Here is a 144,179-nt window from a genome sequence, read left to right on the forward strand (position 1 = left end):
GGGTAGATGACCTGCCTATGCCTATGTGGCCGACATAACAAAAACCTCCAGATACCTTCTGGGAGTCAGAGTTTTGTGTATAGCCTGGTATATAATATATATATATATATATATATATATATATATATATATATATATATAAATTAATATATAGTTTTTGTTTTCATATTTAAAGGCTCGAACATGCTTGCATGCGTCAGCCTTGGTCACCCAATGGCGGCTCTCCATGCTGCATGATCTGTTGCAGCCTCCTTGTTCAGTCCCTTAACCCTGAGGTCACATTCAATGACTTCGTCCCACGTCTTTCTCCGTCTACCCCACACAGCCCCCCCCTCCCCCAATATTAACATTTCTCACCATCTGCACCCAATTATCAACCCCCATCCCCTCCACATGCCCAAACCACCTCAATCTACCTCTCCTCATCACAACACCAATACATTCCAGTCCCATCCTACCTCTCAACTCTTCCATTGTAAACCCAGCCCCCCCAGGCCTTGCATGCAGGGATGCACTGCACATCCATTTAATCGTTGTCATTTCTGTACATCTGAGCCTGCGAATATTCTCCTCCTTTTCTGCCCAGGTCTCACTACCGTACAGCATTATACTCGTAACACATGCTGCATACAAAGATCCCTTAGCATGTAGGGAGAGTCCTCCTGAACTTCTTCCAGCTACTTCTCATCCTAGCCACAGAGTCCAGCCCCACCTCCAACACAAAACATGTCTCCCAAATTACAAAACTCTTCCACACACTCAAGAGACTCACCAGCAAGTTCAATCCTTTCACGCCTGACAATCTCCACCTGCTCTCCCCAACACGCCGCTCACATAAAATCAGCATTATCTCAAACTCTGCCTCTGATACCACTACATCTCTTGTACATCCATTTATCACAAACACTGCACAAGATGGAATTACTTCCCACACCCTTGTGGCAAACTGCACATGGCCACTTTACCTCGTCTTTGACAGGACTGCCACCAATCCTAGATATCATCACTTTTGTTTTATCTACATTTACCCTTAAGCCCTTGTGCCCCATACCATCTCTCCACTTCCTAAATATTTCCTCTGCCTCCCTTTCGTTCTGTGCAATCAACACCAAATCATCAGCATACAACACCTCTCACTGGAGTCCGTTTCTGAAGTCACGTGAGAGGGCTTCAAGTACCATGATAAACAACGTGAGACTCAAAGCTGACCCCTGATGCACATCAGCATTCATGGAAAACTCATCACTCAAATCTCCATTCACTCTTACCTGGTTGTGAGCACCCACATACATAGCCATGACCACCCTAACCAGCCACTCCTCCAAGCCAAGCTTTCTCATTGCCCACTTCATCACCTCTCTGGGGACTCTGTCAAAGGCCTTTTCCAAATCAACAAAAACAAAATACGGATCCCTTTTCTTCCCAATATATTTTTCCTGAAGCTGTCAAACAATGAATATGGCATCAGTGGTCACCCTGCCTGGCATAAACCCAAACTGCATCTCATCAATACAGTATTTACTCTTTCTCTAATCATACCTTCTAGAACTCTCTCCATTACCTTCATTATCTGATCTAAAAGCTTTATACCTCTATAATTTGCTCTTTCCAGGTCATCACCCTTCCCTTTATACACATTTACAATTACACTCTTCAGCCAATCATCTGGGACAACACACTCATATATAATCTTATTTATCAGGTCAGTGACTAACCTCACCCCTGTATCTCCTGAGGCCTTCAACATGTCAGCAGTCAACCCAGACACATCTGCTGCCTTCCCCACCTGCATCCTGCCTATTGCCTCACTCACAGTAGCAGCGTCAATCAAAGGTCAAGGGCCGAACACTGGATCTGCTGGCTCCAAACCTTCCCTGTCCCAGTCAAACTCCTCATTCAGCAACCAGCTACAATGCTCTCTCCATGCATCTTTAATATCCCCACTGTTCACCACTACCTTTCCTTCGTCATTCTTCACACACGGCTCACATATAGTATCTTGATTATCCCTCTTCATCTGATTTGCCACCTTAAATTAATATCATATTTTTCCTTTCCCCATGATTTAGGTTATTAAGTAAAAGTCTCTGTGACTCAGACTTCGCTCTGTATACCACTCTTCAAGCCCTACGCTTGGCAGCCAAGTATTCCTCCTTGTTACCACCCTTCTTCCATTCCCAGGAAAGCCTTCTTTTCTCCTTAGCTGGAGCTTCTACACCCTCGTCCCACCACCAAGTTACTTTATGTCTTGATGGGCCTCTTGTCCAACCGCATATTACATCAGTAATTCTCAAGAGGTTGTTCTTAAGGGCTCTGTACTGTTCATTAACATCTCTGTCTACGGCTCCCTGTTCAGCCACCACTCTCCTCATCTCGCAGTAGAAGGCATCCCTTATACTTGGATTTTCAGCCTCCATATTTTCCTCCTAGTTACATAAGTCCTTTTTTTCATCACTCATTCTTTAAGCACCATATCACAAATCAATAGTTTGTGTTGCTGCACACACTCCTCACTTCCTATAACTTTAATGTCCTTCACTAACCTGTCAGCCCCCCTAACCAGAAAATAATTTATCTGACTGCTATTTCCCCCAGACTCATACGTAATTAACCTACTCTCTCATTTCCTAAAATGTGTGTTGCACACAATCATGTTCATTGCCTCCCCAAACTCGAGTATCCTTTCCCCTTCCGCATTCCTTATATCATACGCACATCCCCCATGTACTCCTTCATAACCTTGAGCTGCTTCACCTACATGACCATTTAAGTCCCCTCTCAAAACCATTATCTCATCATCCCGTATACCGCCTACTACACATATTAAGTCATCCCAAAATCTGTCTTTCTCTACGTCATCCAAACCTGCCCGTGGAGCATATGCAGATATAATTGCAGTTATCATTCCACTGACCAGAATTTTCAATACCAATATCCTATCACTTACTCTCAGAACATTCATAACATATTCCAACCATTTCTCCACAACCATCACCCCAACACCCCCATATCCGTCTGTCCCCCCCCCCCCTGCCAAAACAATATGCGCAATATGCATATGCGCAACGTCCTCCCCGGTCTTTTTGACTGGCCAGCACGGCCACATATAAGGACTCTTGCACAGTAAAGAGTGGAGAATAGGATGACTCAGAGGGTGATAATTCACTGTGCAGCAATACCTGAGGAGTGATGGGAGATGATGCCGCCTATTGCGGCTGCCCTTAGCAACAGTCCTTCCCAACAATCTTTCTGGCTGATCCACTCCTGTACCTCTAGCACGATCACCCCCAGTCCAACACGATCATACTGGACGTTCCTGTGATGCTGACAGCCAATCAAAACTTCTGATCAAGTTGCCTCCCCCACCCACTATCGTGACGTGATCGTGATGTCGCCCAATCAAAAATGCTTCTGCTCTCACATGATGTTTTGTTTAAATTTCTCCCACCACAGTGCCATTCAGTCGCATAATTTGCATTGGAAGGTCCTTTTTTCTAGCTGCATTTTCTGCCCTTGCAACTGCATTTTATTCTGCTCACGATGCCTAGGAAGCCTTCTGAGAACCCCAAGAAGCGGCGGCACCTCCCTCAGGCCACCAAGCTAGAAATCATTGAGAGGAAGAAGAAAAGGGAGAGGAAAGTGGACATCGCCAAGGCCTACGACATGAATGAAGCCAGTGTGAGGACCATAATAAAAAACCAAGACAAGATCCTGGCAGCAGTGAAGGCTTACGGAGTGCTGGGACACGCAGAAGCAGGACCTTCCATGGATGTGGATGAGGATAGTGATTCTGAGTGTGATTTCACAGGATTTATGAGGGAATTTCAGGAGGAGCAGCAGCCATTACCTGCTAGTGACACCAGCAGCCATCCTCCGGGGACCCAGTAGGACTACCTACAGCCTTGGATGCCACCTTCCATTCCCAGCAAGCCCACCAACACTATCCTAAAAGGTTAGTTATCATACATAGCACAGTACCATTTATTATAATTACATTAGTACCAATATATGTATAGGTATATGGTAGGTATTTAGGGTGACTTTTCCTAGGGTTGCTGACATAATCCATTTTTCCCCATAAGCTCTATTGTTTGTCCAACACGTTTTTGGTCCAACACGTGACCCATGCATGACAATATTACCGTGTTGGACGCGAGGGTACTGTATATATATATATATATATATATATATATATATATATATATATAAAACACACACACACACACACACACACACACACACACACACGCTCATTACGTGATGATCTGGTATGCCATGAATTGCTCATAAGGTGACGAAAGAGTTACGACCCTTTTTTGATGTATGATAGAATTTTCACTTTTTATGATCCTGTATGAAGTCTCACTGGTCGAAACACAAATGTTGTTTTCACTTATATGATTGATCTCTTGCAAGTCCGCAGTCATTTGTTTGTTCCATGATGGCATTTGCACTCATCACTATCGGGGGTTTTAGCATCAGTGATGGAACAGTAGTGTGGTGTTGAGTTCAAGGAGCAAGTGAATTTAAGTGAAATAACTACCAGTGTAGGTGAGTTGGAAACTTTTTATGTTTTGTTGGGTGGGTGACCCATGGCCAAAAACATGTCCCCATTGAACCCATGTTATGATTGACTCGGTATATGATGAATCATTATGCAATGGATTTTTTCGAAGCGTGTTCATAGTAAAATAAGGGTGTGCTGTATATATATATAGAGAGAGAGAGAGAGATAGATAGATAGATAGGTAGATAGACAGATAGATAGATAGATATATACAGTAAACCCTCGATATAACGAACCCTTTTATAGCGAACTTCGGATATAATGACCCACCTTTTCCAGAGCAAACTTCCGCCAGATATAGCGACCTTAGCGACCTTTGGTCGCTATGTCCAGTGGAAGTTCACTCCCTGGCATGGTAAGTGTACCGTAACAGTACTACATTACATAATAGGCATTGTATTTATATATCCAGCTTCATACAGGATGGTATATACAGTACATGTACTGTATAACTAAAGAAACCATTGAATTCTCCATGTGAAACTTCATAGAGTAAGTTATGGTTGCGCACGTAGGACCGAATGACTCCACAGATATAGCGACCTTGGGTCGGTAATCCCTCAGTTAATAACGACCATTGGATATAGTAAACTTTGGGATATAACGACCCACCCCTCCCCCCAATTAGTTCATTATATCGAGGGTTCATTGTATATATATATATTATATATATATATATATACAGTGGTATATCACTTGGTTACGTGATTTATAGATATGCTGATATCCACAAGGAAACAGAAAGACAAATGTGTCCCTAGCACATCATGTAATCACATCTCTAGCCATCCTGGTAGAATCAGAAAATAATCTAAATTACTGTTGTATAAAATGCAGTATTGATATTACAGTATATAAGAAGAGTGAAGCAATATAACTTCAGAGAACATAACAAACCCACAGTGAAGAACTGGTAGTCAGTCATTATTTGGAATGCTTGCCCTCTTTAGGGTGCAGTCCACCTGGCAGGTCTCCATGAAATAAATGGAGGTAGTTTCATTAACAATTTACAATCAACTCCTTGTCATAACTGTGATTTGTTTTCACGGGAGAGAAAAGGAGAGTGCAGAATCTTCCTATGTTCCATGCTCATGCAAAAACTTTTTTTTTTTTTTTTTAATGAAAATTATTGTGGAAAGTGGAGAGTGGAAAGGTTACAAGAGGATGAGAAAAAGGCAGAGTATAAGAGAGAATTGAAGCAGATGGGAGACGTGGAAGGTGTGTGTAGGATATTTACAGAAGAAATATGTGCAGCATGTGATGTGGTGCCTGGAAGGAAGAGAAGACGGAGGGGGGTGTAAGGAACAGCATGGTGGACTGAAGAGGTGAGACAGGCTGTGGCACAAAAGAAGAAACCATAAAATGAATGGATGAGAAACGGGCGTGGAAGAAGTTGAGAGGCGGAAGAGAGAGTTATATGTAGAAAGAAAGAGAGAGGTGAAAAGATTAGTAAGAGTGAGTAAGAAGAGAGTGGATGAGGAATTTGGAAGGAATTTAAGTGTAAAGTGGAGGGACTGTAAGAAAATGTTCTGGAAAGAGGTGAAAAGAGTAAGACAGGGTGGAAATGAAGTTAGCAGGGGAGTGAAAGATAAAAATGGTAGATTACTAGTGGAGAAGGGAGAAAAAGTGAGCAGATGGAGAGAACACTTTAAGGAATTGTTGAACATAGAGGATGGAAGTAATGCGAGTATAAGTGGCTGGGGAATGGCTGGGAGAAGGAAGGAGGTGAGAAGACAGGAAGAAATCAGTAGGATAGAAGTTGTGGAAGCAATGAAGAGACTTAAATCGTGGAAAGCCCCAGGAATTGATGGAGTGTGTGGTGAAATGCTGAAGCATGGGGGAGAGATAGTAGTAGAATGGATGTGGAAGATGTGCAGATTGGCCTGGGAGGAAGGTAGAGTCCCGGAGGATTGGAAGTCAGGCATAATTATTCCCTTGTACAAAGGAAAAGGGGAAAAGAAGTGTGTGATAATCATAGGGGCATTTGTTTTCTTAGTATAATAGGAAAAGTGTATGGTAGGATACTTATTGACAGAGTTAGAGAAAGAACAGAGATATTAGTTGGAGAAGAACAGGGAGGCTTTAGGAAGGGAAGAGGTTGTGTAGATCAGATATTCATTCTTAGATCTTTGGTGGAAAAGTTTCTAGAGAAGGGAAAGAAGTTGTATGCGGCTTTCATGGATTTGGAGAAAGCATATGACAGGGTGGATAGACAAGGATTGTGGAAAGTGTTAAGAATATATGGAGTAGATGGGAAGTTGTTGAATGCTGTGAAGAGTATGTACGATGGTGCGAAGGCTGCAGTGCGTGTGGATGGTGAACTAAGTGAATTTTTCTCTTTGAAAGTTGGGTTGAAACAGGGATGTGTCATGTCTCCATGGTTGTTCAATCCATACATGGATGGGGTAATAAAAGAGGTACAAGGTAGGGTAGTGAATGTTGGAGTGGCCCTGGTGAGAGAGGATAATGTTTGGAAACTTCCTGTACTGTTGTTTGCAGATTATACTGTGTTGTTGAGTGAAGACGAAGGAGAGCTGCAAGGCTTGGTGTATGAGTTTGGGAGAGTGTGTAAGAAACGGAATCTAAAGGTGAATGTAGGGAAGAGTAAAGTGATGGTCTTTGAGAGAGGTGAAGTCAGTGAATGTACAGCGAGGTTGGATGGTGAGGAACTGGAAAATGTGAGTACGTTTAAGTACTTGGGTAGTGTGATGAGTAAGGATGGAGGTTTGGAGGGTGAAGTGCGTGAAAGGGTACAGCAGGGAAGAAAGGTTGCTGGTTCTTTGAAAGCAGTGATAAGAAACAGGGAAGTGAGCATGGAAGTGAAAAAGTTACTACATGACAGTATTGTGATACCAACTCTAACGTACGGAAGTGAAGCTTGGACGTTGTTGGAAGGACACAAGTCAAGAGTGAGAGCAGTGGAAATGAGTTATTTAAGAGGAGCCTGTGGAGTCACATGGAGAGACAGGCTGACGAATGAGGATATAAAGGAGCATTGTGGTGTGGATGTGGATGTGATAGGAAGCGTTATGAGGAACACACTGAGGTGGTTTGGCCATGTGGAGAGGATGGAGGGTGAAAGACTGACGAAGAGAGTCTATGTGAGTGAGGTGGAGGGGGGACGAGGGAGGGGGATGCCAAGGATGAGATGGAGGGATGGGGTGGAGAGGTATATGAGAGAGGGGGGTGTGAGTTGGGAGCAGGGCAGTGAAATGGCGGAGGACATGGCGACTTGGAGGCGATTTGTTTGTGGCCACCCCAAACGGGATTGAGGCGTCTGGCAATAGATAGATAGATAGATTGTGGATATTTCTTGTTTTTTGCAGAAAGACAAGAAACTGAGAGGGTGTAATCTTCTAATCTCTCTTTCTCTTATTTCCTGCAAAAATAAGTCAGTTACTAGAGGAAAATAATTGAAAGTTTTTCATTGAATATCGTCCCAAACCTCCTCCATCTGTGTTGAACCATTTCAGACATGTCGTATTGATTCACCTGTTATAATTTTTTACTCTAGTACTGTACTGTGCACTGCTCCTTTATTTTGTCCTTACAGTACTCTAGATTCTTTCATGTAAGTTTGCAGTGAAAACTCCATGACTCACAATTTCAGTGAATTATCAGAGTGGATGGTATATACTGTACAGTAAAAGCTCGATTAACCAGAATGCATGGGGATTCTTCCATTCCAGGTATGGAATTTTCTGGATAACCAAATATTATGCTTGGAAATTGTCTGGGAGGTCAAACAAATGAAATAGGACCAAACTTGGGACTTCATTTCACAAAGTACACTATTCAGTATTAGATACAGTACAGGTACACTACAATACAAAAAAAAAAGACAGCAAGAGAAATTGTATAGGACTGAACACAAACCAGCAAACATTACCAGTAATTATTTAAAGAAAAATTTAGCATATGTTACAGGCCAAAATAATTTTGAAGACTTAGCTGCATACACTACTTATCCTGTACTGTACAGAACTAATCAAGAATTATGGGGGGATCATCAGGATCATGAGATGAGGATTCAGACCGATATCCAGAATATTTTCGACCCCATGCCGGATCGGATTTGCGTTCTGGTTATATGGATGTGCCAGTGCATGATGCCAGTTAATCGAGCTTTTACTGTAATTGCATCCAACACCACACCGAAACTTTCCTGTTTAATGTGTTCTCTAATTTGTAGCCCACGGTTTCTATATTTATTTGTTGCCTTACACTGCATACTGTGAGGTATGACCTTGACAAAGATCATTATTAAGTCTATTTCACCTTATTGTATTTTCCCCTTATACACTCTTGGGGTCATATTTCCACCAGCTTAGGAGGGTTTTAAGCACCTCTACTTGATTGATTTATTAAGTCTATTTCACCTTATTATTGTATTTTCTTCCATGCCTTTCATATCATTTGAATATTGACATATTTTTTCATAACATAAAGGAGAATACCAATGTGTCATGTGCAGAAATAACTTAAAAAAAAAAAAAAAAAAAAAAAAAAAAAAAGGTGTAAGGGACTCTTTAATTAACAAGCATGCAGGTCTCAATCACCTTCGTGTTTTCCACTCATTCCAAATTGCTATCACCTAATTTTTTCCACTAGATCAGGCTGTACACCATATTCTTTATAAATCTATTGACTGGGTCATATGTACCTTCATGTTTCTGCATATACACTTGTGAAGTAACTTCTTTTGACAGCTGTCATTCAATATGCTTACAATACTTCACCTCTTTCCATAACATACCACCATCTACATCCTTCAGTCCTCAGCTGTTCCCAAGCCCTTGGGGTGAAGAGGTTAACGTCTTATACAAACCCACCTCTGCAACTATTTCTTGGAATCTTCACCCTTCATACACAATATGCCTTGTACACTTTTTTTTTTTTTTTTTTTCCATCTTTTGTTCAGCTGTGCTACTTGGCCTTACTTGCCATTTATAAACTATACCACATCCACTCCTTCTTCCATCTGCTCGTTATCTAAAACCTCTCATTTTTTATGCATCTCTATGTACTAAGTCAGCCATTGTCATTTTTGCTATCTCATTCTTTGCAGTCTTCTATCATCCCTCTGTCTATAGACCAAGTCCTCATATGTTACATTTTTTTCATCCATCATCCAGTCCTACGTTGCCCCATGAGGAGCATAGGAGCCCAAGGCTAGGCAAGTTGGTTCTGACATTTAAGATAAGAATGACCAGCTTCACTCATCCCTGATTGCCATTACATGAGCAATAAACCCCTAACCACCCCTTGGAAATAAACCTCCACCGTCTCAATCCGATTGGAGCGCCGTAATTACCCATTAAACGACCAGGTGCCAAAATTTAGTTATATGGTTACCACTGAGCATAGCAAATGGTTTCCTGGTGTACAGCAAGCCATTTGGCCTAAACACTCATGTAGAGTCACCCACAGGCAGAAGGAAGAGGAAAGAATGAAGGATAGAAAGACAGAAGAGGGAGTGTAAAGTCACCTGTAGGCAGAAGGACGAGGAAAGAATGAAGGAAAGAAAGACAGAAGAGGATGGAAGGAAAGAAGGTTGGAGGAGAGGAAAGGGCAGATGCCCAAGAGCAGCACTACATCAAGTGATACATCCTTTTATTTTGCTATGAAGTTTACCATCCAACACCTTTCCACATTTTATCACCTACCTTTGACTTGTGTTCTGTGCAATTACCTCCAGTCTCTTTTACAATGTAGCCATCACCCACTGCTGCTTCAGTACTAGCACAAAATATAACTCATGAACACTCCACTGCGCCTCCACCCACACCACAACACACATCGAGTACTTCACTTTCACAACACAGACAGTCTTCCAACATAACCTTAACAAAAGATCTCTGGGAGTGCTTGGCTGAAGTAGCAGATTTCCTGCAGTCCACCAGGTCCAGATGAGGCTGGGGCTACAAAAACATTCTCCTTCATCTGCAAACTGCTTAATAGAAAGTATACCATATAATGAATATAGTACTGTGTCCCAAGTGACAAAATACTACTGTTGTTTAGTGTACAATGGTGCTCACAATCACAGTAAAAATTATGCATATTTATAAGGCTGTTGCATAAACATTCCATTTACTTCCAATGACAGTTACTGCAATCAAGTGGCTAATGTTTATCCTTGTGATTATACAGTTTACAACTTCTGCATTTTCTATGTAAGGTTTGCACATTTTAATATGGGCAAGAACAGTTATATTATTCTGTGCTAAACAGTAAACTTGATTGGTTATTCACCTAATTTGCCTTGCTCAGTTTACAAGAAATTGCAGATGGTCAGTGCAAAAATTCTCAAAAGTGAAGCTTAATAGGGCACAGCACAAGCAATAATTATAATTTTTGGCAATTCTTTGCTAACTTAGTCATTACTCTACACTGTTAAGATTTATATATTAAGTATTTTGCTGCCATATCAAATATACATATCTTTCATTAGCATTTCTTCCATATCTGCCATTGTTGAAAATGTTTACTAATTTTGTATACTTTATATTGTTACTTATGTTGGAAACACAGTAATAAAGACATTAATGTACGATTCTACTTATACTATCCTACCACAAAGGCTACTTATACCTCATCATATATAAAAGAAATACCACTGGATATTTATACATTTACCAATCAATAGGATGAGAAAAGACAAAATTAATCATATTTGAATAATTTATTATTTAAAAAACAATTGTTAACATTTAATTTCTTTTGCTGTCATTGCTTATTATGTGGTGAAATGCTGAAGTGTGTGGGTGATGGTACTGTGGTGGACTTATTTCTGAATATCTTAAAACTGAATGGATGACTGGATAAAAGTAGAATTCCCTCATTTCCATGACATATTTAAAATTCTCTTCCTGCAACCACCATACAATTTTATTCAACTTAATGACAGACCTCTAGTAGTGCAGGGGAAAATGCCAACTATAGTTCACTCACTTCAAACCAGAATATACTGTATGGTAGTAGCAAGAATAAAAATGTCATGAGATACAAGTAGTTAGTTGGACTTTTACACTGGTCAGGATGGCAGACTGGTGTGTTGGAAAATGGGGCACCAGTCTATCAGCTTTGTGATGGGAAAATACAGTAGTACTGCACAGTATGGCAGGGACTGGAAGAGAGGTTACACGAAGTTAGTAAACAAAAGCGTGGACCTAGGTCTGTGTCTCAGATTTTGTTTTTACCCCAGGAACATGACAGTACATGAGCTCAGTTTCCATACCCACACCCCAAACACCAAGAATAAGCAGGTGTGTGGGTCAGATTTTGGTCTGAGAACAAGATGGTATTGTTCAGATTATACCCCAAGAATGAGAGGATGTGTGGCTTAGAGTTTTTTTCCCATGAACAAGAGGCTGTGTGGTTCACTCTACTTCCCTAAGAACAAGTGCATTCTTCAACTGCCAACCTGCATCACTATGGATTACGTATAGAGCAATGTTAACCCCTTCAGCATAATGACATGTTTTTCATTTTAATCAAGCCACCACCACATAACTTTATTCAACTTTTGGAGGGATATCTAACAGTCAAGTGGTTACTGAAGGCTGTATGTACCCCCTACAGTTCAAAAATTTCCCTACACTGAATAAAGTCTTAAGATAGCAAGATATATTTATCTACTATATATATATATACAGTGGTTTCTCAAATTTTGATAGGCATGGGTACCTAAAAATCACCGCGAAATTCAAACCATCAAAATTTAAACAACTTCTTATGGGAAAAATTAGTTTGGGTTTGGGGTCTCCGAACCTAACTACCTAAAATCATAATTTTTTGCCCACACCCCCTGTAAACTTTATGAACTATAATTGTGGTTAAGTAACTTTAGTTCTACACTGTATTGCCATTTCTCCTTTGGCTGCAAAGATTCAGAGGTGCCAGGCTGCTCTTGTCCATTACCACTGCTGCCCGAAGAACCACTCTTGTTTGCTATCTTGAAACAGGTAAGTTTCAACGAAAATACAAAGAAAATACGTACAACTAAATTGCAGTGAGATGCACATCCACACGTGGAAGGTACAGGCTGAAAGTGTGGCACTTGACTGTAGAGGGCAGGCTGCTGGCAGGACAGTTGCAAGATGGCCGCCAACAACAGAACATCACCTTGCCCATGGCTTGTTGTTGTTGGTGGCTACTCCCATCCGGGCGCTCTTGTCCTTAAACATGACTTTCTTTTTTTTTCTCATTCTCTATTGTTCATTTCTATGTTGCTCCTTATATTCATTATTACTGTTCTTCTCTTCATTTCAGTATTCTGCCTACTATATTTGCTACCACCTGTAATTCATTTTGTTTTAGTATTTCTATTACTGATTCTTTTCCTTTAATTTCTCTTGTTATATCTTTGAGTTATTAAAGTACTGATTAGTTAATAATACTGTAAGTATATTTTTAGAATGACGGGGAATAGTCCAGGGTGTGAATTGTCCTGACGGGAAATCGTCCATGTTTTGACGGGGAATTATCTGACGGCGAATGGACTTGACAGTGAATTGTCTTGGAACCTTATTATCGTGTGCTCCACGTGTGATAAATGACGATTTTCATTCTCTTCTTGACACGTCACATACGATATTAAGTTAGGCTCATACTTTTTCTTATAATTTTCCTTCACTTCTAGCATTTTGATTCGCATCAAAAATATTATCTTTGCCTGTTTTGGTTGGAGTCTGGCCCTGAGAGCACATCACATACGATATTAGGTTGGGCTCATACTTTTTCTTATAATTTTCCTTCACTTCTAGCATTTTGGTTTGCATCAAATATATTATCTTTGCTTGTTTTGGTTGGAGTATGGCCCTGACAGCATCGAAATGCGCAACTCTGCATCGAAACGTGAGGAAGGCAGACCACTCCAAAATGGATCGAAATTTGATTCATCGAATTCTAAACTGTCGAAATTCGAGAAACCACTGTACATATATATATATATATATATAAATCATCATCATCATCTGGACCTCCTTTCCCACCCTAGGGCAAGGAGCAGACAACCCAAATTTCCCCAATCCAATAGGCCACGCTTCCATTCACTCATCATTCAAGCCCCTGAAATCCTGGCTCTATCGGATACACCAAAAACATTCACCACATTCTGTAACTTCACACAAATATATCTGATAGAGTCAATCCAGACGCTGCCATGTTAAAAAGGGGTGTCAAATCCCTGACCATGCACTTCTCCTCACAATATTCATCCACCCAGCTCAATCTCTTGTCAGTTCTCTAACCTCACTAACTTCCAAACCTCTCTTTCTCACACACTCATCCACCATATTTCTCCATCTTCTCCTTGGTCTTCTTCGCCTCCTCCCTCCTTCACATTCGCTCAGATATACCTTTTTCACCACTCTATTGTTATTCATTCTCTGCACACGACCATACACTCTCCTCGATTCTGGTGTCCATCGACTTCCTCACTCCACATCTTTCACAAATCACATTATTTTGAATCTTATCCTTCCTCTGCACACCACATACATTCCTCAGCAGTCTCATCTCCACTGTTCTTACTCTTGACTTTTCATTTTCATGCCACACCATAGTCTCCCATCCATATGTTAAAGATGGCACTAACACTCCTTCATGTAAGTCTCATGCAGCTGCAACACTCATGCCTCTGTTTCTTATCAAAGCCTTCATTGCACCAGCTACTTTTCTTCCTTGTGTCACTCTACTTTCAACTTCTTTTGCACATTTTCCTCTCTCTTCTATCACTGTACCCAGCTCTTTGAGCTCTCACCAATTCCAGTCTCTCCATTCACTGTAACATCGCACTGGGAGTCACCTTTTCTCTCAATAACCATCACTTTACTCTTTTCTACATTTACTCTCAAGGCACGATGCTCACAGACATCAGCAAAACTCTGCACTTGCCTACCAAGTTCTTGTCCGGGGAGGTGGTGGCTCAATCGGTAGAGAGGTGGCCTGTAGTCCTAACGGACCCCGGTTCAAACCCCGCTGCGGCAGGTAACAGTTTAAGAATTTGAATTTCATAAAAATCAGACTTTACTGATCTACCAGAAGACCCGCCGACATGTCGTAAAAATACCCCCGCTAATACCAATTCACCAGTCTTGTATGAGACAGCCCTAGCGTGTATTCAATATGGACGGTGGGTGTTAGTGCCGATGTGGTGACATGTAGAGGTGTGTGGTACGGAGGAGGACTACTGGGCCTTGAAAGCAGGCTGTGAAGCCTATGCCCAGAGTTGGAAAAAAAAAAAAAAAAAAAAAATTGCAAGCAGTACTGCATCATCAGCATACAACAAATTTGAGATAGTCCATGCATCACCATTCATTATCAACACTATCCCTCTCTCCATTACTCGTGTTTTTACTTCTCTCATCACCCCATCCATATATATATACTGAACAACCATGGGAACATCACACAACCTTGTCGCACGCCCACACGATTGTGAACCATTCACTTAGATGCCCATTAACCCTTACACATGTTTCACTACTATCATAAAAACTCTTGACAGCACCTAGCAGCTTACCATCCACACCGCACGTGCGCCACACCTTCCACAATCCTTCTGTTCACTTTATCGTATGCTTTTTCCAGATCCATGAATGCCATAAACACTTTATGGTCCTTCTCAAAAACCTTCTCTGCTATGGCTCACTACAAATATCTGATCCACACATCCTCTACCACTCCTAAAGCCACCCTGTTTATCATTCACTAGGACTTCTGATATCTCTTATTTTCTCTATAGTAATTCTTCCATATACCTTCCCTACCACACTCAGTAAACTTATGCCACGATAGTTCTTACACTCACTCTGCTCACCTTTATTTTTGTACAGGGGTACAATCACAGCCTTTTTCCACTCTACAGGCACAGTTTTACTCATCCATGCCTTCTTACATATCTCCAACAAACACTTCATACCACTTTCTCCACTACACTTAAGCATCTCTGCATACACCTCATCAACCCCAGCCACTTTCCCATTTTTCAGCCATGTGCAAGTGTCACGTCTCCTGGTACTCTACTATAATTAATCATCTCTGCATACACCTCATCAACCCCAGCTGCTCTCCCATTTTTCGGCCACTTCACAGCGTTCTTCACATGTGCTGGAGTCTCGTTTATTGGCACTGCATTCCTTCTCTGCTCACCCCCAAAACCAATCATGTTTACAGCCGCTCTGCTCTCTCTATTCCCATTCATCAGGCTCTCAAAATATTCTTTCCATCTAGTCCTTACTTAATCCCCATAGGTTAACAATCTACCACCTACATCCTTCACACCATCACATTTCTTTCCGCTTTCACTTCTACATTTCTGCACCTCTTTCCAGAATAACTTCCTATTTTCAAAGTAGTTCGCATTCATATTTCTTCCTAGATCATCATTTACCTCCTTCTTTTTCCTCTTCACTAGTCTCTTTACATGCTTCTTGCTCTAAATATATTCAGTTATTTTAACAGAACCCCTGTCCTGTAACCACTTACACTTCTTCCTCTCTTCCTCCACTGCTCTCATAACCTCCTCATCCCACCATGCCGTATCTTTCTTCTTTGTTGTTACTCTTGGCACAGCACACACCACTTTAGCATTCCTATATAAGAAATCCCTATATGCATTCCACAGGTTGTTCAGATCTATTTCATTCCAATTCACAGATTTTAACTCCTCCTCTACTATGATCCTGTAATCATCTGCCATTTCTTTGATCCTCAGCTTCTCAACTTTCAGTCTTTCTCCCTGACTGCTCCTCTCCCTCCTGATCCACCTCACTCTTCTCAGCTTGATCTTGCATACCACAATCATATGATCTGACAGACCTCCACATTGTCCTCTCACAGACCTCGTATCAGCAACCATTCCCATCATCGACCTCTCTACGAGCACGTAATCAATTAGGCTTCTTTCAACACGATCCCCCTTCCCTCTATACCATGTATATTTATGTGCATCTTTGTGTTTGAAAAACGAGTTACAAATGCACAACCTCCTCTCCTGACACATATCCTTTAATCGCTTCCCATTATATTTTCCTGGTACAGTACTCCATAACAACCCATTATGTCATCCTCACAACCAGTGCCTACTCTTCCATTCATATCTCCCTTTATGATCACATTATAGCTCCTGGGCATTTCTCCCACTACTTCATCCAGCTCATCCCAAAACCTGTCTTTCTCTCTCTCACTCCTGTCCTCACACTGTGAATATGCTACAATCACTGCCACTTTCACCTTTTCAAACTTGAACCTGACATACACACATCTCGAGCTGACACATTTGTAGTCTCTCATTCCACTCTGCCACACCTCATTCATCAACAGAGCAACTCCTTCCTTGCATCTTCCTCGCCCATTCATTTCCGATCTTACACATTTCACACCCTCCCACTCCTCCACTTCACACCCTTTCATCTTCGTTCACACAATGCCATCACTGCATATCTCACACTCTTGAACAAAATCACCACTTCCATCCTCTTGCTCTCCTCATTCACACCTCTCACCTTCCACATGGCCATGCAAATCTGCCCATTAGGTTGGGTCCCTGGGCAGGCTCTCTGAAACGACTGCCATGATTGAGTGATTTTGGGTAGGGGATTCTGGGGGACACTTAACCCCGCCAGAAACCCCAGTTATATGGTTACTATCCAGCGTAGTAAATGGTTTCCTGGGTATAGGATATACATATATACATACATGTCTCATATCTCATCAGCCATTTGAGTGTCCACCGCAGGACTGGCCTATCCCTACCGAAGTGGGGACAATACAGCCAATGTATCTCTACCAAGTGGCTTAGACTGTCTGGTAGAGATTGTATGTAGGGTGAGAAGTGCTTGTAAGTGTAACTGTTGTGTTGGAGTGGCTTTGGATGTGTGTGTAGTCTGTGAACCAAGTGTAATCGGCCTGCGCAAGCCGACTGGGTGCAAGCATACTTTAGTATGCGACACTGGTTCAGCCACAGCACCCCTTGTGTCCACCAATGCAGTACGTGGCCAGAAGAACGCTCCCAAAGTTTATTACCCTGGCGGAGTGCGAACCCTCGTTCTTCAGTGTACGAAAACACACACTTTACCATTGTACCACAGAGGCTCCACACATACATATACATATATATATCATCATCATCATCAGCTGTTTGAGTATCCACTGCAGGACCGGCCTATCCCGACCAAAAATATATACAGTATATATATATACATATACAGTAATCCCTATACTACCCGGACGCCCACTTTCCGGACACCCCACTTACCAGACACTGTGGACCTTGACCTTCAGATCCCAAAAATGGCCAAAAAAAGAAAAAATCATCCCCAAAAAACTATTTTTTTCCCTCCCATAATTTGAAATTGCCGCCCAGTGCTGAACAGCTGTTTACACCATGGCCCCTTCACTCCTTCCTCCCTCCCCCTCCCCCCTCCCCTATCAGGGCTGCCATTTGGTATTTTTCATTACCAAATGTGGGCCAATATGGTACTGAAAAATTCGTTTGGTAATGAATCAGAATAATGCATTACCAAAAGGATTTTTCACGTGTATGAGGATACACAGGATGGAGATGGTGGATTGTCCACTCTCTCTGATTAATTTGCTAGCCTACATAGCATGAAAATAATCAACATGCTGTTAATTATAAGGAGAGTGATTACATGTATTTCCACTTGTTAAGCAATGTTGGGTCTGGTTAGTACTTGGATGGGTGACCGCTTGGGAACACCAGATGCTGTTGGCATCCCTACGTGTCAAGTGGGGTTGGTGGAGGATTAGTGCTCCTCCCTGTAAAACAATTAACTCTAAGCCATTGGCCACCCCGTTTGGGATACATGGCGTCTGGAAATGAATGAATATATATATATACTGTATATATATATATATATATATATATATATATATATACTAAATATGTATAAATACAGGTCTCCCTCGTTTTACGCTGTATCATTTTACGATATTTCGCCAAGTGTTCATTTTACAATTGAGCTCCCTCGCATTTACGATTGGACATGTGGAAATCCCGTGCTCACAGGCGCTGAGAGTTGCATGGCATATCCGCCCAAACCTCCACCTCCACCACCTCTCAATCTCCTGATTCATGCACCCCTGCCACCCAAACCTCCACCACCCCTGCTTCCTCCCTCTCCACCTCTTGCGTTGAAGAGTGATGGGCTTTGGCCCAGGATGTCTCCTAGCATCGGAGAAGACATTAAGGCATTACGTCCTCCAGCCTCGGGGGGGACCGACTAAGAGTGGACGGAGCTACAGTATAGTAGGAGGGTACATAACAGTACATTACAGTACAGTGCAACTGTATTTCATGTTGTTTTTGCTATTTCATGTCTTTATGTTTGCAGATGTACATACATATGTGATTCAGATGCACTACAATACATAAAACATCATCATTATTATTGCATATTAGATCACTTGTACGGGTCTTGGGTTCCTTATACACGAGTCCAGGAACGCATCCCTATTTTTCCCATTAAACCTTAATTTCGCTTTACGATATTTTGGTTTACGATTGCTTTTCTAGGAACACATACCACTCGTAAAATGAGGGAGACCTGTATATATATATATATATATATATATATATATATAAATACACACACACACACACTGTACTGTATATACTGTATAATGTATACACTCAATCCTCGTGTAATGTGCAGCTGAGTAACACATTTTTGTTCTTACATGCTCAGCATGATGCAACAGGTCATAATCAACATGGGGAAAAACTCGAGCCCATGTGGGAATCCAGCTGGCCTGGCAATGAAATTTGAATATCACATGCAGTGACATCACCTGCGAGTCCAAGATTGTCCGGTTTACATCCAGGTACCTGTCCTGGGCCCACTCAAAGCCATATGCTTGAATGAAAATTTATGGTTTTCACAATTTGGGGGGACAAAATAGAACAAAAATGTTTGCTAATCACAAAAGAAATACACTTTCATCCATGTGTTCTCAAAGTTAGCGCTCAGTTCGTTTTCATTCAATTTCACGCTTCCCAACACATTTAGGACTGACTGGGCATAACGCTATTAGTCCTTCCTCACGTCTCACAGAGTTCTACCTGCACTGTGCAGCAAGATTTTTTTTTTATGTTTGAGTGTCAAGTGAGGACACCGACTCATAGTCATGCTACGTGATCAGCCCCAGCCACCCAGAAAGTAGCGCATCTTCACATTTGCCCAGAAGCATGAGATAGTAAAGAAGTTAAGAGCAGGGAAAGACCCAGGTAGAAATGGCAAAAAATCAAGATGAGAAGTAAAGCAGCACTTGAAAAATTTGGAAGGACCAGGGGAAGATAAAGATTGTTCGTGGGAACCCTGGTGATGCGAACCTGGCGCAATGAAAGTTCGTAATGTTATCCTGAAGCTGACTGATAAGCTCATAGGGTGTTATATGGAGCGCCAAAGAAAGAACAACATCTCTACCGAAGGCTGCACAATACGAGAGAAGGTGAAAAATTATGACAACAACATTGGGGACGGCGGGCAGGGGGAGAGTGCCTGGGAGGTACGCATTGGCAACACATGGGTACCCAGCCTAACTCTTGTTTTTATTAATGCTATTTTAACACCATTCATGTTCTTAATTACACCAGTTATATCTCTCTCAGTTTTTTACCTGATGGTGGGTATAAGTAGGGGGTACTTTATTTTTTTTATTTTTATTTATTTTTTTTTATAAATAACAGAACAGAGGAAGGAAAAACAAATGGGTAAAAAAAAAAATAATCCATACATCAGATTACTGGTGTCCTCTGTTCATAAAATATCTAACAGTTAGACTTGAACAGTTGTGGGTTGAAATTTGGAGGAAAACAACTCTGGGGAACTGAGTTCCAGAGAGATGCAGTTCGGGGAATGAAAGAATTCTGATAGGCAGAAGTTCTGCAATATGGTTGAGTGACATTCCAGTCATAAGCGCTACCAGATGCCCGTGTGGCACGAGGGAAGACATGGAGAGGTGGCACCATGGACGCAACTTCGTCTGAGCATTTGCCAAAAAAATATCTGTAAAATAATGCAAGGGAGGCAACATTCCTTCTTACTTGCAGGGGAGGTAGTTTATATGTAATGGCAGGGTTGTTAATGATTCTAACAGCTTTATTCTGAATTTTGTCTAGTTGTCTTAATGCAACCTCTCCACAACCCTCCCACAAAGGTGAGCAATATTCAAGCTGAGAGCGCACATGACTCTTATAAATTATAGCTAACTGCTCATCGGTGAAGAAGTTACGGACTCTGTACAATAATCCAAGTTTCTTTGAGGCGGTTTTAGCAAGTGATCTGACATGAGAGGTCCAGCTGAGGGCACTGTTAAGTGAGACACCAAGAATTTCAATATTTTTGGAGATGGGAATATTAGTAGCACTGAAGGTAATGTACGAATCTGGCAATATCTGTCTATTAGTAAACTGTATATATTTAGTTTTACTAGCATTAAAAGAGACAAGGTTGTTTTGTCCCCATTCACTGATTGTAGATAGATCTTGATTTATGGAGATGGCTGTACTGAGTTGAGAGGTAGAGATATTAGACTTTGTAAATGGATGTCTGAGTGTGAATGAACTATGTAGTGTTGAGTCATCTGCATATGAGTGAATGGGATTGTGAGTGACAGATAAGAGATCATTAATATGAACCAGAAATAGGGTTGGCGCCAGAACTGATCCCTGTGGCACGCCGGCGTTAAAAATTGAGTGGAAATTCGAATATACATCATCTACTTTTACTCTTATTTTCCTGTCACTAAGATAAGAAGAAATCAAAGGAACAAAAGACGTTAGTCCATAGCAAGGGAGTTTGGACAGCAGGGAACGGTGCCATACTCTGTCGAAAGCTTTAGAGATATCAAAAGCTACTGCATGAGTTTCTCCAAAAAGATCAATTGATTGATGGATGGTATGAGTTAAGAGATTGAGTATGTCAATGGTGGATCTTTCGTGGCAAAAACTGTATTGTCTATCACTAATTAAGTTGTTGGATTCAAGATGTTTAACAATACGCTTATTAATTAAAGTTTCAAATACCTTACCAAGAGAAGATGTGACAGCTATTGGTCTGCAATTGGAGGGGTCAGACGAACTTCCTTTCTTCGGAACTGGGTGGATATTGGCTTCTTTCATGAATTTGGGAATAAAGAAGTACAGTACGTATGCATAGTCTGAATAATTTAGCTAGGACAGAGGCAAGTTCAGGGGAACACTTTTTCAAAACAATTGGCAGAATTCCATCTGGGCCTGGAGCTTTGTTGGTAGGTATGTAGCATAAGATGGCAAGAAGGGGTACATGTGAGTTTTGGAAAGTCGTCAGATCAAGTTATACCACTATACACGGAAACATATTGAGTGACGCGGGTTTGAGTAGTACGGTCCTTGTCCAGTCCCTAGTGTGTGTGTGTGTGTGTGTGTGTGTGTGTGTGTGTGTGTGTGTGTGTGTGTATATACAGTATATATATATATATATATATATATATATATATATATCCTCCCATAATGGATTTACCTGGTTTGCCAAAAGTTCAGGTAGCTCAGCTTTTATCATGCCATGGTGGAGTGGCATCAGTGTCTGACTTCTATCTAGAGGTCTGGGGTTCAATTCCCGGTCAGGAGCATAAAAAACATTTGTACACATGCGTGTAATGTGTGTTTCTCCAACATATATATACAGTAATCCCTCCAATATCCGATGTAATAGAGCCAAAGGCATGTCCGGATAGTGATCCTGTCCGGATACTGGGCCCCAGCCTCCTGGACGTGTACTTATGGACCCTAACTCAGAAAAACACCTATACAACTCCCTCTGGACATGCATTGCACCTATTTAAGACCCAAATCACACCAATAAGGAACATAAAAGACTGAAATAAATGCAAAAGAACCATAAAATGAGGTTTTAGAGATGAGTTTATACAATAATAAACATTCTGGGTACTTACAAGTCCCTGGCTCCTGGACTGGTTTGAACCGCCAGTTTGCAGTCCACAGTTAATCCTCTACACTCTAAATTCTAATTTCTTAACACTGCACAACACTGTAAATTCCCGTGTGTTCTAGTGGTGAGGTATTGCAGTTTATTCACTGTTTATTCACAAAAAACAAGCACCTGTGGCTTGCACTGCTATAAGCATCTGCTCTCGATCTGAGTTAGGCTGTGACTGTTGATGATGGCGGGGTAACAGAGTTGCCAGATCGCAACGGCCACATTATCAAACTCAATTTTCATTACCATTTTTAATTTTCATTACCAAATTCGTAAAGCTAGCATCTATTCTTCACTAATTATATACACAAGTGGAAATACATGTAATCACTCTTCTTATAATTAAGAGCATGTTGATTAGTATCACGCTATATAGGCTACCAAATTAATCAGAGAGAGTAAACAATCCACCATCTCCAACCTGTGTATCCTCATACATGTGAAAAATCCATTTGGTAATGCATTATTCTGATTCATTACCAAACAAATTTTTCATTACCAAATTGGTCCACACTTGGTAATGAAAAATATCAAATGGCAACCCTGACAGGGGAGGGGGGAAGGGGGAAGGAAGGAAGGGGTGAAGGGACCATGGTGTAACAGCTGTTCGGCGCCACGCGGCAATTTCAAATTACGGGTGGAAAAAAAAGTCAGATTTTTTTTTAATTTTGTGCAGTTTTTGGCCCATTTTGGGAATATTGGATCCCGGGACGATTATGTCCAGTTAGTGGGGATGTTCGGATATTGGGCGTTCGGATATTAGAGGGATTACTTATATACAGTGCTTGACAAAAGTATTGAGCACCTATGTCAGGGCACGCAATACTTTTGGCGAAAAAAGAATCACCCATTTTTGGGAGAAAAAATTGAGCAAGAAGTTTGGGCCGCTAACATGACGTCACAGCATCCTGAGGCCTTACTGCACGCTGGTTGGCTGCCGCCTCAATTGCCTACGGGCTGCACGAGAGAGAGGAACCCGGCCGCTCCTCCCTCTCTTGTTGCGCCATTTTTTACCTAGTGACCCGCAGTGTTTTGGCTTTCGCTACTTTATTATGGCCCCTACCCGTAAATTGTCAAGTGAAATAATATCACAGATCATTGCTCTAAAGGAGGCAGGCCACCCCACGAAGGAAATTAGTGATTTGGTTGGTGTGGCTCGGTCGACAGTGCGGAGGTGGTATGCCCATTACCGAGTGGAAAATAGTGGTGACGTTCCTACCAAGAAACTGCGGTCTGGTAGGCCCAGGAAAACTTCCCTGAGGTCTGTTAATGTGTTAAAACGTTCAGTGGAGTCTAACCCTCATGTGAGTGCAAGGAAAATTAAAGAGAGCAACCCGGAAGAGTTTGGCGAGGTTTCAATGCGCGTGGTTTCTCGAAGAGTCCATGAACTTGGTTACACAAGCCACAGGCCTGTGAGAAAGCCTCTTCTTACACGTAACCAGTGACCTCGTAGGCTTGCCTTTGCTAACAAGTACCTTAACTGGGGTGAGGACCAATGGCTGTCAGTGTTGTGGTCTGATGAGACAACGTTTACCTTCACCTGTAATCGCTTGTGTACCGGCGCAGAGGTAGTGACCCACTTGATCCCTGTTATGTGGAGAGCACAGTTAAACACCCTGATTCACTAATGGTATGGGGTTGTTTCTCTGGTAAGGGTTTGGGGAAGCTTGTTGTGCTTCCCAGGAACTGCAGAGTGAATCAGGACATTTACCTGGTGCTTTTTTGTGATCATTTACCTGAGTCCTTCAAGCTCAAAGGTGCACGAGTGTTTCTGCAAGACGGTGCACCTGCTCATAAAGCCAAATCTGTCATCAAATGGCTTCGTGACTGTGAGGTCTCCTTCATGAAAGACTGGCCAGGCAACAGCCCAGACCTCAACCCGACAGAAAACCTCTGGTACCTCGTAAAGAAGAATCTCCAAGGGAAGGACGTGAGTTCTCTGCCTAAGCTGGAAGCAGCCATTCATGAGTCCTGGGCAAGTATATCACCCCAGCACCTGAGGAACCTCGCCCTTTCCCTTCCATGACGTCTCAGGTCCGTGAAGAAGTGCAAAGGATACCCTACCAAGCATTAAAGGTAAATATAATGCATTATTTACATGTTTTTCCATAGCTGAAAGGTTTGTTTCGCAGGAGGGATGCAGGGCACTCAATACTTTTGTTGAGCACTGTATCTATCTATCTATTGCCAGACGCCTCAATCCCATTTGGGGTGGCCACAAACAAATCGCCTCCAAGTCGCCCTGTCCCCCGCCATTTCACTGCCCTGCTCCCAACTCACACCCCCCTCTCTCATATACCTCTTCACCCCATCCCTCCATCTCATCCTCGGCCTTCCCCTCCCTCTTCCCCCCCCTCCACCTCACTCACATAAACTCTCTTCGTCAGTCTTTCACCCTCCATCCTCTCCACGCGGCCAAACCACCTCAGTGTGTTCCTCATAATGCTTCCTATCACATCCACATCAACACCACAACACTCCTTTATATCCTCATTCCTCAGCCTGTCTCTCCACGTGACTTCACAGGCTCCTCTTAAATAACTCATTTCCACTGCTCTCACTCTTGACTTGTGTCCTTCCAACAACGTCCAAGCTTCACTTCCATACGTTAGAGCTGGTATCACAATACTGTCATGTAGTAACTTTTTCACTTCCATGCTCACTTCCCTGTTTCTTATCACTGCTTTCAAAGAACCAGCAACCTTTCTTCCCTGCTGTACCCTTTCAAGCACTTCACCCTCCAAACCTCCATCCTTACTCATCGCACTACCCAAGTACTTAAACGTACTCACATTTTCCAATTCCTCACCATCCAACCTCGCGTTACATTCACTAACTTCACCTCTCTCAAAGACCATCACTTTACTCTTCCCTACATTCACCTTTAGATTCCGTTTCTTACACACTCTCTCAAACTCATCCACCAAGCCTTGCAGCTCCCCTTCGTCTTCACTCAACAACACAGTATCATCTGCAAACAACAGTACAGGGAGTTTCCAAACACTATCCTCTCTCACCAGGTCCACTCCAACATCCACTACCCTACCTTGTACCTCTTTTATTACCCCATCCGTGTACAGATTGAACAACCATGGAGACATGACACATCCCTGTTTCAAACCAACTTTCAAAGAGAAAAATTCACTTAGTTCACCATCCACACGCACTGCAGCCTTCGCACCATCATACATACTCTTCACAGCATTCAACAACTTCCCATCTACTCCATATATTCTTAACACTTTCCACAATCCTTGTCTATCCACCCTGTCATATGCTTTCTCCAAATCCATGAAAGCCGCATACAACTTCTTTCCCTTCTCTAGAAACTTTTCCACTAAAGATCTAAGAATGAATATCTGATCTACACAACCTCTTCCCTTCCTAAAGCCTCCCTGTTCTTCTCCAACTAATTTCTCTGTTCTTTCTCTAACTCTGTCAATAAGTATCCTACCATACACTTTTCCTATTATACTAAGAAGACAAATGCCCCACTGTATATGTATATATATATATATATATATATATATATATATATACAGTAGAACCTCTTTGGTCCGGACCCCTTTAATCCGGACATCTGTTAATTCGGACAAAATTTAAAAATAATAAGCTCCAAAAATATGTTGAAAGTAATTCTAAAGTCATTTTCAGTATCGGCGCGGAAAGCGATCATCATTCGTTTAGTCTCGGATCACGCTAGGTCTCAACATGGGCGCCTGTTTAAACACACGCTAGCATTCGTTCCATCAACTAGTTCACCAACCACTAATATTTTTACGCTGTATTTCAAAAGTTAATCCTCCTTACCATGTCCCTTAATGCAAGTGTAGCTTCTGCAGTGATTAAAGGTGTTAAAAGGAGGAGTTTGCTTACACAAAAATGGGTCAGAATATTCTGCAGTGTTTAGTGATTACTGTAGGTTATTTTTTGTACTTAAATGTGCTTTACTTGTACTTCAAACATTAGCTTCTTGCCCATATGGGCGTTATCAATATGCCATAGATGACAATGTATTTTTTGCCTACATAAGTTTTATTTTTATTCCAAATATTAGTTAACTAATTTATTTATTTTTTTGCCTGCACGGGCCTTAGTCACTTACTACAATTTAAAATGTAGGCTAGTTTCTTGTCATGGCTTACCTGTAAATTATGCAAAACAAAACTATCGTACATGATTAGTTTGGTTATTTTAGTATTCTTTCATCTTTTGCAGTTATGTAGGGTTGACATATGCACCATATGTTAACAATTAACAAACATACCATATGTTGATAGTTTTTGGTATGAACTGGAGATTACCCTGATGGTCTGGACAATCTGCTAATTCGGACAACCCTTCCCCCCATATAGTCCGGATGAGAGAGGTTCTACTGTATATATATATATATATATCTATCTATCTATAGCCCGACGCCCTAATCCCGCAAAGGGTGGCCGCAGACAAAACGCCTCCAAGTCACTCTGTCACCCACCAACTGACTACCCTCCCCCCAACTCACCCCCCCCCTCCCTCATATACCTCTCAACTCCATCCCTCCACCTCATCCTCGGTCTACCCCTCCCTCTCCCTCCCTCCACCTCACCTACATACACCCTCTTAGTCAGTCTTTCATTCTCCATTCTCTCCACATGTCCCAACCACCTCAGTGTATTTCTCCTAATCTTTTCAACCACATCCACATCTACCCCACAACGTTCCTTCACTTCTTCATTCGTCAACCTGTCCCTCCACGTCACTCCACATGCTCCTCTCAAGTAACTCATTTCCACTGCTCTCACTCTTGACTTGTTCCCCTCTTGCAAGGTCCACGCCTCGCTTCCATACGTCAGGGTAAGGATCACAATACCATCATGCAGTGACTTCTTAACTTCCATACTCACCTCCCTATTTCTCATCACTGCTTTCAGTGTACCAACAACCTTTCTTCCCTGCTGTACCCTTTCACGTACTTCATCCCTCAAAGTTCCATCCTTACTCATCACACTACCCAAGTACTTGAATGCACTCACATTCTCCATATCCTCACCATCCAACCTCACTGCACACTCTGTGACTTCATTCCTCTCAAACACCATAACTTTACTTTTGTTTACATTAACTTTCAGATTCCTCCTCCTACACACTGTCCCAAATTCATTCACCAAACCTTGCAACTCCCATTCATCTTCACTCAACAATACTGTATCATCAGCAAACAGCAACACCGGAAGCTTCCAAATCTCACCCTCATTCATTAGGGCCAGCCCCACATCCACTGCCCTACCTTGCATCTCCTTTACAACCCCATCCATATATATATCAAACAGCCATAGAGACATCACACACCCCTGTTTCAGTCCCACATTGAGATCAGAGAACTCACTCAGCTCACCATCCACTCGCACCGTAGCCCTAGCTCCTTCGTACATGCTCTTCACAGCGTTCAGCAATTTCCCCTCCACTCCATATATTCTTAATACCTTCCACATACCTTGCCTATCTATTCTGTCATAAGCTTTCTCCAAGTCCATGAAGGCAGCATACACTTTCCTTCCCTTCTCTAGATACTTCTCCACTAAACATCTTAGAACAAATATCTGATCTACACACCCTTTTCCCTTCCTAAATCCCCCTTGTTCTTCTCCAACTAGCTCCTCTGTCATATGCCTAACCCTATCAATGACTATTCTACCATATATTTTACCAGTTTCACTAAGAAGGCAAATACCCCTATGGTTACCACATACTTCTCTCTCCCCTTTTCCTTTGTACAGAGGAACAATTATACCTGATTTCCAGTCCTCCGGAACCCTTCCCTCTTCCCAAGCCAATCTACACAACTTCCATATCCACTCCACAACAATCTCACCCCCATACCTAAGCATTTCACCACACACTCCATCAATTCCTGGGGCCTTTCCCAGCTTAATCTTCTTCATCGCTTCCTTTACTTCCGACCTACTGATCTCTTCCTCCCTCCTCTCATCTCTTCTTCTCCCAGCCATTCCCCAACCACTTATACTCACACTGCTCTCACTCTCTACATTCAACAAATCCTCAAAGTGCTCCTTCCATCTCCTCAATTTCTCTCTCTTCTCCACCAACAATCTATTATTCCTATCTTTCACTCCCCTACTATTTCCCCTTTCACACTGCCTTACTTTCTTTACCTCCTTCCAAAACAATTTCTTACTCTCCCTCCATTTCACACTCAGATTCCTCCCAAACTCTTCATCCACTTTCGTCTTACTCTCCTTCACCAGTCTCTTAACCTCCCTTCTCCTGCTCACATATACCTCTCTCTTCTCTCTCTCATCTTCTCCCCTACCTCTACTCGCCAACCATTCACCATATGCCTTCTTTTGTTCCACAGCTCGTTTCACCTCATCATTCCACCATGCTGTCCCTTGCACACCCTTGCATCTCCTCCTCACTCCACAAACCGCCTCACACGCTGCGCCTATCTCTTCCGTGAATATCTTACATACGTCTTACACCCCTTCCATCTGCTCTAGCTCATACCTTTCCAATCTTTCTTCCACTATGCTCTTATACTCTGTCATTTTCTCACTATCTTGCAGTTTCTCCACTCTTCTCACAGGAGCTGCTTCCTCCTGTCTTCCCCTTCGTCTCCTCAACCACTTTCTTTGCAGCTCTACCTTGGCAGAATGTCCTTTGTCCGTTCCCTAGTCGTCAACGTATGGTCCGTCCGGGTCCGAGGCGCTTTGTTTGCTTTTTTAGTTAGTTCTTTTTACGGGGTGGGGCACTAACCCACCACCAACCCTTTTAGTCGCCTCGTACGACAAGCAGGGATATGTTTAACTAACATGGGTTTCTCGATTTAACGCGACTTTACACGTACGTGATGGTTTCAATTTAGCCCCGCTTGCCTTGGACAGTCCCAAGCTGATAGACCGTGTGTGGTAGTTTATTCATTAATACAATTTTTTATTTGTCTGTTGCTTAAACTGGTTTTATTTGAACTATAATATTCAAAAATGAAGTTTGGCCCCATTCTGAGCAATTTGGCTCATTTTCAGACAAAATTTGGCCAGGAAAGTGATGGTAGATCTAAATTGTTACAACCTGATGCTGCAGAACAGAAAGAAGAAAACCACTCAGACCAAGATCGAGCAGTTCTTTATGAAGAAGACAGAAAACTTAAGGGAGTTATCTTCATCACCAGTAGCACGGGAGTCAGAGGAAGAGGAAGGACAGCAGAGTGAGGAGGGACAACAAATATAGGGTGGGAAGCAGCGGGAGGTGGGGTACCGGGGTAAGGAGGGACAGCAGCAGAAGATGAGTGATGCATAGATGAAGTGGGGCTGTGTGTGTTATTGTTTGTGACCTACTTACTGTAATGAAAATGTTGCTTTTACTGTAGTGTTTTTATGACCTACTAATGCATTAATAATGTTGAGGAACTTTCACAATGCCGTGAATGAAGCAGAACTGAAAGAGAATCAACGTAAAAAAACGAAAACAGTATGTATTTGGGGAGAAGTAAACAACGCTTCGGCCCAACTAGAGCTCAAATGTTGTTTATTTCTCCCCAGATATACTGTTTTTGTTTTTTACATAGATTTTCCTTCAAATTAATATTGTTGCTTTTAAGTTTAGAGTAGCACAACTCCCCAAATGGGTAGACTTTCCCAGAGTCCAGGAAAGTAACCCCCAATATTACCATTGTTTCTTATGGGAAAATTACGTTTAAAAAACGCGTTTTTAACTAACGCGACCTCTCCAGGAACCTAACCCTCGTGTTATTTGAGAGGTTACTGTGTATATATATATATATATATATACAGTAATCCCTCTAATATCCGAACGCCCAATATCCGAACATCCCCACTAACCGGACATAATCCTCCTTGGATCCAATATTCCCAAAATGGGCCAAAAACCGCAAAAAAATCGAAAAAAATCTGACTTTTTTCCCTCCCATAATTTGAAATTCCCGCCTGGCGCCAAACAGCTGTTACACCATGGTCCCTTCACCCTCCCCTGTCAGGTTGCCATTTGGTATTTTTCATTACCAAGTGTGGGCCAATTTGGTAATGAAAAATTCGTTTGGTAATGAATTAGAATAATGCATTACCAAATGGATTTTTCACATGTATGAGGATACACAGGATGGAGATGGTGGATTGTTTGCTCTCTCTGATTAATCTGCTACCCTACATAGCGTGAAAATAATCAACATGGTGTTAGTTATAAGGAGAGTGATTACATGTATTTCCACTTGTATATATAATTAATGAAGAATATATGCTAGCTTTACGAATTTGGTAATGAAAAGTTATATTTGACAATGAAAGTTGAGGAGATTGGTAATGTGGCTGTTGCGATCTGGCAACTCTGTTACCCCACCAACATCAACAGTCACAGCTTAACTCCGATGGAGAGCAGATACTCATAACAGTGCAAGCCACAGGTGCTTGTTTTTTGTGAATAAACAGTGAATAAACTGCAATACCTTGCCACTAGAACACACAGGAATTTACAGTGTTGTGCAGTGTTAAGAAATTAGAATTTAGAGAGCAGAGGATTAACTGTGGACTGCAAATTGGCGGTTCAAACCAGTCCAAGAGGAAGGGACTTGTAAGTACCCAGAATGTTTAATATTGTATAAACTCACCTCTAAAACCTCATTTTATGGTTCTTTTGCATTTATTTCAGTCTTTTATGTCCCTTATTGGTGTGATTTGGGTCTTAAATAGGTGCAATGCATGTCCAGAGGGAGTTGTATAGGTGTTTTTCAGACTTAGGGTCCATAAGTACTAGTCCATAAGCTGGGGCCCAATATCCGGACAGGACCACTATCCGGACCTGCCTATGGCTCTATTGATCCGGATATTGGAGGGGTTGCTGTATATATATAGTAATACCTCAAAGATCCAATGTAACAGAGCCAAAGGTATGTCTGGCACTTGGGAAAAATGCCCCTGGACAGGTACTTACAGACCCCAACCCAACCTAACTTTGAAAGCCACCTAAATAACTTCCTACCGGACATGCACAGCACCTATTTAAGACCCTATGCACATAAATAAGGGATAGAAACAATGAAATAAGTGAAAAGGAACCAGAGGATGAGAAAATAGAAGTATGGAAAATATTTAGCAGTATTCAGGGTACAGGCATACCTCGGTTTAACGATCTAATTGGTCAGGTAAAATCCCATCATTAGGCGGGGTATCGTATATCGGGGTACTTTTAACATGTATTTCAATGTGGACTGTTTACCAGCCCTGGGTTTCCCCCCCAAACCAAGTCCAAAACCCACCCAGATGAGGCCAAAAACAGGTCTAAAGGCAATCCAAATGCCCTAACAGCTGTCAAGGAAGCTAACCTAAGCCTAACACCTGTAAATAACTCATTAAAACCAACAAATCAAATCTGAATATCGTCATATATAAGTCTGGAAAAAATCAAGCTTAGTAAACTGTACCCCAAAATGACAATGTGCACCCCAGCTATGGCTAAAACACATTAATCTAAGTCTAAAAACAGTTTATAAATCAACCTAAACACAATTTTTGTCTAAAATATCATTAAAATCGGCAAAAAACATCAAAACCCATCGTTAAACTGGGGTTTGGCCTTCGTTAGGTGGGGTATGGTGCAATTTCAACCCCCATCATTAAGCCGCGGTATCACATCTAAGGGTATCATATATCAAGGTATTACTGTACTTACAACATGACTGTGGCTGTCGCGAAGATTAACCCACCTCCTCTATGGCTCTGACAGTGGTGAAGGTGCACTTGAAGCATGTACAGTAATCCAGTGTTGCGCTGCACTTAATCTTCTGCACTGTGAATTATAACTGTTTAATACTGCACATTCTGCTCTTACTTGTGCCACGTCAGGAACACGCTAGTGTTGCACTCTGCATTTAATCCTTTGCACTCTGAATTCTAATTTCTTAACACTGCACAACACTGTAAATTCCCACGTGGTCTAGTGGTGAGGTATTGCAGTTTATTCACTGTTTATTCAGAAATGCGAGCACGTGGACAGCCATGGCGACGAGTGTGCAGCCATGACGGTAGGTAGGTGGGAACTGGGGAGGATGCAGGGGCAGTCTAGTGGATGTCGCCAGAACTACACGCCAAAACACAGCTGTTTGTCACCGTGCGGCAAATTTAGAGTGAGGATGAACACACACTGGCTTGTTTTTTGCATTTTGATGTTTTTGGGCCATTTTTGGTGTCTCAATTGTCCGGATATCTTAGGGAATATTCTGAGACTTGGACTAACGGACCCAAGCCCAAAATGTCTGGGACTTAAGGTGTCAGGGTCTTAAAGGGATTACTGTATGTGTGTGTATATATATATATTATATACAGTAATCCCTCCAATATCTGATGTAATAGAGCCAAAGGCATGTCCGGATGGTGATCCTGTCCGGATATTGGGCCCCAGCCTCCTGGACTTGTACTTATGGACCCTAACTCAGAAAAACACCTATACAACTCCCTCTGGACATGCATAGTACATATTTAAGACCCAAATCACACCAATAAGGGACATAAAAGACTGAAATAAATGCAAAAGAACCATAAAATGAGGTTTCAGAGGTAGGTTTATACAATATTAAACATTCTGAGTTCTTACAACAAGTCCCTGACCTCCCTACTGCACATGCATAGCACCTAAGACACTATTCACAACAATAAGAGACATAATAGAGTGAAATGAGGTGTCAGAGGTAAGTATGGAAAATACAGTACAGTACAATATGAAACATTCTGGGTACTTACATCAAGTCCCTGGCCATCTCGATGAATAACCCACCTCCTCTCAGACTCTGACAGTAAGGAGTTCCTGAAGCACTTGCAGTACACTGCTCATAAAGTCTTGCAGAGAACTTAATCATTTGCACTCAGAATTCCATTCTCTTAACACTGCGCACTCTTGTCTTACTTGCACTCCATTGTACCATTGTACCTTAATGAAATAAGTGTTGCACTCTGCACTTTAAGTCTTTCCACTCATAAAACCATTTTCTAAACAAAACACACTTTAGTTAATTTACATTACATTAACAGTCCGTTAAATCTTTGTCTTTTCACTCAGAACTCAAATTCCTTAACACTATACATTGTTTTGTTTTTTTTCACTGCACAACACTGTAAATTCCCATGTGGTCTAGTGGAGAAGTTCTTGGCGTCTAATCACTGTCAGAGTCTGAGAGTAGCACATGCAGGTGACCTAGGGATGCATCGCTGGGTCGTGGTGATGGCGTACCCACTGCAGACGACTCTGAAGAGAGGCGCAAACTCACGTCCAGTGGTGACTCCACCGTGCCTGATGTGCTGGGCTGTGGCTCGGAGCATGAGGGCCTGTCTTGGGAAGGCAATGGAGTGGAGCCAGGGCTGGGCACAGCGGGGGTCACGGACCTGAAAAAGCTGTCAATGGTTGATTGACGCAAGGAACGACGATTTTGACGATTAATGATGCGCTGCCTGAAAGCGCGCATTTCCTCCACAAGTCCCAAGGGCCCCATCTCCCTGTCGCAGTCTGGGTGCTCCAGGTAGTCCAGAACGAACTCTACCTGTTCCCGGAGTGCGCTCAGCTTGGGGATGGCTGGAGTAGTGTCACGCTGAGAGGTGTCGGCATCCTCGTCGGAATCTTCAAGCTGGGTACTGACACCTGCAATTGAAGATGCGATCTCGATATCAGACATGGTCTGATACCCAGGATCGCCCTCATCGTCATCCAACCACTCACGCACTTCGTCCACATCAACATCATTGCCATGCGCATGTAGACGTGCATGGAAGTCAAAACCTAGGAAATCGTGCTCCACATCCGTTCCAAGACGCAGATGAGACCAACCAGTCTTGACAAGGATTTCCTTCCATGCACTGGCCCAGTTGTAGATCGCTGACTTGATGTTGTAGCGCGAAGGTTTTCCAAAGTCCGCTGGCCTCGCGTGTCTTGTCCCTCCCTGCGCTCGTCCTTGTCCTCGAGAACAACCATCACCTCGTCCAGGAACTTCCAGCGGTACAGCCTCTTCATTGCCACGATCACTCCTTGGTCCATTGGTTGGATGAGAGCAGTAGTATTGGGTGGTAGAAATGTGCACCTAATGCGCCCATTCTCAGCCACCAAGTCCTTGTCGCACGGGTGGGCAGGTGCATTGTCGAGGAGAAGGAGGGCCTTTACCTGGTCACGTGGGATTCCCAGTTTCTCCGTCTGGTAATGGATGACCTTGATGAAATGGCGGTGGAACCAGTCTTTGAAGATCTGGGCTGTGAACCATGCCTTCAAAGAATGGTACCAGACGACAGGAAGGACATCCATCACCCCACGAAGACACCGAGGCTGCTTTGCATGGCCAACAATAACGGGCTTGAGCCGGTGCATGCCGTTAGCACTAGCACAACACAAAGCAGATATCCGTTGCTTGCAGAGCTTGCGGCCAGGTACACGCTTCTCCGTCTCCTCGGCTAGAGTGTTTGTAGGCAAAGAGCGATAGAATAAGCCAGTTTCGTCAACGTTGTAGACTTGACCGAGAGTTAGGCCCTCCCTGTCGATCAAGCGCTTCACCTTGTGCCGAAACTCGTCTACTCCATCCTCGTTGGCGTCCAAAGCTTCGCCATGAGACTTAGGGTTGGTGAGGCCATGTCGTAACTTGAACGCGAAGAGCCAACCTATGGATGTCTTTAAGTCTAGGGCATCGTGAAGCCTTGAAAACTTCTCAGCAGCAGCCTTCAGCTCCGTGCCACGCACCATCACACCAGCAGCACATTGCTGTCAATACCAAATCAACATGGAGTGGTCAACTTCAGCATACTTGGGAGTGTACATCACCTTCCTCTCCACGTTGCGTTTGCTTTTCGACGAGAAGTCAGCCATGAGTTTGTCGTGGGATCTCTTGATATCAAACAAAGTAGATCGGGCCAGGTTGAATTCACGGAGGATGCGTGAGGTTGGCCATCCCGCGTCCACCTTGTCCAATATCTCCCTCTTCTTCTCCAGAGTCAAAACCACTCTCTTCCTCTTCTCTGGTGGCAGGGCCATCATCACACACAAGAAGGAGAGGCACGAGAGCAGCAGGAGAGCCTGCAGCAGGTAAGGCACCACCACAAAAGCGAGCATGTGGACGGCCATGACGACGAGCGTGTACACACAACAAGAGACGGGAGGTAAGTGGGGAGGATGCAGGGGCGCTCTAGTGGACGTCAGCGGAACAACGCACCAGAACACAGCTGGCCCGCACCGTGCGCGCCAACTTCAAATTACAGGCAGGTAAAAATCGGATTTTTTTCTAATTTTTTGCGGTTTTTGGCCCACTTTGGGAATATTGGATCCCAGGACGAAAATGTCTGGTTATTGGGGATGTCTGGAAAATGGGTGTCCGGATATTACAAGGATTACTGTATATACAGTATATATATATATATATATATATATATATATATATACTGTATATACAGTATATATATATATATATATATACTATGGCTCAGTGGGTTACAGCACGCTGCTTTGACCAAAGGATTGGAGGTTTGAGTCCACCCAACGGTCACTAGTAGACACCAGGAAGGGTATCCAGTCATAAAATGCTACATGCTCCAAACCAATGTCCTCTACCCAGGGGCAATGCCTTAGTCTTTATCAAAGAAAAGGGGCACGGCATAATGCTACAGAATATATATATACAGTATACATATACACGAGGTGCTACCCAGAAATTTCAATAATTTGAACACAGGGAGCCAACCGTTTGCAGTTTTGCCTTTTGCCGCTAGGAGGAGTCAGGAGCACCCCTTGTGAGTCAGTGTGGCCCTGGTCATGTCTGTGAGCAGACGTGTTGTTGAGTTAAGCTTATTATTGTAACATAGTGTGTAGGTGGTTTGGCGGTTTTACAATGGGAGACCAATGGAGCAGCAATGTCAAGTCGATGTTGATTGATTTTTTTGATATCCAAAGGATTGTTCACAATGAATTCGTCCCATCTGGTCAATCTGTCAGAGGAAAGTTTTACTCTCAAGTTTTGCAGTGTCTGAGGGAGAACATCTGCCGCAAACGTCCAGAACAGTGGAAGAACAAGGACTGGGTCCTGCATCATGGCAATGTCTCCACCCACACATCAATTGCTGTCCAACAGTTCCTGGCTTCTAATAACATGGTAGTCATTCCACACCCACCTTATTCACCTGACCTTGCCCCCTGTGACTCTTTCCTGTTTCCCAAGCTGAAATTACGACTGAAAGGGCGTCGATGTGACTCGATTGAGGAGATTCAGACAGAATTGCAAGACGTGCACAAGACCATCACGCCTGAAGTTTTCCAGGGATGCATGTACTGGTGGAAAAAAATGCTGGGACGACTGTAACATGCCCAAGGGGACTACTTCGAAGGTGACAGTGAGAACTAGGAGGAAAGGTAACCTTATTTTCCTATAATATTCAAATTACTGGAACTTCTGGGTAGCACCTCACATATAAATATATATATATATATATATATATATACACACATACAATTAAGGTGCTCCAATCGGATTGGGTCAGTGCAGATTTATATCCAAGGGGTGGTTGAGGTTTACTGCTTACGTAATGCCACTCAGATATGAGAGAGGATGGTAGCTCTCATCTTAAATCTCAGGACCAACTTGCCTAGCCCGGGGCTCCTATGCTCCTTGTGGGGCAACATAAGGATGGATGGATGGATGGATGGATGGATATATATACATATATATATATATATATATATATATATATATATATATATACGTATATACAGTGAGTCCTTGATATACGAAAGGGATAGGGACCTCAAAAAACTTTCGTAATTTGAAATTTCATATATCGGAACGATTTCCCAATTGAAATACACATATAAATGGGGGGATGTGTCCCAGGACCCCCTCGGAACTGCACCTAAACTTCACCCCCCCCCCATTAAGAAGTAAACAATACCTGCATACAATTGTAAAGAAGGTGGCCATATTCTTATACATCTCGTTTTTCTTCGTCACAGTTCCAATGGTGGAAACAGCAAGGCCTAAAGCACGTCCAATCTCCGAGACTCCTTGCCTCTCCTCATGGGGTCCTATAATATCCAATTTCAGAATCAGAGTATGGTGCAGCTGCTTCTTTGTAGCGGGCTCTCCCAATGCTGGAGATGATGCAGGGCACTTGGGAGGCATGACGAAACAATACGAAAATGTGAAGGGCTGCGAAAATATCCTTACGTACAGCAAGGCTGTGAGGAAAGGAGGGACGTGGACTCAACTGAGAAGCGTGCAAAAATTTGTTTACCAGAGAGGGGTTAGTTTGTTTCCTCTCAGCAAACGAGTGCGGCACTATGCACCGCACCCATTTGAATTTTTCATACAGCATTTCATTAACCCTTTCGTAACTGTCGGCCTTGAACAACACTTCACTGTTTCAGTGTGAATGACTTTGAGTTAGGGCATTATAAAAAACTGCGAACAATTATGGGATGGGAACGAAGGACACTGGTGTGTGTACATGACCCTACTCTACCATCCCAACAATCAGCCGTTCTCTTCACTCCACGCCGATGTTTACATGCTTATGTTACATGCGCCCTAATTTTGAGTAAGTTTCTTTCAGCAAGAGAACATAATTTACCCACCCTCAGTAATAGTCAGAAAAATACAGAAGACAAACTAGAGGAATATGAACTGAATTGGTATGGTCTTTAGGCTGTAAGCTTACACAAGAGATTATGGGTTTTAAAATTTTAAGAGACGATAAGGAACAAAAGTATTTGCTAATCAGAAAAAAATTACTCTTTTGTCCCACATGTTCTCGTTCCACATTCTTCATTCGGTATCACTCTTCCCAACATATTTCGGACCGACTGAGCAGTTATTTCTCCTCCTTAGAGTTAGTGTACATTTACTGCTCATTCTTTTGTTTGTTCTTATGTGTATGAGTGAAAGAGAGAGGACTGATACAAACAATAATGTATTCCATTATCGTTTTCATAGCTGCTGGCCCTGAACAGCGCCTTACTGTACTGGTGTCAGTGACGTTGCGTTAGGGTGAGCTAAAAAAACTGCGAGCAATTATGGGATGGGATGAGGGTCACCGGTGTGTTTACACGACCCTACTCTACCACCTCAAGCAGTCTGGCGTTCACAGTTCACTTCGTCCCAGATCTTTTCGGCCGATGTATAAATGCTGATGTAACACACATCCTAATTTTATTAATTCTTACACGAATCATAGCAAATCACAGGATGGGTTTAGGGGAAAAAATAATAATAATAAAAAAAAAAAAAAAAAAAGCCAGGTGTGCCAGACGAGTCTTTTCACATGTAAGAAAAAAAAATTGATTTTAGAAATTTGAAAAAATGGTCCCAAGGCCGACCACCAGAGCACGCAAGTATCTGAACCCACAGCCATTGAGGGGGCTAAACATACGTTTTACTTTAACCCGCGCCGTCCCGGCGACGTGAATTAACGCGGCAACATTGCAAGGTCCCTAATTTGCACAATTTTCAATTTTCGCAAGTGATTTCGCGAGTGATTTTTGGCACGAATACACAGGACACCTTCCTCTATTCCTCTACAAGATGCCAAGCAGGAACAATGCCTTACACCGCATAACCTCTCCCCCCCCCCTGCACGCCATTGTCTCGGCAATTCACCTGTTACCAGTGACCTGGCCAATAAAGACATTCAGAGCCAGAGTGATTCCCCAATCGATGACAATGTGGAGGACAATGTTTACATAGCATTAGAGGAAGAAACAGTCTGAAATGATGATCAGGTAATGTGGGAAAAAAAAGGTCATGAATGGTGATGCGTTAGTGAGTGAAACAATGCTTATAATGCCTATATTACTGTTTGAAAACCAATACAGTGCTCGTCAGAAGTATGGAGCGCCCTGCGTCCCTCCTGAGAAACAAACCTTTCAACATTGAAAAAACATATAAATAATGCATTTTATTTACCTTTAGTGCTTCGTAGGGTAGCCTTTACGTTTCTTCACGGACCTGAGACGTCTTGGAAGTGAAAGGGCGAGGCTCCTGAGGTGCTGGAGCGGTATTTTGTCCCAGGAGTAACGAATGGCGGGTTCCAGCTTAGGCAGAGAGCTCACGTCCTTCCCTTGGAGACTCTTCTTTACGAGGTACCACAGGTTTTCAATCGGGTTGATGTCTGGGCTATTTCCTGGCCAGTCTGTCATGAATGATACCTCGCAGTCACGAAGCCAATTGGTGACCGATTTGGCCTTGTGAGCAGGTGCACCATCCTGCTGAAACACTCATGCACCTGTTAGCTCGGAGTCTGGTAAATGATCACACAGAAGCTCCAGGTAAACATCCTGATTCACTCTGAGGTTCTTGGGAAGTACAACAAGCTTCCCCAAACCCTTCCCTGAGAAACAACCCCATACCATGAGTGAATCAGGATGTTTAACTGTGCTTTCTACATACCGTGGGTCAAGTGAGTCACTACCTTTGCGTGCTCCTCTGTTACAGGTAACACTAAACGTTGCCTCATCAGACCACAACACTGACAACCATTGCTCCTCACCCCAGTTTAGATATTTATTAGCAAAGGCAAGCCTACGAATTCTCTGGCTGCTAGAGAGAAGAGGCTTTTTCACAGGCCTGTGACTTGTGTAACCAAGCTCATGCACCCTACGAGACACTGTTCTCACTGACACCTCACCAAACACTTCTGGGTTGCTCTCCTTAATTTTCCTTGCACTCACACGAGGATTAAACTCCACTGCACGTTTTAAAACATTAACAGACCTTGGGGAAGTTTTCCTAGGCCTACCAGACCTCGGTTTCTTTGTGGGAACTTCACCACTGTTTTCCTCCCGAAACCGCGCACACCAACGACGCACTGTCGATCGTGCCACACCAACCAATTCACTAATTTCCTTTGTCTGGTGGCCTGCCTCCTTTAGAGCAGTGATCTGGGATATGATTTCACTCGATAGTTCACAGGTAGGTGCCATAACAAAGTTTTAAAGGCCAAAACACTGCGGGACACTCGGTAAAAAATGGCGCAATTTGAGAGGGACACTTGGCGGAGTTCCTCTCTCTCAGGCAGCCCGTGGGCGACTGAGGCGGGAACCAACCAGCGTGTCGGAAGGCCTCAGGCTACCGTGACATCATGCTCGGAGCTCAAACTTGTGGCTCAATTCTTACCCCCAAAAATGGGTGATTCTTTTTGGGCCATAAGTATTGCGCGCCCGGCGGACAACGCTGAATACTTCTGACGAGTACTGTATACTCTTGTACTACATATAAATTCGTACCAAGTAAATAAATAAATACTGTTTATGAGTGGATAAAATAGTTACCCTCCCATAGAACTCGTTTTCTTTGGTGCCAGCCTGTTAGAAAACCCAGTCAGATAAGGAAGGACTTGTACCTAAATTGGGTATTTTAAACCTCAGGTGAGCGATTTCTCTATAAATTTTCAATGTTTCTCACCAAAAGCGGATGTTTGAGCCCCAAAAAAAAAAAGGTCCAAAAACGTCGGGATGGGGCGGGTTAAGCAGTAAAAGCATCTTACCAAATCAGTTCTTCCTGATAATCTGTTATATTTTTCAGATTATTTCTGGGTTGGTAAATACAGTAAATGTTTCTTATTAAATCTGTTTCCCCGTCATTTTTAGCTGTTCTGGTGTGACAACTCTTGTTTATTTCGTTAACATAATGGCGGCAAGGACTGTTCTTCCCTAAGTGTTTAACTAAACCTGGCCTAACCGAGCTTATCTGTGCCTAATAATTTTAACCTAACCTAACCTCCAGTTGGGATTTTGGGAAACGATATCCACCTTTGAGCACGCTGATTTTCTTCCACTGTGCTGGAAACGATCGTATGGGAAAGTGACAATAATAAGGGGGAGGAAATTTTTCAGCAAGAAAAAGTAATTTGCCAACCTGAAAGTTATCAGAAAATTACAGAAACAAGCTGGAGGACTATGCATTGAATTGGTAAGGTCTTTCTGCTGCTTCAAGTGTACAATGAAAGACACAAGTATCTTCCCAAGTCTGACAAACATAGCATGGAAAAATCGAACCATATGAAACACGCACTAGAAGAAACACGGTTTTCATTGTATTTCGCCTGGTGTAAATTTTCTTCAGACTGAACTGGGAAGATAGTTGTGTCTTTCATTGTCCATTTACCGGTAAATAAATCAATCTAACTACTGTATTTCCAATTTCCTCTCAAGAGTGAGAGTATGATGCTGTTCCTTCTTTACACCTGGCTCCCCGGATGCTGGAGCTGATGCAGGGCACTGGGGGAGGCATGGTGAAAATGGCGAAAAACAGCGTAACTTACAGTGAAGCTGAGAGGAGAGGACGGATGTGACTCGACTGGGAAGTGCGCTAAAATGTGTTTACCAGAGAGGGGTTAGTTTGTTTTCTAGCCGCAAGCGAGTATTTTTTCGTATTTCCTCTCGTATCGTTTTTCGTACCATTGGAAATTCGTACTTCGAGTTTTTGTATTTCAAGGACTCGCTGTATATATATATATATATATATATATATATATATATATATATGTATATATATATACACTCAACCCTCGGCTATCACTCCCAATTGGTCCTACTATGGCTGCGCTATAGCCGAAACCGTGATAGCCGAATTGAAGAACTTATGGAAATAATTCTAATTGGTGCCATGACCTCAATCTTTACCCCTAAGATACCCATTTTGTACCACATATTAACATACAATAGTCCAAAAATGAGCATGTTTTATGATGTGATCATGATTCTTATAAATACCGCTCACAGTTGATTCACTGATGTTATATTTCTTCCCCACACTTCGCTTGGTCTCTCCATTGTCTATAAGTTTCACATTTCCAGTTTATCTGCATAACTTAGGTTCTTCCTTTTCTTTATTTCCCTGCCAGGTGCCGCAGCATTATGTTGGGTGATGGTAGTGGGACAGGGAGGGGGTACATTGGCCATGGTCATATCATAAAAAAGGTTATTGTTCTCGGTGTCACTGTTCACGGTCTGAGGGTGCGCACTTGAATGGTTTGGCAGGCAGGAGACTCAGTAGGGCGGCCAATCAGTGCTTGGCTGGCGCTGACGTCACACGACCAATCACAGAGTGACGCTTTTGTTGGCTGGGCGGAGCACAGGAGCCCGGCCTTCTTGAAAATATCGAGCATTTCTGGTGCGCGATAGCGGGTATTTAGTGCGTGATAAAGGTATTTGGGTAGCTTTTTATATAGGCGTGATAGTGAGATACGCTATAGTGGAACCCGTGATAGCCGAGGGTTGAGTGTATATATATATACTGTATATATAAATATACAGTAAATCCTCGTTTTTTGCGGCTTGGATGTTCCGCCAAAACCTTGCGAACCATGAAACATTGAAGTGTGAAGTTAAGAATCAATGGGAAAAATAGAGGAGCGTTCCAGTGGGACATGTATATACCCTATCAGAAAGTACTATAATACCAAACAAGCCCTACCCAAAATTAAATGAAGAGTGTTTGCTACTGCTAAAACAGCATAACATAATAAACATGTGCCTGAAAAGACATTAAAACTGTTATAAAGAGCTGCAACACCAAAAATCCTTACCAGAAATAAAGTGAAGGCTGGCTTGAGTGGCAAGTGAAGGTGTGTTGAGAGTGGATGGGATAGTTCCCGATGTCACTAACCAAGGAAAAGCTGCTACTTTTCACCAGATTATTTAATTTTCGACATCAAACCCAGATCATTTTATGTGCCCTCTTTGTCACTAAATGGAAGGGAGAAATTATAACACCATTATTTTACTCACTGCTACAAGGAAGAGAGGCTGTAATGGAATCAAAAATTGGTGGGATGAGTCTACCATCTCTGTATTGGGACGGTTATTATTCTTTCCTTCCTTAAATATTGATAAGCTTTATTTTTACATCCATTTCAGGTATTTCTCCATCAAAACAAAAATAAATAGTGTTACGAGAAATATGTAACAGTTCTTTGTTAAGAAATACAGTGGTCGCACGACACGGCTGAAGATCATACGTTATGATCACAATAACAAACTCATGTGTGTCTACTGCCCCATTGGACCTGCTGTGTATTCACGACACAGCTGACGATCGTACATTACAATCATAAACAATAACAAACTCATGTGTGTCTACTGCCCCGTTGGACCTGCTGTGTATTCACGGCACGGCTGAAGATCGTACATTACAATCATAAACAATAACAAACTCAAGTGTGTCTACTGCCCCACTGAACCTGCTGTATAAAGATCATGGAAAACTGTTGCACAGAAAAATGGATGGTGCCTAGACTGAGCATCAGTACACATTGTCTACTGAGTGTCGACTGCCGGCTGGTAGGGTCAAAGTGCAGGGAAACCAGCGAAGTGTGAAACAACTTGAGAAACTTTTTTCTTGCACGAAAAATGAGGCGTTGAAGTAAAATGCGTCAAACTACGAGGATTTCCTATATATATATATATATATACATATATATATATATATATATATATATATATATATATACATATATATATATATACAGTGGGCTCGCACAGTGCGTGAGAGATTGGGCGGTGCATGAGCTCGCGCACTGGGAATTCGCGTACTAGGAATACATAATCTTATGAGAATAATTACATATGGGCGGTACCCCCTCATACCTGGACATTTTTTGGCCCTTAGAGACATAATAAAGGTCATATGTTTCAGAGATTGTACTAAAGCTATAGCTACAATAACAAAAATATGGGTAGTCACCTTAACAACAGTAGACAACAGGCCTGATGACCTTAAATAACTGGGGTTCCGAGGCGTGGCAACACTTACAGCGCCGCACTCCCCACCGCACCAACACTTTCCTCCGCAGACTCCTCTTGATCACCTTCCCCAGGAGCATCAAAGTCACTCACTTCGGCCATAAACCCTCCAAAGTCCAATGCTGACACTTCTGACATTGCATCCTCTTCATCCTCAACAGGAACAGGAGCAGACGATGTCGATGGTTCCGTTATTTCACCAACTTGAGCCCGCTGTGTGTAGCTTGTTATGAGCATCTGTCTTCTCCTGTTTATTTCTTCTCTGTGCCTGTCTGTGTAGAAACGGAAGAGTTTATCGATACCAACCAGAAGTTCCTCCGTTCTCAGGCTGCTCACTTCCTGTTCCTTCACCTCTTCCTTGAGCTTATCCACGGCAGCAAGGATCTTGCTAATGTTTGACATACACAGCTCAGTCCTGCCTTCCATCACGCTAGACTGCTCAACTTGACTCTGTCTGGCGTCGGGCTCTGCGTCAGCCTCGTCTATCAGTTGCAACACTTCCTCAGGAGGCTGTTCCTCAGTAGCAGTGTGCACTTGTATGTCCGCCAATGTAATGTCCTCGAAACCTGGTACAGCTTGTGCTGCTGTCAATGTTGCTGCCTCAGCATTGGCCAGTGGTTGAATGGCCGTCTCCTGGGTGATGCATAGGTGAGGCACGAACATTCGCCACACATGGTTCACCGTTGCAGGTGTAATCTGGTGCCAGGCTGGAAGGAGAAATTCAACTGCGTCCTTCACCGTAAAGTTACACCAAAATGCCTCAACAGTCATGGCATCTGTGGTAGGTCGGGATACAGGTGCTGGTGGAGATGGAACGGGAGCAGATGCCTCATCAAGGTCTTCATCGTGATCTTCTTGTAGGGCATGAAGCTCCTCTTGTGTGTCGGTCTTCCTGCGTAGGTAGTCGTACACTTCCTTATGGTAGAAATGCTTCACTATGGCGATTAGTTCTTGATCGAGTGGCTGCACTAGTGACATTGTGCGGGGCAGCAGAAACACAACACGACAATCCTTGTGAAGATCTTCCAGGTATGGAGGGTGACTTCGTGCGTTATCAAGCACAAGGAGCATCTTAAATGGAATGCCCAGTTCCCGACACATGGCTCTCGCATCAGGGACACACCGCCTCATTAACCAGTCTGCCATAATGTTCCCGGTCATCCAACCATTTACGGACTTGTACCAATACACGCCACTTGCATCCATGTTCGTGAGGTTTTTGTAGCACCTTGGATGTGAAGCTGTGTGTACAACTGGCCTCATCTTGTGGCTCCCAGACAGGTTTACAGCAAACATTACCGTCATCTTACACTTCTGGAGCTTGCGACCAGGGGCTTGTTTCTGTTTTTTAGCAATGCAAGTTGATTTTGGCATGGCCTTGTAATATAAGGACATTTCATCAATGTTGTAGATCTGGTCCTTGGTGTACTGTCCCTCTTCAGTAACCGCTTTAAATATTGCAGGATAGTCTCTCGCGGCCAGCTCATCGGCAGAGGCACGTTCACCAGTCAATTTCAAGTAACGGAGTTCCTTGCGCTTGAGAAAACGGTCCAGCCATCCAACCAATGCCCTGAACGGTTTTTCCACTTTTAACCTTCGAGATGCAGCCTTGTAAAAGAGCTGGGCTTGGTTCCGAATAAATCTTCCACTGAGTGGAACACCTTCCTTTTCTTTCCGCATTATGAAGGTAGTATCACAGCACGATTTCCCACCCGCAAACGGCCGTCTAGGTCAGAGGCACCGTACGTCTTCACTACAGCCTTTATGGCTTCACGGTTCTTCCACACAGTTCTCACTGTAGATTCACCCAGTCCCAGGGTTCTCCTGATAGCCATGTTTCCTTGACCCTCCTCCTTCATCTTAATGATCTTTAACTTGGTGGCGTGCGTCAGAAGTTTCTTAACTCTTGGGGTTGGAGCCATGGTGCGGCAAAGTACAGGCAGCACAAAAACAACACACGTTATACACGACAGGTTAGCTGTAGAGAGCGGATCCGCACAGTGCAAGAGCCGGGACTGTTATGGTATGCCCGCTCCCTTGTACCCCAAGCTGCGCAGTAGAATGCCCGGGAATCTCTGCGCATCAACATGACGTCACGTGACGCGCTCTGTGAGGGGTGGTCGCGCACTAGTAGAAAATGGCATTTTTGAGCCACTCCTTGCCTCTGCCTCGCGTTCTGTGCAGTAAACTCGCGCATTAAAGGGTTTTTGGTTATGATTTTTGGTCACTCGTGCACAAGGCGAACCACACACTGCGGTGACGCGCACTGTGCAATCCCACTGTATATATATATATATATATATATATATTTATATATATTATGTATATATTATATTATATATATATATATTAAAATATATATATATATATATATATATATATATATATATATATATATATATATATAATATACACTCTACCCTCGATTTCCAGTATCCCTATTTCCCAGATTTCGGATTTCCCGGACATGGGCTGAGGCCAGACAAAATTATTAAATGCCGGACAAATGACCATACAAGTCCAGGATTCTCACAAAATTCCGGCCATAATTCTCTTATATAAAACTATATGCAGTCTGCTGCACAACACAGTATAATTTTAGCAAGGTTTTGACTCGATAAAGGCCATTTGTAACACACAAGAAGATATTTTCATACATGAAATGCCTCTTGGCCACCAACCTGCCTCACCCCACCAGTTCCTTCTAACTCAATGCAATATTCCATTTGCCTCTTACCTTTCTCAAATGCCACTATAAATAGTTTAATGCATAACACAGTAAAATTTATGGAAGGCTTTATGGAAGGCTGGACACAATAAAATTCATAAGTAATAAAAAAAAAAAAAATTTTTATAGGACAAAGTCAATGAAATCCATTCTTACTAACTTAGCTTACCCAATTCGGTGTGACTAAATACCGAATCGACACTTTTCACAGGAAAATATTTTAATTTTTTTCACCACAGTGGCTCATACACGCCTAATTATCTGAAATCCGCTAAAAAAATTGTACTTAATATAACCTGAGTAAAAAATTAGGTTTCAGAGCTTAAATGCACCAATGTTAGCATCTATTTCCCCTTCAGATTGTCAGCATGCCTTGACAGGCTTCTATTTTGCATAAATATTTATTTTGAGTACAAAAAAAGTGTATCTGCATTGTAAACTGATATTTATACAAAACAAAAGTCCGTCACGGCGAGTTGTTAGGCTAGAGGCAAAACACTTCCGCTCACTTTAAGAAATTTTTGCTCTAAATCCTAGTTTTCGATTAATAATTAAATTAAGCACACATTTTTGACTGAATTTCACATAATTGGGTGTGCAAACGTATATGGTGATAAAGATTAAAATATTTTCCGATTAAAATTGCCGATTCAGTCCAAGATCGAGATCACATTCGATGATTGCGTGTTTGTATCTCGGTCAGCTGATGAGTGTTTGGCCAATGTTACCAGATATTTCCCCCTCAGATTGTCAGCACGCCTTAACAGACTTCTATTTTGCATATTTATTTTCAGTACAAAAAAAATGTATCTGCAGTGTAAATCAATATTTATACAACACAAAAGTCCATCAAGGTGAGTTGTTAGGCTAGAGGTAAAACGCTTCAGCTAACTTTAAGAAATTTTCGCTCAGAATCCTGATTTTCTATTAATAATTAAATTATGCACAAATTTTTGACTGAATTTCAAATAATCAGGTGTGCAAACCTATATGATGATAAAGACTAAAATATTTTCCATTCAAAATTGCCAATTTGGTCCAAGATCGAGATCACATTGGATGATTGCATGTTTGTATCTTGGTCAGCTGATGAGTGGTTGGCTCATCTTGCGGTGTTCAATTCCTTGTTCATGTTCCTCTTTTTCCTCAGCTTTCTGATCTATCATACCCTCCACATTCTCATCAACATCTGTCTCAACAACCATTCTTAGGGTTGTAGCTAGCAAAATACCGCTACTGTGTCAGTTATTACTATTGTTAATGTGTCATTGTTATTATTTTATGTACTGTGTATGTTAGTTATGCTGGTATAGGTAGCCTACATTCCAAAATGCTCTAGAATATCGGAATAATTGTCGGACAATATTGGAGAATCCGGTCACAGTAAGGTAATAGTCAGGGGAATGGCACGTGGGGCTGGACTTTTGCGATTCCCGGAACTTTTGGAGTTCCTGGACTGGGCTCCCCCCTTTTAGTCCGGGAAATCGAGGGTCGAGTGTATACGGTGTATATGTATATATGTACTGTATGTATGTATGTATGTAAATATATATATATATATATATACATATATATATATATATATATATATATATATATACTGTATATATACTGTATATATACATATATATATATATAACTATATAACTATATATATATATATATATATATATATATATATATATATATATATATATATATATATATATATATATATATATATATATATATATATATATATATATATATATATATATATATATATATATATATATATATATATATATATATATATATATATATATATATATATATATATATATATATATATATATATATATATATATATATATATATATATATATATATATATATATATATATATATAACTATATATATACAGTAATCACTCCAACATCCGACGTAATAGAGCCATAGGCAGGTCCGGATAATGGTCCTGTCCGGATATTGGGCCCCAGCTTATGGACTTGTACTTATGGACCCTAACTCAGAGAAACACCTATACAACTCCCTCTGGACATGCATAGCACCTATTTAAGACCCAAATCACACCAATAAGGCACATAAATGACTGAAATAAATGCAAAAGAAACATAAAATGAGGGTTTAGAAGTAGTTTCATACAATAATAAACATTCTGGTGACTGGCTCCTGGACTGGTACTTATGGACCCTAACCTAGCCTAACTCACAAAAACACCTTCCTACTGTACATGCATAGCTCCTAACACCCTATTCACACCAATAAAGGGCATTAAAGAGTGAAATGAGGTAAGTGTGGTATGGAAAAAAGTACAGTACGAAACATTCTGCCTACTTACAGCAAGTCCATGGCCACCTCGATGAATAACCACCTCCTCTCGGACTCTGACAGTAAGAAGGATTCCTGAAGTCTTGCACTGAACTTAGTCAATCGCACACAGAAGTTCGTTCTCTTCACAGTGCGCACTCTTGTCTAACTAATGCTCCACTGTAACTTACTAAGTGTTGCACTTTAACTTTTCCCATTCTTCTAATAATTTTCCAAAGCCAAAACAAACAAGTCTATTTACGTTAAATTTTGTTTCAATTGAGTCTTTTCTCTCACAACTGTAAATCCTTAACACAACACACTGTTTTTTTCACTGCACAACACTCTAATTTCCCGTGTGGTCTAGTGGAGAAGTTCTTGCTGTTTATTCACTGTCAGAGTCTGAGAGTATCACTGGCAGGTGACCTAGGGGTGCATCGCTGGGTCATGGTGATGGCGTACCCACTGCAGACGACTCTGAAGACAGCCACAAACTCATGTCGAGCGGTGACTCCACAGTGGCTGATGTGCTGGGCTGTGGCTCGGAGCATGAGGGCCTGTCTTGGGGAGGCAACGGAGTGGAGCCACGGCTGGGCACAGTGGGGGTCACGGGCCTGAAAAAACTGTCAATGGTTGATTGACGCAATGACCGATGATTCTGACGATTGATGATGTGCTGCCTGAAAGCACGCACTTCCTCCACGAGTCCCAAGGGCCCCATCTCCCTGCTTTCAGCTCCGTTCCACGTACCATCACACCAGCAGCATGTTGTTGTCAATACCAAATCAACGTGGATTGGTCGATTTCTGCAAACTTGGGGGTAAACATCACCTTCCTTTCCACGGTGTGTTTGCTTCTCGACGAGAAGTCAGCCGTGTACTGCATGAGTTTGTCTCGGGATCTCTTAATATCGAACGAAGTAGACCGGGCCAGGTTAAACTCGCGGAGAATGCGGGAAGAAGACCACCCCGCATCTACTTTCTCCAATATCTCCCGTTTCTTCTCCAGAGTCAACACCACTCTCTTCCTTTTCTCAGGTGGCGGGGCCATCATCACACACACTAAGAGGAGGCCCGAGAGCAGCAGGAGTGCCTGCAGCAGGTAAGGCACCACCACAAAAGCAATCACGTGGGCAGCCATAACGACGAGCGTGCACTCGCGGCGAGAGACAGGCGGAAAGTGGGGAGGATGCAGCGGCGCTCTATTGGACGTCGGAGTAATGACGCGCCACAACAATGCTCTCCTGCGCTGTGCGCGGCAAGTTCAAATTACGGGCGGGAAAAATTCGTTTTTTTTTTTTTTTTAATTTTTTGGGGTTTTCGAACCATTTTGAGAATATTGGATCCCGGGACGATTATGTCTGGTTAGTAGGGATGTTCGGATATTGGGTGTCCGGATATTAGAGTGATTACAGTATATATATATATATATATATACAGTATACCTTCATTATACGATGGGGTTCCGTCCTGAAAACCCCATCGTAAAGCAATCCATCGTATAGCAATCCCATTATAACATGGAGTCAATGGGGATACGTTCCCAGACGTGCCTAAACTCTCACATACACACACCTTAGCACTCACATACATGAAATATCCTTATGTTTAAACATTTAAAGTAACACATTAATAGTGAATAAAGAGAAAAAAGCATGAAAACTACAGTATACAGTAGATCTTACCTTTACTGAAGCAAGCAACGGTTGTTTATGTGGTTCCTAGACAATTCGCCATGAAGTCGACAATTCATCATCATAATACGGACGTTCCCCGTCAGGACAATTCCCCGTCATTCTATAAACATACTTATTACTGATTAACTGATACTTTAATAACTAATTCTCAGGGGGATCTATCAAAGTCTATTTTCATTCAATAGCACTGGCTTTGGATATCATTTGTAAGTTGCACTTTTAGACAATATTTAACTTGTTTCTACCTTGCTGTAGTTGACTCTGAATTATGTTCTTGCATCACCCACAGCTGTTTTCATTAATTTCCATTGGTACTACAACATCCTGGGTATATTTTAAAATGACTCTGAAGAGGTACAAGTACAGTACTAAAAAACTAGTGTACTTCCTAAATAAACTTATATGAAAATAAACGACAGGGAATCATCCTGATGACGAAAAGTCCCGATGGCGAATTGTCTTGTTATTGTTGTGATGGCAAATTGACTTGATGGCGAAATATCCCGAAACATTTATATAGACGTAACATGAAGAATATTTGTATAATTCCAAAGTATGTCGATCATTCACTTAAGGTAATTAGGCATTAATATAAATGCCAATGTCTCGTATGTAGCCTTATGCTAAGATGAAGAATCAATCATAAATCAGCTGATTCACGTTTCAATATATTATTATTTTTCATTTAATGCCCATGATTTGATGCCATATTTTACATTTACTATATAAACAATAAACCACCATCACTTTTATAACTTACATAATTAAAAAACTAGTGTACTTGCTAAATAAACTGATACGTAAATAAGTGATAGGGAATCGTCCTGACGGCGAATTGTCCCGACTCGGCCTCACAGTCACAGGGACTCACAGCCCTCACTCATCAATGTCAGAACTGCCTGGCTGGGCAGGGCTAGCTAATGAGGCTGGACCAGTGGACAAGTGTGTGTGGTCTAATGCCGACAGTGTGAGGACGTTTTTGTTGCGTTTGCACATTCGCTGTTCACTGAGCCGCAGATGATCCATCGTTGTTGCAAATCATTCCCATTGTATAGTGGGCATAGGGTACTAAAATTCTGACATTGTATAAGCGAAATATCGTACAAAGAGGCACCGTATAATGACGGTTTACCGTATATATATATATATATATATATATACACATTTGTATATACAAGTATATATATATATATATATATATATATATATATATATATTTGTATATATATATATATATATATATATATATATATATATATATATATATATATATATATATATATATATATATATATATATATATATATATATATATATATATATATATATATATATATATACAGTAGAACCTCTGGTCCGGACCCCTTTGATCCGGATTTCTGTTAATTCGGACGAAATTTAAAAATAATAAGCTCCAAAAATATGTTGAAAGTAATTCTAAAGTCATTTTCAGTATCAGCGCAGAAAGCGATCGTCATTCGTTTAGTCTCGGATCACACTAGGTCGCAACATGGGCGCCTGTTTAAACACACGCTAGCATTCGTTCCATCATCTAGTTCACCAACCATTTATATTTTTATGCTGTATTTCAAAAGTTAATCCTCCTTACCATGCCCCTTAATGCAAGTGTAGCTTCTGCAATGAATAAAGGTGTTAAAAGGAGGAGTTTCCTTACACAAAAATGGGTCAGAATATTCTGCAGTGTTTAATGATTACTGTAGGTTATTTTTTGTACTTAAATGTGCTTTACTTGTACATCAAACATTAGCTTCTTGCCCATATGGGCGTTATTAATATGCCAAAGATGACAATGTATTTTTTGTCTACATAAGTTTTATTTTTATTCCAAATGTTACAGTTAATTAATTGATTTATTTTTTTGCCTACATGGGCCTTAGTCACTTACTACAATTTAAAATGTAGGCTAGTTTCTTGTCATGGCCTTACCTGTAAATTATGCAATACAAAACTATTGTACATGATTAGTTTGGTTATTTTAATATCCTTTCATCTTTTGCAATTACGTAGGGTTAACATATGCCACCTATGTTAATAATTAACAAACATACCATATGTAGATAGTTTTTGGTATGAACTGGAGATTACCCTGATGGTCCGGACAATCTGCTAATTCGGGCAACCCTTCCCTCCATATAGTCCGAATGAGAGAGGTTCTACTCTATATATATATATATATATATATATATATATATATATATATATATATTTTCACTCTCATCTTAAATGTCGGGACCAACTGCCTAGCCCCGGGCTCCTACGCTCCTCATGGGGCAATGTAGGATTGAATGATGGATAGATGGATGGATATATATATATATATATATACCTGTATATATATATATCAACTGGCTAAAGGGGTTAAGTAGACAGTCAAAACAAATTTCAATTCAGGAACTGTGGAACCAATCTGAAAAACTCATTTCCCCCACCCCCACAGTATGATTATATCTAAACCATAAATGGCAAGAAACATGGCTTTTACCATTCTCCTTCTCACATTAAACTCATTCCAGTATTCTACATATCAGTGTGAATAAAAAAAAATCATAATTATTATGAAAAATGAACAATTTTGCTCTTTTTTTTTTTTTTTTTCCCCCCCTGACTAATCAAACTAGTTACTTGCAGCTGAAGGAAGCACCTTGTCCTTGAAGAATTAAGAGGAATGCTCTGAAGTGATATGGGCACATGGAAAACAAGAGGAACTGAATACTGACAAAAAACATAAGATGCTGACTGAATGAGAAGAGAATGACCCCAAAAATAACATGGAAGGATAAAGCAGAAGAGTATATGAAAGACAGTAGTTTAGCCTGGGGTGAATGGGGTGGGATATAGAGGGGCCTGGGGCATTTTTGTCATGGTAACCCTAAATGACCTCTGGAATTAGATGTCTGGCACCAAGTAGTTAACTAATATGACTACCATCAACCTTCAGCATAAATCTTTTTCTAGAAGAGTCCAATAAAAGCTCTGACAGATGACTATTTCTTGTCTGGATTAGCCCCCATCTGAGTAGGATCCTGAGATGGATAGTGAATAATTCCATGAGTGAGAGGGGGTGGTGGTCCAACTCCTGGGATGGGAGGAGGCTGGGGAAAGTAAGCTGGTGGGCGCACACCTGGTGGGGGACGTAGAGGAGCACGCAAATGAGGGGGGAAAAATGGAGGAGGCTGCAGTGGAGGTAAGTGACCTGGGGGAGCAGGAGGAACACCAGGTGGTCGGGGGCCTAAGGGGGTACCGATTGGAGGAGGTCCCCCTGGCAGGCTACCAGGAGGGGGTGCAGGGGGACGAGCAGGAGCCTGTCCAGGTGGCATTGGGGGACGGATGGTAGGAGCTCCAGAAGTGGGGGGACCCTGACCAGGAGGAAGAGGGATACTGGCAGCAGTGGAAGGGAGATTGAAGAAGTTGTTGTGGAGTTCTTCTGGTGGAGGAGGTAGGGTAGGCAAGCCTGGTACAGGTTCCAAGGCTGGTGGAGCAGCATCTTCCCCTTCCCCTTCCTCCAGACCCCCTCCCCCAAGTCCCCCTTGCCTTGCCTGTGACCGCCCCCATTTGATATTGAGTCGTCGACCTTGGATGATGAGTTTATTAAAGGTACGCTCAGCAGCTAATTCAGCGGCCGAACGTGAAGTAAACTGGACAAATGCATATTGCTGCTTGGCCACAACATTGACACTGCGCAGTTCACCATACTGGTAAAAATGATCTCGCAGTTCTTTCTCACCAATTCTATCACCCAAATTACCGACATATAGAGTAGAGATGGATTTATCCTCTGGTGGTTCCAGCCTGGGCATGGCAGCTGCTCTCTTCAGGAGCTTGTCAGCCACAGGGTCATTCACTCCATAATATCGGTCTTTGATATTCTGGTCTGCTAAGGGGTCATCAGGGTCTGTTGGTTTCTCATGACGATAAGGACATTCCTCTCCTCTCTTACACTCGCCTTTGACCCAGAATGAGCAGATGTGTGGTCTGTTACGCTTGTAGTATGGTGTAGTACGGGCTAGACGCAGGAGCATCTCAGAGTGGGTCTTGGTCTTCCCCAGTGCCCCTCCTGGTGTGCTGCCATCCGATGTAGCAGCCATCTGTTTTTCCATGTTCTGGATGTAAAACTCCTTGTTGACCTCACTTTTAGGCATATCATCTGCCAAGTTTAAGGCAGAGTCTCTCACCTGGAAAAAGGCAATCAAATTATAAGATTTTAAAACTAACCTGCTCATAGCTTCTCTAGCTACTTTGTTTGAAACATATAAATTCTGAGATGGTACACTATACACAGTGCAAGTAAACAGAAACAAATGTAGCTATATCATAACATTCATTCATTCAACTATAAAGGCTCCAACGTGCTTGCATGTGTCTGCCTTGGTCAACTAATGGTGGCTCTCCTTACTGCTTGACTTCTGGCAGCCTCTCTATTCAGTCCACTATTCCTATCAGTCATACAGAAATTACAGAGATGACAAAAACTGACCTGGGTAGGCAAACCATATTCAAGGTCCAGGAGGCAAGTCTGACAAACATTCTTGATCTTAGCACATGTTTGGCACACCTCAGTCTTCTTGAATCTCATCCGTGCCCCAGGACACCTTTAAAGCAAATAATAGTCTTAGGGTTCTATTAAGTTAGATACTGTACACAATACAGGTACTTTCTCATAATACAAGGTTTGCTTTAGGTTGTACAGTACTGGACTGATAATAATTTACAGTGAACTGTGGTGCAACAAGGTTGTGTGATGTCCCATGGTAGTTCAATATACTGTATATATATGGATGGGGTGATGAGAGAAGTAAAAACACGAGTAATGGAAAGAGAGAGAGAGAGAGAGAGAGAGAGAGAGAGAGAGAGAGAGAGATGGCGTTGGTAATGAATGGTGATGGACGGAACATCATAAATTTGTTGAATGCTGATGATACAGTGCTACTTTGCACCGTTCCCTGCTGTCCAGACTCCCTTGCTATGGACTAACGTCTTTTGTTCCTTTGATTTCTTCTTATCTTAGTGACAGACAAATAAGAGTAAAAGTAGATGATGTATATTCGAATTTCCACTCAATTAACGCCGGCGTGCCGCAGGGATCAGTTCTGGCGCCAACCCTATTTCTGGTTCATATTAATGATCTCTTATCTGTCACTCACAATCCCATTCACTCATATGCAGATGACTCAACACTACACAGTTCATTCACACTCAGACATCCATTTACAAAGTCTAATATCTCTACCTCTCAACTCAGTACAGCCATCTCCATAAATCAAGATCTATCTACAATCAGTGAATGGGGACAAAACAACCTTGTCTCTTTTAATGCTAGTAAAACTAAATATATACAGTTTACAAATAGACATATATTACCAGATTCGTACATTATCTTCAGTGCTACTAATATTCCCATCTCCAAAAATATTGAAAATCTTGGTGTCTCACTTAACAGTGCCCTCAGCTGGACCTCTCATGTCAGATCACTTGCTAAAACCGCCTCAAAGAAACTTGGATTATTGTACAGAGTCCGTAACTTCTTCGCCGATGAGCAGTTAGCTATAATTTATAAGAATCATGTGTGCTCTCAGCTTGAATATTGCTCACCCTTGTGGAATGGTTGTGGAGAGGTTGTATTAAGACAACCAGACAAAATTCAGAATAAAGCTGTTAGAATCATTAACAACCCTGCCATTACATATGAACTACCTCCCCTGCAAGTAAGAAGGAATGTTGCCTCCCTTGCATTATTTTACAGATATTTTTTTGGCAAATGCTCAGACGAAGTTGCGTCCATGATGCCACCTCTCCATGCCTTCCCTCGTGCTACACAGGCATCTGGTAGCGCTCATGACTGGAATGTCACTCAACCATATTGCAGAACTTCTGCCTATCAGAATTCTTTCATTCCCCGAACTGCATCTCTCTGGAACTCGCTTCCCCAGAGTTGTTTTCCTCCAAATTTCAACCTACAACTGTTCAAGTCTAACTGTTACAGATATTTTATGAACAGAGGACACCAGTAATCTGGTGTATGGATTTTTTTTTTTTCCCCATTTGTTTTTCCTTCCTCCGTTCTGTTATTTAAAAAAAAAAAAAAAACTGGACAAGAGCTTGGTAGACTACTGCAGAGTTTTGTAGATGTCTGAGAGCATTGTGCTTTGAGAGTAAATGTAGAAAAGAATAAGGTGACTCCCAGTGTGATGTTACAGTGAATGGAGAGAGACTGGAACTGACAAGTTTCTAGCCAATTTTTTTTGGGGGGTTAAGATATTTGTATAGGTAAAAAATACATAGAAAATTACTATGCCAACCATTTTTTCCAAAAAAAATTGTGCAGATACATGAAAAAATAATAGATAAAGTAGCTGAAAAAATCATGTGACTCAAACAGCCTCTGATTGGTCGTGATGTCACTACTCACACTGAGGCAGCATCACTGATTTTATGTACGTCTAGCCTGCATACACTGTGCTTATTTCTGACCTCCAAGAATGCCCAATGACGAGGAATAATCATTAATGTTTCATTCCAATGTGGAAGTGCACAGACAAAAGCACAACTGAAAAATTATTCCTCTGTGTACCAGCCAATAGGAATAAACAAAAGCAGTGGTGGCTGGCTGCTCGTCGGAAGTTCCCAGCGCTGGAATGCAGTCTTTACTGCTGTGAAAATGTTATTTTCTTCATCATATAGGTTCATACACACTTCTCTATCTATCTATTGCCAGACGCCATAATCCCATAAGGGGTGGCCACTTGACTTTGAATTATTGGTTTTACAGGGAGGGACACTAACCCTCCACCAAACCACTTGTTGACACGTAGGGAGCACATATGGGTTGGTTATATGGTTACCACCCAGCGATGTAAATGGTTTCTTGGCTTACAGGAAACCATTTGGCTTGTCACTCTTACTGGTAATTATCAGAAATCTGTTAAAAAAAAACTGTGCTTAATTTAACTATTAACAGAATATTAGGATTCAGAGTGAAAACAAGCTAAGGTTAACGAGTATTTCTACTTTAGATCGCCAACACGCCTTGACGGACTTCTATTTGGTAAAATACTGATTTACAGTAAAAATAAATGTATTTGCATGTTAAATTAACATTTATACAAAGATTTCAGATAATTACAGTAGGCATGTATAAACCTATACAGTGATAAAATCTATAACATTTACCAATTAAAAGTGTCGATTTGGTGTTGATTCGATAAATGACCACCGATTTGGCATTTCGTTGTACCCTCCTGAAGGTACTTCTATATGCTTCAAGTTCAGAGTCACTCACTGAATCTGTTCTTTCAGACAACTAATAATGAAGAGGTCAAACATTAAACATTCATGGGCATAACACCAATATAACCTCGTCCAACTGATTTTGTACGCCACACATTAAACACTTTCAACCTTATGAGGTACGAGCACTACTCGGGAATGATGTAGTTGTTAGCTACTTCTAGTCGATTTCGCTGCAATTTACTTACCCAACAGGTACACCATGAGAAGCATTCCTTCAGAACATACCTGGAGAGGGTAGTTTGGATCTACTATGGCCAAGTCAGTAAATATCTAGACAGCTATTATTCCTGTTACTGGTAAAGTCTTGTGTGATAGATTGGAGCGTAGTCTGCAGTATGAATACTGACGTCATCGTCGATGTGGTGGCTGCTTTCTTCCAGTTGCAAAGAATTAAATTTATCGCGTTTTGATCAGTGCAACTGATAAAGTAAATCAAAAGATACATATATCATAAGCTTCTAAGTACATGGCAGAGTGCACCAGCCATGTTTACCCAAAACCGGAAACACGTCTATCGGTAAGAGAGTTCAAATACCTGGGTGCAGTGATAGAAATGAGAGGAAAATGTGCTAAGCAGTGGAAAGTAGAGTGGCACAAGGAAGGAAAGTAGCTGGTGCTATGAAAGCTTTGATAAAAAACAGAGGCTTGAGTATTGCAACTGCACGAGGCTTACATGAAGGAGTGTTAGTGCCAACTTTAACATACGGATGTGAGACTATAATGTGGCATGAAAATGAAAAGTCAAGAGTATGAGCAGTGGATGCTGAGGAATGTATGTGGAGTACAGAGAGTAGATACGATACGGAATAATGTGATATGTGAATGATGTGGCATGATGGAGTCTGTGGACACCAGAATCAAAGAGAGTGTACTGTACTGAGGTGTTTTGGTCATGAGGAGAGAATGGATGACAACAGTGTGGTGAAAAAGGTATATCTGAATGAATTTGAAGGAGGGAGGAGGCAAAGTAGGCCAAGAAGAAGGTGGAGGGACATAGTGGATGAGTGTGTGAGGAAGAAATGTATGGAAGTTGGTGAAGTTAAGGGACTGACAAGAGACCGTGCTGGCTGGATGAATTTTGTGCAGAGAAGTGCATAACCAGGGATTTGGCACCCCTTTCTAACCTTTAAAGTGCTAAGAGGATCAACTGATCCTTTTTTCAGGATTACGCAAGATACTGAATGTGATCAATAGAGGAGCTTTTGGGAAAAACTATGGACACTAGGCTTAGGCCTGATTGTGACATATCAATGCAAACCAATGAGAACTAAGTCCTGAGTAGGGAGGAGGGAGGATCCGGGCCCGTACCCATGGTGTGGGGGGGGGGGGTGATTCCCCCACTGCCCTCTCGCTGCCTTTCTCTATCTCAATATCTTTGTTCCCTCTCCCCTTCCCTCGCCTCCTGCTCCCTCCCTCACCTTCCCCCACCATCCGCCATCACGCCGCCATGGTTCCTCTCCCTTTCCCCCTTCCCTGTCTCCCTGGGGAGGGTTATATCCCCCCTACCCACCCTCCACATTCCTGAACTCCCTCTCTGTCCTCTTTGTCCTGTGGTGTCTGTCTCCCACCTCTATACCCCCGTATCTCCAGGCCTCTCCCCACCCCCTGTAGCACAGGAAAGTCCTGGTTAACAAGCAACCACTTAACGAGAATTTGCAAATACGAAGTCTTGAAATTTGCACTACCCGCCTGTTTAACGAGCATGTAAAATCCCCCCAAATCCCAACTTACAAGAATCGATACGAGGTTGCACCACAGCTGTCTGCCGTGTTTACCCAGCGCACTAGGTAAACACTGCGGACAACCGCTAGCTAAGAAACGAGTCGCACGCTAGCTTTGCGCACCTCTTCCCGCCTAACCTTCATAAACATTCTTACAGCCAAGCTTGCCTAGTCAAGGTTGGTCTTGAAGCGTGCTTTTTTTCTATGCCCAAGATTACTGTATCACGATGTCTTCTAAGCATTCCATTGTGACTCCTAGTTTTAAGGGAGGTTGCTCGGAGGCCTTGATCCCTAACCCTATTTTTCCTGTAAGTTCTTCACTTCGTTTAACGAGAATTCGGCTAAAAAGCAAAATCCTTGCTCCCAATTAGCTTGTAAGTTCAGGACTTGCCTGTATGCCATCTGCTTACAACTCAATGGCTGAGAGTGTTATACGTCACTGTTACTATTCATGTCGTGTGTTTTCATTCAATACCAGATTACTGTTTGTGTAATTGTATACACTGATGCACGAAACATAGAATGTAAGTTTTTTCATTTTTTTTATGAATCTCTGTGTATACAGTATACCGTAATGTTTCCTGTAAATGTTAGTAATGTTTGTTTTTATAATAATAAATTGTGTATTTATGTTTGTCTTTCTCTTACACCATTACCATTATTTTCCATGTTTTAACTTTTTTTCCCCTTGATATTCTTACAGCAACTTGGTTTGACAGCTCTGAGGGGAGGGGATGGGGGGAAGGGGTGAGGGAAGAGGGGTGAAAGGGAGTGGGTGCTGGAGTGTGTGAGTAACACCAAGAAAAATATTTTGCATGCTTTTGCTCAATTTTTTTTTTATTTTGACAGCTACAGTACACAGCTATGAGGGAAGGGGACAGGGGAAGGGAAGGTGAGGAGGGGAGAAGTGTAGGGGGGGAGGGTGTTGGGAGTAAGTGAGGAACACTGACATAATTATTTTGCATGCTATTGTGGAAAAAAAAAAGAAAAAAAAAGCTGGAAATAATGAAGCAGGGGTAGGAGGGAGGGAGGGAAGAGAGGGGGGGGGTGATAGGAGTGAGTGGGGAAGGTCATGGGAAGGGAGGAATGAGGGAGGAATGGGGTGAAAGCACACAGAAAAAACTGGAGTCGCCCCACCTGGAAGGCTACCTTTTTTCAACTTCAGACGGGCTATAGCTCATGAACCAGTTGGTCTAAAATGCTCTGGTTTGTGGCATAAGGTGTGTAAATTCAAGCTCTAAACCTTGGGCATAACACTTTTTACTTCTGAAGGAGTCGAAAAATTTGTTCCAAATACAGATTTTCATACTGGTATCGTCGATCGAATTGTGCATCCTAGTGGTTAACGTGACAGCATATGGACTGACTCTATCAGACAGGTATAGGTGGAGCTACAGAATGGGGTTTAATTTTTTTTGGCCTATCTGATGGAGTCAGGATTCTGTGGGCTTGAATGATGAGTGAATGGAAGCATGGCCCAATGAATTGGGCAAACTTAGACTGTCTGGACAGTGCTAGCCCTCACCCTGCCCTGGGGTGGGAAAGGAGGTCCAGATGATGATGATGATGATGATGATGAACTGTTGTCACCATCAATTACACTAATAAGAACATCTTTCTAGATAAAGAGGGAGATCAAAATTAAGGCTTTTACACTAGTCAGCTATCACGAATGCATTTAACCTTTAAGAGACGGGTGTCCGCATATGCGGTCCCACCATATTTCAAAGTAATGCAGGCATTGAGGCAGCTTCCCATGCTCTACGGAGGAGAAGGATGACAAAAACAAACCCTCCCCAACATGTAATAAATACCGTACACTGTGGTAACAGAGACATGACAGTGATGTAAATTAGTGTTAGTGATACCTGTATTATATTTTCATATATACACGTACACACACACACACACATATATATATATGTATATATATATATATATATATATATGAAACCATTTGACTTGTCACTCAGTGTAGAGTCACCCATAGGCAGAAGAAAGAGGAAAGAATGAAGGAATGGAAGACAGAAGAGGGAGGGTGACTTTTCACTCCCTCTTCTGTCTTCCATTCCTTCATTCTTTCCTCTTCCTCCTGCCAATGGGTGACTCTACACTGAGTGACAAGTCAAATGGTTTCCTGTACACCAGGAAACTATTTACTATCCTGGGTGGTAACCACACAACCAAATTTTGGCGCCTGGTGGTTTAGTAAGTAATTATTGTGCTCCAATCGGATTGAGCCGGTGAAGGTTTATATCCATGGGGTGGTTGGGGTTTATTGCTCACGTAATGCCACTCAGGGATAAGTGAGGTTAGTCACTCTCATCTTAAATGTCAGGACCAACTGCCTAGCCCAGGGCTCCTACGCTCCTCATGGGGCAACGTAGGATTGGATGATGGATGGATGGATGGATGGAAATATATTATTCTCCATAAGTGCCTCTGTTGAATAAATACATTGCAGTAACAGTGACATGACAGTGACGTGATCTGTGATATTATCATCATTTATTATAATACAGAGTGTCCAGTTTATTGGAAAATAGTGTTATAAAATAGTTCTGAAAATGTATTTCACTGCAAGTGTGTGGAACGAGTATTGCAGTGCCAATACAGTAAAATATAACTACCGCAGTAATCACACAGTGAATGTTTATAGTATGTGGGATGCTAAATAGTAATTATAATGAGAAAATCACAGTGTGGTAAGCTCCAGGTAGCAGTCAAGGGAGTTAAAAAAAAAAAAAAAGTGATTTTAGTACACTTCCTTCTAAAAGCACTGCACATCTAGTGAAAGTTCACATAATCTGCAATGCCATCTCATGGATGACCTGAAGGTATGCGCGTTTCAATGGTACCTCATTTTTTACTCTAGCGTTACTCATTATGTTTTTACAAATATTTAAAATTCTGTTTACATTTGGACGATTATGCTCATCCTCAGCGTCTGTCACAACATGTGGACACCCATCTTTCGGAGGTTAGTTATCTTATGTTTGCCAACATCTGACAGATTTGGAAAATGAAAAATACCTGTACAACTTGAAGAAATACAGTAAACACTAAACAAACAGAATAAAACATCCTAATTATACCCTCTGTTACTACCGGTACAAATGAACTATCTATCCATCTATTGCCAGACGCCTCAATCCCGTTTGGGGTGGCCACAAACAAATCGCCTCCACATCGCCTTGTCCCCCGCCATTTCACCGCCCTGCTCCCAACTCACACCTCCCTCTCTCATATACCTCTCCACCCCATCCCTCAATCTCATCCTCGGCCTCCCCCCTCCACCTCACTCACATACACTCTCTTCGTCAGTCTCTCACGTTCCATCCTCTCCACATGGCCAAACCACCTCAGTGTGTTCCTCCTAACGCTTCCTATCACATCCACATCCACACCACACGCTCCTTTATATCCTCATTCATCAGCCTCTCTCTCCATGTGACTCCACAGGCTCCTCTTAAATAACTCATTTCCACTGCTCTCACTCTCGACTTGTGCCCTTCCAACAATGTCCAAGCTTCACTTCCGTATGTTAGAGTTGGTATCACAATACTGTCATGTAGTAACTGTTTCACTTCCATGCTCACTTCCCGGTTTCTTATCACTGCTTTCAAGGAACCAGCAACCTTTCTTCCTTGCTGTACCCTATCAAGCACTTCACCCTCCAAACCTCCATCCTTACTCATCACACTACCCAAGTACTTAAACACACTCACATTTTCCAATTCCTCACCATCCAACCTCGCTGTACATTCACTGATTTCACCTCTCTCAGTGACCATCACTTTACTCTTCCCTACATTCACCTTTAGATACTGTTTCTTACATACTCTCCCAAACTCATCCACCAAGCCTTGCAGCTCCCCTTTGTCTTCACTCAACAGCACAGTATCATCTACAAACAACAGTACAGGGAGTTTCCAAACACTACCCTCTCTCACCAGGGCCACTTCAACATCCACTACCCTACCTTGTACCTCTTTTATTACCCCATTCATGTACAGATTGAACAACCATGGAGACATGACACATCCCTGTTTCAACCCAACCTTCAAAGAGAAAAATTCACTCAGTTCACCATCCACATGCACTGCAGCATTAGCACCATCATACATACAGTACTCTTCACAGCATTCAACAACATCCCATCTACTCCATATATTCTTAATACTTTCCACAATCCTTGCCTATCCACCCTGTCATATGCTTTCTCCAAATCCATGAAAGCTGCATACAACTTCTTTCCCTTCTCTAGAAACTTTTCCACTAAAGATCTAAGAATGAATATCTGATCTACACAACCTCTTCCCTTCCTAAAGCCTCCCTGTTCTTCTTCAACTAATTCCTCTGTTATTTCCCTAATAAAAAATATATAAAATTTGGTTTTAAGCCAGGTATCCCCGAAGGGCTAAGGCGTTGCCTCTGGGTAGAGGACTTTTGAACTGGAGCGTGTAGCATTTTATGACCGGATGCCCTTCCTGATGTCTTCCAATGACCCTTGGGTGGATTCGATCCTCCGACCCTTCGGTCAGAGCGGAGCGCTCTAACCCACTAAGCCACGGCTCTGTCAATTAGTATCCTACCATACACTTTTCCTATTATACTAAGACAAATGCCCCTATGATTACCACACACTTCTTTTTCCCCTTTTCCTTTGTACAAGGGAATAATTATACCTGACTTCCTATCCTCCGGAACTGTACCTTCCTCCCAGGCCAATCTGCACATCTTCCACATCCATTCTACTACTATCTCTCCCCTATGCTTCAACATTTCACCACACACTCCATCAATTCCTGGGGCTTTCCCCAATTTAACTTTCTTCATTGTTTCCACAACTTCTATCCTACTGATTTCTTCCTGTCTTCTCACCTCCCTCCTTCTCCCAGCCATTCCTCGGCCACTTATACACGCATCACTTCCATCCTCTATGTTCAACAATTCCTTAACCCCTTAACCGCGGGGCATCACTTTCGTGACGCTTGGGAGCAAGGGATCATATCGTGGGGCAACACTTTTGTGATTCTGTGTTATTTTGAATTCGCGCGGGCTTTGAAGTGGTGGCTTGTATCATCTATCAGTACTGCCAATGTCCAACACTAGTCAGCACTCCTAATCTCATCTGTACTCCCATCCACTGTTGACAATTTAGCCATTTCTCCCCGTTCTTGACTCCCCTCCCTACCTCCCCTCCATTACCCTATCCTCTCGCCTGCCCGGCCGTGCTAAGCTAAGTAAATCTTACCTGGAATTTTTCACTGATTTCATCCATTGAAATAAGCCCTATGCCCTATTCTTATACCAAATAATATATACAAGAAAGAAATAAGGTAAGTGAGAGTGCCATACACCTAGAATTGGCTAATTATCACCTGACAACACCTCACGTGCACTCGTTCGCTAATTTTCGCTGTTTATTTCCCCTTGAAATATGCCGTATAATCTATTTTCGTGATAAAAATATATATAAGAAAGGAAGGGAGAAGCCTAAGTGATATTTACATTCACCTGGAACTACCTAATTATTGCAGGCCACCACACTGTATTCTACGCTAAGTAAATATTACCTGGAATTTTCCACTGATTTCATCCATTGAAATAAGCCCTATGCCCTATTCTTATACCAAATAATATATACAAAAAAGAAATAAGGTAAGTGATAGTGCCATACACCTGGAATTGGCTAATTATCACCTGACAACACCTCACGTGCACTTGTTCGCTAATTTTCGCTGTTTATTTCCCCTTGAAATATGCCATATAATCTTTTTTCGTAATAAATATACATATAAGGAGGGAAGGGAGAAGCTTAAGTGATATTTACATTCACCTGGAACTACCTAATTTATTATGTATTGTCTTGGTTTCCTGCCAATCATTTCAGTCCTATATATTAGCAGGTCTCATAGGGCTGAAGTTGGTAGTATTGCACCTACCCTAGCCAGGCGGCAGGAGGCCACCACTATCAGTTCACTGTCGTCTTTGAAAGTGGGAGTATGTCTGATTTGCTCCTGCTAACTTCTGCCGCTTTATAGCCCCATGCAAAGGGCCCTGTGACCTTTACCCCCTACTAAACCTCGTGTGGAAAGAGGTAAAGGGCTGGCAATTGATAGAGAGCGACTATGAGCTTTTTACTGAGTAAAACAGTGCAAGTGGAATTGTAAATAAAGTGTAAATAATGTGTAAACAGCAAGAAAGCAATGAATGTAAATATAAGTGAACAGTGGAAAATAGTTTTATAAGTTGCTTCAAGTGACAGTGCATAACACAGCATAAATAAAATAGAAATGTAAATAATGTAAATAAAGTAGAGAACATAAATAGAAATGTAAATGAGTGGTATTATAAGAATATGAGTATACATACAAGGAGTACTGAAAGTGAAAGTTTCACTCTAGCATGTATGAATACTATGAGTTATGAGAGTGAAGGTGAAAGTGACATTCACTCTCAATGCTAGTACACAAGATGAGAGAGTGAATGCTACGTATTTTACTGAAAGAAATTGAATCCCTACAGTGGCAATAAACTACTATTACTGAAGGAAACTTATGGATAAAGACTGTAGATATATATAAGTGTTATATAGTAACAGAAATATAAACTGTGAGTGTTTTTATGGATAATAGACAACACTAGCGGCGAATGATCGGAAGTGGGATGGTCATACACCCTCGTAATTTTCATTGCTTTCACAGTGTTTTTTTGGGGGGGAGTATGGATTCCAAACTATCTGAGAATCATAGATTTGTGTTTCTAGTAATAATATCAGGCTGTGGTAATCATATTATGAACTGTCGGGAAGTGTAAAGTGGAGACTTCGTTACCCAACTTCAGAGGTCTGCACAAGTCCTACGGTACTCAATGAAGGCTCAACAAACACCCAAGGAGAAAGCTGAAGGTATGTGCCATAAGTATAAGTGATTTTAATATTCTAGGACTAATAACTGATTTTTGGCAAATATTTTTAGAGAGTCTGTCGGAGCGTGAATATGCCCGCGGCAGCCACAAGTCAAAGCAAAATAAGCCCGTGGTGTAAGGGTTAAAGTGTTCTCTCCATCTGCTCACTTTTTCTCCCTTCTCCACTAGTAATCTACCATTTTTATCTTTCACTCCCCTGCTAACTTCACTTCCACCCTGTCTTACTCTCTTCACCTCTTTCCAGAACATTTTGTTACAGTCCCTCCACTTTACACTCAAATTCCTTCCAAATTCCTCATCCACTCTCTTCTTACTCTCTCTTACTAATCTTTTTACCTCACTCTTTCTTTTTACATATAACTCTCTCATCTGCCACTCAACTTCTTCCACGCCCCTATTTCTCATCCATTCATTGTATGCTTTCGTCTTTTGTGCCACAGCCTGTCTCACCTCTTCATTCCACCACACTGTTCCTTGCACCCCCCTCCGTCTTCTCTTCATCCCACACACCACATCACATGCTGCACATATTTCTTCCGTGAATATCCTGCACACACCTTCCACTTCCCCCATCTGCTACAATTCATATTTGCCCAATCGTTCCTCCACTTCTCTCATATTCTGCCTTTTTCTCATCCTCTTTTAACCTTTCCACTCTCCTTGCAAATTCTCCTTCTTCCCGTCCTTCCCTTCTTCTATTACTCCATCTTATTTGAATCTTGATTCTGGCCACCACCAAGTAGTGGTCAGAAAGTCCACTCCCCCAACCTCTATAAGCTCTTGCATCCATTACACATCTTCACATCCTTTCATCATTGCCTTCCTTTCATTCAGTTCACCACCCACCCTTCTCATCACTCGCCATGTATACCTGTGGATCATTTTGTGACTGAAGAGGGTATTGGCTATCACCAACCCCCTCCCAGCACAAATGTCCACTAACGCACTGCCATTCTCATCTATCTCGGCAGGCACGTCCCACTCACCAACTATTCCATCCACCTTCACAATCCCTACTTTACCATTCATATCACTGATCAAAAACACTCTCTCATTCCTTCCAAACTTTTCCATGCACACTTCCGCATTTGTCCAGAACTCTTCTCTCACTCTGCTTGCACAATCTTGCGTTGGCGCATACACACACACAATCGCCCACATTTGTATTCCAACTTTTAATCTTACCCACACAATCCTAGACCCAACTGATCCATACTCTCTCATGTTCTTCTTCCATCTTTTACTCACAACCATACACACTCCTTCTTTTGCCCTCTCATTCTCAACTATTCCTGCACATATACCCCATCCATACTCCCATTCCCTCACACTCTCACCTCCCCATTTAGTTTCAGTTACTCCACATGCATCAACTTTCGCACCCTCAAGCACCTGGACAATCTCCCTCTCTTTCACCTCATCATTCGCACCTCTTACATTCCATGTTCTGATTACCATGTCCTTTGTCCGGTCCTTGGTCGTCATCTTTTGGTCAGTCCTTGTCCGAGGCTTCTTGTGTGTCTTTTTAGTTAGCTGTTTTCCGGGGAGGGGCATTAACCCTCCGCCAACCCTTTTAGTCGCCTTGTACAACAAGCAGGGATACCGGGGGAGTATTCTTGAAAAAAAACCCTACCCCCAGGGGGGTAACAGTTTTTAATTTGGGAAACATCAGACAACTCATCAGACTGAGAGAAATCTAAGTACAGTAGGCAATAGGTGATAAGAATCAGAAGACATGAACATACAACAATGTAGCACTTACAGCCTTCCCTTTCACAAGATACAGAACCTTGCAGAAGCACAGTACTGATACAATGCATATTAACTGTATGCAAATATGCTAAGATAAATATTACATACACAAGGCATGTACAATACTAACCATCTGAAGACGGTGAAAGGGCGTGTACATATTTTACACTCTTTCCCATATCGGTCTCGCATCATTCGGACATAAGGATTGTCACCAAGGCATGTCTGGCACAAGATTGGAAAATCCTGAAAATGGAAACACACAAGAATTAACAAATATCATGTAATTAACATGGTCACTTGATGTAGTGTTGCCTATTTCTTCCTTTGCCTTTATCATTCTTTTTCTGTGTCTGCCCTCCTCTCTTCCAATTTCTTCCATCTCTCCTGTCACTGTTTATTACCCTTCTTTCCTTTTCAGGTGGCTTTATACTGAGTGACAAGTCTAATGGTTTCCTGTAACCCTGGAAACCATTTACAATGCTGGGTGACAACCATACAGCCAACCCACTCATGCTCCTTAAGTGTTGACAAGTGGGTTGGTGGAAGGTTAGCGCCCCTCCCCGTTAAACACCCAACTCAAAGACAAATGGCCACCCCTTACAGGATTATGGCATCTGACTATAGATAGATACAATTTTAATGAATATCATCTACAGTACTGTATACATGTACCGCTACTAAAGGATATACATATACAGGCAAACCCGTTTAACGATGGGATGCGTTAAGTAAAAACCCATCACTTGGCAGGGTATTGCATACCGAGGTTGATTTAACATGTAAAGTATAGGGATGCATTTTTGAGCCTTAGGATTGACCCCCAACCAGGTCCTATACCCACCCAAATGAGTCCAAAAACAAGTTTATAGATACTCTAAATGGCCTAACAACTGTAAAAGAAGCTAACCTAAGGCTAAAACCAGTGACCATCTCACTTGTACCCAGTCAAGGACACTGCAGAATGAGATCACCAAATCGTATTCAAACTCAGTAGAGAAAGAGGAGAAGCAGCACTGTATACAATCCCACCGTCACACGGTCCCAGGACAAACGCATAATAATGTATGAATGACGGAGAATCGTCAAATGTGCGAATTGTTGTGACGGGAAATCACTGATGTTTTGACAGGGAATGTGATGATGCCGAGGGATAGCCTTTTCAACAGCCCCTCATTATGTTTGTTATTGTTCTGGTTGCTGAGCTCTTTTATATTCATCTTTCTTATTTTCCCACCTCAATTTAGAAATTCCTTTGTATTTTCAAAGCATTCTCCCTTCAACAGCCCGAATGTAAACACAAGATTTATCAACGTCACAGTTTTCATCAATGCAGGAAATGTTTACTCTTTAGGCCTTTCATAATTATTAATATTTATCTAAAATTATTATTAAATATTCCATGATAGGTTAGATGTTCCATGGAAAAACACGAAGTATTCTATGTTGAGTCACCTAGCTGTCCACACCGTTTTGTACCTCATCTGATGGGCGACAATCCGTACCCCAAATGACAGTGTTCCCCGCCTGTGACTAAAACACATTAAGCTAAGACTAAAATAGCTTATAAATCAACCTAAACAGAAAATTTAAGTTTAAAATACATGCAAAATCGGTAAAAAAAAAAAAAATGTTATACCAGGATCTAGCCATCGTTAGGCAGGGTACGGTGGTTTTTCCACCCCCATCACTAAGCTGGGGTATCACTTACTGGGATTATCACATATCGGGGTTTGCCTATACAGTACATACTGTACCACATATATATATATATATATATATATATATATATATATATATATATGTACAGTAATCACTCTAATATCCGGACGCCCAATAACCGAACATCCCCACTAACCGAACCTTATCGTCCTGGGATCAAACATTCCCAAAATGGTCCGAAAATCCAAAAAAATTGGAAAAAAAAAAAAAAAATTGCCGTCCATAATTTGAATTAACTTGCCGCGCACGCCGCGTGAGAGCATTGTTTTGGTTCGTCATTCCTCCGACGTCCGATAGAGCGCCGCTGCATCCTCCCCACTTCCCGCCTGTCTCTCACCGCGACTGGACCTACGCTCTTCGCCATGGCTGCCCACGTGCTCGCTTTTGTGGTGGTGCCGTACTTGCTGCAAGGCCTCCTGCTGCTCTCATGCCCTACTCTTAGTGTGTGTGATGATGGCCCCGCCTCCTGAGAAAAGGAAGAGAGTGGTGTTGACTCTGGAGAAGAAACGGGAGATATTGGAGAAGGTTGATGCGGGTTGGTCTTCCTCTCGCATTCTCCGCGAGTTCAACCTGGCCCGGTCGACTTTGTTCGATATCAAGCGTTCCCGAGACAAGCTCATGCAGTACACGGCTGACTTCTCGTCGAGAAGCAAATGCAACGTGGAGAGGAAGGTTATGTTTACCCCCAAGTATGCAGAGATCGACCGCTCCACGTTGATTTGGTATCGACAGCAACGTGCAGCTGGTGTGATGGTACGTGGAACGGAGCTGAAGGCTGCTGCTGAGAAGTTTGCAAGGCTTCACGACGCCCTAGACTTCAAGGCATCTGAGGGTTGGCTCTTCGCGTTCAGGTTGCGACATGGTCTTACTAACCGTAAAGCACATGGCGAAGCATTGGACGCTAACGAGGATGGAGTTGACGAATTTCGGCACAAGGTGAAAGGCTTGATCGACAGGGAGGGCCTCACTCTCGGTCAATTCTATAACGCTGACGAAACTGGCCTATTCTATCGCTCGGTGCCAACGAACACTCTCGCCGATGAGACGGAGAAGCGTGTACCTGGCCGCAAGCTTTCTAAGGAACGGATATCTGCTTTGTGTTGTGCCAATGCTAACGGCATGCACCGGCTTAAGCCCGTTATTGTTGGCCGTGCAAAGCAGCCTCGGTGCCTTCGTGGGGTGATGGATGTCCTTCCTGTCGTATGGTACCATTCTTTGAAAGCATGGTTCACAGCTGTGATTTTCAAAGACTGGTTTCACCATCACTTCGTCAAGGAGGTCATACATTACCAGACGAAGACACTGGGAATTCCTCGCAACCAGGTAAAGGCTCTCCTTCTCCTCGACAATGCAACTGCCCACCCGTGCGACAAGGACTTGGTTGCTGAGAATGGCCGTATTAGGTGCATGTTTCTGCCACCTAATACGACTGCTCTCATTCAACCAATGGCCCAAGGAGTGATCGTGGCAACAAAGCGCCTGTACCGTCGGAAGTTCCTGGACGAGGTGATGGTGGTTCTCGAGGACGAGGACGAGCGCAGGGAAGGACGTGACACTCGAGGCAAGCGGACTTTGGAAAACCTTCGCCGCTACAACATCAAGTCTGCGCTGTACAACTGGGCTAGTGCATGGAAGGAAGTCCCTGTGAAAACTCTTGAAAATGGTTGGTCTCGTCTGCTTCTCGGAACAGATGTGGAGTACGATTTCCTAGGGTTTGACGTGGATGACTTCCATGCACGGCTACGTACGCACGGCGACGATGTTGATGTGGACGATGTTCGTGAGTGGTTGGACGACGACGAGGGCGATCCTGGGTATCAGACGTTGTCTGATATCGAGATCACGTCTTCGGTTGCTGGTGTCAGTCCCGAACTTGAAGATTCCGACGACGAAGGCGATGATGATGCAGACTCCGCCCAGCAGGACACTACTCCAGCCATCCCCAAGCTGAGCGCACTCCGGGAACATCTAGAGTTCGTCCTAGACTACCTGGAACACCCGGACTGCGACAGGGAGATGGGGCCCTTGGGACTCGTGGAGGAAGTGCATGCTTTCCGGCAGAGCATCAATTGCCAGAATCGTCGGTCCTTGCGTCGGTCAACGATTGACAGTTTTTTCAGGCCCGTGACCCCCGCTGTGCCAAGCCCTGGTTCCACTCCGTTGCCTCCCCAAGACAGGCCCTCATGCTCCGAGCCACAGCCCAGCACATCAGCTACAGTGGAGTCACCGCTCGACGTGAGTTTGCTGCTGTCTTCAGAGTCTTCTGTAGTCGGTACGCCATCATCACTACCCACTGATGCACCCCTTGGACGCCTGCCAGTGATACTCTCGGGCTCTGACAGTGAATAAACAGCAAGAACTTCTCCACTAGACCACACGGGAATTTTGAGTGTTGTGCAGTGAAAAAAAATCGCATTGTGTTAAGGTTTTCAAGTTGGGAGAAAAGACAAAAATTTAATGGACTGTAATTTAACATAAATTAACTAAAGTGTGTTTTGGCTTTGGAAACTTATGAGTGGAAAGACTTGGGAAAAGTGCAGAGTGCAACACTTAAATTTAATGGAACATTATTTGGACTAAAGTGAACACTGTGAAAAGAACGGACTTCTGTGTGTTATTGACTAAGTTCAGTGCAAGACTTCAGGAAGAGTGTAGTGCAAGTGCTTCAGGAAATCGTTCTTACTGTCAGAGTCCGAGAGGAGGCGGTTATTCATCGAGGTGGCCAGGGACTTGCTGTAAGTAGCCAAAATGTTTCATGTTGTACTATTTCCCATACTATATTTACCAGAATGTTTCATATTGTATTTTTTCCCATACTATACTTACCAGAAAGTGTCATACTGTACTTCTTTCCATACTAAACTTACCTCATGCATGTGCAGTAGGAATGTGTTTTTCAGAGTTAGGCTAGGTTAGGGTCCATAAGTACCAGTCCAGCAGCCATAAGTACCAGAATGTTTATTATTGTATGAACATACTTCTAAACCCACATTTTATGTTTCTATTGCATTTATTTCAGTCATTTATGTGCCTTATTGGTGTGATTTGGGTGTTAAATAGGTGCTATGCATGTCCGGAGGGAGTTGTATAGGTGTTTCTCTGTGTTAGGGTCCGTAAGTACAAGTCCATAAGCTGGGGCCCAATATCCAGACAAAACCAATATCCGAACCTACCGATGGCTCTATTGATCCGGATATTGGAGGGGTTACTGTATATACAGTATATATATGCATATACAAGTATATATATATGTATATAGATATGTATATATATAAATAATCCCTCTAATATCCAGATGCCCACTATCCGGACATCCCCACTAACCGGACATAATCGTCCCAGGATCCAATATTCCCAAAATGGTCCGAAAACCGCAAAAAATTCGGGAAAAAAAAAAAAAAAAAATTCCACCTGTAATTTGAACTTGGTGTGCGGGGCGTGGGACAGCTTTGTTATGGCGCATCATTCCTCCGACGTCCACTAGAGCGCCCCTGCATCCTCCCCATTTTCCGCCTCTCTCGTCGCGAGTGAACGCTCATCGTCATGGCTGCCCACGTGCTTGCTTTTGTGGTGATGCCTTACCTGCTGCAGGCACTCCTGCTGCTCTCATGCCTCTCCTTCGTGTGTGTGATGATGCCCCTCGCCCCCTGAGAAGAGGAAGAGAGTGGTATTGACTTTGGAGAAGAAGCAGGAGATATTGGAGAAAGTAGATGCGGGACGGTCTTCTTCACGCATCCTCCGCGAGTTTAACCTGGCCCGATCTACTTTGTTTGATATTAAGAGATCCCGAGACAAACTCATGGAGTACATGGCTGACTTCTCGTCGAGAAGCAAACGCAACATGGAAAGGAAGGTGATGTTTACTCCCAAGTTTGCTGAAGTCGACCGTTCCACGTTGATTTGGTATCAACAGCAACGGGCTGCTGGTGTGATGGTACGTGGTACGGAGCTGAAGGCTGCTGCTGAGAAGTTCGCCAGGCTTCACGACGCCCTAGAGTTCAAGGCATCCAAGGGTTGGCTCTTCACGTTTAAGTTACGGCATAGCCTTACCAATTGTAAGTCTCATGGCGAAGCTTTAGACGCTAACAAGGATGGAGTAGACGAGTTTCGGCACAAGGTGAAGGGCTTGATTGACAGGGAGGGCCTCACTCTCGGTCAAGTCTACAACGCTCTTTGCCAACGAACACTCTACCCGAGGAGACGGAGAAGTGTGTACCTGGCCGCAAGCTCTCCAAGCAACGGATATCTGCTTTGTGTTGTCCCAATGCTAACGGCATGCACCGGCTTAAGCTCGTTATTGTTGGCCATGCAAAGCAGCCTCGGTGTCTTCGCGGGGTGATGGATGTCCTTCCTGTCGTCTGGTACCATTCTTTGAAGGCATGGTTCACAGCCCAGATCTTCAAAGACTGGTTCCACCGCCATTTCGTCAAGGTCATACATTACCAGACAGAGAAACTGGGAATCCCATGCGACCAGGTAAAGGCCCTCCTTCTCCTCGACAATGCACCTGCCCACCCTTGTGACAAGGACTTGGTGGCTGAGAATGGCCGCATTAGGTGCATGTTTCTGCCACCTAATACTACTGCTCATCCAACCAATGGACCAAGGAGTGATCGTGGCAACGAAGCGCCTATACTGCCGGAAGTTCTTGGACGAGGTGATGGTTGTTCTCGAGGACGAGGACAAGCGCAGGGAGGGACGGGACACGTGAGGCCAGCGGACTTTGGAAAACCTTTGCCGCTACATCAAGTCTGCAATCTACAACTGGGCTAGTGCATGGAAGGAAGTCCTTGTCAAGACTCTAGAAAATGGTTGGTCTCATCTGCTTCTCGGAACGGATGTGGAGCACGATTTCCTAGGTTTCGACGTGGATGACTTCCATGCACGTCTACGTACGCACGGTGACGATATTGATGTGGACGAAGCGAGTGAGAGGTTGGATGACGACGAGGGTGATCCTGAGTATCAGACCTTGTCTGATATCGAGATCACATCTTCAGTTGCAGGTGTCAGTACCCAGCTTGAAGATTCCGACGAGGACGGCGACGATGATGCGGACTCCTCTCAGCACGACACAACACCAGCCATCCCCAAGCTGAGTGCACTCCGGGAACAGGTAGAGTTCGTTCTGGACTACCTGGAACACTCAGACTGCGACAGTGAGATGGAGCCCTCGGGACTTGTGGAGGAAGTGCGTGCTTTCAGGCAGCGCATCATAAATCGCCAATATCGTCATTCCTTGCGTCAATCAACCACTGACAGCTTTTTCAGGCCCATGACCCCCGCTGTGCCCAGCCCTGGCTCCACTTCATTGCCTCCCCAAGACAGGCCCTCATGCTCCGAGCCACAGCCCAGCACATCGGCCACGATGGAGTCACCGCTCGACGTGAGTTTGTATCTGTCTTCAGAGTCGTCTGCAGTGGGTACGCCATCACCACGACCCAGCGACGCACCCCTAGGTCACCTCCCTGTGCTACTCTCAGACTCTGAGAGGGATTAGACACCAAGAACTTCTCCATTAGACCACACGGGAATTTACCTTGTTGTGCAGTGAAAAAAAAATTGCATTGTGTTAAGGATTTAGAGTTGTGAGTGAAAAGACAAAAATTTAATGGACTGTAATTGTAACATAAATTAACTAAAGTGTGTTTTGTTTAGAAAATGGTTTTATGAGTGGAAAGACTTAAAGTGCAGAGTGCAACACTTATTTCATTAAGGTACAATGAAGCGAAAGTAAGACAAGAGTGCGCACTGTGAAGAGAATGGACTTCTGAGTGCGAATGACTAAGTTCAGTGCAAGACTTCATGAACAATATACTGTAAGTGCTTCAGGAAATCCTTCTTATTGTCAGAGTCTGCGAGGAGGCGGTTATTCATCGAGATGGCCATGGACTTGCTATAAGTAGGCAGAATGTTTCATACTGTACTCTACTGTATTTTCCATACTATACTTACATCAAACAATTCATTTCACTCTTTTATGTCCCTTATGGGTGTGAATATGCTATGTCTTAGGTGCTATGCATGTGCAGTGTTTTTCTGAGTTAGGCTAGGTTAGGGTCCATAACTACCAGTCCAGCAGCCAGGGACTTGTAAGTACCCAGAATGTTGAATATTGTATGAACCTACCTGAAAAAACTCATTTTATGCTTCTTTTGCATTTATTTCAGTCTTTTATGTCCCTTATTGGTGTGATTTGGGTCTTAAATAGGTGCTATGCATGTCCAGAGGGAGTTGTATAGGTGTTTTTCTGAGTTAGGGTCCATAAGTACATGTCCACAAGGCTGAGGCCCAATATCCGGACAGGACCACTATCCGGACATGCCTATGGCTCTATTACGTCGGATATTGGAGGGATTACTGTATATACATGTATATGTATATATATATATATATATATAATATATATACAGTATATACAGTACCCTCGCGTCCAGCACGCGTTAGTCCAGCACGATTCGAGTCCAGCACGGTGAGCAATTAATTAGTATTATTTAATACGATTTAATTACTGCAACACGAGTGTGTTAGCATAACACGCACAGAGCTCCGAGAAGTGGGCCAAATCCGCAGAGTTCACTCTAGCACGATCACCCACGGTCCAACACGGCCACACTGGACATTCCCATGATGATGATGATAGCCAATGAAAAACTTCTGATCAAGTAGCCTTCCCCGCCCGCTATCGTGACGTGATCGTGATGCCGCCCAATTAAAAAAACTTCTGGTGTCACGTGATGTTTTGTTTACATTTCTCCCGCCACAGAGCCACTCAGTCGCATAATTGCATTGGAAGGTGCTTTTTTCTTGCTGCATTTTCTGCCCTTGTTACTGCATTTTACCCGGCTTACGATGCCTAGGAAGCCTTCTGAGAACCCTAAGAAGCGTCGGCACCTCCCTCAGGCCACCAAGCTAGAAAGCATCGAAAGGAAGAAGAAAGGGGAAAGGAAAGTTGACATTGCCAAGGCCTACGACATGAATGAAGCCAACGTGATCATAATAAAAAACTTAAGACAAGATCCTGGCAGCCGAAGGCTATCACACGGCACTTCATACCAGGTTTGCCGAGGATACGATGGTAAATCGGAACGGTAACGTGGTAAAATTGCTGACGATACCACGGGCATTTGGAATTCATCTGGATGGATTCCTGCCGAGGATACGGGCAAAACAGTGTGACCAAAACCCAGGCGACTCGACAGAGAATGTATCGTACTACAGCATTGAACATTTAGCCTGACACTCAATACATATTAATATTTTAGAATAAATATCAATCGTTTTGAAACCCTTCTCATCGGCATGCGTACCAGTTTATAAACAAAGTTGCTTCTCCTTATTCTCTACCGAGTCAGCGACAGCGATCACTTTCCACAGTCACGAGACGGGGCTCTGACAACAGTGTGAGAAGCATGCACTTTGCCGAGGATTAATGGATGAAGATGGTGATTCTGAGTGTGATTTTGAAGGATTTATGAGGGAGGTTTGATTTCGAAGGATTTATGAGGGAGGTTGAGGAGGAGCAATAGCCATTACCCGCTAGTGACGCCAGCAGCCATCCTCCGGGGACCCAGTAGGACTAACTACAGCCTTGGATACCACCTTCCATTCCCAGCAAGCCCACCAACACTATCCTAAAAGGTTAGTTATCATTCATAGCACAGTACCATTTATTACAATTGCAATAGTACCAATATATGTATAGGTATATGGTAGGTATTTAGGGTGACTTTCCGAGGGTTGCTGACATAATTCATTTTTCCCCATAAGCTCTATTGTTAGTCCAACACGTTTTTGGTCCAACACGTGACCCATGCATGACAATATTACCGTGCTGGATGCGAGGGTACTGTATATATATATATATATATATATATATACTGTATATACATACATCATCAGCAGCAGCAGCCATCTGAGTATCCACTGCAGGACTGGCCTATCACAACCGAAGTGGGGATGATACAGCCAATGTATCTCTATCAAGTGGCTTAGGCTGTCTGGTAGAGACTGTATGTAGGGTGTGAAGTGTTTGTAAGTGCAATTGTAGTGTTGGAGTGGCTTTGGATGTGTGTGTAGTCTGTGAACCATGTGTAATCGGCCCGCGTAAGCCACCTGGGTGCAAGCATACTTTATAGTATGTGACACTGGTTCAACCACAACACCCCTGATGTCTGCCAAGCAGTACGTGGCCAGGAGAACGCTCCCAAAGTTTTTTACTCTGGCGCGGCGTGAACCCTTGCTCTCCAGTGTACGAAAATGCACACTTTACCACTGTACCACAGAGGCTCCATAAATATATATATATATATCGTCATCATCATCGTCATCAACTGTTTGAGGTCCACTGCAGGACTGGCCTATCCCTAGCGAAGCAGGGACAATACAGTCAATTTATCTCTACCCAGTGGCTTAGGCTGTCTGATAGAGACTGTACAGTGCTCGTCAGAAGTATTGAGCACCCTGCATCCCTCCTACAAAACAAACCTTTCAACACTGAAAAAACATATAAATAATGCATTTTATTTACCTTTAGTGCTTCGTAGGGTATCCTTTACGCTTCTTCACGGACCTGAGATGTCTTGGAAGTGAAAGGGCAAGGTTCCTGAGGTGCTGGAGGGGTATTTTGTCCCAGGAGTCACAAATGGCTGCTTCCAGCTTAGGCAGAGAGCTCACGTCCTTCCCTTGGAGATTCTTCTTTACGAGGTACCGGAGGTTTTCTATTGGGTTGAGGTCTGGGCTATTGCCTGGCCAGTCTTTCATGAATGATACCTCGCAGTCACGAAGCCAATTGGTGACCGATTTGGCTTTATGATCAGGTGCAACATCCTGCTGAAACACTCGTGCACCTGTGAGCTCGAAGGACTCAAGTAAATGATCACAAAGAAACTCCAAATAAACATCCTGATTCACTCTGCAGTTCTTGGGAAGCACAACAAGTGTCCCCAAACTTTTACCAGAGAAACAAGCCCATACCATGAGTGAATAAGGGTGTTTAACTGTGCTTTCCACATAACGGGGGTCAAGCGGGTCACTACCTTTGCGCCGGTACAACCGTGCTCCTCAATTACATGTAACACTAAACATTGCCTCATCAGACCACAACACTGACAACCATTGCTCCTCACCCCAGTTACGGTATTTGTTAGCAAAGGCAAGCCTACGAAGTCGCTGGTAACGTGTGAGAAGAGGCTTTCTCACAGGCCTGTGACTTGTGTAACCAAGTTCATGGACTCTTCGAGACAATGTGCGCACAGAATCCTCACCAAACACTTCCGGGTTGCTCTCCTTTATTTTCCTTGCACTCACACGAGGATTAGACTCCACTGCATGTTTTAAAACATTAACAGACCTCGGGGAAGTTTTCCTGGGCCTACCAGACCGCGGTTTCTTTGTGGGAAAGTCACCACTGTTTTCCACTCGAAAACGGGCGCACCACCTAAGCATTGTCAATCGAGCCACACCAACCAATTCACTAATTTCCTTCGTGGGGTGGCCTCCCTCCTTTACAGCAATGATCTGGGATGTGATTTTACTCGATAGTTCAAGGGTAGGTGCCATAACAAAGTGGCGAAAGCCAAAACACTGCGGGACACTAGGTAAAAAATGGTGCAATAAGAGAGGGATACGCGGCGGAGTTCCTCTCTCTCAGGCAGCCTGTAGGCAACTGAGGCGGGAACCAACCAGCGCGCAGTAAGGCCTCAAGCTCCCGTGCTGTCATGCTAGCGCCCCAAACATCTGCCTCAATTCTTAGTACCAAAAACGGGCAATTCTTTTTTGGCATGATCAGGGATTTGGCACCCCTTTTTAACATGGGAGTGTCTGAATTGACTCTATATGATACGATTATGTGAAGCTACAGAATGTGGCGAATGTTTTTTTTGGCATATCCAATAAAGGCAGGATTTGGGGGGCTTGAATGATGAGTGAATGGAAGTGTGACCCATTGGACTGGGCAAATTTGGGCTGTCTGGACATTGCTACTCAGCCTGCCCTCGGGTGGGAAAGGAGGTCCGGATGAAGATGAGGATGATAATAATATATATATATCGTTTTCGTTTTCGTTTTTAAAGGCTCCAACATGCTTGCATGTGTCGGCCTTGGTCACCTAATGGCGGCTCTCCACACTGCACGATCCATTGCAGCCTCCCTGTTCAGTCCCTTAACCCTAAGGTCACACTTAATGACCCCATCTCATGTCTTTCTCGGTCTACCCCTCACAACCCCACCCCCAATATTAACACTTCTCACCTTCCTCACCCAATTATCATCCCCCATCCTCTCCACATGTCCAAACCACCTCAATCTACCTCTCCTCATCACAACACCAATACACTCCAGTCCCATCCTACCTCTCAACTCTTCCATTGTAAACCCAGCCCCTCCAGGCCTTGGACGCAGGGACGCACTGCACATCCACCTAATCATAGTCATTTCTGTATGTCTGAGCCGGCGAATGTCTTCCTCCTTCACTGCCCAGGTCTCACTGCCATACAGCATTACACTCCTAACACATGCTGCATACAAAGACCCCTTAGCACGTAGGGAGAGCCCTCTCAATGTCAGGAGAGGCAAGAGCTCCCTGAACTTCTTCCAACCACTTCTCACCCTAGCCACAGAGCTAGCTCCAGCCCCACCTCCAGCACACAACATGTCTCCCAAATAACAAAACTCTTCCACACACTAAAGAGATTCACCAGCAAGTTCAATCCTTTCACGTCTGACAATCTCCACCTGCTCACCCCAACACGCCGTACACATAAAATCAGCATTATCTCGCAGTATACCTCTGATACCACTACATCTCTTATGCACCCATTTATCACACACACCGCACAAGATGGAATTACTTCCCACGCCCTTGTGGCAAACTGCACATGGCCACTCTCCCTCGTCTTTGACAGTACTGCCACCAACCCTAGATATCATCACTTTTGTTTTATCTGCATTTACCCTTAAACCCTTTTGCCCCATACCATCTCTCCACTTCCTAAACCTTTCCTCCGCCTCCCTTTCATTCTCTGCAATCAACACCAAATCATCAGCATACAACAAATCCCACGGGAGTCCATTTCTAAAGTCACGTGAAAGGGCTTCAAGTACCATGATAAACAACATGGGACTCAAGCCTGACCCCTGATGCACACCAACATTCACGGAAAACTCATCACTCAACTCTCCATTCACTCTCACCTGGGTGTGAGCACCCACATACATGGCCATAACCACCCTAAACAGCCACTCCTCCAAGCCAAGTTTTCTCATTGCCCACTTCACCACCTCTCTAGGGACTCTGTCAAAGGCCTTTTCCAAATCAACAAAAACAAAATAAAGATCCCTTCTCCTACCAATATATTTTTCCTGAAGCTGTCGAACAATGAATATGGCATCAGTGGTCCCCCTACCTGGCATAAACCCAAACTGCATCTCATCAATATTCACTCTTTCTCTAATCATACCTTCTAAAACTCTCTCCATTACCTTCATTATCTGATCTAAAAGCTTTATACCTCTATAATTTCCTCTTTCCAGGGCATCACCCTTCCCTTTATACACATTTACAATTACACTCTTCAGCCAATCATCTGGGACAACACACTCATAAATAATCCTATTTATCAGGTCAGTGACTAAACTCACCCCTATATCGCCTGAGGCCTTCAACATTTCGGCAGTCAACCCAGACACACCTGCTGCCTTCCCCACCTTCATCCTGCCTATTGCCTCACTCACAGTAGCAGCATCAATCAAAGGCCAAGGGCCAGACACTGGATCTGCTGGCTCCAAACCTTCCCTGTCCCAGTCAAACTCCTCATTCAACAACCGGTTATAATGCTCTCTCTGTGCATCTTTAATATCCTCACTGTTCACCACTACCCTTCCTTCATCATTCTTCACACACTGCTCACCTATAATATCCCGATTATCCCTCTTCACCTGACCTGCCACCCTAAATATCATATTTTTCCTTTCCCCATGATTTAGGTTATCAAGTAATAGTCTCTGTGACTCAGACTTTGCCCTGTATACCTCTCTTCTAGCCCTCCGCTTGGCAGCCAAATATTCCTCTTTGCTACCACCCTTCTTCCATTCCCGGAAAAGCCTTCTTTTCTCCTTAACTGCAGCTTCTACACCCTCATCCCACCACCAAGTTAGTTTATGTCTTGGTGGTCCTCCTGTCCAACCGCATGTTACATCAGTAATTCTCAAGAAATTCTTCTTGAGGGCTCTGTACTGTTCATTAACGCCTCTGTCTACAGCTCCCTGTTCAGCCACCACTCTCCTCAACTCGCTATAGAAGGCATCCCTTACTACTTGGTTTTTCAGCTTCCATGTTTTCCTCCTAGGTACATAAGTCCTCTTTTTCATCACTTTTTCTTTAAGCACCATATCACAAATCAATAGTTTGTGCTGCTGCACACACTCCTCACTTCCTATAACTTTAACATCCCTCACTAACCTCCTATTGGCCCTCCTAACCAGAAAATAACCTATCTGACTGCTATTTCCCCCAGACTTATACGTAATTAACCTACTGTCTCTTTTCCTAAAATATGTGTTGCACACAATCATGTCCATTGCCTCCCCAAACTCGAGTATCCTTTCCCCTTCTGCATTCCTTATACCATACACACATCCCCCATGCACTCCTTCATAACTTTGTGCTGGTTCACCTACATGACCATTTAAGTCCCCTCCCAAAATCACTACCTCATCATCCCGCATACCATCCACTACACGTATTAAATCATCCCAAAATCTATCTTTCTCTGCTTCATCCAATCCTGCCTGTGGAGCACATGCCGATATAATCGCAGCTATCTTTCTACCCAACACAACTTTCTCTACCAATATCCTATCGCTTACTCTTAAAACATTCATAACATATTCCACCCATTTCTCTGCAACCATCACACCAATACCTCAATATCCGTCTGTCCCCCCCCTGCCAAAACAACTTATAGCAACAGTCCTTCCCAACAATCTTTCTGACTGATCCACCCCTGTACCGGACTTCCTGCAAACACGCCACATCCACCCACCTCCTACTGAATGCCTCAACGACTTCCCCCGCTCTTCCCCTCAAACTTCCCACATTCCATGAACCCATCCTCATCCCCTTGGGTGATTTACTGTCCTCAGGCTTGCTTTGAAACTTATTTTGTTTTGTCATCTTCAGTATTAAAAAAGGGGGATAGACATAGCACAGGCCTCACTCACTGCACAGTTCCAGGTCCAGGCAATGGATCTTGGACCTGTAGCCCACCAGCTTACCAGTGGCTGTGGTAGTGGCCTCATATATATATATATATATATATATATATATATATATATATATATATATATATGTATATATATATATATATATATATATATATATATATAGATAGATAGATAGATATAGATATAGAACAGGGTAGTACTCCCGAGGGGAATGGGAATGCTGGTGATAGGGAGAGCTGGAGCTCCTGTTTCACTAGCTATCTAACCATCCCCCTTTGCTGACCTTTTCAGTGTGACAGTAACATGGAGAGTAGACCAGCATACTCTCCCAAACATTTCCTCTAACTATCTATGCACTACACCACATGCACTTTACATTTCACACAACGTATCCCACTACGTTACAAGGGTTAGCGCCAGCAAGGGCATGCGGCCAGAAAACTTTGCCCCCGCTACCTAGTGGCGGACTTCTGGGGGGAGGCGTGGCGGGGGTTCCGCCGGCATAGATCATGGGTCCAGGGCGAGATGGGGCTCGGGCCTGTGCTAGAGGGTACAGGGCATTGCGGTTCCCAGGCTGCCGCTTCCGCCCAATAGAGAGGGGCCCGAACCTGGGAGTAGCGCCCCAGGAGGCTGCCCTATTAGTGGGTGTATAATGGCGGGATAGTTGCAGTGCCAAGACGCGCTTGGAGGGTGTCCCTGCAGCTGTCCTGGCAGGGTGCCCCGAGGCCACTACCACAGCCACTGGTAAGCTGGTGGGCTAGGGGTCCCAGATCCATTGCCTGGACCTGGGATTGTGCAGTGAGTGGGACCTGTGCTGTGTCTGTCCCCATTTATTAATACTGAAGATGACAAAACAAAATAAGTTTCAAAGCAAGCCTGAGGACAGTAAATCACCCATGGGGATGAGGGTGGGTTCATGGAATGTGGGAAGTTTGAGGGGAAGAGCAGGGAAAGTCATTGAGGCATTCAGTAGGAGGTGGGTGGATGTGGCGTGTTTGCAGGAAGTCCGGTACAGGGGTGGATCAGCCAGAAAGATTGTTGGGAAGGACTGTTGCTATAAGTTGTTTTGGCAGGGGGGGACAGACGGATATGGAGGTGTTGGTGTCATCGTTGCGGAGAAATGGGTGGAATATGTTATGAATGTTTTGAGAGTAAGCGATAGGATATTGGCAGTGAAAATTCTGTTGGGAAGAAAGATAGCTGTGATTATATCGGCATATGCTCCACAGGCAGGATTGGATGAAGCAGAGAAAGACAGATTTTGGGATGATATAATACGTGTAGTGGGTGGTAAGCGGGATGATGAGATAGTGATTTTGGGAGGGGACTTAAATGGTCATATAGGTGAAGCAGCACAAGGTTATGCAGGAGTGCATGGGGGATGTGCATATGGTCTAAGGAATGCAGAAGGGGAAAGGATACTCGAGTTTGGGGAGGCAACGGACATGATTGTGTGCAACACATATTTTAGGAAAAGAGACAGTAGGTTAATTACGTATGAGTCTGGGGGAAATGGCAGTCAGATAGATTATTTTCTGGTTTGGAGGGCCAATAGGAGGTTAGTGAGGGATGTTAAAGTTATAGGAAGTGAGGAGTGTGTGCAGCAGCACAAACTATTGATTTGTGATATGGTGCTTAAAGAACAAGTGATGAAAAAGAGGACTTATGTACCTAAGAGGAAAATATGGAAGCTGAAAAACCAAGTAGTAAGGGATGCCTTCTATAGCGAGTTGAGGAGAGTGGTGGCTGAACAGGGAGCTGTAGACAGAGGCGTTAATGAACAGTACAGAGCCCTCAAGAACAATTTCTTGAGAGTTACTGATGTAACATGCGGCTGGACAAGAGGACCACCAAGACATAAACTAACTTGGTGGTGGGATGAGGGTGTAGAAGCTGCAGTTAAGGAGAAAAGAAGGCTTTTCCGGGAATGGAAGAAGGGTGGTAGCAAAGAGGAATATTTGGCTGCCAAGCGGAGGGCTAGGAGAGAGGTATACAGGGCAAAGTCTGAGTCACAGAGACAATTATATGATAACCTAAATCATGGGGAAAGGAAAAATATATTTAGGGTGGCAGGTCAGGTGAAGAGGGATAATTGGGATATCATAGGTGAGTAGTGTGTGAAGAATGATGAAGGAAGGGTAGTGGTGAACAGTGAGGATATTAAAGATGCATGGAGAGAGCATTATAACCGGTTGTTGAATGAGGAGTTTGACTGGGACAGGGAAGGTTTGGAGCCAGCAGATCCAGTGTCTGGCCCTTGGCCTTTGATTGATAATGCTACTGTGAGTGAGGCAATAGGCAGGATGAGGGTGGGGAAGGCAGCAGGTGTGTCTGGGTTGACTGCCGAAATGTTGAAGGCCTCAGGCGATATAGGGGTGAGTTTAGTCACTGACCTGATAAATAGGATTATTTATGAGTGTGTTGTCCCAGATGATTGGCTGAAGAGCGTAATTGTAAATGTGTATAAAGGGAAGGGTGATGCCCTGGAAAGAGGAAATTATAGAGGTATAAAGCTTTTAGATCAGATAATGAAGGTAATGGAGAGAGTTTTAGAAGGTATGATTAGAGAAAGAGTGAATATTGACGAGATGCAGTTTGGGTTTATGCCAGGTAGGGGGACCACTGATGCCATATTCATTGTTCGACAGCTTCAGGAAAAATATATTGGTAGGAGAAAGGATCTTTATTTTGTTTTTGTTGATTTAAGGCCTCTGACAGAGTCCCTAGAGAGGTGATGAAGTGGGCAATGAGAAACTTGGCTTGGAGGAGTGGCTGGTTAGGGTGGTTATGGCCATGTATGTGGGTGCTCACATCAAGGTGAGAGTGAATGGAGAGTTGAGTGATGAGTTTTCCGTGAATGTTGGTGTGCATCAGGGGTCAGGCTTGAGTCCCATGTTGTTTATCATGGTACTTGAAGCCCCTTCACGTGACTTTAGAAACGGACTCCTGTGGGAGTTGTTGTATGCTGATGATTTGGTGTTGACTGCAGAGAATGAGAGGGAGGCGGAGGAAAGGTTTAAGAAGTGGAGAGATGGTATGGGGCAAAAGGGTTTAAGGGTAAATGCAGATAAAACAAAAGTGACGATATCTAGGGTTGGTGGCGGTACTGTCAAAGACGAGGGAGAGTGGCCATGTGCAGTTTGCCACAAGGGCGTGGGAAGTAATTCCATCTTGTGCGGTGTGTGTGATAAATGGGTGCATAAGAGATGTAGTGGTATCAGAGGTAGACTGCGAGATAATGCTGATTTTATGTGTACGGCGTGCCGGGGTGAGCAGGTGGAGATCGTCAGACGTGAAAGGATTGAACTTGCTGGTGAATCTCTTGAGTGTGTGGAAGAGTTTTGTTATTTGGGAGACATGTTGTGTGCTGGAGGTGGGGCTGGAGCTAGCTCTGTGGCTAGGGTGAGAAGTGGTTGGAAGAAGTTCAAGGAGCTCTTGCCTCTCCTGACATTGAGAGGGCTCTCCCTACGTGCTAAGGGGTCTTTGTATGCAGCATGTGTTAGGAGTGTAATGCTGTATGGCAGTGAGACCTGGGCAGTGAAGGAGGAAGACATTCGCCAGCTCAGACGTACAGAAATGACAATGATTAGGTGGATGTGCAGTGCGTCCCTGCGTCCAAGGCCTGGAGGGGCTGGGTTTACAATGGAAGAGTTGAGAGGTAGGATGGGACTGGAATGTATTGGTGTTGTGATGAGGAGAGGTAGATTGAGGTGGTTTGGACATGTGGAGAGGATGGGGGATGATAATTGGGTGAGGAAGGTGAGAAGTGTTAATATTGGGGGTGGGGTTATGAGGGGTAGACCGAGAAAGACATGGGACGAGGTCATTAAGTGTGACCTTAGGGTTAAGGGACTGAACAGGGAGGCTGCAATGGATCGTGCAGTGTGGAGAGCCGCCATTAGGTGACCAAGGCCGACACATGCAAGCATGTTGGAGCCTTTAAAAAAACGAAAAAAACGAAAACGATACGAGGCCACTACCACAGCCACTGGTAAGCTGATGGGCTACGGGTCCCAGATCCACGGTATATATATAAATAGATGACAGATAGATAAATAGATATATATTTATGTATACAGCTACTGCAAACTGACTTAGGACCTCCCCCCACAAAGTATTAAAAAACACAGAAATCATAGTACAGTATATCACAATGTTTGTTCATGAAATGCCGTTCATTAATATGAAATCATGTTACCCTTGTTTTCAGGACCAGTTGCATGTATTTTGGCATGGAATCACTTAGATCTCTAAAGTAATCTCAGGACATTTCCTTGCACCAAACATTTGTAAGTTCAATCTTGAGGTTGTCCAGATTGGGTGTCTTCTTCTCTGCTGTGATTTTCTTCATATTTATCCATTACTGATTGTGGGTGCTTAACAGTTGGCACCATGTAAGCAAGGTCATATCAACTACAGGAGGCAGGGCGACGAACCCTGGCAGAATGCACCTGGAACACTTGAAATATGCTTTCATCGAAAAACATAACTTTTCTCCACTCATCCGACGTCAAGTGTGCATGCTTCTTGGCAAACTGAATGCGCTGCTTCTTCATGTGGTCAGTGAGAAGCAGTTTCTTGGCTGCAGTGTGGCTTGGCAAACCCAGCTCCTTCTGCATGTGGTGTTGGTTAGTTCGAATTCAGACGTCTTCCAACAGCTGGGGATGCATTCTCTTCAATTCTACTGCTGTCAGTCAAGGATTCTTGATTACTTCCCTCTTCAGATGCATATCTGTACCTCTGGAAGTCATCCGCTTCTTTCCACTGCCATGCTCGTGCTGGTATGACATCAGGTGGCAGGCCTCGCGCTGCATCAAGAATCATGACAGTCAACTTTGTACGTCCGGTACGTTTAAAAACCGTGTTGATAGGGACATTATTCTGCCTCCATGCAATGATACGGACCCTCTCATCCCTTGAACAGTACTTTCCAGGCATGACAACTCGACTCTAGGAAAATAACAGGGCAAACAGGAATGCACATAAAAAAAAGAGGGAGGTGCAAGCTCGAAGCGACAGGAACATATACTCAGACTCTCGCTTCTGGGCAAGCACTGACGTACTGAGTGTTTCACCACCTCCCGCCAACACCAGAGGAGTTGCCAGTTACTTCTAGCCCAAAAAATTCACTTGGTAGAGGCGGAAACACAAAGCAAAGACAGACAATTCTCCCATAGCAATTTTGTGTGTAAATCCTAAGTCAATTTGTGGGGGGCGTAGCCTATATATATGTATACTGTGTATAATATATATATATATATATATATATATATATATATATATATATATATATATACCATATATATATATATATATCTGGAGCCTCTGTGGTACAGTGGTAAAGTGTGTGTTTACATACACTGAAGAATGAGGGTTCGCGCCCCGCCAGGGTAAAAAACTTTGGGAGCGTTCTTCTGGCCATGTACTGCACTGGCGGACACAAGGGGTGCTGTGGTTGAACCAGTGTCGCATGCTATAAAGTATGTTTGCACCCAGTCAGCTTGTGCGGATCAATTACACATGGTTCACAGACTACACACATATCCAAAGCCACTCCAACACAACAATTGCACTTACAAGCACTTCTAACCCTACATACAATCTCTTCTAGACAGCCTAAGCCACTTAGTAGAGATACATTGGCTGTATCGTCCCCACTTCGCTAGGGATAGGCCTGTCCTGCAGTGGACACTCAAATGGCTGATGAGATGAGATATACATACATACATATATATATACATACAGTATATATATATACATATATATGTACGCACAGCAAAAAAACTATCGTTACAGGGGGGTCAGATGTGTTTCATACTGAACAACCTGGCTGTCTCGCTAGGGTTGGTAAGCCTGACAATGGGTGAGTTGCCAAATTGGACGAGGTAGAAATATGCATGGGAGAAGCAATGGATATAGCTTATAATAAATATGCAACAAACACACGCAGGGATACCAATGGAGGAGGCTGTTATCAAAAACCTTCATTCGTGTGTCATTTTATATCGCGCAGAAGGTGTAACGATAGTTTTTTTGTTGTGTGTACATATATATATATATACATACAGTAGGCTCGCACAGTGCGTGTCATCGCAGTGCGCGATTCGCCTTGTGCACGAGTGACCAAAAATCATAACCAAATACCCTTCAATGCGCGAGTTTACCGCATAGAATGCGAGGCAGAGGCAAGGAGTGGCTCAAAAATGCCATTTTCTACTAGTGCGCGACCACCCCTCACACAGCGTGTCACGTGTTGTCATGTTGATGCGTGATGGAAAGCAGGACTGAGCTGTGTATGTCAAACATTAGCAAGATCCTTGCTGCTGTGGATAAGCTCAAGGAAGAGCTGAAGGAACAGGAAGTGAGCAACCTAAGAATGGAGGAACTTCTGGTTGGTATCAACAAACTCTTCCATTTCTACACAGACAGGCACAGGGAAGAAATAAACAGGAGAAGACAGACGCTCATAACAAGCTACACACAGCAGGCTCAAGTCGGTGAAATTGCGGAACCATCAACATCGTCTGCTCCTGTTCCTGTTGAGGATGAAGAGGATGCAATGTCAGAAGTGTCAGCATTGGACTTTGAAGGGTTTATGGCCGAAGTGGGTGACTTTGATGCTCCTGGGGAAGGTGCTCAAAAGGAGTCTGAGGAGGGAAGTGTTGGTGAGGTGGGAGGTGCGGTGGGGAGTGCGGCGCTGTAAATGTTGCCGTGCCTCGGAACCCCTGTTAGTTAAGGTCATCAGGCCTGTTGTCTACTGTTGTTAAGGTGACTACCCATACTCTGTTATTGTAGCTATAGCTTTAGTACAATGTCTGAAACATATGACCTTTATTATGTCTCTAAGGGCCAAAAAATGTCCAAGTATGAGGGGGTACCGCCCATATGTAATTATTCCCATAAGATTATGCATTCCTAGTATGCGAATTCCCAGTGCGCGAGCTCGTGCATCGCCCAATCTCTCACGCACTGTGCGAGCCCACTGTATATATGTATATATACATAGTGAGCAGATGGAGAGAACACTTTAAGGAATTGTTGAACATAGAGGATGAAAGTAATGCGAGTATAAGTGGCTGGGGAATGACTGGGAGAAGGAGGGAGGTGAGAAGACAGGAAAAAATCAGTAGGATAGAAGTTGTGGAAGCAATGAAGAAAGTCAAATTGGGGAAAGCCCAAGGAATTGATGGAGTGTGTGGTGAAATGCTGAAGCATGGGGGAGAGATAGTAGTAGAATGGATGTGGAAGATGTGCAGATTGGCCTGGGAGGAAGGTAGAGTCCCGGAGGATTGGAAGTCAGGTATAATTATTCCCTTATACAAAGGAAAAGGGGAAAAAGAAGTGTGTGGTAATCATAGGGGCATTTGTCTTCTTAGTATAATAGGAAAAGTGTATGGTAGGATACTTATTGACAGAGTTAGAGAAAGGACAGAGAAATTAGTTGGAGAAGAACAGGGAGGCTTTAAGAAGGGAAAAGGTTGTGTAGATCAGATATTCATTCTTAGATCTTTAGTGGAAAAGTTTCTAGAGAAGAGAAAGAAGTTGTATGCGGCTTTCATGGATTTGGAGAAAGCATATGACAGGGTGGATAGACAAGGATTGTGGAAAGTGTTAAGAATATATGGAGTAGATGGGAATTTGTTGAATGCTGTGAAGAGTATGTACGATGGTGCTAAGGCTGCAGTGCGTGTGGATGGTGAACTAAGTGAATTTTTCTCTTTGAAAGTTGGGTTGAAACAGGGATGTGTCATGTCTCCATGGCTGTTCAATCTGTACATGGATGTGGTAATAAAAGAGGTACAAGGTAGGGTAGTGGATGTTGGAGTGGCCCTGGTGAGAGAGGATAGTGTTTGGAAACTCCCTGTACTGTTGTTTCCAGATGATACTGTGTTGTTGAGTGAAGACGAAGGGGAGCTGCAAGGCTTGGTGGATGAGTTTGGGAGAGTGTGTAAGAAACGGAATCTAAAGGTGAATGTAGGGAAGAGTAAAGTGATGGTCTTTGAGAGAGGTGAAGTCAGTGAATGTACAGCGAGGTTGGATGGTGAGGAATTGGAAAATGTGAGTACGTTTAAGTACTTGGGTAGTGTGATGAGTAAGGATGGAGGTTTGGAGGGTGAAGTGCTTGAAAGGGTACAGCAGGGAAGAAAGGTTGCTGGTTCTTTGAAAGCAGTGATAAGAAACAGGGAAGTGAGCATGGAAGTGAAAAAGTTACTACATGACAGTATTGTGATACCAACTCTAACGTACGGAAGTGTAGCTTGGACATTGTTGGAAGGACACAAGTCGAGAGTGACAGCAGTGGAAATGAGTTATTTAAGAGGAGCCTGTGGAGTCACATGGAGAGACAGGCTGACGAATGAGGATATAAAGGAGCGTTGTGGTGTGGATGTGGATGTGATAGGAAGCGTTATGAGGAACACACTGAGGTGGTTTGGCCATGTGGAGAGGATGGAGGGTGAAAGACTGACGAAGAGAGTGTATGTGAGTGAGGTGGAGGGGGGAAGAGGGAGGGGGAGGCCGAGGATGAGATAGAGGGATGGGATGGAGAGGTATATGAGAGAGGGGGGTGTGAGTTGGGAGCAGGGCAGTGAAATGGCGGGGGACAGGGCGACTTGGAGGCGATTTGTTTGTGGCCACCCCAAACGGGATTGAGGCATCTGGCAATAGATAGATAGATAGATATATATATATCTATATATCTATATATATATATATATATATCAATCAATCAATCAATCATTTCCTGTGGCACCCTCGGGGATGCATAGGGCCTCATATATATATATATATATATATATATATATATATCTCATCCTCAGTCTACCCCTCCCTCTCCCTCCCTCCACCTCACCTACATACACCCTTTTAATCAGTCTTTCATTCTCCATTCTCTCCACATGTCCAAACCACCTCAGTGTATTTCTCCTAATCTTCTCAACCACATCCACATCCACCCCACAACATTCCTTCACTTCTTCATTCGTAAACCTGTCCCTCCATGTCACTCCACATGCTTCTCTCAAGTAACTCATTTCCCCTGCTCTAACTCTTGACTTGTTCCCATCTTGCAAGGTCCATGCCTCGTTTCCATATGTCAGTGTAGGGATCACAATACTATCATGCAGTGACTTCTTAACTTCCATACCCACCTCCCTATTTCTCATCACTGTTTTCAGTGAACCAACAACCTTCCTTCCCTGCTGTACCCTTTCACGCACTTCATCCCCCAAAGTTACATCCTTACTCATCACACCACCCAAGTACAGTACTTGAATGCACTCACATTCTCCATATCCTCACCATCCAACCTCACTGTACATTCTGTGACTTCATTCCTCTCAAACACCATAGCTTTACTCTTGTTTACATTAACTTTCAGATTCCTCCTCCTACACACTGTCCCAAATTCACTGACCAAACCTTGCAACTCCCATTCATCTTCACTCAACAATACTGTATCATCAGCAAACAGCAACACCGTAATCTTCCAAATCTCACCCTCATTCATTAGAGCCACCCCCACATCCACTGCCCTACCCTGCACCTCCTTTACAACCCCATCCATGTATATATTAAACAGCCATAGAGACATCACACAACCCTGTTTCAGTCCTACTTTGAGATCAAAGAACTCACTCAGCTCACCATCCACTCGCACCGTAGCCCTAGCTCCTTCGTACATACTCTTCACAGCACTCAACAATTTCCCATCCACTCCATATATTCTCAATACCTTCCACATAACTTGCCTATCAATTCTGTCATAAGCTTTCTCCAAGTCCATGAAGGCAGCATACACTTTCTTTCCCTTCTCTAGATACTTCTCCACTAAAAATCTTAGAACAAATATCTGATCTACACACCCTTTTCCCTTCCTAAATCCCCCTTGTTATTCTCCAACTAGCTCCTCTGTCATATGCCTAACCCTATCAATGAGTATTCTACCATATATTTTTCCAGTCACACTAAGAAGGTAAATACCCCTGTGGTTACCACAAACAGTACTTCTCTCTTCACTTTTCCTTTGTATAAAGGAACAATTATACCTGATTTTCAGTCCTCTGGAACCCTTTCCTCTTCCCAAGACAATCTACACAACTTCCATATCGACTCCACTACAATCTCACCCCCATACTTCAGCATTTCACCACACATTCCATCAATTCCTGGGACCTTTCCCATCTTTATCTTCTTCATTCCTTCCACTACTTCTGCCCTACTGATCTCTTCCTTCCTCCTCTCATCTCTTCTTCTCCCAGTCATTCCCCAACCACTTATACTCGCACTGCTCTCACTCTCAACATTCAACAAAATTTACAATATGAAAATATATGGTTTAAAAGCAATAACAACCATAATACATAAGGAAAATATTACTATAATTTAAGTTTATTATTCTACCAACGCTCCTGTGATGAAATGTAATCAATTATCCACTTTCCAATATCGAAAAAGGTGCAGACGAATCCTCAATGCCCTGTATGTAAACAGTCACGCCTACTAAGGCATCCACACGCCATACACCATGTGTACATCAAGCCTATTATTTTATTTTCTTATGTGAGTTTTTCTGTTTTGTATTGTTTCATGGCTAAAATAAATTAAATTGAATCATGTTACGTGTGTTTATCACACGATTTACACCCAGTAATGTTGTAATATAGGTGGAGGATCAGTCCAGTCATGCATTCCCAGAACCAATTCATTTTTTCCCCATTAGTTATTCAGTTCAGATTTGGCGAATTCCAGTTTGGGGAGGTTTTTTTCACACCTATTATTCGCCAAACATGAGAATTCACTGTAGTTTATAGCTTTGTTCGCAAACCTGCTATGAATGGGTTAGTGACGAAGCACCTATCTCTGAGCTAAGACGAAGTATAATGCCTCCCACCATCATCATCACATATATAAGAATGATTATCAATGTGTTAAATGTGAGTTTTGTTGACACTTGAGCATACAAACTTTATCAAATAAACTTCTTCAATCAGTGCTTGACTAGGCAGCCTCCGCCATCTTTAATGTTTTGGTCGATCAGCTGATCTGTGTCTACTTGGCTGAGCTTTTTTTCGCTTGATCTGCAACGCAAGGTATTGCCCAAGTGGACAAATGGCTGATCACTCTCCCATTTTTTGTGACTATTGTTAAGTGTAATATATGCACTGACTGCTTGCTTGATTGTGTGTGTGTGTAAAGTGGGGAAAAATGGGGAAAAGTGGGGTGAACGGGGGGACTTTGGGCAAACGTCCAGAACCAAATTTCATTTTTCCACAGGTTTAGTTATTAGTATGGCACGGTTTTCTACGGCACGGGCTTGGTCCAGAACCAATTGGCTGCGCCTTAGGCGACTTGACTGTATATACAGTACTCGTCAGAAGTATTCAGCGTTGTCCGCCGGGCGCGCAATACTTATGGCCCAAAAAGAATCACCCATTTTTGGGGGTAAGAATTGAGCCACAAGTTTGAACTCCGAGCATGACGTCACGGTAGCCTGAGGCCTTCCGACACGCTGGTTGGTTCCCGCCTCAGTCGCCCACGGGCTGCCTGAGAGAGAGGAACTCTGCTGAGTGTCCCTCTCAAATTGCGCCATTTTTTACCGAGTGTCCCGCAGTGTTTTGGCCTTTAAAACTTTGTTATGGCACCTACCCGTGAACTATCGAGTGAAATCATATCCCAGATCATTGCTCTAAAGGAGGCAGGCCACCAGACAAAGGAAATTAGTGAATTGGTTGGTGTGGCACGATCGACAGTGCGTCGTTGGTGTGCACGGTTTCGGGAGGAAAACAGTGGTGAAGTTCCCACAAAGAAACCGAGGTCTGGTAGGCCTAGGAAAACTTCCCCAAGGTCTGTTAATGTTTTAAAACGTGCAGTGGAGTTTAATCCTCGTGTGAGTGCAAGGAAAATTAAGGAGAGCAACCCAGAAGTGTTTGGTGAGGTGTCAGTGAGAACAGTGTCTCGTAGGGTGCATGAGCTTGGTTACACAAGTCACAGGCCTGTGAAAAAGCCTCTTCTCTCTAGCAGCCAGAGAATTCGTAGGCTTGCCTTTGCTAATAAATATCTAAACTGGGGTGAGGAGCAATGGTTGTCAGTGTTGTGGTCTGATGAGGCAACGTTTAGTGTTACCTGTAACAGAGGAGCACGCAAAGGTAGTGACTCACTTGACCCACGGTATGTAGAAAGCACAGTTAAACATCCTGATTCACTCATGGTATGGGGTTGTTTCTCAGGGAAGGGTTTGGGGAAGCTTGTTGTACTTCCCAAGAACCTCAGAGTGAATCAGGATGTTTACCTGGAGCTTCTGTGTGATCATTTACCAGACTCCTTCGAGCTAACAGGTGCATGAGTGTTTCAGCAGGATGGTGCACCTGCTCACAAGGCCAAATCGGTCACCAATTGGCTTCGTGACTGCGAGGTATCATTCATGACAGACTGGCCAGGAAATAGCCCAGACCTCAACCCGATTGAAAACCTCTGGTACCTCGAAAAGAAAAGTCTCCAAGGGAAGGACGTGAGCTCTCTGCCTAAGCTGGAAGCCGCCATTCGTGACTCCTGGGAAAAAATACCGCTCCAGCACCTCAGGAGCCTCGCCCTTTCACTTCCAAGACGTCTCAGGTCCGTGAAGAAACGTAAAGGCTACCCTACGAAGCACTAAAGGTAAATAAAATGCATTATTTATATGTTTTTTCAGTGTTGAAAGGTTTGTTTCTCAGGAGGGACGCAGGGCGCTCCATACTTCTGACGAGCACTGTATATACAGTAGTGCACCAACTTTCACTACAGCAGGATTCGCGGAATCCACTTTCGCGGCATGCACCAAATATTCCCTAACTTCCACTTTCGCTTGAAAAAAATCGATTTTTGCGCACAAATTTTGGGTTTGGGACAATATTTTGAACTTTGAATTTCCTGCACCGCCCGCCCGCAACCCACCGCCATCTTGAATGACGTCATGTCAACACTCTGTCCACCCATTCCCGCCATTGTGTACGAGCATGCTAGCTCCATTGTGTTGGATTCTCACGGTTCCATGGCCTCTACTATACCTGGTAGTGTGGGGAAAGGGCCTGGTGGTGTGGGGGAAGAGCCTGGTGGTGTGGGGGGAGGGCCGGGAGGCAGTGGTGGTGATAAAAAGTGGCCGGGACATTCAAAGTCGGGAGGAAAGGCCAAGGCTAAAAGAGAGTATCGTGTTGGAGTGAAGAAACAGCAGTATAATAATGAAATGAAAAGGAAGATAGTTGAGCACATGGACAAGGGCGCAAAAAACAGTGAAATCTGCCGTATATTTAACATCCCAGAATCGACAGTGCGTAGTATGAGGAAACAGCATGGTGGTAGCGAGGCAGCAAGAGGTGGCGCCAATACGTCTGGCGTGGCTAAATAAGCCTGCCACGCGCCTAGGATACTTACCCCCAACATCCATTAAACACCTCAACCTGGTCTCTGTGGTATGTTTCTCCTCATATAATGTGTACTGTACAGTTTTTATTGTTTGTATCTCACAATGCAATGTACAATAGTGATTTGATGTACTGTATTGCAAGTGAAAATGAAAATCTGATGTTACTTTAGGATAACCGGGAACCAATTAGCCTTTTTGCCATAAAGACAATGCCCCAACTTTCGCTAATTCCACTTTCGCACATTATTTTTGGACCCAATTAGGAGCGAAAATTGGTGCCCCACTGTATATATATATATATATATATATATATATATATATAAAACTGAAGACCAGCTCAAGAAGATGATGAACCAGGACCATGCTCGCGATTTATTGCAGTACAGTAATCCCTCTAATATCCGAACGCCCAATATCCGAACATCCCCACTAACCGGACATAATCCTCCTGGGATCCAACATTCCCAAAATGGGCCAAAAACTGCAAAAAATTCGAAAAAAATCTGCCTTTTTTCCCTCCCATAATTTGAAATTCCCGCCTGGCGCCAAACAGCTGTTACACCATGGTCCCTTCACCCCTTCCTTCCTCCCCCTCCCCCCTCCCCTGTCAGGTTGCCATTTGGTATTTTTCATTACCAAGTGTGGGCCAATTTGGTAATGAAAAATTCGTTTGGCAATGCATTAGAATAATGCATTACCAAATGGATTTTTCACATGTATGAGGATACACAGGATGGAGATGGTGGATTGTTTGCTCTCTCTGATTAATCTGCTACCCTACATAGTGTGAAAATAATCAACATGGTGTTAGTTATAAGGAGAGTGATTACATGTATTTCCACTTGTATATATAATTAGTGAAGAATATATGCTAGCTTTACGAATTTGGTAATGAAAAGTTATATTTGACAATGAAAGTTGAGGAGATTGGTAATGTGGCTGTTGCGATCTGGCAACTCTGTTACCCCACCAACATCAACAGTCACAGCTTAACTCCGATGGAGAGCAGATACTCATAACAGTGCAAGCCACAGGTGCTTGTTTTTTGTGAATAAACAGTGAATAAACTGCAATACCTTGCCACTAGAACACACAGGAATTTACAGTGGTGTGCAGTGTTAAGAAATTAGAATTTAGAGTGCAGAGGATTAACTGTGGACTGCAAACTGGCGGTTCAAACCAGTCCAAGACCAAGGGACTTGTAAGTACCCAGAATGTTTAATATTGTATAAACTCACCTCTAAAACCTCATTTTATGGTTCTTTTGCATTTATTTCAGTCTTTTATGTCCCTTATTGGTGTGATTTGGGTCTTAAATAGGTGCAATGCATGTCCAGAGGGAGTTGTATAGGTGTTTTTCAGAGTTAGGGTCCATAAGTACTAGTCCATAAGCTGGGGCCCAATATCCGGACCTGCCTATGGCTCTATTGATCCGGATATTGGAGGGGTTACTGTAGTGACATTTCAAGGTAATTCAGTCCCAACATCAGACAAAACTAAAATACAGTAATCCCTCTAATATCTGAACGCCCAATATCCGAACATCCCCACTTACCGGACATAATCGTCCTGGGATCCAATATTCCCAAAATGGGCCAAAAACCGATAAAATTAGAAAAAAATCTGACTTTTTTCCCTCCCGTAATTTGAAATTGCCACATGGCGCCAAACAGCTGTTACACCATGGTCCCTTCACCCCTTCCATCCTCCCCCTCCCCCCTCCCCTGTCAGGGTTGCCATTTGGTATTTTTCATTACCAAGTGTGGGCCAATTTGGTAATGAAAAATTTGTTTGGTAATGAATCAGAATAATGCATTACCAAATGGATTTTTCACATGTATGAGGATACACAGGATCGAGATGGTGGATTGTTTGCTCTCTCTGATTAATCTGCTACCCTACATAGAGTGAAAATAATCAACATGCTGTTAATTATAAGGAGAGTGATTACATGTATTTCCACTTGTATATATAATTAGTGAAGAATAAATGCTAGCTTTACGAATTTGGTAATGAAAAGTTAAATCTGGTAATGAAAGTTGAGGAGATTGGTAATGTGGCCATTGCGATCTGGCAACTCTGTTACCCCGCCATCATCAACAGTCAAAGCCGAACTCCGAGCAAGAGCAGATACTTATACCAGTGCAAGCCACAGGTGCTTGTTTTTTGTGAATAAACAGTGAATAAACTGCAATACCTCGCCACTAGAACACACGGGAATTTACAGTGTTGTGCAGTGTTAAGAAATTAGAATCTAGAGTGCAGAGGATTAACTGTGGACTGCAAACTGGCGGTTCAAACCAGTCCAGGAGCCAGGGACTTGTAAGTACCCAGAATATTTAATATTGTATAAACTCACCTCTAAAACCTCATTTTATGGTTCTTTTGCATTTATTTCAGTCTTTTATGTCCCTTATTGGTGTGATTTGGGTCTTAAATAGGTGCAATGCATGTCCAGAGGGAGTTGTATAGGTGTTTTTCTGAGTTAGGGTCCATAAGTACAAGTACAGGAGGCTGGGGCCCAATATCCGGACAGGATCACTATCCGGACCTGCTTATGGCTCTATTATGTCGGATATTGGAGGGATTACTGTATTCACAAAATGGATTAAAAAATGAAGTTGCAAAAAATTACACCTCATTCATAAAATAATAACACCATGAAATTTGAAAATGAAGTAGCAAAAAAGAAAAATTATACTTCTATATATTGCCAGACACCTTTTCCCGTAAAGGGTGGCCACAAACAAATCGTCTCCGTGTCGCCCTGTCTCCCGCCATTTCACTGCCCTGCTCCCAGCTCACACCCCTCTCTCATATACCTCTCCACTCCATCCCTCCATCTCATCCTTGGCCTCCCCCTCCCTCTACCCCCCTCCACCTCACTCACATACACTCTCCTCATCAGTCTCTCACTCTCCATCCTCTCCACATGGCCAAACGACCTCAGTGTGTTTCTCCTAATGCTTCCAATCACACCCACATCCACACCACAATGCTCCTTCACATCCTCATTTGTCAGTCTGTCTCTCCATATGACTCCACAGGCTCCTCTCAAATACCCGGTAACTCAATTCCACTGGTCTCACTCTTGACTTCTGTCCCTCCAACAAGGTCTAAGCTTCACTTCCATATGTTAGAGTTGGTATCACAATACTGTCATGTAGAACTTTTTCATTTCCATGCTTACTTCCTTGTCTCTTATCACTGCTTTCAAAGAACCAGCATGTATGAGGATACACAGGATCGAGATGGTGGATTGTTTGCTCTCTCTGATTAATCTGCTACCCTACATAGAGTGAAAATAATCAACATGCTGTTAATTATAAGGAGAGTGATTACATGTATTTCCACTTGTATATATAATTAGTGAAGAATAAATGCTAGCTTTACGAATTTGGTAATGAAAAGTTAAATCTGGTAATGAAAGTTGAGGAGATTGGTAATGTGGCCATTGCGATCTGGCAACTCTGTTACCCCGCCATCATCAACAGTCAAAGCCGAACTCCGAGCAAGAGCAGATACTTATACCAGTGCAAGCCACAGGTGCTTGTTTTTTGTGAATAAACAGTGAATAAACTGCAATACCTCGCCACTAGAACACACGGGAATTTACAGTGTTGTGCAGTGTTAAGAAATTAGAATCTAGAGTGCAGAGGATTAACTGTGGACTGCAAACTGGCGGTTCAAACCAGTCCAGGAGCCAGGGACTTGTAAGTACCCAGAATATTTAATATTGTATAAACTCACCTCTAAAACCTCATTTTATGGTTCTTTTGCATTTATTTCAGTCTTTTATGTCCCTTATTGGTGTGATTTGGGTCTTAAATAGGTGCAATGCATGTCCAGAGGGAGTTGTATAGGTGTTTTTCTGAGTTAGGGTCCATAAGTACAAGTACAGGAGGCTGGGGCCCAATATCCGGACAGGATCACTATCCGGACCTGCTTATGGCTCTATTATGTCGGATATTGGAGGGATTACTGTATTCACAAAATGGATTAAAAAATGAAGTTGCAAAAAATTACACCTCATTCATAAAATAATAACACCATGAAATTTGAAAATGAAGTAGCAAAAAAGAAAAATTATACTTCTATATATTGCCAGACACCTTTTCCCGTAAAGGGTGGCCACAAACAAATCGTCTCCGTGTCGCCCTGTCTCCCGCCATTTCACTGCCCTGCTCCCAGCTCACACCCCTCTCTCATATACCTCTCCACTCCATCCCTCCATCTCATCCTTGGCCTCCCCCTCCCTCTACCCCCCTCCACCTCACTCACATACACTCTCCTCATCAGTCTCTCACTCTCCATCCTCTCCACATGGCCAAACGACCTCAGTGTGTTTCTCCTAATGCTTCCAATCACACCCACATCCACACCACAATGCTCCTTCACATCCTCATTTGTCAGTCTGTCTCTCCATATGACTCCACAGGCTCCTCTCAAATACCCGGTAACTCAATTCCACTGGTCTCACTCTTGACTTCTGTCCCTCCAACAAGGTCTAAGCTTCACTTCCATATGTTAGAGTTGGTATCACAATACTGTCATGTAGAACTTTTTCACTTCCATGCTTACTTCCTTGTCTCTTATCACTGCTTTCAAAGAACCAGCAACTTTTCTTCCTTGTTTTACCCTTTCAAGCACTTAATCCTCCCAACTTCCATCCTTACTCATCACACTACCCAAGTACTTAAACACACTCACATTTTCCATTTCCTCATCATCCAACCTCACTGTACATTGACTTCACTTCTCTCGAAGACCATAACTTTACTCTTCCTTACATTCAGCTTTCAATTCCGTTTCTTACACACTCTCCCAAACTCATCCACCAAGCCCTGCAGCTCCCCTTCGTCTTCACTTAACAACAGAGTATCATCTGCAAACAACAGTACAAGAAGTTTCCAAACACTGCCCTTTCTCATTAAGGCCACTTCAACATCCACTGCCCTACCTTGTATCTCTTTTATTACACCATCCATATACAGACTGAACAGCCATGGAGACATGACACATCCCTGTTTGAATCCAACCTTCAAATAGAAAAATTCACTCAATCCACTATCCACATTCACTACAGCCTTAGCACCCTCATACATACTATTCACAGCATTCAACAACTTCCCATCTGCTCCATATATTCTTAATACTTTCCACAATCCTTATCTATCGACCCCGTCACATGCTTTTTCCAAATCCATGAAGGCCGCATACAACTTCTTTCCCTTCTCTAGAAACTTTTTCACTAAAGATCTAAGAATGAATATCTGATCTACACAACCACTTCCCTTCCTAAAACCTTCCTGTTCTTCTCCAACTAATTCCTCTGTTATATCCCTTACTAACTCTGTCAATAAGTGTCCTACCCTATACTTTTCCTATTACACTAAAAAGACAAATGCCCCTATGATTCCCACACACTTCTTTTTCCTCTTTTCCTTTGTACAAGGGAATAATTATACCTGACTTCCAATCCTCTGGGACTCTACCTTCCTCCCAAGCCAATATACACATCTTCCACTTGTCAGGAATAGATCCAAGAGATGGGAAATAAGGTCAGGATTATCTGGTATTCTGGTTGTTGCTTTACCAACTGCGTGAGATTAAACGATTCTGTAAACAGCATGCACTCTAGACAAGTATCATCAGTCCTGGCAGAGTGCAATAACCATTCTACATTATATATGTTAAAATCACCCCAAATGACAATTTCGGTGCTAAGGGTAAGGGTTAAAGTTACTCAACTGTGTGGATATGGAGTCAAATACACTGGGTTCTGAAGAAGCATTTAAAGTAGTACAGTATATGGCATATATGGTCAGGAAATGAATGAAATCTTTTTGTGATGAATCAACTATACAACAAGGGGATATAGTAAGATGATTTATAAAAGAGTTATCAGGTTGGATATAAAGATGCATTCTTTCTGCAAGAGAGTGGTAAACATATGGAACAATCTCCCAGATACTGTGGTCAATTTAAGAATTATTAAAATATTTGAAAAGAGGTTGGTGAAGTATGGAAAACACAAGTACAGGGGTTTGATTTCAAAGCGAAATTCAGTGTCAACAGCTTGACCACCATGACCATGGAAATATGTGCTCAAGATCTAGAGCTGGAAACACAGGTACAATAACAAGACTCTTCCAGGATACTTTTGCAACATCTGTAATCATTATCTGCCAGAAAATAGAGTACAGTGCTCATATACCACAGACAAAATCACTAAGCTATCAACATTTTTTCAGTCCACATTCTACTTTTACTCAAGTTCTCAACTTCATTTCATCACTTGGGCATTGGGCACATATGTCCATCGATGTGAAGCATGTTCTCCCCCGCTGTCTAGCAAGTGGAGTACTGCCCTGGGACCAGTTGTAAGCACCAATTTAGATACTCTGATGTACCTCTTTAATCAACCGTCATTCAAACTTTTTTTTTTTTTAATGCTAGGAAGAAGGAACCAAAGACCAAGAGCCCACAATACTGTTCCTTCCAAGAGAAAAACAAAATACAAGAGTGAGCCACATTCACGATTCGATCATTTCGAGATGCCTGGACACACTGTTTGAAAGACTGGAGATCATAGCTAGCAGGAAATACAGACAGAGGGAGACAGTTCCAGAGATGACCTGTTGCATAAATGAAGGACTGGGAGTAACAGTTAACTCTTGCATTAGAGAGTTAGACAGAAAAGGGAGGAGAGTTTGTCGCTAGACGGGTGCTACGCGCCAGTTGTAGAGGTGGAGGGACGCAAGCAGACAGTTCAAAGGAGCAGTGACCATTAAAGTAGCAATAAAAAAGAGATAAAGATGCAACAATGTAGACAGAGATTGAAGGAAGCCAGTAAGAGGAGGTGAGTTAATGAGACGAAAAGCCTTTGACTCCACCCTATTGAGAAGAGCTGTATGTGGGGAGCCTCCCCACACATGAGAGTTGTACTCTACACAGGCGCGGATAAAACCCAGGTTTAAAGTCAACAACAGTGCAGGGGTAAAGAAGGAATGGTGTTGGCCTCGCACATCTAATCTCTTGGAAGCATACTTTACAAGAGATGTAATATGATTTTTCCACGACAAGTCCCGAGTGAATGAAACCCCAAGCACGTTCAAGGATGATGCAGGGTTGAGCTGAATAATATTAAACATTAGTGGGTACTCCTGTGGAAGATTTTGTCAGGTTGATAGGTGTAAGAACTGAGTCTTTGATGCATTATAAAGAAGAAGATTGTTTTTACCCCAGTCAGAGATACGAGCCAAGTCAGACATTAGGTATGCCATAGCCTCATCCCTTGTTTGATGAAGTAACTGCTGGGATGGACGTTGCTGGAACCGAAAGGAAAGGTGAAGGGTACGAGTGGATAGGGTTAGATGTACAGCTTAAAAGGTCATCGATGAATAACAGGAAGAGAGTTGGTGATAGGACAGAGCCCTGGGGAACACCACTGTTGATAAATCTAGAAGAACAATGGCCGTCTACAACAGCAGCTATAGAACGGCTAGAAAGGAAGCTAGAGATGAAGGCACAGATACAAGGATAAAAACCGTAAGAAGGCAGTTTCGAAATTAAAAGTTTATGCCAGACTCGATCGAAAGCCTTTGAGATGTCAAGTGCAATGACAAAGCTTTCACCAAAGTCCCGAAAGGAGGATGACCAGGAGTCTGAAAGGTAGGTGATAAGATCGCCAGTGGAGCGTCCCTGACGGAACCCATACTGACGATCAGAAAGAAAGTTGTGATAGGAAAGATGCTTTAAAATTTTTCTATTAAGAACCGAGTCAAAAAATTTTGAGATACAGGATATTGGAGCAACTGGACGATAGTTAGAAGGTTGGGAATGGTCACCCTTCTTTGGGACTGGCTGAATGAGAGCAAACTTCCAGCAAGAAGGAAAGGTACAAGTTGATAGACAAAGGCAAAAGAATTTACCTAGGCAGGGTGTAAGCACAGAAACACAGTTCTTGATGACAACAGGAGGGACTCCATTAGGCCCATATGTCATGTTAGTACTGAGGCCTGTGATGGCAGAAAATACATCAGCTGAAGAAATTTTAATGTCAGCCATGAGGATGTCAGAGAGGGGAAGTGATGGAGGAACAGCACCGGAATCGTCTAAGGTGGAATTGGAGGAGAAAGTCTGTGCGAAGAGATCTGCTTTATCAGTAGAAGAAATAGCTAAAGAACCATCAGAGTAGAAAAGAGGAGAGAATGATGGTGAGGTAAAGTTGTTAGAAAGGTTTTTGGCAAGGTGCCAGAAGGAGCTGGAAGAATTCAAGTTGGAGGGTTGAGAGCATTTAGTATGAATGAAATTATTTTTAGGAGAACAAAGAACAGACTTCGTACAATTCCGGGTAGAAACATAAAAAAGATGTGATTCAGGGGTGGGTTGGCTCTGGTACCCTTTATCGGCCCTCTCCTTGTTGTGGACAGCATTAGAACAAGCCCAATTAAACCAAGGCTTTCTGGCATTAGGCAAAGGATATGAGAAGGGAATGTATGCTTCCATGCACGAGAGAATAACCTCCATAATGCGCAAAGCACACTCAGATGGCTCACGGCCATGGAAGCAATAATCATTCCATGGGAAATCAAAGAAGTACTGCCTGTAGGCCTCCCAATCTGCAGCTCCAAAGTATCACAGTTGCCGTTTCTTTGGAGGGTCCACAGGCCATATCGGAGTGATAGGACAGGTTAAGTTAATAAGGTTGTGATTGGAGGAGCCCAATGGAGAGGAAAGATTAACAGTGTAAGCAGAAAGATTAGTTGTAAGGAAGAGGTCAAGTAAGTTGGAGCTCTCTCCAAGGATGTCAGAGATACGGGTAGGGTGCTGTACAAGCTGCTCTAGGTCATTAAGGATAGAAAAGATGTAGGCTTGTTCACCAGGTGGATCAGTGAAAGGAGGGGGGAGCCAAAGGTGGTGGTGAACATTGAAATCTCCTAGAATGGAGATTTCAGAGAAAGGAGAAATGGATAGAATGTGTTCCATCCTAGAAGTAAGATAGTCAAAGAATTTTTCATAGTCAGTAGAATCAGGGGATAAGTAAACAGCGCAGATATACATATTTAGTCTGAGAATGACAGGAAAGTCGAAGCCAGGGTGTAGAGAATTCAGAAGAATTGAGTTCTGGAACACAAGAGCAAGATAAGTCGTTGCGTATATATACACAACAGCCACCTTTGGCTTTGAAATGAGTATAGAGAAAGTAGGAGGATACAGAAAAGGGTTTGCTGTCAGTTGCCTCAGACAGCTGAGTCTCAGTTAGGAAAAGAAGGTGAGATAGGCTATAGAGGAGGAGAGGTGGTGCTCAACAGAGCGAAAGTTAAAGGAAAGGCCATGAATGCTGCAGAAATGAAGAAGTGAGTCAGACAGTGGTTCCAGGCAGCTCAAGTTGTCACCGGGAGAGGGGCAGATGGTGGGGGCATTTATGGTCCCCCACCCCTGGGGACTGCAAGGCTATGTTTAGAGTTGCCATAATTTGTTTGAATTTTGGAAAAGGAAGTGTAGTGTGTACTGTGCATGTAGTTTGGTGTTGCCAATTAGAGAAAGTTGTATTAGAGAGCATGCTGGCCTACTCTTTGTGTTACTGAGACACTGAAAAAGTTCGACAAAGGGGGATGGTCAGGACTCTGGAACTAGTTCCGAGGGCTGATGAAACGGGAGCCCCAGCTCTCCCTGTCATCAGCTTTCCATCCACCTTGGGAGTACTGCCCTGCTCGACTGGTCCTACAGTCTACTATAACAGTTTTACCTTCAGTTTCACGTTGTAAATGCCAATATGTGTTGTATAATCAATACTATAATTTGACAAACATAAAGCCAGTCTATTCACATTAATACACACACCACAGCTGCCAAAGATCAACCCATTACACCTTCCAAACTTGATTTACTAGTATTTAGAATTTAGACTACAGGCATACCATGGTTTAACGATGTAGTTGATTATGTAAAACCCCATCGTTAGGCGGGGTATCGTATATCAGGGTACAGGTACTGTACTTTTAACATGTAATCTGGAGTATTTACCAGCCTTGGGTTTCCCCCCAAACCAAGCCCAAAACCCACCCAAATGGGCCCCAAAACAAGTTTAATGCCAATCTACATGGCCTAACAGCTGTCAAGGAAGCTAACCTAAGCCTAACACCTGTAAAAAAACTCACTAAAACCAACAAATAAAATCTGAAAATCGTCAAATATAAGTCTGGAAAAAATCAAGCTTAGTAAACTGTAACCCAAAATTATAATGTTCACCCCATCTATGGCTAATACATTAATCTAAGTATATAAAAACAGTTTATAAATCAACCTAAACACACAATTTCAGTCTATCATCAAAATCAGTAAAAAAAATCAAAACCATCGTTAAACCCAGGTTCAGCCATCATTAGGCAGGGTATGGTGGTATTTCTACTCCCATCGCTAAGCCAGGGTATAGCATCTAGGGGTATCACATATCGAGGTACAGTATTACTGTATTAACCAATCTTTCCCTTCGAGATGATAGCATTACAGTTATCAATATTCCATGACAGTTATCAAGCAGGATAAAAAACTATTAGATGTATTCTTAACTGAAATTTTATGTACAGCAAAGTATCTACTTGTCCACTGAGTGCCAAGCAACTGCCAGGGACATGGAATTTAAAATTCACTAACCAGGCTCTCTGTCCGGGCATTACAAATTTGGTAAACATACGCTTTATATGAGGCAGTAGAAGCACCATCCCAATTCCATTCACATTCCTCCAGTTTGTTTTCTGTATTATTCTAGCTATTTTTGGGATGGAAAATTACCTTGTCCTGATGAAAAATTTCCCACTGTTTTTATCATCACGTTCCTTAAGCCATACCTATGATTGTTTATGGCATAAATGAAGAAATCTTACCCAATGTACTTAAAGGTGGATTTCATTTCCAAACTTCCCAACTGGACACCAGGTTAACCCCTCTGTGGCTGCCGGCATCGAATGATGTTTAGCCGATAAATGGCCACAGGTGTCATTTGAGTGCTGCCTACAGAAAAACGGCAAAAATTTTTGGGAAGTGAACGAACATTCTGAACGTCTTCAGACTGACCTACACTACACTCCCATACACCCCATCAAGCAGTTCAAAGCCTGCTGCTGTAATGAGTGGATTTTCGATATTTTCGCTCAAGGCCATGCCTAAACAAGCACAACTATACCCATTGTCTCGACCCAGACAGAAAATATAATCTTTGTCCTCTCTTGCAAAACACACACAACCACCCTGTTTACAATTATGAAATAATACAAGCACGAACAGAAAAAGACATGATAATACGAGAAAAATACATATTTGTCTTGGTATCTTTACCTATTTGCTCAGGTTTGTTGTACTGGCTTTGATCAATTGATGCAGTGCAACTTGTAGAAAACTGTGAAAACTCTCGGGAAGTGAACAAACATCTGGGACATGTGACTGACCTTCACTTCACGCTTTCACACCTCATTTGTCAGTTCACCACCTACTGTCATGAGGGAGGGATGTACAATTTCTTCGCTCGTGGCCATGCCTAAACACACGTAGTTACACCCATTAACTCAACCCAGACTGAAAATATCATCTCTCTCCTCCATTGCCAAACACACACTACCACCCTGTTTACGATTATAAATAAACATAGGCATAAAGAAAAAAAAGACATGAAAATAAAAATTAATTTTTGTTTGGTATCTTATACCTATTTGCTCAGGTTTGTTGCACTGTTTTGAATCATTTTACATATTCTTTGCCTTTTACAAGCATAACAGGAAAGTTTTCTGTGTTCACATGATGCTTTCGTGGGTGAAAAGACCTTCCTTCCCTTCCTGCTAATCAGCTCGTGTGAGGTGCAAATGGCAGGTCGTCCCGTAATTCAACCCTCACTGTCCAGCCTGTACACGCAAGGGATGATGTTTATCTCATTTAGGTATTAAAACTGACACTCTCGCCTCCCTTTTCCAACAAACTCCACCATTCAGACTGCAAAAATATGCCGATACTACCATAAACACAATAAACACCAAAAATGCAAAATAAATTCATAATTTTTTTCATTCAAACCTCGCATAATATGTACTGAAAAAATTCAGAATACACATATATAGTTATTTCACATCTTTTCAGCACCACTGACAATGTTTGGGAGTTTAAAAAAAAAAAAAGTGCGATGTTGCGTCATTGCAATACCTACGTGTGACTACTATCAGCTGCCTAAACTTATGCAACTTCCACGTTCAATTGCATGCCACAGGCTGGGCCTAAGAAGCTAAAACTTTCACTGCCAGGTGTGTCAGAACTTCCTCTTCAATATGGCAAGGAAAAAAAAAATCAATTTTCGAAACTTCAGAAAATGGCTCTAGCGTCAGCCTGGGGCACACGTAAAATTCCGGACCCACAGCCACGCAGGGGTTAAGTTAGGATAGGTTGGGTTAAGTTAGATTATTAGGGACAGTTAAGGTTGGCTGGGTTTGATTTAGTTAAACACTTAGGTTAGGACAGTCCTTCCGCCATTACAGTTGACGGGTCAAATGAGCTGACACAGCAGAATATACCTAAAAACAATGAGGGAAACAAATTTTGCATGAAAATTTATTTACCACCCCAAAAATAAAAAATATAACGGATTATCAGATAAAAGAAGAACTGATTTGGTACGGTGCTTCTACTGCCTCATACGAAGAGTACGTTTACCACAAATTTTCCCACCCTGACTGCTTGTTAATATTAGACTTTTTATTTTTTCTTACTTATTTTAGGGTATTTAGGTAAGCTGCCTGGATGCCTGCAGCTGAATGTTTACGGATAATCTCACCAACCTAACCTAACAACCCAACTGGGGGGACCTGGAGTGGTGGCGTCTTCACGATGGGTCTACCCCCCAGTAGCTGTCAAAGCAAAGGAGGAGGACAGCATGGGGACCAAAGCACCGCAAATCCCCCCCTGTCCCTCACACGGCCCAAGAACCTGGACTTCAATTGCCCAGGCAAGTACCACATCTCTCAACACAACACACAAAACAACTGTTTTTTCTACACCGAGATATGACTCCCCAATATTCATTTCTCGAAGACTTCTAGCCGGTGACATTGACAGCAATCCATGACCCACCAACAAATACATATGTCCAACATGCTCAAAACCTATCACTTCGAGCCAACAGACAAAGGGTTCAGATCAGTGTAATTCCTGCAAGAACTGGACCCATTACACCTGTACAACACTGGCATCCACAAAACATTACACAAATACCTGGACCTCCTCCTTATGCTCCTTCGCCCCACCCACTAACTCCCCCAACAACCCAACTCCTACTTCCTACATACCTCCTCAGCCTAACCCACCGATCCTTCCCACATCATCCAATCGCCCAACCCCTCCCATTCCACCCCAATCTAATTCACTCCAAACCTTACCTCCATCACAACCTTCTCCTACCCCTTCCCCTCCACCCACACCCCCACCTCCCCCCAGTACTGCAGCACCCAACACACATTGTGCACACAACATAAACATTTTTCAAATAAACACAGATGGCATAAACACCAAAAAAAAAGCAAGAACTCACACAATTCATCACACAACAAAACATAAAACATACACATTGCCATCTTTCAAGAAACAAAACTACGCAGAACACAAAAGCACTACATTTCACAATTTCACCACCATTAGACAAGACTGGGCCAACGGTGGTGGCAGTGGATTCATCACCCAGGTACACAAATCCATCAACTTTTCAGATACCGAACCACACACAGTCACTTCTTCCCCCACATGACACCACAACACAAAAACAATCAATTAAAATAGGCACTGGTAACAAATCACACATAACAATCGCCAATACATACATTTCCCCCCCAATTACAATTACTCTCCACAAATACACCACATCACTAACATACCCAACATTATCCTGGGTGGTGATTTCAACGCCAAGACATCACACAGACACAAATATACTATAAGAGAGCCAACTGGGAGGCCTTCACAACTGAAAGAGAACAACCTTTGAAACATTAAACAGTGCATCCATCACAAACATCAACACGGCTATGTACACTTTCACTACAATTATTCATAATTCAGAAAAAAGACATCCCTATAGGCAACAGAAAGAGACACAACCCCAACTTCACACCAGAAATTCAGGGCCTCATCAGTCAACGGGACACATTATGGCATTCCTCAACATTCCATACACAAGACACTGTACAACAAATACAAGAACTCAACACTCAAATAAACAATAAAATTTCAGAACAGCAAACACTAAACTGGAATAATTGTCTCCAAACACTTGATCACAAAACAAACACCAGCAAACTGTACAAAACACTGAACAGCATCACACTCTCCAAAAGCAACACTACACAATCATACACTGCCATCACAACAACTGACACCATACTCTCAAACAAACAACAATCACTTTTCACACGTCATCCATCTAAATCCCCATCGCGACGACCGATGTGTACTCTGACGCAAGAGACAGTTCCCCACAGACCCAGACTTTGCACCCTTCACTTACACCCGGGGGAGAACAGTGAGGCTTTAGGAAAGGAAGAGGTTGTGTAGATCAGCTATTCATTCTTAGATCTTTAGTGGAAAAGTTTCTAGAGAAGGGAAAGAAGTTGTATGCGGCTTTCATGGATTTGGAGAAAGCATATGACAGGGTGGATAGACAAGGATTGTGGAAAGTATTAAGAATATATTGAGTACATGGGAAGTTGTTGAATCCTGTGAAGAGTATGTATGATGGTGCTAAGGCTGCAGTGTGTGTGGATGGTGAACTAAGTGAATTTTTCTCTTTGAAGGTTGGGTTGAAACAGGGATGTGTCATGTCTCCATGGTTGTTCAATCTGTACATGGATGGGGTAATAAAAGAGGTACAAGGTAGGGTAGTGGATGCTGGAGTGGCCCTGGTGAGAGAGGATAGTGTTTGGAAACTCCCTGTACTGTTGTTTGCAGATGATACTGTGTTGTTGAGTGAAGATGAAGGGGAGCTGCAAGGCTTGGTGGATGAGTTTGGGAGTGTAAGAAACAGAATCTAAAGGTGAATGTAGGGAAGAGTAAAGTGATGGTCTTTGAGAGAGGTGAAGTCAGTGAATGTACAGCGAGGTTGGATGGTGAGGAATTGGAAAATGTGAGTACGTTTAAGTACTTGGGTAGTGTGATGAGTAAGGATGGAGGTTTGGAGGGTGAAGTGCTTGAAAGGGTACAGTAGGGAAGAAAGGTTGCTGGTTCTCTGAAAGCAGTGATAAGAAACAGGGAAGTGAGCAAGAAAGTGAAAAAGTTACTACAGTACATGACAGTATTGTGATACCAACTCTTAACGTATGGAAGTGAAGCTTGGACGTTGTTGGATGGACACAAGTCAAGAGTGAGAGCAGTGGAAATGAGTTATTTAAGAGGAGCCTGTGGAGTCACATGGAGAGACAGGCTGACGAATGAGGATATAAAGGAGCGTTGTGGTGTGGATGTGATAGGAAGTGTTATGAGGAACACACGGAGGTGGTTTGGCCATGTGGAGAGGATGGAGAGTGAAAGACTGATGAAGAGTGTGTATGTGAGTGAGGTGGAGAGGGTAAGAGGGAGGGGGAGGCCGAGGATGAGATGGAGGGATGGGGTGGAAAGGTATATGAGAGAGGGGGGTGTGAGTTGGGAGCAGGGCAGTGAAATGGCGGGGGACAGGGCGATGTGGAGGCGATTTGTTTGTGGCCACCCCAAACGGGATTGAGGCGTCTGGCAATAGATAGACAGATAGACTTACACCCGGACAAAGGACATCATTAGCAACCTTAAGCACTGAGCCGCCTGTGGACCAACCAATGTAAGCAACATACACCTTAAACACCTTGGAGCACAAGGCATACAAGCACTCACAAATATATCAAACTACAGCTACTCACACAACATAATACCTAACATCTGGAAGCATGGCACTATCATCACTATCCCCAAACCCAACAAAGACTCCATGTTACCCTCCTCACACCGCCCCATCACACTCCTCTACATCCCCTCTAATGTCACTGAACGACTGGTGTTACAGCTAGTTACACCTCACACCCCTGTAGCTCCATCACAACATGGTTTTAGGCCCTAACGCTCCACAAACACTTTTCTTACAGACCTTGCACAGAGAGTTTTTGATGGCATAAATTCAACTAGGCCACCACACAGAACACTCCTAGTCACACTAGACATTAGCAAAGCTTTTGATGCCATCCCCCGTCACAACCTCACAAACAAAATATTCAACACAATCATGCACAATGACACAAAAAGGTGGCTGGCAAATTTAGCAGGTAGATGTGCACATAACATTTGCCGGTCAGTCTTCGAACATCAGAAGCTTCACAAATGGCGTCCCCCATGGATCTGTTTGTCCCCTACTCTCTTTAACCTATACATGTATGACATACCCACACCAAACACACCACAAATACACATAGCTTCCCATGCAGACAACATAACACTTACATGAACGCTCCAAAACACAAACATAGCTGCACACATCATCCAACCTTACCTCAACACACTACACGAATGGCTTACCACAAACAGGCTCAATATAGCCCCAGCCAAATCTACAGTGATCCTTCTCACAAACTGGACAACAGAACACAGTCACATTCCACAATACACCATAAACAACACTCCTCTACCACACACACAAAATCCTTGGTGTAACATACATTAATGTCATTTAAACAACATATCACAAACATTAAAGATAAATTAACCCCAAGACTCAACACCTTGAAGTTACTTGCCCATACAACAAATGGACACAACAAAGAACCACCACCACATTACCCAAACAATATACTGTATACGTTCAGTGACGAACTATGCAAGCCCTGTTTGCGCTTCTACCCTCACTAAAACACACTACAACACTCTGCAGACCATACAGAACAAGGCCCTAAAAATAATCACAGGCTACACACCTACAACACCTAAGCCGCGTTTTCGCGAGGCTTTTAGACCAGTATCGACCGGTCTTAGTGCTGTTCTGGCGAGACAATTAGACTGGTACAGACAGGTCCAAAGCAGTCCTGCCCCAAAAGCTAGCCTAGGCGAGACCAGTCTACACACAAACGTATACACATCAGCAACAGCCAAGAAGGAGGCGAGGAACATCTGTGGCAGGGTGTAAACATCGATGGCCAACAATGGCGGACTTGGTAATAAGGTTTGTTTTAAATTACATTTTTAACGCTAGCAGAGCCCATGATCATCCAAGAATGGAACCAAATACATCTTACCATGAAGTAGAGGCTTTGTATTTCTACAGATTGCACGAAATAAGATTATTAAAGCATTAATGACCGAGATAAAAATCGAGGGGAAGCATGAAATTTGTGTAATAAGCGCCATTCCCCGACATTTGTTTCCATTCTTCTAGGCCACGCCCAGTCACTCATGCAGCCAATAGCAGGCTCAGACAGGATCGGACCAACATTAGCCCGTTCTCGCGATCATATATGAATCCAGACCAGTCTAAACCGGTCCAAAGTGGCCCGCGAAAATGCGGCTCTACAGACCACCTACACCAAGAAACCAAAGTCCTCAAAGTCAAGGATCACCTAGACATGAGAGGCACCCAACTTCTCACTGGAGCCTCCACGAACCTACAACACCCACTACACTACATGGCAGCACATCCACACACACCAAGGAACATCAAAACAACACCCAACACATGATATCATATACAAATACTGTCATCTCTCCCCGCTTCAGACCAGCTTCCAGAGGCATATCCATGCTCAAATCGCTCGCTGCTCCATTCAGTCACTCAAAGATAAGACAGCTGCATGCATGACCTCCTGATATCCACCCTTCTGAATCCTATCTTCCTCGAAAGGACAGGGTCCACCTAGCCAGGCTGAGATGTGGGCATCATCCGGCCCTCTTGAGTTATCAGAAGAGGCTGGATGACTCCATCACTGACGCCTGTCCAGGATGCAACACAGCACCCCATACTATTAAGCACATTATGGAAGACTGCACTGCACACAATCACTTGTGCCAACAACACAACACAACACACACTCCTTGACAGCTCTGTGGGAAAGTCCGGTCTTGGCCATAGCCTTCCTTAGGGACTCAGGGATTTTCGGCCAGACTGCCTGGGGAACAACTACTAATACTACTACCCAACTGGGGGGGCTTTGCCCCCTAGACCCCTGATGATTTTAACCACCTAGGGGTGCCACTGCACCAAATTTTGGACGCTTCCAATTCTTATCACACCAAACTTACCTATATCCTGATCAAATTTGGAAAACGTACAGCCGTGCGGTAAAATATTAATGAAAAGTTTTATTAATTTGTTAATGCGAGTTATCCTGCTGTTTGTCCCTAGATTCAACCAAACCTATATATCGTGGTTGGATATTTGGTCAAGAACCCAAATGGCCCCGTTATGTTGCTAATAAACTAAGTGCTTGGCGAGGTTTGGATGGCCGACTGAATTGGTGCACAACAAATTGCACAGTAATTACTTTTTCGTCTTACTCATGTTTTCAATCGAAAAACGGACACATAATATAAAGACTAAGATGTGAATATCCTACCGAGTCTTCCCAGTTTTGTCGATTATACGTATTTGTGGACTTCGACATGGCCATGTTTACAAACTTCGTGAGGGACGATGTTCACTTGTTCAGTATTCTTAAGGTAACGGTGTGGCGAAATAGCGAATCAGCGGCCATTTACCTAATCGGCACTTTTATTACCACATAGGCTCAAACACACCTAATTATCGAAATACGGTCAAAATTTTGTGTTTCATTTAACTACTAATTTTAAACATCAGGATTCAGAGCATAAATATGCTAAAGTTAGCGAAAGTGTTTTATTTTCAGCTCGCCAACTCGCTTTGATATCTATTTTACATAAACATTGATTTGAAATGAAAATGAATGTATCTGCAAGCATATTTTAACACATATGTCAATATGTTTTTAATTATCCGTATTTGTTATTAGTAGGTGCAGCGTAGCCACTGAGTTCTATAGTACGGAGGGGCTGTCCCCGCCGCGAGCATGTGAATTTGGCCGCCACATTGAAACACCCGCACTCGTCGCCCCCACCATGGTATTCATAGCTTGCTGTTTCTTACATAAGCTGAGCAGTGGGCCATGGCACTATATTTTAGCTGCACAGTGGACTATGGCACTATATTTTCCGAATTCATCGACTAATTTCAAAAGGCGCGGGCGTCGAGTGCAGAGCATAAAAGCCGGTTCACACGAGCAAAATCGCGGTCGTTTTTTGCCGGAATTTGCTTCACAGTAGAAATTCCGGCCGCTTTTTTCGCCGGTATGGAGAGACCGACATGTGGAGAGACCGACATGTCGGTCTTTTTTTCCCGGAATCGGGAGAAAGAAGCCGGGCCGATTTAAATGGAAGCACCGAACAAGGCAAAGCTCTGGGAACGAAGACGAATACGACATCTTGTTTACACTACTACCGCAACTAATCTCACTTTAACGTTCGTTCCAGCTCGTGTATGATAAAAATGGTTTAATACACGGGACAGTACGAGCTTGAGTCATTCCTGTAAAGATACAAAGCTAAGGCAATCCTCACGCCTAACAGATTAGATAACTCGTCCCCAGATGATTAATTATAACTATGTTTATCCAACCTAACTCATTCATACCTTAGGAATTCGAATTTTTACTGCTTTCCGCCTAACCTAATTTAATTTAAGGGCCGAAACTACCCGAGAAAGCTTTCAGACGAATGATATGAGAAGCCGGAATAACTATTTGCCGTTTGTAAACAAAGGGCGAGAGGCTCCGATCATGTTACCCCTACGGAGATCAGAGGACAAATGGCATATTTGTGGCGGCCTCTGGGAACCCGCCGCGCATGCGCCGTAGGGGGCGGACAGGGGTACAGAATAGGCGTTTTTTGTAGCACCTTGGAAAGTCAAAGGGGTTTGGGTTTCCGCTGTTGGAGTTTACAGAACGCTAAGCAATAGCACAGCCAGACGAACGAGCACTATGAGCCCTGGAAGAACTGTCGTACATAGCCAGTCTGCAAGGAAATGAGATAACTTTTTCATAATGACATTTTATGCTCCTAAGATAAACGTAGGAGCATTACTTACAATTTTCGTTCCATTCCGAAGCAGAAATTAAGGCCAGTAGAAACCATTTACTCTCCTACTCTTTTCAAGTAAGCCCAACCTCGCGGTGGATTTGTAAACTTGTTTCAATGGCTGCAGTTCCTGCGGTTAGACGTATGATAAACTGGAAAATTTTGGGATCCAAGCACATTTCACGGTTTGGAAATGCATCTATATCCCTCAAAAAACACATAACATGAAAATACTTATGACTGACTGAGACGTTACGTAAGAATTTTGTAATTTTGTACTTTCGTTGGAACGAAGCCAAAACCACAGTCAATTCATTGGACGCGTCGGCCATTTTGGGGCTGGAGGTGCGAGCTGGTGCGAGACGGAACATTTAACTTGATTGATTTTCGTAATAAAGTACATCGTTAGAATTCCTTATTGTCATATAGTCATTAACATGATTATTTATTATGCATTATAATATTAAAAAATGAATAGTTATCTTCTGGTATTGCGAATTAAACACCATGCTAAACTCCCTAACTGGCTTCACTCCGCTACACAACACGCTGATTGGTAGTTTGGGTATGCACCACTGCAGAGGCAAACTCCTCGGTGAGGAGTTTGACTTTCCAACAGCGGAATCTCAAACCCCTTTGACTTTCCGAGGTGCTACAAAAAACGCCTATTATAACGCTACACCGCCCTCAAGGTCCCTGGCGGCGGGCTCACTTACTATGCGGCGCTACCCGTGAGAAAAAATGTCACAAATCACGTCCACATTGGACGGCAAACTCCTCGCAGTAGTGGTTGTCGAGACCAGTGTCATATGCACGGAGTGTGACTGACCACTACTTGGTGGTGGCCAGAATTAGGATCCAAGTAAGATGGAGGAATAGAAGAAGGGAAAGACAAGAGGAAGTAGTTGCAAGGAGAGTGGAAAGGTTACAAGAGGATAAGAAAAAGGCAGAGTATAAGAGAGAAGTCGAGGAACGATTGGGCAAATATGAATTGGAGCAGATGGGGGACGTGGAAGGTGTGTGCAGGATATTTACAGAAGAAATATGTGCAGCATGTGATGTGGTGTGTGGGAGGAAGAGAAGATGGAGGGGGGTGCAAGGAACAGCGTGGTTGACTGAAGAGGTGAGACAGGCTGTGGAACAAAAGAAGAAGGCATACAATGAATGGATGAGAAATAGGGGCGTGGAAGAAGTTGAGAGGCAGAAGAGAGAGTTATATGTAGAAAGAAAGAGAGAGGTGAAATGATTAGTAAGAGAGAGTAAGAAGAGAGTGGATGAGGAATTTGGAAGGAATTTGAGTGTAAAGTGGAGGGACTTTAAGAAAATGTTCTGGAAAGAGGTGAAGAGAGTAAGACAGGGTGGAAGTGAGGTTAGCAGGGGAGTGAAAGATAAAAATGGTAGATTACTAGTGGAGAAGGGAGAAAAAGTGAGCAGATGGAGAGAACACTTTAAGGAATTGTTGAACACACAGAATGGAAGTAATGCGGGTATAAGTGGCTGGGAGAAGGAGGGAGGTGAGAAGACACGAAGAAATCAGTAGGATAGAAGTTGTGGAAGCAATGAAGAAAGTTAAATTGGGGAAAGCCCCATGAATTGATAGAGTGTGTGGTGAAATGCTGAAGCATGGGGGAGAGATAGTAGTAGAATGGATGTGGAAGATGTGCAGATTGGCCTGGGAGGAAGGTAGAGTCCCGGAGGATTGGAAGTCGGGTATAATTATTCCCTTGTACAAAGGAAAAGGGGAAAAAGAAGTGTGTGGTAATCATAGGGGCATTAGTCTTCTTAGTATAATAGGAAAAGTGTATGGTAGGATACTTATTGACAGAGTTAGAGAAAGAACAGAGAAATTAGTTCGAGAAGAACAGGGAGGCTTTAGGAAGGGAAGAGGTTGTGTAGATCAGATATTCATTCTTAGATCTTTAGTGGAAAAGTTTCTAGAAAAGGGAAAGAAGTTGTATGCGGCTTTCATGGATTTGGAGAAAGCATATGACAGGGTGGATAGACAAGGATTGTGGAAGGTATTAAGAATATATGGAGTACATGGGAAGTTGTTGAATGCTGTGAAGAGTATGTATGATGATGCTAAGGCTGCAGTGCGTGTGGATGGTGAACTAAGTGAATTTTTCTCTTTGAAAGTTGGGTTGAAACAGGGATGTGTCATGTCTCCATGGTTGTTCAATCTGTACATGGATGGGGTAATAAAAGAGGTACAAGGTAGGGTAGCGGATGTTGGAGTGGCCCTGGTGAGAGAGGATAGTGTTTGGAAACTCCCTGTACTGTTGTTTGCAGATGATACTGTGTTGTTGAGTGAAGACGAAGGGGAGCTGCAAGGCTTGGTGGATGAGTTTGGGAGTGTAAGAAACGGAATCTAAAGGTGAATGTAGGGAAGAGTAAAGTGATGGTCTTTGAGAGAGGTGAAGTCAGTGAATGTACAGCTAGGTTGGATGGTGAGGAATTGGAAAATGTGAGTACGTTTAAGTACTTGGGTAGTGTGATGAGTAAGGATGGAGGTTTGGAAGGTGATGTGCTTGAAAGGGTACAGCAGGGAAGAAAGGCTGCTGGTTCTTTGAAAGCAGTGATAAGAAACAGGGAAGTGAGCATTGAAGTGAAAAAGTTACTACATGACAGTATTGTGATACCAACTCTAACGTATGGAAGTGAAGCTTGGACGTTGTTGGAAGGACACAAGTCAAGAGTGAGAGCAGTGGAAATGGATTATTTAAGGGAAGCCTGTGGAGTCACATGGAGAGAGAGGCTGACGAATGAGGATATAAAGGAGCGTTGTGGTGTGGATGTGCATGTGATAGGAAGCGTTATGAGGAACACACTGAGGTGGTTTGGCCATGTGGAGAGGATGGAGGGTGAGAGCCTGACGAAGAGGGTGTATGTGAGTGAGGTGGAGGGGGGAAGAGGGAGGGGGAGGCCGAGGATGAGATGGAGGGATGGGATGGAGAGGTATATGAGAGAGGGGGTTGTGAGTTGGGAGCAGGGCAGTGAAATGGCGGGGGACAGGGCGACGTGGAGGCGATTTGTTTGTGGCCACCCCAAACGGGATTGAGGCGTCTGGCAATAGATTGATAGATAGACTTTATGCTGGAAGTTACCGTTCCCTTTTCTCTTAAGCCTAAATTAACCTAACCTTAACCTAACCTTATCCTAGATCAACCTAACCTAAATAAACCTAAATTAAACTAATTTTAATTCACGAAATGACTAATTTCACAATCTGCCTGTGTAATGCTAGGTGTAAATAGGCTCGACTTCTCGTTCCTAAAACACCTAACGTGGAGCGGGGTCCTCTTTCGAGACCGGAGCTTAGTGCAATAAAGAGTGGCAGGACACAAAAACTTCTGGCAATAACCTTTACTCGTATATTACCACAATCAGACACAGGACAAATCAGCAGATATTGCAGCATAATATATAGCAAGAAATAAAAACCTTATCTAGGATATGTGTATCTCGCAGGATACTTGCTTATCTGATATTAATGCCAACACAATTAAGCCTAGTGTATTCAGGGTACAGTGAATATAGGTGCGCGCGTGAGGCGCGGGGAGTGAGTCTCACAAGGGAGGGGAGGAGGGAGGGTGCGGGGAGTGACTTGTGACGGCTAGGAGGGAGTTATGGTAATACTGGAGAGAGGCAAGTATTAACAATGGGAATTACACGTTTTCCAATAGCAAAGGGACTTTGGTAATTGATTCTATTCCTGGTTTACACTTACTCTAGGTACTGGGACGAGGGAGTGTCGTACAGGATTTACGGGTAGCGGGAGTGGGGGAATATCATTAACACTTTCTCGTATTATTTCTCTAGAGTTTACAAAAATGGGGGTGTATTACTACGGAGGAATTTCCAGGCGGCACAGTCTTACTAACTGTATATAAGGGACGTCACTCATAAATATAGTTCATCAGATCTTGGTTCACACACTCGTCCTTTATTCTCTCACTGTGATCTTACTTGCCCCGATATTCACTATATTAAGTCGCTGCACGATATTACACTAGGTTCGGCAAAGTCACAGTTAACCTAAATCACTTGCACTGTTTCTGGGCATCATCACACGTATTCATCGTGGGGGGGGGAGGGGCGGGAACACGCCGTCGGCAATCCTGCCGGGCTAGGGGCACCGCCAAGGGGAGGCGTGCCGAGAGGGCACGGGACGACTCGTAGGGGCGTCCTCTCGCGTCCTGGGCTACCCGTGGCCTCCAGGCTGGGCTCATGGGTGTGGCCTTCGGGACTGGGGCCGAATAGCTCCAGAAACCTCTGGTGTAAGTCTCGGCCGGAGGTGGGAGCCTTACGTCGTCGTGGGGGTGTATGGAGGTCGCGCCCGGGCGTCCTGGGGAGGATCGGGAGAGACTGCGGTCTCCAGCGTCTAGGGGCGCCGACAGGGGAGGACTGCGGCACCGGCTTACACTAGGGCCCGTCAGGTGCGTCTGCTCCAGAGCCAGGCGTAGGGAGCGGAGGCCAGGGGAGGCTGTGAGGACTGACCTTGCTGCTCTGGTACGGGAGGCCTGGGCTCTCGTCTCCTGCCGGGGTGACGTCTCGCTCCTTGCCTCCTTTCGTCCAAGGGGCCCGGCAATTGGCCGTGGCTGCCCAGGGGCAGGGCTCTCAGGTGTTGGGGCCCGGCAATTGGCTGTGGCCTGAGTGGGGGAGTCAGCGCACCTCTATGCACCTTCGGAGCGGCAGTGGGCCGTCTCACGAAGGCGGGAGCGGCAGTGGGCCGTCTCCTTCTGCAGGAGGGGGGAGTGACAATAGGCCGTCTCTACCAGGGCACCTTTGGAACGACAATAGGCCGTCTCACGAGGGCAGGAGCGACAATAGACCGTCTCCTGCAGGAGGGGGGAGCGACAATAGGCCGTCTCTACCAGGGCACCTTCGGAGTGACAATAGGCCGTCTCACGAGGACGGGAGGGGCCGTAGGCCGTCTCCTTCTGCAGAAGGGGGCAGTGACAATAGGCCGTCTCTACCAGGGCACCTTCGGAGCGACAATAGGCCGTCTCACGAGGGCGGGAGCGGCAGTAGGCCGTCTCCTTCTGCAGGAGGGGGGAGCGACAATAGGCCGTCTCTAGCAGGGCACCTTCGGAGCGACAATAGGCCTTCTCACGAGGGCGGGAGCGGCAGTAGGCCATCTCTACCAGGGCACTTTCGGAGCGACAATAGGCCGTCTCACGAGGGCGGGAACGACAATAGGCCTTCTCTACCAGGGCACCTTCGGAGCGACAATAGGCCGTCTCACGAGGGCGGGAGAGACAGTAGGCCGTCTCCTGAGGGGCGCTGTCTGGAGTGTCTAGAACAACTTCACCCCTAGCTGGTTCAACATTTTTTGTGTGTTTTTTTCCCTATCGACCATTGAGGCCGGAGCCCCTGGTCATTAAGGCAAAATTATATATATGTATATACATTGACATATATATACATATATATACGAACATATATATATACATACATACATACACACATCCATGCATATGAACATACACACTTTCATGCACACGTACATATATATATATATATATATATATATATATATATATATATATATATATATATATATATATATATATATATATATATATAAAATAATTTTTATTTTTTTATTTTTTTGTATTTTTATTTTTATCTTTTTTGTATTTTTTTTTTATATTTTTAACCTTATATTACTTATGAACAAAAATGCCTAATATAAAGACCCTAAAACTAATCACCTAACAGACAAATCGCTAACCTATAATACGTTCTAAGAGACAAATAACTAGACCTACACTAATGGTAAAAAAGCCTCGACCAAAAGAACACCATCGACTACAGATATGAAATGCCTTTCTACATTACATACCTGCACTCATCACCTGGTGACTGTCAGTCGAGGCACAACCTAATATAGGGGACATCAATATGTGAAAGGGAACCAGACGAGTCAGGAACATTTCCATATACGTCAGCTGTCGTTCCTAATTAGAATAACTTAAGCAAGATGGTATAATGTATTTATATAATTTATGCAAAAAGTGAAGAACCTCGCCCAGCAGGCCACTATCGACTGCAAGTGCCCAATACCTTCCTATATTGCACACTTACACTCATCAGCTTGTGACTGTCAGGCGAGGAACTTGGCTTAATGTAGGGGACATCTATATTAGAAATAGATCAGTGGGAGGAGGAACTATTTCAAATATGTCAACTGTCAACGCTAATTAATATTACAATATATACATATTTACCGTTGATAAAAACCATAACCACACAGTAAAAAAGTCACATCACTCTGATCAGTCCGGTCTCTCTCAAGAAAGCCATCAATTTATCAGTCATAACAATGTCCCCATCACCCAGGATGGTGGAAAGGGTGAAGGGGACGTCTACTGCGCCGCAGTAATTTATAAGTGAAGCACGTTCACGAATAAATCGCCGACAGCGCAGGATGATATGACTGATAGGTAACACCGCATCACAGATGTCATAGTGCGGTGGGAAGCGTCTTTCCATGTAAGGTTTCATATGTGTTAAAATGGTGGCATTGAGCCGTAACCGTGCCAACACTTTTTCTTCCAGGCAACTGGGGCGGTTGGCGGTGTCCCAGTCGCCCAGGTACGGCTTACAGGTTGGAATATTTAGTCTGGTCCACTGACCTTGCCACAGAAGATTTACTGATTTCTTTCCGAGAGAGAGACTCGACCGTAGATCACGAGGAACGTCCCAAGTCTCCTCGAGGTCTACAGCCTACTTTGCAAGTAAGTCAGCCTGCTCATTGCCGTAGATACGACAATGACCAGGCACCCAGATCAGCGTGAATGACTTGTTGCATGAATGCAACTTATTAACGATGCGGCCCTGGATCTCGTGAGAGTCCGTAGTACAAGATGCAATTGCCTGAAGGGCTGATTTTGAGTCTGAAAATATGACAAATGAGTCATGCCTAGAATTGAGAGCAGAGTCAATGGCTTTGTCAATAGCAAAAAGTTCGGAGGTAAACACAGATGTATGAGTCGGCAACCGATACCTACTGTAAGTGCACATTCAGTCGATCACACACTTGCGCCCACACATTCACTCGACTTGGAGCCGTCGGTGTACAATTGATGGGACCCCAAGTGACGAACAATGATGTTACGAAACAAGTGGTGGACCTCCGTCTCCGGCGCCTTGGCCTTTGGTGCTGGGAGCCATGATACATCCACTGTAAAGACGGGTGGCTCCCAAGGCGCTATATTTTTAAACACCAACCTGTCACAGTCACTGGGGTCCACACCAAGCTCCTGAGTCAGTACATGGAGGCGAACGGCAAGTGGGCGACGGACCCCCCGCAGAAGGTGGTGGTATTGATGCAGGGGGGTACAGGCCACATTGCAGATATTACTTTTTCTAAATGTCCTTATGCCGTAGGACAAGGCCAGGTGGTCACGGCGAATACGGAGGGGAGGCACATTCGCCTCCACTTCCATACGAGCCACACGGGTACACCGGACGGCTCCAAGACACATTCGCAAACATTTATTCTGAAGCACATCCAATCCTTTCAGCGTGGCATCGGATGCCGAGCCATACACCTGTGCACCATAGTGTAGCTTCGATCGAATAAAGATTTTCTGTCGGCACCCCAGGTAGTACCCGCTAGGTACTTGAGGACATTTAACGGTTTATCACAACGAGCAAGCAAAGTATTAACGTGAAGTTTAAAATTCATTCTACGATCAAAATGTATTCCTAAAAATTTTATAGAATTTTGAAAAGGTACCGCCTGATTATCTAAAGTTAAGCACAAATTAGGTACGTTACGATTAGTGAAGACTATAGCGGCACACTTACGGACGGAAAACTTAAATCCCCACTGCAAGGCCCATTGGTGGACGGAGTCAAGGACTGTTTGAATCCGCCCCGCCGAAAATTGTGCGTTACGGGAAGAGTGCCATATTGCACAATCGTCAGCATAGAGCGAGTATTTAAGATTCCTGGGGATGGGAGCTGATGACAGAATATCATTGATCATAATACGAAATAAAGTAGGACTAAGCACACTTCCCTGTGGCACCCCGTTTTCCTGGATAAATATATCCGATGTTACGTTACGGGGCAATTTGACAGAGAAAGTTCTGTCCTTTAAGAAATTTGAAATAATAATAGGCAAATTTCCTCTTAAACCATAAGCATAGAGCTTCATTAGTATACCGTGTCGCCATGTCATGTCATAGGCTTTATGGATGTCCAAGAACAACCCTATCATGAATTCTTTATTGGCAAATGCCTCTGAAATACAATGCTCCAAATTCATTAAATGATCTAGTGAACTTCTGCACTTACGGAAGCTACATTGTTGATCATTTAACAAATTCTTCGACTCTAAAACAAAAAGAAGCCTATTGTTTACCATACGTTCCATGACCTTACATAGCCAAGAAGTCAACACAATAGGACGAAATGAAGTGGGATTCATAAGACGACCAGCCTCTTTGGGTATCGGTATTACATGCGCAAAGTGCCATGAGTTTGGGAACGTTCGAGACGCCCAAATCTCATTGTACAATGCTAACATCTTAATCAGGTTGTCCTGATTAAGATGCTGGATCATACCGTACGTAATGGTGTCTGGTCCAGGGCTGGTGTCTTTACAGGATTTAAGGGCAAGGAGCAGTTCATCTAGCGTAAACTCTTGGTTGTAAGGGGAGTCGACGTCTTCTGTGGCAAAGTCAATAATCAGTAGCTCAGCCATGCGTTTATGGTGTTGCAAACGAGGGTCGTAATTGGCTGAGCTACTTTCATGAGAAAAACTCCTGGCGAGGATGTTAGCAACGTCCACGGACTCGTCATAGATGTTATTATTAACCTGAAGGGTTGTAATAGGTATATATGGGCCTTTATTATTTAATATTCTTATGGTGGACCAGACTTTACTTAATGGTGTTGTACGAGTCACCGTGGACACAAAGGACCGCCAGGAGTCACGTTTGGCCCTTCTTATTAATCTCCTTGCCTCAGCCCGTGCCTGTTTGTATGCAATAAAATTTTCCTTGGTGGGCTGACTATCAAAAATCCTGTATCTCCTATTGCGTTTTCTTAATGCTTGTCGGCAATCCGGCGTCCACCAATGTGCTCTATGCTTCGCATGAACTGTAGAAGTCTTGGGAATAGCAGCCTCAGCTGCGTGTAATATGGAAGTCGTTACATTTTCGACCTTAACATCTATGGTCTCCCCAGATATATCTAAATTGGCGATCCTTGAGAAGGATCCCCAATCTGCTTTCTTATAGTTAAATTTTGGAGGTGGAGGGTCCGAAATGATGTCGCGTGTATAAGAAAGACAGATTGGTAAATGATCACTTCCCAAGGAGTCGTCGTAAGGGTCCCATGAGAAATCTTGATGTATACCAGGGGAGGCCAAAGATAAGTCAATGGCCGAAAAGTTACCAGTACGATCATCTACACGAGTCGCTCTACCATCGTTCAGAAGACAGGTTGGACTGTAGTATTAGGTCGGCTACTTGCTCCCCACGACCATCAATCCTCAAGCTACCCCATTGATAGTGATGGGCGTTAAAATCGCCCAACACTACCTTATTTCCAGGAAGATGTTCAAATAGTGAATGTATAGCATCACTATCAATGAGGCCATGTGGAGGACAGTACAGAGAGCAAATAGACAGATACGTGTTATTAAATTTTACTCTGCACGCGACAGCTTCCAGAGTAGAATTTAGAATCACTTCCGTTTGTGGGTGTGATTTGTGTGTGTATATGGCAACCCCGTGACCTTCATATCTTCTATATGAGTGATACTGTTTTAACTGTGGAGGATCAGGATGATCCTCCAGGCGCGTCTCCTGTAAACAAATAACGTCTGGCCTGTGTATTGACAGCAAGATTGCTATATTGTGTAACTTATTCCCAACACCTCTACAGTTCCACTGTAATAGAGTGAATGCGGCGGTTTAAGATTTACGAGGGTGGCCAGTATGCTTAGTTTTTTTGTGCCCCCCGCGTCCAGGCGAGTGGCTACCGGGGGACCTTTCCCGGTTCTTGTTCTTGGAGATTTCCATATTTTCGTCAATGATAAGGCTCCCAGACTCCACCGAGGAAGAGCTATTCTTTCTCTCCCTCGCTGGACCAGGAGCGGGAAGGACATGAGGACGTGACTGCTTAGTGAGGGTGGTCAAATTAATCTTGTCAGACTTGTCTGGCTTTGATTTTGGCCGCACTGACTGCGAAGGAGCAGCGGCAGCCTGGGAATAGGAAGTAGCAACGGGGATGTCCGTCAGAGAGTTGGAGCGTACAGGAGGCTTAGACTGAGAGGTAGGGCGTGGGGCATGAGGAACGAATGTTAGGTCAGTCTGTGTCTCAACGGTGCACATCACGGGACGGGACACTACCGCCGATGCAAAGGAGATATTAGGCTTGGGAGTTGCGTGCAACTCCTTCACCTTCTTCCTAGCATCGTAGAAGGAAATGCCCTGTGTCGCTTTTACTGTGCAGACCTCCTTCTCCTCCTTCCACTTGGGACAAGCCCTCAAGGAAGTGGAGTGAGCATCCTTGCAGTGAAAGCAGCACTCAGTCACGGATGTACAGTTGTCAGCAGAGTGACCTACAGCCGCGCACTTGCCACACACGATGTTGGAAGCCCGACAAGCCTTTTCATGGTGTCCATAGAGCTGACATTTTGAACAACGAAGGGGGTTCGGGATGTACGGTCTAACATTTACAATTTCGTATCCAACCTTCACATTGGCTGGAAGAGATACTTTGGCAAAAGTGAGAACAACTGTTGCGGTCTTCGTCCTTATGCCTTCCGAGAATCTGGTAATGAACCTCGCCTCTATGACATCTTGCTGAGAAAGTTCCTGTACAATTTCTTCTTCCTCCATAAGCACAAGATCCCTGCAGGTGATAACACCCTTGCAGGAATTCATGGAGTGGGGGATCGTTGTTTGGACATCGTGACAATGGAACTTTCTCAGTTTCAGCAAATCCTTGACCTGGGCAGAATTCATGGTTTTTACGAGAAGGTCTCCACTCGCAAGTTTTTTCACTTGTTCCACCTCACCTACACACCCATCAATCACCTTCTTGATGATGAAGGGATTGAGGCTGGACAGGGGAGTAGAACCAACCGCATGAATCAGGACGAATGAGGCATTGTTTACGTGAATGTCAAGGCGGGTACGTGTCTGGGGCCGTTCAGTCTGGGAACAGTCCGTCCGTGAGACAGTCGGGGGTCGGTCAGGACTGCCTCCCCCCCTGAAGGGGGGGGGGAGGCAGTAGTGGCGTCCGCCATAGTTACCACTTCCCCTTTGAGGGGGAAGTGGGAAGAAAGAGAAAAACGACCAAGGGAGAAATTGCCCAGGGAAAACACACCTAGTCTGAGATTACCCTCTCAAACCACTCTCGGGAGGACGCACCTGTGTTTAACTCACACCCCAGAGCGATCAGTAGGGGGTACACTCCAGAGGTGAGTAAGCAAAGGCGATCTCAGTAATTAGATATAGACACCTACTATATCTGCTAAGGCCTGGGAGGAAAATTAGATCTAGCTAACCTAACTTTATTGGGCTATGTACAAAATTATTGCTGGTGAGGCAGTCCTATAGCACTAGAGGAGACAACAACAAATACACGTCCGTGCTCTCCACGACCATCCATCAAAGTCCTCCAGGTTCAACAATCCCACTCCGTGAAGGTAGTGTCCTTCTCCTACGACGGCGACGGCGTGGTGGCTGCATGATATAGGGGCGCACGGCCCGGGCTGACATATGCCGTTGTTGCTGGGGGTTGCTCCGACTGGCGGTGGCTACCCCGTGGGGTCCGTGTGGGGGTGTCGGCACGTTCCCGGGCATACTGGGCTGTATCTCACTTGCCCCGTTGTCGGGGGCACTACGGTATTCTTCTGTTTCCATTTCGGGGGCACTACGGTATTCTTCTGTTTCCATTTCGGGGGCACTACGGTATTCTTCTGTTTCCATTTCGGGGGCACTGCTCTGTAAGTCACGCATTTTAGCCTGTAACAAACATATATATCTTTATATATATACATATATCAACCTATAGTTACCTACAGGTCGATAAGACATCCAACTATCTTCTGGCACATGTTTTTCATACAGTGTTGTTGATAAATGGCACAAAATTTGAGATAACATGCAGATACTTTCAAAATAGAAGCTATACGGCCACTCGGCGCATGCGCACTGAGCGGAACGGTAACTTTCAGGCTTCAGCAATAAGTCACTCCGTGCATACGACACCGGGCTGTAAGACTATGAAACTGTCAGATATATGCAGAAATCTGAATCAACGCCACCAAGATCTGTACAGAAACAAGATAAATTGTTTGGGGCTAGATTCTTACACCATATCTAAGGAGAAATTCACCAGTTTCAACTATTGGGGACCGATACCAGATCTCAGATATAGCGATCTGTTGTATCACTATTTTGTAAACACTCCATCAAAGTTTACCGGGGCATCCTTCAAGGTAATCTGACATGTCATACTGTATACGTGCAACTGTAAATCGTCTTGGTAATCAGTAAATTATTGACGTGGGGCCAAGGGAGAGGGATTGTATACACTGACTGGGAACCGAGTAGTTGGTGAATGGAATAGGTTTCCCAGTGATGTACCCTAGTTGCTGCCCCTTATTTAGAAATTTTCAAGCATAGGCTAGATAAGCGTATGACATTTATGGGCTGCATACAAAATTTGTCATTTTTGTAGTCACTCTTGGAGTTGTTTAGCATGGGCCTATTGGCCTACTGCAGTTATCCTCTCTTAATCTTCGTTAGGTCCTAATAGTTGGGTTAGGTTAGGTTAGGTTGGTTGGGTTAGCTTGGTTTGGAATAAAGTAATTCCCGACATAAATAAATATCAGTTTCAAACTGATCACACTATTAAACATTAAAAAATGAAAATTTTAAGCTTCGAGGTAAGTTAGGTGTAATTCTGGAAATTTACCAAAAAATTTATGTATTTCGGAAACTTCAGTAATTATAGACCTATATACTGTGAGTTTAAAGTAGTTTAACATAAAATGCAAAATTCATAGTTGTTATGCTAGGTGTTTTTAGGTCGGCTTCCCGACCTAGGAACTCCCATGATATAGCCAGGTTCTTTATCTGGACCGGAGCAGCTAGGATACACCACAAGAACACAAGAAGAGAGGATAACTGCAGTAGGTCGGTTGGCCCATGCTAGGCAGGTCCTAGAAGAGTAACTGAACTACTAGAATGAGATAAGGATAGAAAAGAAGGAACAAGGCTTAAAAACTCGGGGCAGCTACCTTACACGTATATTACAGTATCCTTCCTTACAATACAGACAAGACACACAGTACTCTGTACAATGTAAGGAGGTGTTAGACAGGACTTGGACAGGCAGGTGTGTTATACGTATCTCGCAGGATACTCACAGTCACGAGGATATAGGACAGACACTGTAAAATACTTGGCTTGAGATTATACACAGTTTTAGTCTAGGGCTGCATGTATCTCACGGGATAGGTGTTAGTGTCCCGCTTTATACCAAGTAATAGTGGAGTAGCGTTTCTGACATGAGTAGACAGGTATATGTGGTCTATGTATTTATGGTTGGAACACTGTCTTGGTCACTCACTATTTCCACTACTCACTAGGCGGGCACTATGTTCAATTTTTATAGCACAGTCACTGTTTGGTGGGGGATCGTCGAGGGCTCAGGCCAGGCAGAGGTGACCCAGGGACTCGCAGGTGATGGCGGGGTCCCCTCTGGTGTCTTCTCTGCCAGAGGCCATGGGACTACCTGCAGGGGTGTCGTTACCTGTCGTGGACTGAGGCCAGCGTAGTAAAGGGCCCCTCACTGTTGAGGCTGGGCACAGGAGTCTGGCCCCTTGGGCTGGAGCCGAACAACTCCTGCAGGCGCTCCTGTCTGCGCCGGGTTGGGGAAGGGCGTCGCCGTCACCTGGGACTGGGAGGGTCAAGCCCCGGGGTACTGGGGACGCCATCGAGGGTCTGTTGGCTGTGGTCTCCAGTTGCACCAGTGTCAGGGTTGGACTGCGGTGTCGCCTTCGGCAGAAGTCCGTCAGGTTCTGCTCTCTCTCCGGCGCTGGCTGGAGGGTGTATACCCCCAGGGATAACAGAGGGCCACTCCACAAGTCCTCTAGACTGAGGTTCTTCTGGGGCTGCCTCGGGTTGGAGAGGTAGAGGCACGACTCACTCTGCCACAGGGGGGGTGGGCTGAGCAAGGGTTCCCCTCAGGTGGCGAAGTCACAGGGAGTGAGAGACTTTTAAGATGTCTCTCCCTGGTGCAGCTACAGGACGTCACTGAGGTCCCATGGGGAACAGGAGGAGGGCAGATACAGGCCGTCTGTTTCCTGTCGGTGCGGCTACAGGCCGTCACCGGAGCCTGACTTCCTGACGGGACAATGGACGAAGTGCGGCTACTGGCCGTCACCTGTCCACGGGTACAGCTATAGGCCGTTGCCAGCCATCACTGGTGTCATGCTCCTCAAGGCTACTGCAGAAGGAGAGGGGGCGTATCATTCTCTCCCCAAGTGCAGCTGCAGGCTGTCACTGGTTCTGCAGTGGGGGTGGGCAGCGCTTGGAGTGGCTACAGGCCGTTGCGTTATGGTGTGGCTACAGGCCATCATGTTACAGGCGCAGCTACAGGCCGCTGCTGTATCTGAGCAGCTACAAGGTGTCTCTTTATATGTACAGCTACTGGCCATCACTAGGGTGCTGCCAGGAGCTGGGTTTTCAGCTCCACCCCGATCCTGGCGAGAGCTGGCTTGGCCAGAGAGTAATGCATCTGGACTGAGATGTTTGCACTGGGCGTGCTCCACAGAATACAGGCGCGCTGGCCATATGGGACATATGTCCATATCGCACGGACTGTGCGCGCGCCCTACAAACCCCTCCGTAGTCGCCTCCTGGGGCTGTTGTGGTCAGAGTTGCCAGGTTGGCAGATTTTCCGCCAAATTGGGCGGTATTAAAATGAGGCTGGCAGGTAAAATTTAACATTGGCGTTTGGGCGTTTTTTTGGACGAGTTAATATCTTAACTGGCGGGTTTTCGGCGGCTTCAGCTAGAGAGGATATTTGCCAAATTAACCTTACTGTAACTCTTGTCTCTTAGCAAAAACAAGGGTGACCGGAGAGATCAAGATCGAGGGCAGGTGGTAGTGGGTGGAACTGACAAAACCATTAGCACCCGGCCCAGCCCTCCCTCGGGATATGACTCCCCTAATCCACACTCAAACACAGGTCATGGGGCCTGGCGGCCATGTATGCCATGGTGGTAAAATAAGAGAGGCAGCATTTCAAAATTAGTCAGTAAAATACCCGCCATCGGACCACCCACCCCACCATCCCCCACCCCACCACCGGGCCGCTACCACACCACCACCTCAGGAGGACACCGGTGGGGCTAGTGACCCAGGTCAAGAGGGTGAGTCCCTTTTCCCTGCAACTACCCCAACACCAGGTGACCGGAAAAAGCCAACGACCTTGTGGGGGGGACAATCATCGCCAGAATTGGGGTGGGACTGAACAAGATTCAGTCCCAGGTAACACCGTGTTGACGGCTATTGTTACACACTCAAGGACAGGAGGCCCAAGGCTACAGCCTAAACTGTGTACCAGGGTAGTGAGACCCTCAGCTACGGCCTTAGTGCACACCGGAGAGAGAGTTGCCTCTGTGCATCCCTCTCCTGCTGTTCTATCCTACGGGAGCAACACCACGCCGACGGCCACTGTACGTGGCGGGGAAGGAGCAGCCACTGTACGCCCTTCGGTTGCTTCTCTACAGGAAGATCAGCTCCCGGCTACGGCCAAAGTATGTACCAGGGTAGAGAGGCCCTTGGCTACAGTATGTGCAGCTTTTCCCTACTACGGGAGCAACACCGCGCCGACGGCCACTGTACGTGGCGGGGAAGGAGCGGCCACTGTACGCCCTTCAGATGCTCCTCGCAAGACAGGTAGGTTAACGGCCACAGCCGAAGCACGTACCAGGGTAGAGAGACCCTTGACTACAGCACCAGTACGTACCAGAGAGAGCGCGGCCCCTGTGCACCGCTCTCCTGCTTTTCCCTACTACGGGTGCAACACCGCGCCGATGGCAACTGTACGTGGCGGGGAAGGAGCGGCCACTGTACGCCCTTCAGTTGCTCCTCGTATGATGGGTAGGCTCACAGCCACAGCTGCAGTACATACCAGGGTAAGGCGACCCGAGGCTCCAGCTTCAGTATGTACCGGAGAGGACACGGACTCCGTGAATCCTTCTCCTGCCTCTTTCCCCTGTGGGAGCCCTTCGTCACCATCTGGGAGTGTTGCCCCGGAGGTGTCGCCAGAGTGGTGGCAAGGCTCGATACCGGACCTACCTCCTACGCCTGGGAGATCTCTGTTCCTGCCAGACACCCGACGGAGACGGTGCCACAGCCCAACCCTGTCGGCGCCTCTCCCTATAGGCGACTGTAGTCCCAGGACCCCCAGGCCCGACCAGCAGACTCCAGACGAGGGCAACCCAGGCTCCCTCACTCCATGGAGCCAGAGACGACAGGCCCACCTCCTCCAGCTGTTCGGCCCCAGTCCCGAGGGCCACCTCTCAGGTCGAGGCCCCCAGACAGGAGGGCCTCCCTGCACCCCACCAACGAGGCTCCGATTCGAGGGCCACCTCTCAGGTCGAGGCCCCCAGACAGGAGGGCCTCCCTGCACCCCACCAACGAGGCTCCGATTTGAGGGCCACCTCTCAGGTCGAGGCCCCCAGACAGGAGGGCCTCCCTGCACCTCACCGACGAGCAGGACCCGGGCAGTGACTCCCCTGCGGGTAGTGTATTGCCCTTTGCAGGCCGGGTCCCCCTAGGGTTCTCCCCTCACGCCCATACTACGAAGTGAACATTACCCAGGAAATACAAGTAAATAGTGACGCCCCTTCTACCGAGAACAAACCAGGGGAAATAACAGTGAACAGTGACCAAGTGAAGACCAGTGTAAAACCAGTGACAGTTACTATTAGCCTAAAAGAACTCGATACCCGGCAGAACAGAAAATGACTTAAACCCTCAGTAAGAGTACTTATAATATTTGTGTGAGTCCCCAAGTAAAAGAACTTTCAGTAACTGTGAACGGAGACTAGGGTGCGCGGGCGAATCAAGAGTCCATGTGTTAGTGTCGCCGCGACTAAGTGACTACGTCGTGTCGCGATCCGCACCATGTCTTATTTATAGTAGTATTTCCCCCACGGCTTGGTGGATGAGTTTGAGAGAGTGTGTAAGAAACGGAATCTAAAGGTGAATGTAGGGAAGAGTAAAGTGATGGTCTTTGAGAGAGGTGAAGTCAGTGAATGTACAGCGAGGTTGGATGGTGAGGAATTGGAAAATGTGAGTACGTTTAAGTACTTGGGTAGTGTGATGAGTAAGGATGGAGGTTTGGAGGGTGAAGTGCTTGAAAGGGTACAGCAGGGAAGAAAGGTTGCTGGTTCTTTGAAAGCAGTGATAAGAAACAGGGAAGTGAGCATGGAAGTGAAAAAGTTACTACATGACAGTATTGTGATACCAACTCTAACGTACGGAAGTGAAGCTTGGACGTTGTTGGAAGGACACAAGTCAAGAGTGAGAGCCGTGGAAATGAGTTATTTAAGAGGAGCCTGTGGAGTCACATGGAGAGACAGGCTGACGAATGAGGATATAAAGGAGCGTTGTGGTGTTGATGTGGATGTGATAGGAAGCGTTATGAGGAACACACTGAGGTGGTTTGGCCATGTGGAGAGGATGGAGGGTGAAAGACTGACGAAGAGAGTGTATGTGAGTGAGGTGGAGGGGGAGAGAGGGAGGGGGAGGCCGAGGATGAGATGGAGAGATGGGGTGGAGAGGTATATGAGAGAGGGGTGTGTGAGTTGGGAGCAGGGGAGTAAAATGGCGGGGGACAGGGCGACTTGGAGGCGATTTGTTTGTGGCCACCCCAAACGGGATTGAGGCGTCTGGCAATAGATAGATAGATAGACTCTTAATCTTGTTTATTCCCCTTGTTTCCAACTAAGTATATATTCTGCCTAAAAGTGAAATACGGGTATCAATATATATAGTTCAGGACATTAGTGTACATGCATTATATTGTGTATCAAGTGTGACTGTGCACTGTGGTGTCAAAGGCTAACTATGTGTCCCTGTCTCCTGTATCTCAAATATCACTCTGTGTTGTATTGTAACGGTGTAAAATTAAGGCAATAGATGTGTTAAGGTATACTGCCTGGTTTTTATGTCCTGTTCCTTTGTGGGTGCTTTACCTCTGGTCCGGAAAGAGGACCCCGCTCAGTCGCTAGTGTTTTTAGGACGAGAAGTCGACCTAAAAACACTCAGCATAACAGTCAGGGAACAGTGAAGGGAGGTTTGCTGGATAGTGGAACTGGGAAGACAGTGGGTAAATATGCAAAATATAACAGAAAATACAATAAAAGCTGTGAAAAAGGAAATGGATTGCGATAATGGATTGTCTGTCCCAGGTGATGAAACAAGTGCATTTTGCAAATTTAGTATATGACTAATGTGAGGCTAATGTATGAAGTTTGTATAAGATATAACTATTTTCCACGTCATTTGTTGCTCACCTGTAAACCTAATATTATTAGTCTGTGATTACTGACAAGGCTGACATTTTGGCGGGATTGGGCGGGTTTGGGAGAGGACCTCGGCGGGTTGGCAGTTTCTGCTGGCAACCCTGGTTGTGGTGCCCCCGGTTGCCACGGCTGGTATTTACATAGTACTGAATTGAACCTAAAGGTGAATGTAGGGAAGATTAAAGTTATGGTCATCGAGAGAAGCGATGTCAGTGAATGTATAGTGAGACTGGATGAGGAGGATATGGAAAAATAATGTGAGTACATTAACATGTACCATCCCTGGCATTTTTGCAATTTTATACTCACCCAGTCCCGGCCCAAAAACGAAAAAAAAAATATTATTGCATAAAACAATCTAAAAGGACATATAAATCAAGGAAAAGCAAAAAAAGTACTCCTTATAGGAGAAATAAGTGCAGGATGGCCGCCTATTGTGTTTCTAGCCCAGTTTCCCAAGCCGTGAGCTACGTTTTCCCACCCAGCTGGGCGGGATGAGAGAGAATGGGGGAATCCCCATTCTTAATATCCTATCGTTCTCCACTTGCTCATATTCCTCCCTGGATCCCTTGAAGAATCGTCCAGGTCTTCCTCTTCTATAGAATCACTAAATGAAGGGACAGAGGGTCCATGTGACAGTGTCAACCACCTCCTCCAGCCCAGTGAGGCGGAAAAATGGTGTGACTTCCATGACATTCTAACGCTGTGACGGACAGTGGACACTGATGTTACACAGCTATGCAAAACCAAACTCAGCACTACAAGTCTATCTATCTATTGCCAGACGCCTCAATTCCGTTCGGGGTGGCCACAAACAAATCGCCTCCACGTCGCCCTGTCCCCTGCCATTTCACTGTCCTGCTCCCAGCTCACACACCCCTTATATACCTCTCCATCCCATTCCTCCACCTCATCCTTGGTGTAATGCTAAGTGTTTATGGCCCGACACCTACTGTAGGTCCTAGAACACATAACGTGTAGCAGGGTCCTCTTTCGAGACCGGGGCTTAGTATAAATAGGAGAGAGGCAGGACACAAAAACTCCAGGCAATAATCTTTACACGTATATTACTTGGTCAGACACAAGACAAAATAGCAGATAGTACAGCACAGTATTTGGTCAGTGATAACTCTTACAACTAGATAATCAGTATCTCGCAGGATACTAGTTCAATGTGCACTGGTAAGAACACTCTAGATGTAGTGTGCAGGATAAATATTGTCCAGGGTCTCTGTGTACGTGGGGAAGTTGGAGGTGGGTCTCACGGGGGCGGTGGTGATGCACTGGGGGGGGGGGAAGGTCTAATTGTATTTATAGTAATATGAAGTGGAGATTATGGTTAGTGAGTTCAACTTATTATTTGCTGATAGCAAGGGGGTTTTGGTAATTTATCATAACACGAAACAAGGTTTCTGCGCACGTGGGGAAATTAAGGAAGAAGTTCACTAAGGGAGGGTGTAAGGCACTGGGGGTCACGTTATATTTATAGTAATATAAAGTGGAGGTTATTGATAGCACGGTCGCTTCACTATTTTCTGATAGCAAGGGATATTTGGATATTTTACTAATATGAAATCCACGGCTTGAGTGTTTTGCTGACATAAAATGAAGGGCATCACACTATGAGTCTGGTTCATCAACACTTGAATTCTGCACTTGTTATTTACTATTCCGCCCAGTAGTATATTAGACTATTAGTCCAACTTCACGTAACACTTGACCTGGTACTCGGGGTGCACTATATCACCCCGTCACTGTTACACTATACTTCAGGGCACATTCACAATGTCATGAGTCACTATATGGTGGGGGCGGCAGGTAGATATGCCGGCGACAATTTTGCCGGGACTGGGGCACCGCCAGGGGAAGTCGTGCCGAGAGGGCACGGGACGACCCGCAGGGGCGTCTTCTCTCGTCCGGGGCTGCAGGTGGCGAAGGGGCCCGTACTTTCCGGGCTGGGAACAGGACTGGGGCCGAATAGTTCCAGGAATCTTTGGCTCAGGTCTCGGCCGGAGGTGGAGGTCTGCCAATGGTGTAGGGAGGTCCCGCCCGGGCGTCCTGGGGAGGGCCTGGAGCTCCCAAGGGCTGCGGCCACCAGAGCCGTCAGGGAGGGGCTGCGGCACCGACCTGAATCAGGGTCTGTCAGGTGGGTATTCTCCAGGGTCAGGCGTAGGGAGCAGAGGCCGGGGGAGGCGATAGGGCCTCTCCAGTATTCTCCTACGTCCTCTGTGTCAGGGGTCAGGATACTCGTCTCACACTGGGGCGGCGGGGTTGCTCCCGACTGCTTCCGGTCGTGGGGCCCGGCTACTGGCCGTGGCTTCCCAGGTGCGCGACCATAAGGCGCCGAGGCCTGGCTACTGGCCATGGCCTGAGAGGGGGAATTAATACCAGCGCACCTCTGGACACCTTTGGAGAGGCTACTGGCTGTCTGACAATGGCAGGAGCGGCTACAGGTCGTCTCGAGGGCAACACCTTCGGAGCGGCTTCAGGCCGTCTCCTGCTGGTGTGAGGAGCGGCTGCAAGCCGACTCGGGGGCAACTCCTTCAGAGCGGCTACCGGCCGTCTGACAAAGGTGGGAGCGGCTACAGGCCGACTCTGGGGCAATGCCTTCGGAGGGGCTACAGGCCGTCTGATGAAGGTGGGAGCGGCTACAGGCCGACTCCTGGAGGAGGGATGAGGAGAGGCTACAGGGCAACTGGGGGGCAACACCTTCTGAGCGGCTACAGGCCGTCTGACAAAGGTGGGAGCGGCTACGGGCTGACTCCGTCAGGAGGGAGTGTGGGGCGGCTACCAGCTGTCCCCGGAAGAACACCTTCTGACAAAGGCGGGAGCGACTACAGGCCATTTCCTGATTACCCTCAGGTCGGTGGTGTGCCGATTCCTTTACGAGGGGCGGGCGGCTACAGGTTGTCCCTAAAGGGAAGACACCTTGGAAAAGGCTACTGGCACACTCCTTAGGAAGGCGGGAGTGGCTACAGGCCAACTCCTGAGGGGTGCTGATCGAAGCTGGACAGACAGCTCCACCCCGATATGATTTGGTGGAACCTCGCCCGGAAGGTAGTGCAGGATTCCTGCTATGGCGACTGTAATGCTGTGTTTTTAAGGTGACTTCTCGTCGTAAAAACACTAGCTACTGAAGCGGGGTCCTCTTTCTAGACCGGAAGTAAAGCACTAACAAAGGAACAGGACACAAAAACCAGGCAGTATACCTTAACACATCTATTACCTAGATCCTACTCATAACAATACACATAGAATGATATTCAAGATACAGGTACACAGAGATACAGAGTTAACACTTGGCTCTACAGAGTAATCATACACACTACAATAATCACACAGGGAGATTGTGAGTTTCCTTTAATAGGGTTTATATGTCACTTGGAGGCAGTATATAAATGGGATTGTTCACTTTAGGAATACACAAAGTTGGGAGTCTGGTTTAGGAATATTACTATAAAAGAGGTGGGGTGCGGATAGCGACACTCGACTCTGTCACCTTGTCACGGAGACACATACACTTAGCTTTTGACTCGCCCGCACCCTTACCTTGATGTTCATAGAAAACTCTCTGGTTCTTTTATATGGGGAGGGACTAGGATAATTCACAAAGTTCACTTTCTGCCCTGTTAGCATTGAGTTCTGATGGGCCACTATTTACTATGGTTTCTTGTGGAGTCACTCACTGTTTTCCCTGTTTCCTGGGTATAGTCACTTTAAGTTGCACTCGTAGGTGGGGTACAGGGAGGCTCCCCCGTCTGGGGGCCTCGACCTGGGAGGCGGCCCTCATACTAGGGCCGCGCCGGTGGGGTGCAGGGAGGCCCTTTGGTCTGGGGGCCTCGACCTGATAGGTGGCCCTCGGGACTGGGGCCAAACAGCTGGAGTATTCGGGCCTGCTTCTTCCGACTCCGGGGAGTGAGGGAGCCCGAATCACCTTCGTCGGGAGTTGGAGAGTCTAGCCTGGGCGTCCTGGGACTGCGGGCACCAAGGGGGAGAGGCGCCGTCAGGACTGGACTGCGGCAGCGTCTCCTATGGGGCTCGGACAGGAACAAGGAACTCCCGGGTGTGGGCGGTAAGCCCGATATCGGGCCTTGCCACCACTCTAGTGTCTCCTCCGGGGCTATATTCCCGGATGGTGACGAAGGGCTCCCTGAAGGGAAAGAGGCTGGAGGAGGACTCACGTTGCCCGTGGCCTCTCGGGTGTGTCTGGAGGCCGGAGCCTGGGGTCTCTTTCCCCTATCACACACTCTGGCTGTAGCCGTGAACTTGCCCAGCATATGGGGGACACCTATAGGGTGATCAGGGTCGCCCTTTCGCCGCGGCTTGGGACCGCCGGCGTGGTGTTGCTCCCGTAGTAGGAGACAAGCCGGAGTGAGGGGCACAGAGGCCACACTCTCTCCAATACGGATTGAGTCTACCTTCAGGGAATTCTCTACCCTGGTACGTGCCCCGGCCGGAGCCGAGTGTCTACCCATATGAAAAACAACTGCCGGGCGAACGGGGTCGCCTGCACGCTGCGGCTTGGGACCGTCCACGGGGTGTTGCTTCCGTAATAGGGAAGTGCTACACGTACGGTAGCAGGGGCTCTTTACCCTGATCCGTATTCTGGCCGTAGCCGGGAGCCGATCGGCCCCAACAGGAACATCTGCCGTGCAAACGGGGTCGCCCTCACGCTGCGGCTTGGGACCGTCCACAGGATGTTGCTCCTGAAGGGGAGAACAGCAAGAGAGTGATGCACTGGGGCAACTCTCTCTCCCTAGTGTGTTAAGGCCGGGGCCTGGGGTCGCTTTCCCCTTCACACTTTCTATTAGGCCGTAGCCTGGGGTCGCTTTCCCCTTTTTACTTTTTATTAGGCCGTAGCCTTGGGCCTCTTGCCCTTGGGCCTCCTGCCCTAGAGGGTGTAACAAAGCCGTCAATACGGTGTTACCTGGGACTGAATTTGGTTCAGTCCCACCCCTATTCTGGCGATCATTGCTTCGCCCGCAATGTAGTCTACTTTCCCTGATCACCTGGGGTTGGGACAATTGCGGGGAACAAGGGTCCAGGACCGTGATGTACTGGTGACCCTCTTGAACGGGGTCACTAATCCCACCGGTGTGTCCTCCTGGGGTGGTGGTGCGGTGGCGGCCCGGTGGTGGGGTGGGGGGTGGTGAGGTGGGAGGTCCGGCGGCGGGCACGGCGGGCATTTTAGCGACAGTGAGGTGGCTGCGCGTCATAGGGGCGTACGGCCCTGGCTGGCTTGTGCCGTTGTCATGCTGAGTCTCACTGTGCTGCTGCTGCTCCTCTGTGGGGTCCTGGTGGGGGTGTCGGGGAGTTTCCGGGGGCATTATGCTGTATTTCACGTATTTCACCACCATCCTCCTGGAAAAAGTCATGTCCCCATGACTGGAGGTGATAGACGTGAGTGTCATGGGTGGCATAGACGGGTTGGAGATTCTTGAGGAGGGCTTGCCAGGTAGTGGTGGCGAGGTTCTCATCCTGCTTCACACCACAGGTAAGGAAAAGGGTGGAGGCACTGGGGGAGGAGCAGAGGAGGTGGAGTAGGTGGTGCGGTCCTCGGAGCCTGTGGTTTCTACCGAGGGTAGGCGCCCATACAGCACGTCGGACTCTTATTGTCGTGGTTGTTGCCCGTGGTGTGGTGTGGGGTTGAATGCTGGAAACTCTGACGAAGGGGGGTGGTCGGGAGAGGCAGCCGGAGCGTGTGATGGTTGTTTTGAGGGTGAATGTGGGTGGTGATGTGGGTGTGCATGGTTGGCGTGTGTGTGTGTGTGTGGGGCGTGTGGCACACAAGGGTGGCTGTGGGGTGGCAGGAGTGTGGGCGGCACGGCATGGGGAGCAGGGTGTGGGGTGAGTGGGTAGTGGTGTTGTGAGTGGTGGAGGTGGGGGTGTGTGCGGGCGGTGGGCTGGGAGTTGCGTTGGCGGTGGTGGGTGATGGCTGGGGCGAGGGTGTGATGGGTGGACGTGATGTGGGGGTATGAGCAGGACACACAGCACTGGGCGTGGGAGAGGAGGTGGCGGGTGGTGAGGAGGTGGAGCGACCAGGTGTTGGTGGTGCAGGTGAGCTGTCAGGTGAGGTGTGGTGCGGTGTGGCGGCGGAAGTGGTGCGCCAGGGTGGGGTAGTTTTGGGCGGTGCTCCAATGGTGGGCGTGGGCGAGGTAGTAGGGCTTGAGGTGGGTGGTGTGTGGGGGTGTGAGGGTGATCTGGCACAGGAGGTCGCTAGCGGTGGTGAGGTGGCTTGAGCTGTAGGTGGTGAGGAGGGAGTGCGGTCTTGTGGCGCCATCCCTGTGTTTGGTGGTGGGGTGGTTTGGGCGGTAGCAGGATTCTGTGCTCGCGGTGTGGGGTGGGGGTGGTGGCGGGCGGTGTGCGGTGCTAGAACCGTGGTGGCTTGGCAGGGGCTGAGGAGTGGGGTGTGCCGGGTGGTGTGTGTGTCATCGGAGGCAAGGAAAGGTGGGGTGAGGTGTAGGGGGAGAAGGAGCCGGTGGTGGTGGGGAGGTGTTGTCTGGATGTTCAGTGATGGGGAGGCGCAGGTGGTAGCAGGGGGCTGAGCTCGTGAGAGAGTGGTAGGTGTGAGGTGCGGGGTGTGGTGGGCGGCGAGGCATCTGGTGAGGCTATTGGGGACGAGGTGGGGGCCTGTGAGGATGGTGAGGTTGAGGGTGGGGTAGGGGAGGTGAGCAAGGAAAAAGAGGTGGGTGAGTATGAGGAGGAGGGTGTGATAGGGAAGGTGAATGAGTTGGCCGTGTTGGTTGGGAAGGCGAGTGGTGGTGAAGTGATGGTGGTGGGTGGTGCAGGGTGGTAGGCGGAAGGCAGTTGACAGGAGAAGGTGGTTTTAGGAAGTAGGCTAGGGGAAGATGAGGTAAGGGTTCTAGGAGGCCTGGGAAGGGGGAAGCAGGGTTTGTGTCTAGGGGGGATAAGAAGGGGGGAGGCGATAGTAGTGGAGAAAGGGGTGTGTGAGGTGGGAAGGTTAGGAATAGGGGTAGGAATAGGGGAAGGTAGAACAGAAGAGATAGTGAGAGGCGAGGAAAAGGAAAGATGACGTGTCCCCCTGTCGTAGACTGGGGGAGATGTGAGGTGGCCCCCGTCATTACGGTGGGATGCGGGGGCAGTGGGGGGGCGTCTTCTGTGCCTTCTCCTGGGTATTTTCTTTCCCTGAGGCTCGGGGCAATCGGTGTATGGTGGGGAGGTTTGTAGGCTCCCCTGTGTCTTTTTGCTGCACTGGGCAGCTTTTAGCTGCTCACGGATGTCGTGGATCGGGCATTCGTGGCAGCAAGGAGAAAATTCCCACGGGTTGATGGCGATGAGATTCATGGGGAATTGATTTATTCCGCTGATGCGTCAAGGGGTGGCGTGGACGGCTAGAAGGCTCCTCATTAAACTGATTTCTTTATCCAGGTCTCCCGTCGGTTCATGTATTATGAAATGTTCTTTAATATAAACAGGGAAGAATCCTGAGGAGTGTGTGAAACACGAGTTGTTCCCGGGTTTTTTCATCTGCCTTCGGGTAGGCAGTGGTGACCAGGCGTCTTGCCTGAATTAGGGTACCGGTATTATCTAAATCCCCGTCACGCGTAAGGCTCTCCAATTGGGACGGCGCCACCACTTTCCCCAGTGATGGGGTGATGGCTTCAATCACAAACTTTGTAAAGTTCTGCCAGGTGAGCTCCAGAACGATTTTCGGTGCTATGTTCACCGCCGCTTTGCCCAGTAGTGGGAGGGTGACTGCGATTTTATGTTGGTCATTATCTAAACCAATGTCTAGTAAAGGCTTGATAATCACCAGGTATGTGTGTACATCACACTGGTCGGGGTCAAACTTGGGCAATTGCACGTGTGGTTTTGTTGCCATTTTGCCAATATTTCTTCACTACCCCTCTCGTATGCCCGGGTCAAGAACCACTGCTGTCCACCAGTGTAATGTGAGGTGTTTATGGCCCGACTCCTCGGTCCTAGAACACCTAAAGTGTAGCGGGGTCCTCGTTCGAGACCGGGGCTTAGTACAAATAGGAGAGAGGCAGGACACAAAAACTCTAGGCAAAAACCTTTACACGTATATAACTTAGACACAAAACAAAACAGCAGATAGTACACCACAGTATTTGGTCAATTAAAACTCTTACAACTAGATAATCAGTGTCTCACAGGATACTAATTCAATGTGCAGTGGTAAGAACACTCTAGGTATAGTGTACAGGATTAATATTGTCCAGGGTCTCCATGCACGTGGGGAAATTGGAGGTGGGTCTCACGGGGGAGGTGGTGAAGCACCGAGGGGGGGGGCTAATTGTATTTATAGTGATATGAAGTGGAGATTATGGTTAGTGAGTTCAACTTAT

At 44.3% G+C, this 144,179-nt stretch overlaps 1 protein-coding gene across 1 annotated transcript; it reads right to left on the reverse strand.

Moving 5' to 3' along the window:
- Positions 1–53,934: 53,934 nt before the first annotated feature.
- LOC145404108 (pre-mRNA-splicing factor RBM22) lies at positions 53,935–115,809 on the reverse strand. Its single transcript, XM_080275723.1, has 4 exons — positions 115,739–115,809; positions 68,922–69,037; positions 55,573–55,687; positions 53,935–55,270 (listed from the first exon to the last, which is right to left on the reverse strand). Exons 1-4 carry the CDS (start codon positions 115,790–115,792, stop codon positions 54,083–54,085), a joined length of 1,473 nt encoding a protein of 490 aa, XP_080131849.1. The 5' UTR covers positions 115,793–115,809; the 3' UTR covers positions 53,935–54,082.
- Between the last annotated feature and the right edge of the window lie 28,370 nt (positions 115,810–144,179).

This window comes from Coenobita brevimanus, chromosome 62 (genome assembly GCF_032717465.1).
Source record: "Coenobita brevimanus isolate Jiangsu-jjx chromosome 62, ASM3271746v2, whole genome shotgun sequence".
NCBI classification, from domain to species: domain Eukaryota; kingdom Metazoa; phylum Arthropoda; class Malacostraca; order Decapoda; family Coenobitidae; genus Coenobita; species Coenobita brevimanus.

Bases quoted from the DNA above. Each gene is read 5' to 3' on its own strand.
- LOC145404108 (XM_080275723.1), bottom strand. From the start codon at position 115,792: ATGGCCATGTCGAAGTCCACAAATACGTATAATCGACAAAACTGGGAA. The intron at 69,038-115,738 runs GTAGGATATTCA...TTCCATTTTCAG, and splicing joins GACAAAACTGGGAAGACTCG to GATTTTCCAATCTTGTGCCA. The intron at 55,271-55,572 runs GTCAGTTTTTGT...GCCTTTTTCCAG, and splicing joins AATATGGTTTGCCTACCCAG to GTGAGAGACTCTGCCTTAAA.